Below are 144,179 nucleotides of genomic sequence, written 5' to 3'. Positions count from 1 at the left end.
ACCACTATCAAAATGTTAGTTATAATTATTGTTATTGTTGATTTTTATATATAATCTGTGGTGGGCTCAAATTCTAAAAGGAGTTTGGGGTAGAGAGGGGCTATATCTGCTGCCTGTAAGAAGTGCATTCCAGTAACCCGTGCTCTCAGCCACGTTTGGAGACACTCAGCTGTCTATATGCACTGTTGGCCCCATTCCCTTCCCACAGGAGCTACGTTCTTGCTGAGGATACAAGTGTATCCTCAAAGAGATTTGTGTCTGCAGCAAGACAGCCCTTTGCCTGAAGCCCTGACTTCTACCCACCCCAGCACACACTTGCATCATTGGCTGCTAGCCCTAAAGGCAGGGAAAGACATGAGCAGTGAAAGTGAGGGGGCCAGAGAGGCCTCCAACCCTGCCGTACACCTGTGTGAGCTTGGCCACATTCCTATGGGAGAGGCCATCCTTAGGTGAGTTTGGTGCCTATGTACATCACTTTACCCAAAACCACTAAGGGATTTTCGGAATTCCCTTTCTTGTACTGCTCTAGACTAGGGTTGACCACAAGAGAAGGTCATGAGATTTGGAAGTGGAAGTGAAATAGCAGCCATTCCTATGCTCTGAAGGTTGATGTGGGTGTACTCAAGCACGCAATTGCTGGTCTCCTGGCTCACCTCACGAGTGGGAAGCTGCAGCGGAGTCCACAGCCCTTACTGGTCTTTTGAATCTTCTGCTTCTCCAAATCCTGGGCCAGCTTGTGCAGCTCTGTGGGGCACCCACACATCCTGCAGGTCACTCGCATCATTGAAAGAGAGAAAGATAAATTAGAGTTCTTTTGTCCTCCGGGGTCCCAGTGTGTCTTTGTGGGCTCTAATCTGGTTTTGCTCTCCCTGACTTCACACTCATCTCTCCTTTCCAACTGCTGGCTCTGCTGACTTAGGCCCAGCACTGGGCATGGCAACAGCTGCATTTGGTAGACTGCTTAATCAGCTTCCACAATTGTGTAAGGTCTAATTCCCCCAAATGCCACCTCCATTCTATATCACTCATAGTGGTTCTTCCTTTTTGATCAAACCCCAATGGATATAGTAAGGGTCTCAGTGGCACACAATGACACATAGTGCCAGGCTTTGATCCTAAGACACTCTACAAACCCATCCTCCTTCCATGATAGCAACACCATGTCCTCCTCTTTTTAATCTTTGGCTGACTTATTCTACCATATAATTGGCCCAGTTTCTGTAGCAAGCCAATAGGTTGGAGAAAAATAGGAGCGAAGAATTAGAGAGGATGGACTGCTAGATTGTAAGAGAATTAAAAGACAAAATAACCAAATGCAATGTGTGGACCCGATTCAGGTCCTAACTAGAGTAAACTATCTCTAAGGGGACATTTCTGAGATAATTGGAAAACTTGATTAGTTATGAGATAATATTAAGGAATTCCTGCTAATTTTGGTAGGTGTGACAATGACACTGGGGCTCTGTAGGAAAAGTCCTCATTTTTCAGATGCATACTGGAACGACATCGTGCCTAGGATTTGCTTTAAAACATTTCAGCAAAGATAAAAAGGATAAATGAAGTGTCTTAATTCTGTTTGGGCTGCTATGACCAAATATCATGACTGGGTGGCTTTTCAACAACAGAAATCCATTTCACAGTTCTGGGGGCTGTGAAGTCCAAGATCAAGGTGCTGGCAGAGTTGGTGTCTGATGAGGGCCTGCTTCTTGGTTCATAAAAATGCTTTCTGGGCTAGACGCAGTGGCTCACCGCTTTAATCCCAGCACTATAGAAGGCCGAGGCAGGTGGATCACTTGATGTCAGGAGTTTGAGACCAGGCTGGTCAACATGATGAAACCTTGTCTCTACTGAAAATACAAAAATTTAGCTGGGCCTGGTGGCGTGTGCCTGTAATCCCAGCTACTAGGAAGGCAGAGGCAGGAGAATAGCTTGAACCCGGGAGCAGAGGTTGCAGTCAATCGAGATCATGCCACTGCACTCCAGCCTGGAAGACAGAATGAGACGCTGTCTCACAAAAAAAAAAAAAAAAAAAAGGTGCCTTCTGGCTGTGTTCTCACATGGTGGAAGGGGAAGGCAGCTCTCTGGAGCCTCCAGTAAAAGGGTCTGGTCTGCTAATATCAACCCAATAGAATGGTATGAAGAGGTGGGGCCTTTGGAAGGTGAGATTAGGAGATTATCACCTCCCAAAGGCCCCACCTCCTAATACCATCGCACTGACAATTAGGTTTCAATGTGTGATTTTTGGAGGGACACAAACATTCAGACCGTAGCAGGAAGCAAATGTGGATCCCCTTTGATAACTGTTGAATCTAGGTGATGGATAATGGAGGTGCTTTTGTGTCTCACTCTATTCTTGTGTTTAAATCAGGCAATTCTCATAGTTGCACTCTCTCTGGTGGGGTTTGGGTGTAAGTCATTAATCATCTCAGTTGTTGATTCACTGCCTGAGAATAGAATAGGGAAATGGGAAACCTTGGTGTTCTGGGCAACCTTTCCCAGCAGCATATTTTTTTATGTCTCCTTTTTCTGAATGTTTTCTGCAGTAAATGGGTCAGAGGAATTGGTTTACGGTGTGTCTCCTGCCCCAAGCCCTCTGAATTTATTCAGAGAACACGGCCAGAAGGCACCATCTATGAATCAAGAAATAGGCCCTCATCAGACACCAACTCTGGCAGCACCTTGATCTTGGACTTTCCAGCCCCCAGAACTGTGAGAAATCGACTTCTGTTGTTCCAAAGCCACTCATTTATTGTCTTACGATTCTGGAGGTCAGGAGTCTGAAACAGGTCTTACCGGATCTGTTTTTTGCTGAAGGTTCATGTTGTCTGTGTGTCCCCATGAAGAGGAGACTGAATGTGCTGCTCCTGGCTAAGCCATTAAGGATTCCTGTGCAGGATTTTCCAGGGTCCACATAAAGCTGTGGTCTCCACAGCTGCTCTAAGAATCTTGATGCACAAATTCAAGTTTTGTGGGTTTAAATGAGTGAAGAACTGGCGCTGGGATTACAGGTGCGAGCCACCACACCCGGCCGGCTTCCTCCATTTTCAGAGCCAGGAGTGCAGCATCTTCACGTCTCTCTGACCTCCGCTTCTCACAATGTCACGAGTCTTTGACTCTGACCTTCCTGCCCGCCTCTTCTAAGGACCCTTGTGATTATATCAGGCCTAACCAGGTAATTCAGGATAATGTCACTGTCTCAGATCCTAACGTAATCACATTTGCAAAGTCCCTTTTGGTAACATAACACATTCACAGGTTCCAGGCACTAGGACATGGATATCTGTGGGGGGACATTATTCAGCAGAGGACACCCTCCAGTACTTCCTTATTCTATTTCAGAGAGCCAAGAATGGTTTCAAGTTTTTGCAGCAGAAACCCTTGACTAGCACAGTCACAAAACTCCTAAGTGTTAGTGCAAAGATGGAATCCGCTTTCTTTTTTTTTTTTTTTGGACCTATGTCACGGAAAGGAATCTGCTTTCTTTGAAGAAAACAGAAGCTGCAGTGATTGCACTTGACGTTGAACAGTCTTTCCTAGTATGGTGCAGCCCTGCTTGGCTCCTTTCACTGTGAATCTCTCCACCCAGTAAGGGGGTGTTGCTTGCTCAGTGTGTAACTACAGAGCAGGCACGTGACCAGGGTTTCTGGAAAGCAGGTGAACGACATGCAGGAAAACATTAAAAAAAAAACTTAGGCCTAATACTGTGGCTCACGCCTGTAGTTCCAGCACTTTGGGAGGCCTAGACGAGTGGATCACTTGAGGTCAGGAGTACGAGACCAGCCTGGCCAATGGGGTGACAGCCTGTCTCTACTAAAAAACAAAAAACAAAAAAATTAGCCAGGCATGGTGGCGTGTGCCTGTAGTCCCAGCTATTCGAGAGGCTGAGGCATTAGAATCACTTGAACCCAGAAGGCGGAGGTTCCAGTGAGCTGAGATCGCACCACTGCACTCCAGCCCGGTGACAGAGTGAGACTCTGTCTCAAATAATAATAATAATAATTTCACAACCTCCAAGTCAAGAATTCCCCTTTCAGGAATCCATCCTAGAAAATAGTGAATTTGAATGCACCATCACACACCCTGCTGCTGCTATCACCAGGGTCAGGGCACCAGAGGCTGCCAGAGGCAGGTTCTCCCCACCACGACCAGGGAGGTGGGCCTGCTCCAGCCAAGGGTCAGTGCTTGTCCTGTGTGCCGGCGCCCTTTAGAGGAAAAACCAAGTTACCCCAGGAATGGAGGGTGGATTGGATGGGTGCACGTGCACTAGAACCCAGGGTAATGTGGGTGAAGTCTCAGACCTTGGAAAGGAAGGAAAGGAGAGAGGTAGCTCCAGCAGTGATTCCTTACTTTTTTTTCTCTCTTTCTCTATGAGTCTCTCTCCAGCCATCTGCTCCGTTCTCCGCTCCATCACAGGCTTCCTCTGTTTCTCAGGCTAATACTACCCAGTATAGCTGTCCAGCCCTCGAAGCTACCTGACTTTCCATCTCAGGTCTACACAAACTGGCCAGTTTCTCCCCTGTCTCTTATTCTGGCTCAGTAGTTGAAGTCAAGCCTCAGCATCTGTGGGTCAGCTCGTGGTTGGCCCACCAGCCACCGCCTGTGGCCTGAGCAGTCAGTGCAGGTGGCCTGCTGCTTGCTGATGGGGGAATTACCCTCTAAGTGTGGTCTGTGGATAGGGCAGCAGCCTCACTAGAGGTGTTTGATGTAGACTGGGATTTCAGCATCCCCCTCACCTCCCTGTGGACCTACAGAATCAGACCCTCTGCAGGGTGAGGTTTGGGAACCTGGATTTAAATAATCTCCCCAAGTGGTTCCTGTGCATGATACAATTGGAGAAGCCCAGAGAGTACATTGGTCTTCTTCCCTACTAGTTGTGTTCAAACCTGCACTGTCTCTGGCGCTAACACTCTTTTGGGGGAGGGACTTGCCTTTTGCCTTTTTTCTATCACCAGACAGAGTTGAGGGCCTTGGCCTTTGCTGCTCCCCCTGGAAAGCAGATTCCATCCTTGCACTAACACTTAAGAGTTTTGCGACTGTGCTATATGAAGGTTTGACTCCCACGCTGGCTGCCTACCTTCAAGCCTTCATCCTCCTTGGTATCTGGCCCAGTGGCTGCCAGTGGCTGCCTGGATGAAAGGGCAGCTGACCCTCTGGCTGGCGACAGAGGTCAGGAGAGCTCTCTACTTGAGCAGGATAGCTACAGTAAGTGCATCAGGGAAGCTGTCCCTGGTCACCCACACCGTGGCAGCAGTGGCCTCTGCAGGACACACAGGCAGGAGAGGCCACCTCTAGGTTGACCCAGGCTGCCTATTGTGATGAACTCAGACCACTGGAAACAGCTGGAAGAACTGGGAGATGCATGATGGATCCAAAAACTCGAAATTGCGCTGGGCAAGAGATCAGGAGAGTCTGAAAGGGCTGGTGCACCTTTGTCCTAAGGAATTCTATCAAGACACACTTCAGAAATATTTGTGTTGTGCTGCGCATAGCGGTGAGGACTGAAGCATATATAAGGGAAGGCTGAGTTTCATCTTTCAAATTGCTCGCATCCTTGCTAGGGAGCAAGGCCTGCGAATGTGGATCCTTCCTTGGGGACAGGCTCCTAAGAGCTGGCCACACCTTCTCTTCCCCATTATAAAGAAGATGAAACTGAGGCCCAAAGAGGTGAAGGCCACTAGGTCAAGAGCCAGACTGCATTAAGTGCCATGGGCAGTGAAAGGAAGAGGACACTGATGAAGGCCATTGTGGGCTGGGGCAGAGGCAGAATCTAAGCTGGGCTTAGAAGAGGAACAGGAGGAAGGACGAGAGCACCATCAGGTGGTACAGAGAGAAGGAAACAGGACCTGGGGACCCTGGCGCTCACTGAAAGGCAGGAAGAGGGACCTGAGGGGAAGGCCTGGATACATAATTTGATGCAAATGCAAATAAATAAATAAATAAATATTACAGAGCCCCTGCTAGGTCAGAAAAGCATTTTCACCTTCCCATGGCATGCCAGCTGCCACCCAAGCCAGAGAGGCCAGGTGACCCCCCAAGGGATGACAACCTCTATGACGGTAACTGCATTGGGGTGGGGGGACGTTCTGGCTAAGTTTCCTGTGCCAGCCCTGAAAGAGGACAGCTGCCGACTTGCCTGGTCCCAAGATGTCATGGCTTGTGTTTCTGACCCCAATCCTCCCATGACTGTGCCCAGAAACATGGGTCTGTCCCTGCTGATGTGACCTGGTCACCACCCTGGGCAGAGGATAGCAGTGATGGCAGGACAGGAGCGTGGAGGGGAATGCCAGGCAGGGCTGGAGACCAGGAAGTGGGGAGGAGGGACCCGGGGAGGTGGCAGTGGGAGGGACAGGGAATGAGACGAGGCTCCATTGTGCATCAGGCTTCACTTACAAAGCACAAATTCAAAGAAAGAATTATTAAGAATCTCTAGATAGCCACTGCAGAGCATTAAGTCCCAAGCTCAGGGGGCCCCTAGGTGGCTGCTCTGGTCACACACATGTCCGTGAGGCTGGCCCTGCCTGGGGAGTGTCTCTCTTCCTGCCTTTCAGTGAGCGCCAGGGTCCCCAGGTCCTGTTTCCTTCTCTCTGTACCACCTGGATGGTGCTCTCGTCCTTCCTCCTGTTCCTCTTCTAAGCCCGGCTTAGATTCTGCCTGTAGCCCTGGCTCCATCCCGGGGGCCTCCCCTGCCAGCTTCTGGGAAGGCACAACTGGTTATAACCACAGTCACAGCCCAGTGAAGAGGGAACAGAGGCAGCAAAACCAGAGCCCAGCGCAGCCGTGCACGGAGGAGGCACCCGTGCGGGAATGCAGTGGAGATGAACAGAAAGTGAAATGATACGCGATGGCCACCAGGAAAAAGAAAAAGTCTTTCTTTTCCTAATATCTTCCACAAGTGCTAAATGATTTTTTTTAAACAAAAAGCTCTATTTTGATTTTCTGTCTCTACAGACTGTTATTTGAAGTTCAAAACTACATCAGTGCCATAAAAATGAATCTGTGGATGATTTAAGTAAATCTTTTCAGGGAACCATAGAAATATTTTCTGTTGGTGAACATTCTTTGTAATCCTAGTCTAAAGAATATTTACAGGACTATAAATTTGTGATGTTTTCTTAGTTTTAAATGTCAACTTACAAAATAGTGGACTTTTTTAAATATAAAAAAGCTGCCTATATTTATAAAGTGCTATTTTCATTTTATTGTTTACAAATGCCTTGTCATTTGACAAATATATAGTGACATGTATCTACATGATGGCATCATACAGAATAGCTTCACAGCCTAGAAATTCTCTGCTCTGTATATAAATCCCTCCCGGGCAACCACTGACCTTTCCACTGTCTCCATAATTTGCCTTTTCTTATATCAGTCCTGTGAATGAAGGGGCAGGGAGGGAAGAAATGACTGTTGAGAGCCTGCTGCACTGCAGATGGTGTAGTGCACCCACAGGCCTGGCTCTGTGACCTTGAGCATCAGACCTCTCTGCTCCTCAGTTTCCTCCTTTGCAAAATGGGAACGATTTAACCTCTCATAGATAGTTACTGGGCTTTCTATATGAAATGAGATGGTGAGCATGGCCAGCACTGAAGAGGCATTTGAATGGCAGCTTTTAATGAAGTCTCTTAAATTCTCCCCCAAACCCTGCACGAGAGGCATCATGTCTCTCTTCAACAGTCCAGTCAGGCCTGGGTGGGTAGAGGCATCGGGGCCTTGTCTGCTCCACCCTCTGCTAAGCCAGGGTTACCACCGCTACCCACACTCTCAGTGACTAGGGCAGGAGCTAATGTCCCCACCTGTCACGTAGGAATGGAGCCTCAGAGGGTCTAAGTGATAACTCAGGGTCCCACTGCTCTTAAAGAAGTGAGGTTATCTTCGGGCTGTCAGCCTAAAACTAAGACATGCACGTGAGAGGCTTAGCACAGCTCCTCGTAAGGTTACAAGGCAAGCTTAGGTGGGTGATGAGGTGGAGAAGACGGGGCAGAGAGACATGAGGAGGCACCCCTTCACCCCCAGCCCCTGCCACAGTTTTCCCTCCCTCTGGCTTTACCACCTCAAAGGCACATGGATTTTTTGGGGGCCACTGCATTTCCCTCCTTTATTGCTGGTCACTCTGCCATCCAGTTCCACAGCCCTGGGATTACTGGCTCTTCTATCCTCAGCAGGGTGTTCAGTGACCCTCCGGGCACTTTCATTTCAGGGTGACGTTGCCACATAGATCTACTCAAAGAAGTTCATGCTCTCCCACGTCAAAGAAGGCAAACGGCGGTTCCTGTTCATGCCAACAAGCGCGCCTTCTGCTGATCCCTTGTCAAACAAGACGCACGGAGAGCATCTTTGTGTTTTCAAGCTAACAGGTACCATGAAGCAGCCAGCATCGCCTCTCCTTTTTCTGCTGGCAACTCTTCTCCTACATCTGGCACTCAATGGACTCCAACTCACTGGACACTTTTTGCAGGAAACAGTTTGATGACCAGAGAAGGGAAGGCTAGTAGAGGAATTTTTCAATTTATTAATATCAAGAGATGGCAAGTCCCCAAGCCAGGAATAGAACCTGGGTCTTTTGGCTCAAACCAATGCGCTCTTATATCAGTGTCAGCCCAGTTTTCTGTAGCATTGTTGCCGGTGGAGGGTGTCCAGGGTCTTGGCGTCAGGAACAAAGAATTGAACAAAATGCACGAACATAGCAAGGAAAGAATGAAGCGACAAAAGCAGAGACTTATTGAAAACAAAAGTTCACTCCACAGTGGGACTGGGCCCACGCTTAGGGGCTCAAAGCCCTGTTACAGAATTTGTGGGGGTTTAAATACTCTGTAGAGGTTTTCATTGGTGTACTTTCTATGTAAATGAAGAGAATGAAGTAATGTTACAAAGTCGTTTACTTGGTGTACGCCCTATGTGAATGGAGAGGACATTTCCTGTCATAGCCAAAGCGTTTCCATTTGATTTGGTTCTAGGAAGTCAGTGTGTATCGGCCTTATGTTCCCTGCCTCCAGACCCTATTCTCCTGCCTCAGCATCACTCTCTAGACCATTAAGTTGTTACTAACGTCAGGGAGGGATAGGCTTCAGCCAACAGCATGGCTATTCTACAGCATGCCAGCCATCACTGTCAGTTAATTGCAGCCAAAAAGATGAGTTGGTCAGCCTTGCTCCACATGGCATCGTGAGGTTCAGGGGAAGAGGGACTCGGAGCCTGCTACCTTCCCCGAGCCCAGCCTGGTCCATTTCCTCCGCCAGAGTTCAGCAGAGGGTTTGGAGCTGGGTGCTCTCCATGAGTTACCTTGTTTCATCCTCACAGCAGCCGAGGTGCTGCTATTATCCCTGTTCTACAGATAATGAAGCCAAGGATCAAAGGAGTTTGTTGGCTTATCCAAGATCATCTGTCCTGTAAACAACAAAAACAAGATTTTACCCTAGATCTAAGAAACTCCAAGCCATGTATCCTAGTTTCCAAAGGCTACTATGACAACGTACTACAAACTGCATGGCTTAAAGCAGTAGAAATGTATTATCGTACAGTTCTAGAGGCTAGAAGTCTCAGATCAAGGTGTCTACGGTTGTGGCCTTCCAAAGGCTCTAGAGAAGAGCCTGTCCTTGCTTCTTCTAGCTCTGGTGGTTGCTGGCAGGCCTTGGTGCTCCTTGGCTTACAGACAGATGCGGCACTCCATCTCTGACTCCGTCTACACCTGGCTGTCTCCCTTGTGTGTCTGTATCTCGGTGTCCACATTTCCCTCTTCTTATAAGGACACCAGTCATATCGGATTTAGGAAACACCCTAATCCAATATGACCTCATTTTGACTTCATTACATAGGCAAAGGCTCTACTTTTAAATATGCTCACATACATGGGTTCCAGAAGGTAAGACTTTAATAAGTCTTTTGAGGGAAGACAATTGAACCCATAGCACCACATTTTCCCTATTGTTTTGCTGCTTCAGATGAAAGATGACTACAAAGTCAAATGCTTCTCTCTCAGATGTTATTTGTTCTCAGTTTTGCTTGAAGACGCTATTGTATGTTGGACAGAAACAAGCTTAGTTCTTGAACCGTGGGCTGTAGCTCAGCTCTGCTAACCACTGGAAGGGACTACTCTCATCTGCTCCCCCAGGGCCTCAGTTTCCTCGTATGTAATATATGGAAGTTACACTAGATGGGTGATAAGGTCTCTTTCCAGCCCTAGATACTGATGTGATGGGCTGCAAAGATTATAAAGATAAAATCTCATATAGTATCTCTCTGTCCAAATTACAGCTATTTTAACCCCATTTGATAGTATTTACTTAGCACTAGATAGTCATCTCTAATTATATTGCTTTTTTGACTCCTCAGGGGCAATGATCAAGCCTGGCACCTAGTGTGGCCTGAAGAAATGCTTGTTAAATAAACAATGTTAATAGAATGATAGAAACTCAGAAGGTAGGAAATTGGAACGTTGAATTATGTTGGTTTGCTCACTGAGTGCTGCACGGGTTTGCCTTGTTTCCCCAAAGGGAGTGTAAGCTTCTGGCAAACAGCTGCCCTCTGTTCTTTACAATGCCTGAGATAGGGCTGGAGAAAGTAGAGGTGCAATACATAAATTCCCCACCCCTTATTCATTTTTACATAAACACATACATGTGATCCTATCATTCCTGCTGGCTGTTTTTCGTGGTTTTCTTTTGTTTGATTTCACCTTTCATCTCTCCTTCATCCTCATCAGCACCCACCACCACCCAAAATCCTGCGGGGTAGCTGATGTAAACAACCTGGTAGATTTCTTTCCATATTTTGCTTTGTACATGCAGACTCATATGGGCACGTATACATGTATGTAAGCATTCACGTGCATAAGTGGAGGGTTGTTTGTCATTGTTTTATACAATAGGAGCATGTTGTAGGTGCTTTAAAAGCTGAAGTATTTTGCTTTTCTCAATCAATACTACCTGGTGGAAATCCACCCAAGTCCATTGATGTAACTCTAATTTTACTTTTAATGGACGCACAATATATCATGGTGTGAGCGTACTGTAATTTATTCAGTGACTGCCCAGCAGATGGGCAGTATTTGATTTATTGATCACTTGTTCTTGAGAAAGAGAGTTGCTGAGAATGCGTTGATCTTACTGCCAAAGTGCGCTCCTTGTCCCCATTTTACTGCCATCCCTCTTTCCTCTTCCCCGCCCAAGCGTTCACGTGGGCACTTGGAGTTCTGATTTCTCCCACCAAATCTAAATCCACTTGGTTCTCAGTGTTTCATCTCTAATGGGATCTGAGCTTTTAAAAATGGAATCCAGACTTTCTGGGCTGTTTCCAAAGGAGATGATTTTTTACTTAATGGCATCAACCCCAGTAATCCTGCCTGAAATCTAATCAACACATCAGACAAGGGAAGAAAATGCCGCATCTCAAGTGAAATGGAAGGCGTCTTCTATAATAAGATGTGCCTCCTCTTGATTAGGAGCCCTGAAAAGAGAGAACATTTTTCAAAGGTCCCTTCCTCGTAGTGCAATGTAGCAGAGCCAGTGACCAGAACCCCGGCCTGGGAGTCAGGGCTCTGAGCTGAAGCCGTCTGCCTGGGGTTCTTCCCAGAGCCTCACATCTTCCAGGTCATCAAGAGAGCAGCAACTTCTAAGGTTTTTATTTATTTTAATTTTTTTTTATTGTAAAGTATACCATAGGTACATAAGAGTATAGTATTACATCACTTAACCATAGGGATACATTCTGAGAAATGTGTCCTCTGGCAATTTCATCCTTGTGAAACATCAGAGTGTACTTACACAAACCAGATGGTGTAGCCTACTACACATCTAGGCTGCATGGGCTCAAATAAAAATTCATAAAAATATGTAATGCTTATAAAATTATCTGTGCAAGGTCCAGACTCTGAGCAGTGTCCTGACCAGAAACATCCGCAACAACCAAAAGTTAATTTAGAGAAACTCAAGTTGGTCATTGCATTTTTTAAACCACATAAAGGATTTTTCTTAGAAAAACCTTTATCTTGTGGCCGGGCGTGGTGGCTCACGCCTGTAATCCCAGCACTTTGGGAGGATGAGGTGGGTGGATCACTTGAAGTCAGAAGTTTGAGACCAACCTGGGCAACAGAGCGAGACTGTCTCAAAAAAAAAAGAAGAAAGAAAGAAAGAAAGAAAATGTGAAACATGGTGAAATCCCGTCTCTACTAATGATAGCAAAAAAAATTACCCAGGTGTGGTGGCATATGCCTGTAATCCCAGCTACTCAGGAGGCTGAAGCAGGAGAATCGCTACTAAAAATACAAAAAATTAGCTGAGCATGGTGATGTACCTGCAATCCCAGCTACTCGGGAGGCTGAGGCAGGGGAAATCACTTGAATCCAGGGGGTGGAGGCTGCAGTGAGCTGAGATCACGCCACTGCACTCCAGCCTGGACAACAGCGAGACTCTGTCTCAAAAAACAAAAAGAAAGAAAGAAAGAAACTCCTTTCTCTTGGCTTACACCTAACCCCACTTGGCTCCACATCTGAGCTGACCTGTATTTCCTCCTTCAAAATTCCCTGCAAACTTCTCTCTCAGTGTGTGTCCTGGTTCCTCTTTTCTTTCTCTTGCTCATTCTCTCCTCCCCCATAGGAAAAGCTCCAGAAACTCCCCTCGCAAGGCTGGACCTCTCTGAGCTTCAGAAAGAGGAAGACAACTGAACAGGCAGGGCTTACATCTTCTTAAGAGGCAGTGGAGGTGAGGGACAGCTGGTAACGGAATAGATCACAACAACCACCTTGAAGATAATGCGCCAAGTGCCGGCACTGCACAATACATGAATGATCTCACTTATCACTCCCATGCAAACCCTGTGCCATGGGTGCTATTATCATTCACATTTACAGGATGAGGAAACTAATGCTCACGCCGGGTGAGTAGCTATGTTGGGGCGTGTGTAATTTAAATAGCTAGTGTATCCAGAGACTAGGGTAAAACCTATGACATTAGAGAGATTCCTGTTCACATGCTAGTAGTTCTTGTCCAGGACTGCTTTCCCTCTGTTGACTTTTCTATGGACCTTCCCAAATGTCTAATGATGCCTCCTATTATATTTACAGGTTAAAGCCTCCTTTCCCTACATTACAGTCATCAGAGCGTATTTAATTCCTCTCTGGGAGCACTCTGGGGACTGCTGGCTGGAGATGTGCCTAGGCTGGAGGTGACATGGCATCATGAGAGCTGAAGTCTTAAGGTCTTTTGATCCATATCTTCTTCAAACTTCAGCACCTTAGCTTTGTGAGGAAAAAGGAATATGGGAGCAACCTTAAATGCCCTTATTTGTCACTCTTTAACATCCCTATTTGTCAAAATCCATGTAACTATGAAGCCTATGGTGGTTTAAAAACAGGTCCACAAATTCTTTAACCTTCTCCTTTCAAATGATGGCAGCTATTTCTCTTCCTCTTAAATATGGGTAGGACTTAGTGTTAGGTATTACAATGAACATAACGGGGCAGAAGTGATACTCTGTGACTCCCAAGGTCATAAAAAGGATGATGTTTCTGCCTGGCTTTCTCTCGGGAGCCTGGCCCTTGGACAGCCACCATACTCTGCAGAAGCCCAGGCTGCCTGGAGAGGCTGATGTTGGTGTCTGGCCACCTGCCCCTGCTGGCCCTTCAGCCTGTAGTCACATCAACAGTCATGCGTGTGAGCTAATGAGTCTTTAGATAACGCCAGCCCCAGCCTTTGCTTCTTCCAGCCATGACCTCAGATATAGTGGAGCAAGGACAAGCCATCCCCACTGTGCGAATTTCTGAGCCATGGAAACTGTGAGATATAAATGATTATTGTTTTAAGCTACTAACTATTGAGGCAATTTGTGAGGTAGCAATAGACAACTAATACAAAGCTGTGGCCAACCTCTTGAGTGAATGACTGCAGCACAGTTTTCTCATTTATTGTCTATTCTGCTAGATGGAAAGCAAATTATAGACTCCTACCCAATGCGTGAGAGTCCCGGGTCTTGGACCCTGCTTGTCTATCCCCACTGAGACCTGGAATATCAGAGACCTGCCTTGGTTTCAGTGGAGGCCTGCCTGGACCCTTCAAATCGGAGCTCCATTTTTCACCTTGCTTCTTTCTGGCGGCTAGGGTTGCTTCTTTTTCTTCCTCAGCTCCCTGGTACTAACGGTAGATGATGGCTCAGCAGAACAATGAGAGCCAATACCTTGGTGTATTCACCTTTGCTGTGTACCGTGTGCTGTGGTCTGAAGGTTCGTGTCTACCTACAAATGTATTTGTTGAAATCCTAACACCAGGATGATGGTATTTGGAGGGGGGCCATCGGGACGTGATCAGGTCATGAGGTCAGAGCCTTTATGAATGAGATTGATGCCCTTACGGAAGAGACCCAGGGGAGCTCTTTCACCCCTTCTACCATGTGAGGGCACAGTGAGAAGACACCATCTGCAACCCAGAAGAAGCTCTCGCCAGAATCTGACCGTGCTGGCACCCTGATCTCAGACTTGCCAGCCTTCAGAATTGTGAGAAATAAATTCCTGCTATTTGTAAGCCATCTGATTTGTGGCATTTTGTTATAGCAGCACGAACTGGCTAAGAATCCACTGCAGCAGAGGAACTCAGTGAGGGCATGTGTGGACCTCCAAGCCTCGCTCGTAGGTCCCAGGCAGAACGCACCCTCAATAGTTGCAGGAGGTGTCAATGTTCCCCAAGTCCCTGCTGTAAGGTTATGAATTCAACGTATCAGCCCCAATTGCTATCTACACTGCCATATGCTCCTTTGAGAGTGGTGAGGGCGACCTGCCCAGAAATGCTCTCCCATGTGGCTCTGGGACTGGGACTGCAGCTCCCCTTTGTGTGGGACCTTGTAAATGTTCATGTGGGCAGCAGTGTCTCTGCGTTGGAGCCTGTTCAGCCTCGTGCTATTTCTGGGGCATGTTCTAACCCCTTCCCAAACATTTTCTCTGTTCCCTAGCACAAGACTCGATGCTAATCTTCTAATTTCTGGTGGAAAGCAGTCCGTTCTGGCGCTTCCCAGGTGTTCGGTCCCACAGGAGCAGCTGAGTCCTCAAGGCAGCAGCTGGTAGGCAGGCAGGTTGCCATCGTTGAACCAGCCTGACCATCCGACTCTGATTCCACAAGGGAGTCTTAGAGACTTCCTCAACTGAGTGACTCACACTCATCCTCCACTTGGAACATCCAGTTCTGAACCTTGCCGTCTCCCAGAAATTGTCATTCTAGCCTCAGCCTCATCTCTACAGTGTCCTTTTGGCTTCCCAGTGATGTTCCAGGAAACTTGTTCATGCCGTGTCATCTGTCTCCCCTTTCAGGCAGCCAGCATGGAAATGGAATTTTGGCTCCCATCCAGGGGCATGATTTCAATTCAGGATGCAACTGGGCACTGCCCTTTAACTCCAAAGCCACCCACGTGGTACAGATACAGAGTGGTATAAGGATTAATGAAATACAGTGTATCGCTCTACTTCATTTAATTTAATGGCTGCGTCATGTACCATGGATGTACCGTAATTTGTTTAACTAATCTTCTATTGAAGAACATTAAGGTAATTATTATTGTTAATAGATGAGCAGCTGAACCTTGGAAACACACTCTTAAATGCTTTCCCTCTGAGGAAAATGAAGAAGCTGACTGTTTCTTATCCAGGATCATGCCCCTTGGAGATGATTATGCCCCAGCCTGGGACACACTGATATCCTCAGAGCCTGTTTCCAACTGGCGGGGCCGCTCAGGGGTACTGGGGTGGGAAAAGAGTGGCTGTCACCACAGCCTTTAAGGAATGGATTTTCAAACCAAGAACAGTGAAGGGCAAACCTCTAAAATGTCTGCTAATGAAAGAGTAAACTACAGCGTTCCTTTATATTCCTCCGATGATCATCGTCCCCAGGACCTTCCTGTACCCTGCCAGGGACTGCGTCTTCCCTGAAGTCCTTGTGGTTTGATATTGTCACCTTGCAGATGTTCAGAAAGGACTGCTTGCTGGAAAGGAGAGAAGCTGGGGGATGACCACATTCCTCCTGGTTGAATTTGGGCTCTGGTGGCTCCTCCCTGTGATGTGCCATGCTCTGTCCCTTGGGACCTTGTTATATCATCAAAGGCAGCCACATTTATGCAGACATAAGGGAAACCAGAGTCCATGAGAACCGTCGCTCCAGAGGGAAATACTCCATTGAACAGTGTCAAATGGCCCTCATTAGAACCTGGACTTGATGGGGGACCACAGAGAGATGGCCATGGAAGCAGAGGGCAGCTGCCAGCAACTATTGCTGCCATGTGTGCCAGACACAGTTCTTAACATCTCACATGTCTCAACTCTTCTAATCTCATAACAACCCTAGGGGGTGGATACTGTTGTCCCCATTTCACAGACGAACAGACTGAGGCACAGCTAGGTTAGATGACGAACCCGATGGCGCCAGATCTGAACTCAGGCACTGTGACTCAGGCTCCTACCACTGTGCTGAGCGTCTTTCAATGTGGTCGAAGCAGAGGTGGTCACAACAGAGAGCAGTCAAGAGGAGACAAAGAAAATGAGAGATGGGCTGGACACGGTGGCTCACGCCTATAATCTCAGTACTTTGGGAGACCGAGGCGGGCGGATCACCTGAGGTCGGAGTTTGAGACCAACCTGGAGAAACCTCGTCTCTACCAAAAAATACAAAATTGGCTGAATGTGGTGGCTCATGCCTATAATCCCAGCTGCTCAAGGAGGCTGAGGCAGGAGAATCGCTTGAACCCGGGAGGTGGAGGTTGCGGTAAGCTGAGATCATGTCACTGTACTCCAGCCTGGGCAACAAGAGCGAAACTCCGTCTCAAAGAAAAAAGAAAGAAACTGAGAGATGGACACAGAGCTTTGTGATCAGCAGGGGACTAATGACATCCACTTCTGAGGGGACAACAAAGAGACCAGGCCACCATAATAACCCTGAAGGACAAGAACCTTGTTCCTGTGCTCCAGCCGGTAGTGGGACATCTGAAAGGATGGCTTCCCAAGCTCTGCAGCCTCAGGTAGCAGGAGCCAGTTTTTATTTCCGGTGGCTTGGAAGAGCCTAACTAACTAGTTTTATTGTTAATTGTGCAGATAATCACTGAGTTAAATGGTCACAAAAGGCTGGGCACGGTGGCTTACCCCTGTAATCCCAGCACTTTGGGAGGCCGAGGTGGGCAGATCATGAGGTCAAGAGATCGAGACCATCCTGGCCAACATGGTGAAACCCCATCTCTACTAAAAATACAAAAAAATTAGCCAGGTATGGTGGCATATGCCTGTGGTCCCAGCTACTCGGGAGGCTGAGGCGGAAGAATCGCTTGAACCCAGGAGGCAGAGGTTGCAGTGAGCCGAGATTGCGCCACTGCACTCCAGCCTGGCGACAGAGCAAGACTCTGTCTCAAAAAAAAAAAAAAGAAAGAAAAAGAAAAAAATGGTCACAAAAAGAAGAGCAAAAGGTTAGGGTAAGTAAAGCAAGAGCTCCAGGGCCCAGCTGAATAGCAGATCAAAAGACAAAGGAATTCCATATCCTGGGACTTTTAAGATTGGTAACTATAGTAGCAGTCTGTGCATCAACAACTATCAATTATTTTCATTTATATTGTGTTTTGCAGTTTCAATAGTTGTTCATGTCCTATATTTATTTGATTGTCACATCAGCCCAATGAGTCATACCAGGTAGGTATCGCTGTCTTCATTTTACAGATAAAGAAGCTGAGGCCCAGGGAGGATGTGAATTGCAAAGGGTCTTGCAACTAGGGAGCAACCAAGCCAGAAAGAGAACCAATGCAGCATTTTCATTCTTCGTTCCAAAGTACCAGTAGGGCCAATGGGAGCCGGCTTATGTTGGCTCATGAGACGCAAGCGTGCACGCCATTCCCAACTCCACATTTAGGGATATCACTTTGGTAGCTTGAAATCAGTCATGGTAAGATTATTTACACCATGGGAATTGTCGAATGCTACAAATCAGGTTCCCCAGCTCCCCCTGCTACACCCACACCACTGAGAATATTCCTGATAATTTCTTTCTTTCTTTTTTAGATGGAGTCTCACTCTGTTGCCCCGGCTGCCTCCCAGGTTCAAGCAATTCTCTTGCCTCAGCCTCCCGAGTAGCTGGAACTACAGGTGCCCGCCACCATGCCCAGCTAATTTTTGTATTTTTAGTGAAGACAGGGTTTCACTATGTTGGCCAGGCTGGTCTCAAACTCCTAACCTTGTGATCTGCCTGCCTTGGCCTCCCAAAGTGCTGGGATTACAGGCATGAGCCATAGCCCCTGGCCCCCATAATTTCTCAAGTTGGTGCTAAAGAATATTTTATGGTCCTTAAGATCAAAGTCGATGCATAATAACCAAAATAGGAAAGTGCTGTCTTTCTAAGCACTTCAACTTCCCCTACTGTGGCAGCAGAAATATAAGAACTACTACTGATTTTGTGCTTGCTAAGTGCCAGTCTCTGGGCTATATGCTTTACACACCATCTAATTTATTCCTCATCATAACCCTTTTCAAAAGATGAGGATGTTTGAAAAGTTAAGTAAATTACTCAAGGTCACACAGCCAGCAAGTGGTGAGACTGGGATTCAAATCTAGGTTTCTCTGCTTCTTAATCATGGAGCCACCATCTTAATTGCTACCATAATTTCATAAGTAGACATCTGTTTTATGGCATCCTATCTTCCTCCATCTTGTAAACATATAATGGAATTATACCTAAAATCAATCAAGACAACTAATTTCTAACACACAATGAATATTTTAAGGGCCATCTCAAATCTCAATAAAGCTCCATAACGTATTAGACCATTTTAGCAATTTATACTTATGGTCTATAAAGAATGTCAAAATTAATATTTCGCTTTCTTATTATTTTGACCATCAGAGATATCTCACATGATAATTGGCTCTTAACAGCTGCAATCCAATTTAATTTATTTATGAATACCTTGTATTTATATTTTATGGACACTGTTTTAATTATTAAATCACTACATCTTAGAAAGAAATGTAATTTTGTTATAGAGCAAATATTCTTCATGTTGACATCCCTAATGTCATTTTGAAAGTGTATGAGCATGAAAAGATCGCCTAGGTTTCAAAGGCAAAGTTTGTTACATTTTGCTGAACATTTTTTTCAGAAAATATATACTTCACATGCAGAACTATTTAGAGAGCTAAAGTAACAATGTTGATGATTAAGGAAAGACCACCTGCTAATGGGCTTTGACCTGGACTACCCAGAATTAACATCCTTATTCAGAGAGATGGCTGACCGGAATTAGCTGAGCCAGGAGGGCAGTAAGTCTGGGGTTAATAGCAGAGACCTGGCTTCAAAGCCCAAAGCTGCCATCGTCAGTCTGTATGACCTTGGGTAAGTTACTGAACCTCCTCTAATCATAAGTTTTCCATTTAAAAAATGGGATTAATGAGGCCAGGCTCGGTGGTTCATGCCTGTAATCCCAGTACTTTGGAAGGCTGAGGCAGGTGGGTCACCTGAGGCTGGGACTTGGAGACCAGCCTGACTAACATGGAGAAAACCCGTCCCTACTAAAAATACAAAATTAGCTGAGTGTGGTGGCAGGCACCTGTAATCCCAACTACTTGGGAGGCTGAAGCAGGAGAATCACTTGAACCCAGGAGGCAGAGGTTGCAGTGAGCTGAGATTGTGCCGCTGCCCTCCAGCCTGGACAAGAGCAAAACTCCGTCTCCAAAAAAATAAAAGGTCGGGGCTGGATTAACAATACCTACCAAACAAAAGGGTTATGGTGACAATGGGACTGGCTACATACTTTGCAGTTGCAGTGTAAAATGAAAATGTAGGGTCCTTTGCTCAAAAAGTATTATAGATTTCAAGAGAACAACAGCAGAGCACTAAACCAAGCACAGGGCCCTTCTGAGTATGCAGCCCTGTGCAACAGCAAGGTCACGTATGTCTTCAGGACAACGATGGTGAGGATTACATTAAATGCCTCATCCCCCTTGGGAAACTGCATCCCCTTGGGAAGTGCCTGAAGAATAGCAACTATTTGTGTTTTGGCTCAGCTGGCCACCTTACTTTTATACTACACAGAAAAGAAATCTAAGAAAAAAATTATTGTTTTAAAAGGTAGGTACAGGTCAAGCTTCACAGAGTGGGTTCTTAGATATCTAGGACTGAACAGATTCAGAGTGGAGTAGAGGGGCCCAGGCCCCAGGAGGCTGATGTGCCCCCAACATCCTTTCCTTTTTAGATGTGTGTCAATTTTTGAAAGAGAAGTAGAGAATGCAGGATTCTGTTTCCTAGCAAAGGTCTTGAAACCATAAAGTTAATCTCATTGGGCTTTGCACTACATTGAATTAAACTCCTAATTCTAATTTCACCAAATAGGGTTGGGTTACCGGGAGAACAGGAAGTGAAGCTTGATAACTGAGTTCCACCGTCCAGAGGGAACAGAAAATCAATTTCGTGACTGCTGAGAAGCGGGTGAAGCTGTTCCAATCTGCTAAGGGGAGGTTGCTTCCTTGTAATGAGGCAAACACATTTCTGACAAGAAATTTTTCACATAGAAGCAGGCCATAATGGCCTTCTAAATATGTTTTTGGGGCCAGATGCTGTGTCTCATGCCTGTAATCCCAGCATTTTGGGAAGACTGAGGTAGGAGGATTGTTTGAGTTCAGGAGTTTGAGAACAGCCTGGGCAACATAGTGAGACCCTGTCTCTACCAAAAAAAAAAAAAAAAAAAAAATTAGCCAGGCATGGTGGCTGGCACATGCCTGTGGTTCCAGCTACATGAGAGGCTGAGGTGGAAGGATTGCCTGAGCCAAGGAGGTGGAGGCTGCAGTGGGCCGTGACTGTGTCACTGCACTCCAGCCTGGGAGACAGAAAGAGGCCTTGCCTCAAAAAAAAAAAAAAAAAGTTTGTTGGGGGATTCTCTTCATTGTGGGCTGATAGAGCCTCTGCTGATTTTCTTTGTTCTTACCTGCTCCAGGAAAGAGCCCCTGACAGGACTGGGGATTGGAAAGGTGAATGTGCCTGGGATGGAAGCATAGATATTCCAAAGAGCTCCTTTTTGGGTGATTTTCCTAAAAATATGTAAATATGCAGCTGCTTCCCAAAGCCTACCACTTAGACGCTCGTAATTCTCCACTTTCTTCCCTGGGCCAGAAGGGACCACCCCAGCCTCTTGATGGCTGTAGAGCAACTTTCACTTTGCACATGGCTGTGTTTTGTATGTAAGTAGTGACTTAGTCTTCTGGAGGGTCCTGCACAGCCTTTAGCATAGTGCCTTACACGTAGTTGGCGCTCAGTCATGATTTGTTGAATGAATATATTCCTATGGCATGGTTTCTTTTATCTACTTAGTTTTAGCATGCCCTCCAGACCATAAGCCCCTTGAAGCATTTACTTATAAAAATATTTATTGAGCACCTGCTATGTAACAGGCAAATTCTGAAAACAAAAGGAATGAATGTGGATTAACCCTATCCACATACTAAAGCCTTTGCTATTCTACAATAACAAAAAGGCACGTCTGGAGAGGGAAGGTGACTCACTGGGCAGGCAGACAGACTGGTTCAGTCACCTAAGGCACATCTTTCTAGGGGCGGGATTTACTTCACGCTAGAATCGAGATGGGGAAGGGACCGACAAAGAGGGTCCCAGGGAGACACAGGATGGAAACAATCATCTTTGGGATACTTGTGACTGCAACTATGGGATCAGACTTGTTATCAATGGGGGCAGGCTCGTTCTTAGAAGCCCCAGGAATGTGTGATAAGCACAGACTTGAAAGTCCAGCAAGATTATTTCTTCCATTGCCAGCTGAGCTCTCTGGGCAAGTTATGTAACCTTTCTGAGCTGTAGTTATCTCACCTGTGGAGTAGAGGTATCTACCTTGAAGGATTGTTATTAGAAGCAGAGATTAAAGAAGCACATACAGAAAATACCTAATAGCTGTCTCTAACATACCTAAGAGACTGACCATAGGGCTGATACAAGGACAGGCTTAGGATATGTACCTGAGTGAAGGTTAAAGCATTATCTATGTCTGTTCCAATCAGATCTATATAATGAAAACAATGACACCATTTTGGAGCCAATAAAGGAGTTTCCCATTGTAAGGGTGGATTGCCAAGGGGTAGCTAGGGCAATAAGTGATCCCTCCATAGCTGTGGTTCTCTACACAATTAGAATGAGTGCCCATATTTTATAATAAATACATTAGTGCCTCCCTTACAATGCTGAAATTCATAATTATTAAAATCTGGCTTTATGTATAATTCCAAAGAACTACAAATAATGTGCTGTAATATAAGAAGACACTAAAAGTAATTTATAATGTTACTTCTATGTATATATTGCAATGTGTAGATGCTTAAACACACCACATTATGAGAAAAAAAAAATGCCTCTGTTGCATTTCCACAAGTCCCTTCACGGAAGGGGGTGGTCCTGCTTCCTGTCCAGTCTATGGGAGGGGGAGCAGATATCAGGGATCATTCCTGGAGCTGGGGCTGGCGCTTCTCGAGGTACCTTAACTTTTACCCTCTGTGATGACCTCTCACCTTCAGTCCCACACATCAACAAGGAATGAGGTGAGGCATCCAGGATATGTCCAGCTCTTTCCTCCCTCTCCTGCAAAGTGCTGCCTTTACTGGGCTAGGGAGATGTAGCAGAAAGACCTGGAAGACCTTGATACCCTGTGTCTCAGGCTCTGGGGAAGTGTGAGCCACAGGGCTGTCTGGTTTTTCTGAAGGACATAGAAAGAAAGCGGGGGGTTGGAGAGGGGTGTTCAGCTGTCTCACTCACCTCTCCCACCTCCTGGAAGGAAGTAGGCCCTGCACTCTGCAGCCCTGACTCCAGCTGGCTATGTGGCCTTCTTTGGGGCTGGCTGGTCCTTAGGTATGGTCTCTGATGGTCTAAACTGATGATTAGAGTGGATTCACAGCACTTTGTGTGTGTGTGTGTGATGGAGTCTCGCCCTGTCGCCCAGGCTGGAGTGCAGTGGTGCAATATTGGCTCACTGCAACCTCTACCTCGCAGGTTCAAGTGATTCTCCTGCCTCAGCCTCCTGAGTAGCTGTGATTTTAGGTATGCACCACCACCCCTGGCTAATTTTTGTATTTTTAGTAGAGATGGGGTTTCATCATGTTGGTCAAGCTGGTCTCAAACTCCTGACCTCATGATCCACCCGCATCAGTCTCCCAAAGTGCTGGGATTACAGGTGTGAGCCACTGCACCCAGCCAACAGCACCTCTAAGGTTGGGGCAGATCCAGTTGAGGCTGGGTTTGATCCCCACTTGGGTTTGCAAGGGGCGCTGTGGAGGGACAGTGATGCCAGAGTCTGACAGGGGGTCCCAAAGCCTCAGTCATGAGATGCCTCTGCCCACCTACAGCCAGAGACTCACATGCTGGTTATGAAGCAACCACAAGGGTGGTCACTGACAGCGATGGGGGCTGGGGTTGACACAGGACAGAAGAAGGAGCAAGACCTGTGTCTTGGGCCAGGTCCTCTGTCCCTTTCTTCTCAAGGGCAGATGAGTAGCTTAGAAAGCCTTTCCCCAGGTGATGCCGCTGGCCATGGCACCCTTCTTGGTGTCTTTGCTCAAGTCCAAGAACAGGAGCATCTCTGGCCACTGGGGAGTTGTATTCAAGCCTGCCCAGAAACTTGCTTTCAAGCCCATGAAGCAAGTCTCAGAATTATTCTCTGGGCTTCCTGGTACAGGGCAGGAGCCTGGCCTGAGCTGGTTCTTGGGACTGAATGTTCTCCTGGGGCCACCATCAGCTCACTGATGGAGCAGGGGCCTGAGGTGACTGGCCTCTTCTTTAATGGTCTGGCCTCTCCTCTGGCCTAACCTGGGTGTGCTCACTGCCTTAGTGAAGAAAATACCCACACAGCCAGACCAGAATATGGTCCAGTGACTCTCCTTGCTGACCGTGTGCTGGACTGCATGGATTTGCAGAAGGAAATGCCAATCTGTTTTCTCTCACTTGGAAGGGAGGGGGGACTTTTTATTTTTTTAAGCACTGTATTGGTTAATAACCAATGAGTGGCTTAAAACAATAAGAACTGATCATGCAGTTTCTATGGGTCAGGAATTTGGTAGGTACTACGGTCTGAATGTTTACATCCTCTCTAAATTCCCGTGTTGAAACATAATCCCCAGTGTGATGGTATTATGAGGTGAGACCTTTGAGAGGTGATTAGGTCATGAGGGTGGAGCCCTTGTGAATGGGATTAGTGCCCTTATAAGGGGTAGAAGACACCAGAATTTTCCCCTTCCACTGTGTGAGGACACAGCAAGAAGGCACCATCTATAAGGAGGCAGGTCCTCACCAGACACAGAATCAGCTGGGGCCTTGGACTTCCCAGCCTCCAGGACTGTGAGAAATAAATGCTTTCTGGTTATAAGATTCCCAATTTATGTGTTTTGTTATAAGATCCCCCAAGGGACTCAGACATTTCAGCTGGCCAGTTCTGGTTCTGGGTCTCCCATGAGGTTGCCATTCATACATCAGCCAGGGCTGCAGTCATCTCCAGGCCTGACTGGGCCATCTTGGCTACCACAAGTACCTACCAGGAGCTAGGTAGTGTACAGTAATATATAGCAACAACAATCACAATATACAACTGGGAGTTATTTCACGTTTACTATGTGTCCATATGTTAAGCACTTTCCCTGAGTTAACTCCTTTATCTTCACAAAAACCCTACAAGCTTGGTCTGGCTGTCATCTCATCAAAGAGGTTAGAAAACCGGGGCTTAGAGAAGTTAGGTACTGCGGTCACACAGCCAGTAACAAGTTGAGCCAGCATTCACACTCACAAGACTGTGCTCTGTGATCACCGTGCTTGAATGCCTCTCTAGGCATTTCGGGATAACAATCCAGGAGGTATGCACAGACGAGGTAACTGAAGCTCAGGGAGGTCAAAAATGTGGTTGAGGTCACAGAATCAGTCAATGGCAGTGTCAGGATTTGAACAGAGGCCTGACGCCAGAGCTCGTGCTCTGCCCACTCCATCACATTGCTCCAAAACAGAGGAGACAGACACAGAAAGGAGAGTATGCAAAAGATCCAGGTAGCCAGCCCTTGCAGCATCTCTTGCTTGTTAGGTACTTAGCTTGGAGAGCTCGGTCCCCACTCCTGGCCAGAAAGAGATCTGGGTGTGATAGTCCTGGGGAAGGAAACGGGAGACAAATGGGAAAGAAGTAGCCGTCAGCAAAGGAGAATGCTTGCAGAAGAAAGAAGAGAGAAAACGATAAACAGAAATAAAAGAGAAGGGAGAAAGAAAAATAAATTACTTGATGAGGAAAGAAGGAAAAAGAAAGGACAAAAAAAAAAAAACAACCAAAAAACAGAAGGCTGGCTGTGGTGGCTCACACCTGTAATCCCAGCACTTTGGGAGGAGGCCAAGGCTGGAGGATCACTTGAGCCCAGGAGTTCGAGACCAGCCTGGGCAACCTAGGGAGGCCCCATCTCTGCAAAAGTTAAAAAAAAAAAAAAAAAGCAAGCACACGGGGTCTGATTGGCCCTCCAAGGTATAGACTTGTGTGCAGCATGTGTGGCAAGGGAGTGTGACTTCTCCATGTGTGGCAAGGGAACCCACCAGGTTGGGGAAGCAGGAGACCCAGTGAAGAGTTTGAGGCCTCCTCTGACTCCAGAACATACATTCTTCCCCATGCCCTTCCCTTTCTGGGTCACAAGTCTGGGGAATTAGGGAGAAGAAAAGACACTCCAGCATGTATCTGGCCAGAAGAAAAAAGTAGCTTCAGTGAAAATGGGGTGGCAGCAAGGTGAGCTACCTCCTGGGTAACACAAGGAAACCCAGTTCAGAGGATAATTGCTAGAGTATCAGAGAGCTGATTGATTAATGGATTAAATAGAAGACAAAATCGGCTGGGTTAGGTGGCTCATGCCTGTGATCCCAGTGCTTTGGGAGGCCAAGGCAGGAGGATCACTTGAGTTCAGGATTTCAAGACCAGCCTGGGCAACATAGAGAGACCCATAGCTCTACAAAATAATGAAAAAGGAGACAAAATAGGAAAGCATGATTAATGACTTCACCCCTGCTTCTCTTTGCAGTTTGGTTCCCAAAGCAAATGGCTTCATTGGCAGGGCTAATGTTGAATATCACTGGCCACTGATGAATCAATGTCTGTTTGCCCTTGTGCATGAATTAGTCAATTCTCACTCTTCCCATGAGGGTATTGAGTGAGAGCAACCATCTGGAGGAGCTGCTAATTTGAAGTAAGTATAAAGAGTTATGAGACTGGAAGGCAGAGTCCTAGTTCTGCCAGCAGCTGAAGATCAGGAACACCACACCCACCCCATTGCTTCCAGTGCTCCCATGATTCAGCTTGCAGTGGGCTGCCACTCCTGAAATCTGACCATCCTCCAAGGGGCCAGTTCTCTAGCAGGAGGGTCGAACAGAAAAATCATTTTTTTCCTGCCTCCTGCCTTTCCCTGTTCCAATAAGGTCTCACAAATGCCAATTGGCTTTCTAAAAAATATATTTGAGCATTTCACTCTTCTATGTATAATCCTTGTATGGCTTCCATCTACCCGTAGCGTCAAAGTCACATTCCTGAGCATGGCAGGCCAGACCCTTTACAGTGTGCCTGCCCCCTCACTACCTTGTTAGTTTTCTATCGGTTCCTGTGTACCTTGTTATCTGGGATTTTTCTTATGCTGTTAGTTCTTACTGAAACCACTTCTCCCTCTGCCTGCTCGGCACTCTGTTTCAACCTTCAGCTTAATCATTCATATATCCATCCATCCATCCGGCATCTGACTATCCATTCATCCAACCACACACACAACTCATCCTGCACTTATTAAAACTCTGTTTCAGTGTTTATCAAGCTTGTCTGCACATCGGGATCACCTGGGAAGGTTTGAAAAATACTGATGGCCTGTTCCGCCTTCAAAGATTGTGACTTAATTAGTCTGAAGTAGCCTGGGCTTTGGAATTTTTGAAAGATACTTAGGTGATTCTAATGTGTAGACAAGTATTGAAGCTCTTGAAGACTTAAAGATAAAAGTTGGTTGAGACTAGAATTTTAGTATAGAAGGAAAATTGACCAGGAAATAATCGTACAACAATGTACACAAGTGCTATGAAAAGGGTAAGCCAGAGTTTCTCGGGAAGGGACAGGAAGAGCACATAACCCACACTAACTGGCATGAGAGATAGGTGGCTGGAGGAGTTGAGTCTTCAAGGACAAGTAGGAGAACTCCATGGAAAGCAGGGAGTAGACATCCTAGTCAGAAGAAAGACCGAATGCAGCTTAGTAAGCTGGAGAGAGCGTGCGTGTCACTCCTGGGATGAACGAGGACTTAGTATGACTGAAGCTTTGGGGGCAATGAGCTTATGGAGGCGGATAGGGCCTCGCAGGGCAGGGAGGGGAGGGCCAGTGAAGGCAGGTGTCAGGGCTGTGACTGGTCCAACTCAGCAGCTGTGAGGTAGAGGAGGTAAGGCAGTTGGTGGACTAGGAAGGAAGACGGTAGAAACTGGTGGCTAGGCTTTCCCTTCTCCAGAGAAGCTGCCCTCACTTTCTTCACCCATATGCTCCTGTGCATCTTTGTTCCTCCGGCCCATAGCTCTGTGCCTGGCAGAGCATAAATGCTCATGCCTCATGCCGCATGGTGAGGTAGAAAAAGCACAGGACAAAGAGCTTTGAAGTCAGACCAGCTGAACTTAAGTTCAATTCCACTCCTTACAAATAGTGTATTATTGGATGAGTCAGCCACATGCTCTGAACTTGGTTTTCTCTATAAGAAAATGGAGATGATGCCAAGCCCATAAGCTTAATTTTAAGGATTAGAAGAAGAGGTATGTCGGTGGTTCTCAAAGTGTGCTCTCTGAACTGGCAGCACCAGCATCATCTACTGGTTAGAAATGCAGGTTCTCAGGCCCCACCCAGCGCTGAGAAATCAGACAGAACCTCTGAGAGTGCAGCCAGCAGGCTGTTCTAACATACCTGTGGGTGATTCCTACGCATGCTCAAGTCGAGAAACACTGATACATGTCAACTACATCCTTGCTTGCTTTTCTAGAAGCCTAGCTAATCTTGAGAAGTGGGAACAGCTGGTGCCTCACTCTGGCCTCTGTACCAATCCCTCGTTTTGTTTTCCTTCCCAAGTCTGGTCACTGCAGACGTGGGGCTTAGGTGGTCAGGCTTGGAAATCAGACATCTAAAAGGGAGCTCCACACCAGCTGTCTGTGTACATGCACACACTTGACCTCTAAGCAAAAGTGTGTGACCTTAACCTCTGAGCACACATTTTCATCTATAAATGGGAGTGATAACAGTTATGGGCCAGTCATTGGTCTAAGCACTTTACATCTATTACCTCATTTTAGCCTCACAAAAACCCTATGAAGGTAGTACTGTTATCATCTCTGTTTTAGAGATGAAGGAACAGAGGCACGGAAAGGTGAAAAGGCTTGCCTCAGGGTGTAGTTATCCTGTGTGAAAGCTGGGATTCAGGCACAGACACTCTGGCCTCAGGGTCCTCAATCTTTGCCAGTATGCCTCACCAGGTTGTTTTGAAAATATTACTACATTTTCCAGTGGCTCACGCCTGTAATCCCAGCACTTTGGGAGGCCGAGGCAGGTGGATCACGAGGTCAAGAGATCGAGACCATCCTGGTCAACATGGTGAAACCCCGTCTCTACTAAAAATACAAAAAATTAGCTGGGCATGGTGGTGCATGCCTGTAATCCCAGCTACTCAGGAGGCTGAGGCAGGAGAATTGCCTGGACCCAGGAGGCGGAGGTTGCGGTGAGCCGAGATCGCGCCATTGCACTCCAGCCTGGGTAACAAGAGCGAAATTCCGTCTCAAAAAAAAAAAAAAAAAAAAAATTACTACATTTTTAAGACGTTTAGCCTACGCTGTTGTGCTTTGCTGAAATGTCTCACCCTGGATACTCATCTCTCTCTGCTCCTTGCAATGAGAACTTAGCTTAGTCACTTCACTTCCCCTGGCCTTAGTTTGCAAATGTTTAAAATGGGAGGTTAGACAAACTTAAAGGCTAGAAACTGAAGCCCCTCTATGGCCCAAAGAATGAACTGTTTGGCCAGAATTTTCTCTTAAATTGAAAGTGATCATCTTTCGGGGTACATGCTTTCCCCTGCTCACCCCAGAAGCCCTGGTTTCAGCTGTCTACCCCAAGCCATCTTCTTGAGTGAACTGACACCTGGAAGCATTTAAGTTGGAGATCACTGACATTGATCACAGTCAATGGCTAAACCTGAGGTCCTACAAATTTACTGTTCTTTCAATTTCACTTCTCTTCCTCCCAGCAGTCTACCTTCATGCTTTACTTGGGATGTTCCTTGTGCAAAGGCAGCACTGAACCTTGGCTCCCTGCCTCTCACTGTTACAGAAGTCTTCTAGTTGGCCTGGCTGCCAGAGGTGTCAGTGTTCCTATTGGCATATGCCCCAAAAGTGCTGATTTATATTTGTTTCTGCAAGGGAGACAGATAAAGCTTGTTTTAGGGTGTATGGTTAATCCAGTTTCAGAATCTCTTACACATGGAAATAGATTTATTTTCACTTAATCTGAAAGGTTTCCTCTTTCCTAATGCAGACTACTAAGCAATTGCTGGAAAAGGGAAGACCTTTTATTCTGCTTCATGAGTTCATGCACCCCTACACTGAATGTCTTTCATTTCCTGCAGCAGAAATGCATTCGGTATTTTTATTGGCTTTGCAAACATCCTTCATCTGGCCGCTGGGAAATAGGTGCCAGGTGTTGCTGTATTACTTCACTGCCTGCCACACATAACAGGCACTCAAGCACTGCTGACTGGAGAAATGAACGAGCAAATTCTTTGTAGCAACTGGAGCCCACGCTACCGGTTAAGTAACACTGAACCTCATTCAAGTTATAGAAATATATATCATTTTTAGAATTCCATATGGCCTATAAAGTGCTCGCACATGTTCTCTAGAAATTATTTTCCCTATTTTAAAGTCAAGGAAATGAAGCATCCAGAGGTTAATATCAAAGTCACACTGTGACATTCAATTTTCTGAGACAGGTTACCATTACCAAATTAAAGCCAATATTAAAACATAGTTTTTGATGAAAAGCATTTTTGAAGTTGTATAAGTTAAAGCTTTAGATACTAAAACACACATGGCAGAAAAAAAATCATGTCTCACAAAGTGGAAACAGTACTATTGCATAGCACTTGAGAGTTTGCAAATAATTTTCTCCGTAATTCGATTCTACCCAATGATGTCGTGCCGTTTCAGTAAGACCATCTCTTGTATCAGCACCTGGTACTGCACCCTAGTGGACTAACTGCAACAAGAACTGACTGCCCAAACGTTCCTCTTTTCCAAAAGAGGTCAGAGTGGTGGTTAAGAATGGAATTTCTTGCACACTCATGCCACCTACTGGTACTTTTCTGGTAGCAAAGGTTCCAGCTGATTTATTAAAAACATTTTTTTCAGTGTAAATTTTAGCAGGATCATTGGAATGTTTTACTCCTTATTAGCCAAGTTCTTAAAAAAACCGCCCCCTCAAACTTTAAAACTCACTTCCTGTTGTTGCCCTAAGGAGCCTTCTCTAACACAGAGCCTGACTCAGAAAGGGAAATATTTTATTCCTTTTGGCATATTGACAAGTTTCTGAAACGCCTCTGAGCACCTTGCATTGGGCTGGGAACCTGGGGGAAGGGAGGTGGCTTAGCTGGCAAGAGATTACAGTTGTGGAATTTTCTTGAGTTCATAGTAATGCCTCCACTTTGCCCAGTATTTTCTGGGAGGGCTCCAGGTAGAGTGAGATAGTTGAGAAGGTGGTGGCCAGTTGCTGACAGCTTCCTCCATGGCAGCTTGACTGCTGGGAGGAGAGTGAAATTCTGAAGAAAAATCAAACTGCACCGTCCCTGCAGTTTGAGAAAACCTCTTATCTATCCTCAAGAACACAAATATCGCCTTCTGCAAAGCTGATCTTTCAAATTTACTTTGGATACAGGTTTTTAAAATTATATAGAATATGTCTTTGTATTTTGCTTTAAATCTAGGAGCAAGAGATAACTTGTTCATCTGTAGAGCATATCAGAAGAGGCATATAAACTGTTTATTTCACAACTTTAGAATTCTTTAAAAGCTGGACAAACATCATTATAGCAGTAGTATGCAGTAAGATGAGACCAACACAGGAGAAAGAAAATGAGTTAGTTGCTATTAGGGAAAGCTCTGGCAGATTCTCAACATTAACTTGTCTGGGAGTGGCGGGGGAGGTAATGGTGGCTTTTTAATTACCATTGATATTATATTCAATCAGAGTTTTACAAACTTTTTTCTCTTCTGCTCCATGGTAGGAGAAAAATAGAAGCTTTGAAGGTTTTTGAAAGCAATGTAAAATTCTGTTATAGCAGATTATGAAAAATTCCTTAAAGTGAAAAATCATGATGGTAACATTTAATAAAATGCAGATTTCAAATCCTCATTTGCTGAAAGGTTTAGCAGTATATGTTAAGTACAGAAATGATTTAAAGAACTTGGAAAGCATTCTAGTCATTCTATAGTTTAGAATAAATTAGGTTAAATTATAAAGAATTGTTCAGTATTACTGAAAAAAGTAGTTATTCCAGATATATGCATACTGCTTATCAACAGGTTTTTATGGTCTATATTTCACTATGTTCTGACAAGATTTAAGACAGGGCTTGCTTTTACAATTCATAAGTGAGAGAACGAAGGTTCAGAGGTTAAGTGACTTCCCAAAGTCACACAAAGTTAGTCAGCACTGAAGATATGTCTTTAGATTTTACATGTAGCAGTCTTCCCAGAAACTAGATGCCTCTTTTCCAGGGACTCTCCCGCTCCTTAGAGACAGTTTATATAATTGGTGTATTAAACCATTTAAATACACTTTTTAAAGCAGATGGAAAGCCATATTAATCTGTTTTTTTTTTTCCTTTCCATGCTTCTTAGCCTATCAGCCATTTGTGACAAACACAGGCTATTATCAGGTAGTAATATGCCACAACTACAGATGTTCTGATTTTCAATAACCCTTTGAATAATGATTCTCATGTATTAGTGATGTTTTGTAGCAGCAAAGTTGTATGAGGTGCCCATGAAAATGGGGCTCCCTTAACCATAGCATTGGCTACGACCTGGGTAATGGGCATACACGGTGCATGAATATCCCAATCATAAAGCCAGTCCCACATGGCTTGCACATGAAGCATATTAGCTGCTTTATCTTGGGTGTTCTGTTTGGCATTTATAGGGGAAGCTGGACAGTGCCATTCTCAGGGTAAACAGACCTTACAGTGACTTTTATCCAGTGCACCAGACTGGCTGTTCCCTCAGGAATAACCTCCTGTGTGCCTGGATCATGTTTAGCCATCTGCAATCTTTCAATAGGGAGCTGTGGGTCCTCCATCAACCCAAACATGTTCTTCCATTCTGTGGCATTTAAAACGAAAGATACTGTCCCTAAATTAAGTTACTTTCATAGTCCATTTTAGCAAAGGTTCCTCAGGAAGCTGGTGATAATGATCTACAAAATGCAACAACTCCTTGTACACTGTACCCTTATGTTTCAAGTTGCTTGGTTTTGCCTTTCCCGGACATTGACTACCTTCTTGGTAACCACAGATCTGAGAGATATTTTGTTGTTGCTGCATAACTTTGCCCTTGTGGGTGGCTTGAGGCTAGTGTCTGAAGCTCAGCCTGAAACCTAGGCTTGGTGCAGCATCAAGGTTGGACCCAGCAGTCTTGTTTCATTTTAGCTATTATGATAATAACTATATAATACTTTGGTTATTACCAAGGTATTACATAGTTCACTTCTTTTCTTATTAGCTTGCATTTCCTTATGCATCCAGTGAACCACCTCTGCGAATTGGATCCATCTCTAAATTTCACTGGTAACTTTTAGTAACCGAGTGCAGCTGCAGCTCTATACCATGGGTGGCCATGTTCTGACCCATCACCCTTCTATTTTTCTTGTCCACCTTTCTGAGCCAGGGCCCTTCTAGCAAATCCCGCCTCTCTGACAGCAATTAGTAATCAACTTGACCTACAGCCCTTCTCCCCTCCCTAGAGGTGGCTCTGTGAGGCTGGAAGTACCAAACCTCTCTTCAAGCCTGTATCTTTCCAATGACCAGCTCTACCCTGGCTATCGGTCAATATTAGCATACAAAAAAGAACATACTTTGAACACTCCAAGGATTTTAGGGGTTGTATGCTAAAAAATGGGGAGGTGGACCAGATGACCAAATACACATTTCACAGTATCAAAGAGACATGTTACTTTTGGAGTTTGGCAAAAAATAAAAATAAAAAAACCTTTTTTTTTTTTTTTTGGCTCCACCTAAGACCCATTCAGTACAGGGGCAGGCAATGAGGACATAATCACGTGTTTAACAAGCCTCCCAGGTGGTCATGCTGCAGATGATTTTTAAAACCTAAATATGCAAAGTGATGTCCAGGATTACAACCCTTAACGATGCTTTGGAATGTGTATTTTATGCTTTACCACAGAAATTTCAATTTGAGAAGCCCAATATTTTAAAATAAAGAAGCCATACAATTAGAGTATCCACCCTAATTTCTATTTAGTTCTGCTTTCTTCCTATCAGTGCAACATGCTAGCCTAATAGGAGTCCTTCAGTTTAATCCTGCTTTATTCCTAATTCACACCTTCGCTAGATTAGAAGTAAATTTAATATGGCTCCTGGTGGGAAGCAGGTGTTAATCAGATCAACAATTAGTGGGTATCTGTTTAAACTGAGATATTTTTCTAACTGATGTTTAGAAATGAATCACCATAAACTTGCTTGAACATTTTACAACCGGTAGTTTCTTAATTCTGCCCCACCAAAAATTACCTGTTGATTGACTTAAGCCTGGGCTTAGGCCTAGACTCTGATTTAAACATCCCATATGACTTTATAAATATGTAAATTTATATACTTTAAATAGTATATAAACAGTACTGCTATTTTTCCCCTCTAATCCCAAAGTAACAACTCCTAACTATAACTTAAATTTTCACTTAATTACTAACATTATTTTTAACCAGAAATGTTCATTTGGGAGTCTCTAAATACAAGCACTTTAAAATCAAACCAACTTATGGTTACCATCACCTAAAACTAAGAGGAAGAATGTCCCTCTTCGGTCAAGGGGAAAAAAGCTTATAAATATGTATATTCCTTAGTAACCTACCTAGTAAATTCATCTCTACTTGGTTAACTCTCCCACCTCAAAGCAAAAATCATTCCTATTAATTAGTATTCCCATCTCAAAAGAACAATGTTTTTCTGTAAATAATCCAAAGTAGGCCTTCCAATATATATACATATTTTTTTTGCAAATTGAAGTTTTTATTAATTTTTTATTATACTTGAAGTTCTGGGGGACGTATGCAGATCTTGCAGGACTGTTACATAGATATACACAGGCCATGGTGGTTTGCTGCCTCCATCCTCCCTTCAACTACATTAGGTATTTCTCCTGATGTTATCCCTCCCCAACCTCCCCACCCCAGCTATCGCTCCCCTAGCCCCTCACCCCCCAACAGACCCCAGTGTGTGATGTTCCCTTCCCTGTGTCCATGTGTTCTCAAAAAGGCAGAGGAGTTTGTTGCTGGTACCTGCTGCTACCTGCTAGTCACCTAAAAGTTAACCTAGTAATATGATTTTTTTGTTTATATATACTAAGGTTAACAGTATCTAAGGCAAAACAATCTCAAATAATATTGGCAAAGTAAATGTCTTCATGCATGAATTAGGCAGTTAACCAAGTCAGAATGTCACTATCATTGCCAACTGAAGAAAGCTACAGCTACTCAAAGATACCACGTACTCAGATAAAAATTAAGATGATAACTACACAAGAACAGTGGAAAATAAGCAGCAGCACTGCACCAATGCAAGACAAAATATACTTTATTGTGACAGCAAATGCACATAGTGCTGTAGGTAAGGCATGCTACTAGGAATCTGCATATAATCAAAAGCCAGTATGGAAATGAATGGGAATGAATGTTGTTCTTAGATTGAGTCCATGGTGGAGAAGGGATAGAGTTTATGTTCACTTATTTCAAATGCAGTATCATACCTACTTAATCTGTTACCTATGCTTCTAACCAAGAGCCCAGTGGCAAATAAGAGGAACTTAACTGTACTCAGAAGTCATTTCCAATATCAACGACAGAAATATTTCACTAATTCAACTGAGGCAAATTTCCTTTCTAGACAAAGGATCTAGAAATTGAGCATGCAAAACATCCATTCATTCATTCACTCAAATAATTAACCAGTTTTACTGTCATTTAATTCCATCAGAAGCAAATACTAGAATATCTAGAAGTGGTTTGGATAAAGAAACATTTATATTTTAATATTTTGTATTGTCATAAATTTGGGGCTAAAATAACACCAAGTCAAATTTGATCCCTTTCCATTTGAGGGTACCAAGTACAGTTCTGATTTCAATAGCTGAACTTCTGAGGGTAGAGAGCTGAAAAAATGCTAACAAGAGATCTAGGCCTTTGATGGAAACTATTAGGCTCTACAGACTTGTCAAAAATCAATGCAAAACTGAGGGGAAAAGGCTGAAATGCTTTGTAAAGCAGTATTTTTAGATAAGTTGCTTCATTTCCCCCTTTTCTATAACAGATGCAGGTTAAATTTTTTTTGCATGAATGCACACTGACATTCTGTTCAACTGTTTCTAAATGCAATACTGAAGGTTTAAACAGTATGCTTTCATTTAAACAAAGAATATTATATGCATGGTCAATTTAGCTTAAGAGATGAAAAGAAACACTTTACTACCCTGAAAATTGCTTTTCAAATACTCTCCTCCTTTATAAGGTGTTTGTAAAAGCAACACAGGACCAAAAACATCCAACTATTACTTTATTTATATTACTATGCTTAAGTTACATGGAAAAAGACAACCCCGCAGTTCTGTCCCATCTCAGAAAAAGTTTCCAATCAACACCAATTATGTGGTGACAAATAACTAGGAATGGTGACATCTTTGGGTCAAGACTGACAAAGAAGAATGGGCTCTGGTGCTACAGTTCATCTCCAACAAGAATATGGCACACTGGCCAGCACAAGCCATGCTAACACTGAGCCTTTAGCGCTGGGCACAGATTCGGATCTTTTCTCTGAAGCTAGCAAATCAAGTGAAATATCTGGGTTTAAAAAAAAAAAAAGTTTAAAATGAAGCCCAAGTTTAAAAACCATACTCCTAACATTTTAATCCTTTCAAAATTTACATAAAACACACTTTTTCACTCTAACAGCCCAGATTTTTTTCCTTACAGAGCCCACCACATAGCTGCAGACAGATTCTGCCTCAAGATGTAAACATAGGGTAAAAAATTAACAGCATCTGCATAATATTCTGTCTACACACTGCTGTTGGATGGAAAATACAAAATTAAAAAAAAAAAGAAAGAAAGGTTCCATCTTAGATTCTCACAACCTCTTGTTCCGCAGTTCATGAATCCGACTCTGATGCTAAGGTGACAGTGTATGTAAGTAGATTTTTGTTTTCAGTGAAGGAGACCTGGGAAAAGATGGATTTATCTCTGTTTCTTCAAGAGTTATCAGATGGTACATGCTCCTCAAAGCCCTCACTCTCTCGAACTAGAGCACGTTCCAGGATCACGCGGCCTTCCTTATATCGCTGGCTGTCTTCAGTCGCAAATTCATAGATCCATCCCAGTTTGCTATTGCAGTTTTTGCAGCTTACATCTCGAACCATGTGGCGGCCAGTGAGCATGACCCGATCTTGAACTTCACTGTACTGCAGGTTAACTACCTAAGAAAGGATAAGCAAAAACACAATTGCAAAGGCATGTAAGTTATTTGCCAAGTGAGTACAAAATATGGTTAATGCAAAGCAACTTCAGAAAAGGAGAGAGAAGTTGTTACTTTAGTCAAACCTATAATACCCAACACTTATCTACAGAAGCTGCTGGGACAGGCAGACATCTGGAAATTGCACTACACTAGACATCTAACGTGATCATACATTACTGTACTAGCCTAAGTCACAGTATTTAAACAAACTAGTTACATTTCTGTGTTGAAGGTAAGAAAGAGTCCTGGAACTGGAGCCATAAAATGTTAGGTTTGGGTCCAATTATGTGCACCAACTATGGGGCACTAGGTAAAAGAACCTAGTGCACCATAGTTATTCTATAAAACAGTCTGTCAGTTTGTTTCTAATAAACAAACTGGGACAGATTAAGCTTACTACAGACCACACATTTGCAATGCATAGCTTTAAAGTGAGTTCAAAGACAATGGACATGAAGTGGGTCTGAGACAGTCTGTGAAGAATTTCCACTGATTCTGAATACCCAACAATCTTCTACACTTTCCTTTTCTGTAAAGGGCCAGATAGTACATATTTCTGGCTTTGAGGGCTATATGGTCTTTGTTGCAACTATTTAATTCTGGCACTGTAGCATGAAAGCAGCCATAGACAATACATAACGCACATGCATAGCTGTGTTCCATTACATTTACAAAAGCAGGCAGCTGTCCCGCTGCAGTGTGCCCTCCTAAACAAAGGTCAAAGAATATGCTCCATCGGTTCTCTGAGAAAAGCTGCTTTCTACCTGGAACAGAGAAGTGTCCACTGGGGAAGTTCATCTGATCTTCTAAGAACAGTACCCTAGACTAGCTATGTTCCTTAGCCTAAAATACTTGGAAGTTCAACTTTTCTATTATACACTAGATTCCAGGAAGCAGAATCACAGCATCCAATTTCAAGGCAAGCTAGAAATGAGAGAGAAAGGCAGACTGGGTACACACTTACAAATCAGAAAAACACTCTTCCAGTCAGCAAATGCATGTAATAAATCAAATCAAAATTGGAAGAATGATTGCTAAGCATGAATTAGAGCAAGAAAAGTTGGTTAGATGATCCTTATCCGCTGTCAAGTTATAATAGTTTAATGCCACTATCTCCCTATATTGATGAATCAGTGACATGTGGAGAAGGGAGGTAAGTATCTTGAACTCTTCCTTCTATAGTCTCTGCTGAAGTCACTACCAAATTCTTACACTGAACATTTCCTAAGGCAACAGAGACCACGCTTCTTATACTTCTTCAAACTTCCAAGGTTAAAAATCACATCCTAGTAACACGTTCCTAAGGTCTCATTCAAAGACAAGCTAGTGAGCAATCATTTCTGTAGATTTCAGCTCTCATTCTGACTCTTCCCAGTATCTCTAAGCTCTGAGGGGTATTCTGGTGTTGCTGTCAAATACAGCCAATGAGCCCACTTAGGAATTAAACTTTTTCTTACTAACCTTGTTAAAAAGAAATGCTCTGCCAGTGGCACCTGTGAAACGAGTGGAGATGAGTTCTGAGCGGTTGGTCAGGATCGTATCACAGTTTGCACAAGAAAACAGACGGGTACCACCGATATGATCAAGGAAAATTCTGCCCATTTTTATGGCTGAAGTTCTAAAAACCTAGGAACAAATAGAAAAGGAAAACAACTGCATTATAATACACATCAGTACCTACTTGGGAGTGTCATAGAGAACCATTTATATACATATTTATGTAATCTCTGCTTTGTGGTACTCGATATGTGAAATAGCTGATCCTGAACAAAAAGATCCAAAGTTCACACAATGAACAAATAAAGAGGCATACCTAAGCTAAGAAGATTCTAAAAGCAGTGAGCCAAGGAAGTAAACATATTAGCCAAGGCCAAAGAATGGTCTCTTATGGCTGGTGTGGAAAAAGAAAATGAAAAGTGGAATTTCAGAAAATGAATGATGTAATGTAAAGCACTGGTAGAGAGGAAGAAAAGGGTTTAGCATAAATGTTAAGTATACGTCCTGAGCATATATAATTTGAGAAAAGAACTGAAAGATTTTCATTGGGATAAGAGAAGGGGCAGTTACAAAATAAGAAGAGTAGTCTGGTTTGAAAACATGGGGTAAGTCTGTGGTCACCAGGTGCAGTTACACCTACACAGAGGTGATTACTAACTTTAAGTCAACGTCTAGGGAGCACTATTACTAGGTGCTTATTTCAAAATTGTCACAACAACTCTGTGAGGTTGTTACCACCACTTCATAGATCATCCAAGTCAAGTCTAAAAAGGTTATTAACTGGTCAAAGGTTACAAAGCTGTTAACTACAGAAAAGTACAGGATGCAATTCACCTAACTCAAAGTTCTTCCATGATCCTACACTGCCTCCAAGATGGTCCAGGCTGGCATAAGGCTAAAGCAATGACAACAGAATAAGGGAAAGAAAAGCCTTCCCATACATTAACTCGCTTATCTTTAAGAAATCTTACTGATTCAATAAATCACAGAATCGCTGAAACACTGAAAAGACATAAATTTGAAATGTGTCTGAAACTAGACTAACACTTTGGTATTTCAAGTTAGGGGACTTACTATATGCAACTTCTTAAATTCATTACAGCTAATTCTCCTAAACGGTATTTTTAAAGATCTAGATCTAGTCAAGAATACACCACAGTTTTCATTTAAAAAAAATTTATTCTTGGGTCTAGTTATCAGCTCCTGTGTTTTTAATATTTATTATACATCTTTCCAATGGCATGCAGAGCTAATATAACTGCCACTGTGGAAACAAAAACCTCCAGAATGCATGTTTGTAATGAGAATCTACTGCTGTCTTCTTAAGATCAGGGAAATTCCATTACAAATTTAGAAGGAAATTCCATTCCTTCTACATCTATGAACTTCCCCAGCCATTAGGCAGTCCTAATGTCATCACAAAAATCATTATGACTCCCCTTAAACATTATGAAAGTTTAATAGGGAATAAAAACCAAATGGTGAATATAATTACAATGTGCAGCTAGTAAAAGGAAAATCAGCACATCAACAAGAGTCACAATGATTAAAACTTGCACTAAAAAACAGATTTAAGGTATAATATTTAACTTTCTGATTATATTTCTATAAAATGACAACAAAAGGAAACACGTATTGCCTTATTTCAGTCTTTAAGATTACTGCATTATTTTTTTCCAGATGATTAAGAATACAACACTTGGCCAGGCACGGTGGCTCACGCCTGTAATCCCAGCACTCTGGGAGGCCAAAGTGGGCGGATCACCTGGGGTCAGGAGTTCAAGACCAGCCTGGCTAACATGGTGAAACCCCCTCTCAACAAAAAATGCAAAAATTAGCCAGGCATGGTGGCACATGCCTATAGTACCAGCTACTTGGGAGGCTGAAGCAGAATGGCTTGAACCAAGAGGCAGAGGTTGCAGTGAGCCAAGATCATGCCATTGCACTCTAGCCGGCGACAGAGCGAGACTGTCTCAAAAAAGAAAAGAGAATACAACATTTATTATTTATTTACATAAGACAGAAGTTGCAAATTCGAGGCCTACAGGCTGAATTCATTTGGTAGCCTAGGAATACAGCAGTGAACAGACACAAAAACCCTTCCTTAAAAAATGTATGTGGACATGTCTGTATTATTTGGGTCACACGGTTTTTAATCTTCATTTTAAAAAGTTGAGATGACATTTAAAATTTGGAAGATCTCATTAAAGAGCCCATAATGTGGATTTCTTTTTAACAATGGGGAGGACACATACTCTCCTATGGTAACAACAGATTACAACTGAGCTGCACCCCCTAACTCCCACCAGGCCATTTTATTTGCTCATTCTCTACTCTGTTTCACACAATTACTTCACCTGTTTGGTCCTTGTACCAATATTTGAATTTATAACTCCTGATATAAATAAAACATTCAACAAACCTGTGAGCAGTTAAGTTTGGTCATATTTCTGAATCTTGATCATTAACAGAAGGGAATTAATGGTAAGGTTTTGGAGTCTCAGCAGGTATAGGCCTCAGATTCTATATGTCTATGAAGCCTAGTATTTGTGCCCTCCAGCAGCTAGGGCCTTTGGGACTCATTATTTTAAAGCCAATTTCCCTTAAGACTTTTAAATACAATATTCATGTTGTAATTTATTCCAACCATAATGGAGAGTAACTAGCTGTTTCTACAATGACCACTGTGAAACCATACTGTTGTAGTAAATGCACTGGACTTGGAAATGAACTCTCCCTATACCTTATGCCTATATCATTTTAGCTTTGGCTAAAAACTACTGTGATCATTTCCTACTGAGGGTAAATAGAGTTAACATGCCTTCTTTTCCCTGATTCCATCTATTTTTTGTCTTTACCCAAGTATTTTTACTGGATTCAATATGATTCATTACCAAGACCAAAAATATCTGAGCAAAACCTTGTTACTCTATTCCTAGTTGTGGTTGCCATTTATAGAGAACTATATATATAGAACTGTAAAATGTAGTTTTCGTTTGCCAAGAAAGGTAAGTTAAAATGCCACAGAATCTAGCAGAAGCAAGCAAAACATCACTTGCTGTTAAAGGTCTTTAGCAAGTGGAAAAACCTCTGCATGGTCCTTAGGCTCCAGTAGATAGCCCTGGCCTTTGCAGGGTTAGAAACTCAACCTAAAGCTGACACTACTCAAACTCTCAAGAGGCTGATATCCATTAAAATGCCACTGCTATGGCTTCAATGTTTGTGTACCCCTCCCAATTCATGTGATATTACCAGGTGATTAGGTCATGAGCACAGAGTCCTCAAAAACAGAATTATTGTCCTTATAAAAGGGTCCCAGAGAGCTGCCTTGCTCCTTTCCATCATGTGAGGACAAAGCTAAAAGGTACCATCAACAGACACTGAATCTTATCTTGGACTTCTGGCCTCCAAAACTAGGAGAAATAAATTTGTTGTTCATAAGCCATCCAGTCTATAGTATCCTGTTAGAGCAGCCAGCATGAACTGACAGCCACTTTATTATTTAAGGAGGGCAGTCATTAAAAAGCTAAGACATAACACTTCAATCAGGCTTCTCTGGACCTGAATAACATATTGAACTCTGCCTTAGATCTAATTATTATTTAGTGTCTATGCTGTATGGGACACTGTACTTGGTACTTACATACCACATTTAATTTTGACCATTTTTAAAGTAGGTATTTATCACCCCACTTTTATAGATGAATGAAAGAGACTGTGACTTTCCAGAAGTGGCCAAGCCATTGCATTCTATTCTCTCTCTAGTTATTAGAGGGCTGTCAGATTTACTCTCTTCCTCAGGGTTTACTATCAGCCTCTCCTGCCTCCATGCTGTTCCTCCTGTATTCCCTGTCTTGGTTGGTGCCAACTGTAATGACAAACTCTCCTAAACTAGAAACCCTGGTAATTCATTTTAAAAACTGCAAAATTAGCAGAACTTCCAAAATCACTTTTGGAAGTCTTTCTCCCTCCCTCTCATCTTACAATCCATCTCTCCTCACATCTGGATAAAACTTTCAGGGTCAAGGAGTGTATACTGTTAAACCCAACCTACATTCATACCTGCCACTTCATTTCTGCTACATAGAGCTACAAAAATATGGTCAAAGGCATGTGCCACCCATTTCTAAAAGCTCCGAGACTGCTCTTTTATAAACTTTGTAACTTTTCTGACAGAAAATTGCTGATTATTTTAAAAACAGGAAAAAAACAGCTTTATTAAGGAATACTCTACATGACAAAGTTTACTCATTGTAAGTATACAATTCAATGATTTCTAGTAAATTTATAAAATTGTGCCACCATCAACACCAACTGGCTTTAGAATGCTTCCATCAGCCCCTCAAAAATTCCCACACACCAGCCTGCAACCAGTATCTTCTCCAACTCCCAGCCCCTGGCAACCACTGATCGGCTTTCTATGATTGCTTTTATATTCAAAATATTTCCTAGGTATGCTAATCACCTTGCTTGGACTTAGAGTAAACCCAGATCTCTTCAGTCACATATTTCTAAAACATCTTAAGAGTGAGCTGCTTTCACAGACAGCTAGTGTTCGGTGTTGATTCTGGGGGCACCTTACTGTGTCCTTTAGTAGTAACACGCATGCTTTGGTATCTGTCAGTGCTGAAGTTCAAGTTTATAGCTGAAACCAGAGCTACACTCATCATTAAGTTTTATTTAAGATGTTTCCTACCGCATAATGTTATAAATAAGGCCTCTTTGGTACTATCTTTTTGTTAGTTCCAGGTTATAAAAATCCTAAAAAGGTTGAATAAGAAAAGTCGCAAGCTTGATTGTTCACCTGAAAGCCTATTCTTAGTTTATTTGAAATTACCTGAAACAGTGAGAGGCTGGGATAAAAATATAAGTGAAATTTATAAATGATTTCATTGATCATATTTCAGTATTATTTTCAACTTCCTCTCTCTCTCAAATAGCACATTTAGTTACCCAGAACTTCCAATTTTTATTTTGTCAGGAGACTCTGGTGAAATATTAACATTTTAGGACGTCTGCTGTGTTACAGAATTTTTAATTACAGAATCTAAGAGGGGAAAAAAAGATAATTCTTTTCAGAAATCTGTCAGAATCTCCAGGAATGCATTATTTTAAAATGCAATGGATATGATGGACTATATAATTTCCTAGTTTGCTTCCACATCAATAAAACAATTTTCTAGAAAGACTATTGGTTTATTTTACACATACACTAACAAACGAGAAACATGGTTATCTGTTCACTTGTCTGGCTCATTGCTAATTGTTTTCCTTAAAAGTAGGGGTCAGCAAATTAAGGCTGTGAGTCATTTCAGCTCTCCACCTGTTTTTGTACTGCCTACAAGCTGAGAATGAATTTTGTACTTTTAAATGGTTGGGGGTGGTGGTCGGGGGGCGGGTAATATTTTCTGACATGATTATATAACATTCACACTTCAGAGTGAAAGTTTTTAGGAACACAGCCACACCCATTTGTTTACACTTAACTCCTTCCACATTACAATGGAGAGGTATGAGGAGTTGCTACAGAAACCTTCTGGCTTGCAAAGTTTAAAGTATTTCTTACCTGGCTCTTTACCAAAAAAATGTTTTCCCTACTGAAAGACACATTCTGATAGGGAAAGAGCTTTGCATTTAGAAAGCAGTCTTTCTCAGAAAAAAATGGAAACTTGCTGGCATTTGGGTTTAAGGCTCAACAGGAATATTTGAAAAGATCAGTTTAATCCCATTCCCCTTTTCTTTACAGATTTTCTACCTAAAATCCTTAACTTTCTCTAACTAGTTCAGCATGTTGAAGATCAACTCTAATAAAGATTATAAAAATAGGTAACAACTACCAGCTGCTGTCTCCTCTCTCCACCCCCAGGACTTAAAATTGTGGAGCTGAGATACTTGAACTCTGGAGACTCCTGGGTTCAAATCTCAGCTTCCCCTTTAATAGCTTTGGAAACACTGGGTGAGTTGTCCTCTCCCGTTTCATCTGTAAAATGGAGAGAGCAGCAGCCATTTCTGAGTTATGAGAAATTAACTGGAGAAACTATCTTCTGAGAACAGTGCATAGCACACAGTGAATGCTCAATAAAGGTCAGTAAAATTAGATTACCTTTTTCAACATTCCCCATCCCAATTTGCCACAGGTAAGAAAAGCATGGTTCAGAAAGGGTACGAAACAGTAGCAATTAACTGGCTTTACTTTGTTAATTATGCTAAAGCTAAGCAACCAGATGATAGAAATTGGAAGCTGGAGGAAAGTTAGAAACCTTCTGAAGCATGTCATGGTTCTAGGTCTTAAAATAGTTATTGCCATCCCTATAATTAATAATCCAGTTTATTGGCTGGGCGCGGTGGCTCACACCTATAATCCCAGCACTTTGGGAGGCCGAGGCGGGCGGATCACGAGGTCAAGAGATTGAGACCATCCTGGTCAACATGGTGAAACCCCGTCTCTACAAAAAATACAAAAATTAGCTGGGCGTGGTGGCACAGCCTGTAGTCCCAGCTACTCGGGAGGCTGAGGTAGGAGAATTGCTTGAACCCAGGAGGCAGAGGTTGCGGTGAGCCGAGATCATGCCATTGCACTCCAGCCTGGGTAACAAGAGCGAAACTCTATCTCAAAAAAAAAAAAAAATCCAGTTTGTTTTAAACTCTGGCAAGTGGAATTAGCCAAGGGAGGTACCACTTCCCAGCCTTTAAAATACCAGGGAGGGTAGGTATCTATTTGCATCTCATAGGACCTTCTGATGGAAAAACACCTAGTTCACAGATACACTTTTCCTTAGAAATGGAAACCATCCCCTCAGGGCATTCCCATAGACTACACACTCCACCAGATCCTCAGTGTTGGGACAGACCAGAGTGGGTTTTCCATTGCACCAGAAGATACGACAAAGACAAGGTAAAAAGACTCTGCTGCAGGGAACAGAGTATGTTGGCATCTAGGGCAGAAAGGGTTAAAGGAACCTGCCCCTAGCAGAGGTGGTTTTGTTTTGCAATGATTCTGCTAAAATGGAATCCGGTGGAAGCAAGCTTTCATATCTCATTTTTAATCTCCTCCCTCAACAAAACAAAGGATAAAAACCCAAATAACTTTTAAGAGTGCTGGGTTGATTACTATAATAAACACTTACTGCTAATGTAATTTCATCCAGATTTTTATACTGAGTTGTGACTAAATGCTATTAAAAAATCTACATGGGAAAACAGTTTGATCCATACAACCAACTTTCCAATTTTTGTGCAAAATATGTAACAAGCCTAGTTTTCAGTGACACAAGTAATCTCTGCTATCTTCTTGTATTACCTGACCAATTTACTTGGCTGTGTCAAATGATGTCCTGGTTGTGGAATCAGGTCTTCATTTGCAGTAAGTTTTAAGGATATGTTTTTGTTTTACCCCCTCAATAATGCCTTATTTTTTCTTGTTTTTTTAGGTGACTTCCAAGTTCACTATATTTCAATAATACTTGTATTTGTTTAATTATTAGAAAATAGACTAGTCATTTAACTCAGGAAGCCAGTGTGTTAGTGCATAATGAGTTGGTCATTTCCCCAAAACCCTGGCAAGAGAATTTCATGATCCCTTGTTTGTTGGATGCAATGCCAAAAGCCTCTAACTAGATAGACTGAAATGTAAGTTAACTGCCTGGCTCCCTGACTCAAGTGTCAAGTAGCAAGTTCATGTCTAGCTAAGGTTCAGTTCCTGCATTACACTGACATTACTACACAGGATTACCTTAAAACCGATATTAATCTAGATAGGCGATCACGATTAAACCTCAAATGATATTTTGGGCACCAACATACCTAGGACTATCTTCATGTCTCATGGACTGTTTTTTGGAGGGCAGTAGCTGGTTTAATTTCTTCTTTTCATAATTTTTGGCCTTATTTCCTTTCACTTTCATTGTTTCTAAACCTGTTTATTTTTCCCACTACTTAAATAGAGAACAGAAAAGGGAAATTAGTCTAGAGAAAAGTTTGCAATGATCCAACCAGGTAACATTATTTTCCAAGCCACATATATTTTACTAACCTTGTTTAGAAAAATGACTGTTAAAATTCAATTTTCTTAGTTTTCTGGTTTAGAGTTAAATAACTTGAGCACATTTCATCATGCCCCTTTCCTAGAAGACGGTTGCTAGAGATAAAACGTAAAAAAGGTCTGTACAGGACACTGGGCGGGGTGAGGGTGTAGTAAAATAAACAGTTGGCTGGGCACATTGGCTCATGCCTGTAATCCCAGCACTCTGGGAGACTGAGGCGGGCGGATCACGAGGTCAAGAGATCCAGACCATCCTGGCCAACATGGTGAAACCCCCCGTCTCTACTTAAAAAAAAAAAAATTAGCTGGGGGTGTTGGCGCACGCCTGTAGTCCCAGCTACTCGGGAGGCTGAGGTAGGAGAATCGCTTGAACCCGGGAGACAGAGGTTGCAGTGAGCCGAGATTTTGCCACTGCATTCCAGCCTGGTGACAGAGCAAGACTCTGTCTCAAAAAAAAAAAAAAAAAAGAAACAGTTCCTTTCAATGAGCCTACATTCTACCTGGTGCTCCAATACATACCCAGAGATAAGGGGAATATGTGGGAAATATTTTGTGCGCCAAATTCCTCTAGGCCTGCTTTTTCTTCTAGGCCCCCATCTGCCCAATAGCAACCCAATGCCTCTTCTTCATTTGCTAGGTCGAATCAACACCAATCCATTTCAGAATGCTTTCTACTTCTACTGATTTCTCACTTGAATTCTTACTAAATTCTTCACAACTTACTAAATACTTAACTTTGTATTGTTGCTCGATTGCATTTGTCCATAACTTCTGATTAAACTGTAAGCTTCTAGAGAAACTATTCTAATTTCTTTGTAATTTACTTCTTACCTAACCCAGTACAAAAGTATGCGATAAACTTTCAGGAAACGAATCCACCAAGGCACTTCACAGCTGGCACGAATATGTACCCTGGAAACACTACATGCCTTTTAGTTCCTCTTTGGTAGAATGCAGCTGCACGCTGTATATGTGGCTATGCAAAGTTAGCTAATATCCTACTACTCCCAGTTTCTTCACCACCAAGTCTACTAATTTTCCAAAAACACAAGGTTAGCCCGAGGTTACTTCAGGGTTTCCATCTGTCAAGAAGTCGTGGAATAAAAATCCTCAGATTACCAACAGATCTCTGTCAACAGAAAAAGTTTAAAAATAAATGAGCTGCACAGTGTCCCAGACTCTCCCTTAAAAGGGAGGTTAGTTGGTGTCAGGATTAAACAGATCTTTGTAGTATTTCAGTTTCCCACTCCCGCTGATCCTGACACTCATTTGTCCCACCTACCTGCAGAGGAGGGTACAGGAAAGGGGTTGCAAGAGCACGCCCACCCTCCCAACAGCGAGCAGGGGGACAGGCCGCGGCCCGAAGCCGGCAAAGCTGGGTCGGCCCGGGCGACCCCCGAGTGGGCTAGGCCGGCAGCCGCTGTTGTACCCGCGAGCGCCCCCGCTGGCCCAGCTGATGGCGGCCACGTGACGCCCGCCGGCCAATCGGGAGGGCCCGGGGCGGCGGAGCGCGGTGGTGGCGGCGGGGCCTCCCCCAGCACAACAAACACCGGCAGGAAACAGCTGAGCCGGTGGCCAGCGGGCTCCCATGTTCCGACACCGGCGGGCTGCCCAACTGTCACCCCGCGCCATCAGCCTCGGGTCCTCCGGGCAGGAGGGCGGGGCAGGCGGACATTCATACTATGGGGCCAAAAGGGAGACGCCGCCCCCGCCCGGGGGGCTGGGCCGCTGGGGCCAGGCGTGGGCCCTGCTCAGGATAGCTCTCACCGTGTGGTCATCGCGGCCCAAACAACTCGGTCAAGTTCCGACTTGGGTTCGGGGCGGGGCCCGGGCGACCCTGCGGGCGGAGACCGGGCGCGCCCCCGACGCTGCGGCGGGTGGGGGCAGGGCGGCCGCGGCGCTGAGGGTTGGGGGTCGCGGCCAAACCGTCCGCCCAGGGGGCGCAGTGGGCCTCGGCGGCGGGCCTCGGAGGGCGCGGCGGGGAAGCGGGGCGGGGACGCTGGCGCCGCGCGGAGGGGTCGCGGCTGTTGTCGCGGCGGTTGCCCTGCTGCGGGGCGGGGGCGGGCCGACGGCGGCCGCCGCGCCAGGCCTCACAAAGAGCAGACAGCCCCGCGAATCCGCCTGCGGTCCCGGGACCGGGGCCCACCCTGAGGGGTCGGAGGCGGCCGCGCCGGGACCCCGGGAGAAGCGCGGCGAGGAAGAGGCACTTCCTGCCTGGGCCCCCAGCCCTGGGCAAATCCCGAGTGCCTCGAAGCCGCCCAACCTGGACGGGCTCCTCAGCGCCGCCAGCCCCGAGCCCAGCCCCTCTCGCGGGACTCACCCTGAGCGGCGGCGAGATCCGCGGCTGCCAGCGGCTCCTCGCTCCTCAGCTGGTTTGAAGCCCCTCGGCCACCAGAGTCTCCAGGTTTAGTCAGGCCCCGGCCTTGGCCCCGCCTCTCCCTGGTTGGATCTAAACGTCAGTCACCCGGGTTGGCTCCGCCCCTCCTGCAATTGGCTCTCCCGGTTGGCCCGGAACACACTTCATTTCTAGGCCCCGCCCCTCGCCTCGGCTCCCGGCCTTTTCCGCGGGACCCCGCCCCTTCTCTGGCTCCCCCTCCCCCACTCCCTCACCCCTCCGCTTTGCGGCCCACCCCTCCCAGAAGCCGCAGACCCAGGGCAGGCTTGCGACAGCTCGCCCCGCCCCTGACCCTCCGCACCTCGGATTCGTACAGCCAATCAAAGAGGCTAACTCTGCCCCCTCTCCCGAGGCGGCCAATGCGGTGAGACTGAGGACCCACCTCCCCCTTTCAGCTGAGAGCACACAACACAGCATCCACGTGAGTCAGCTTCTTAAAGGAGACGGCTCAGCCTTTCTAATTGCGGCAGCTGCGAATCATTAGCGTCACCAGGTGGTGACTGGGGCCGAGCTTCCTGATAACCTAGTGAGGCCTAGTGATGACAAATGAAAACAAGTTTCCTAGACAAACAGCAACCTAGGTAACTAAAGTGCACCGCGTAATTTGTTTCTTTGAGGCCGTTTCCCCTGACCACCCCTGGTAGAGGGCTGCCTTTTGCTTTCAAACCCCTAGCCCTTCGAGTCTGAGCACATAGGCAAGCCTAAAAAAAAATTCTGTGGATAAAGGATTTTTCAACTGTGCCTGACTGTATTTACAATTCATTGAGTTTTTTTTTCTGGGTAGTGGAAATGATTCTCAAAAAGATGAAAAAATCAGTCTTCTATATGACGAATTTCTGCCTCAGAGAGTGAGATTTGTTTCTTGGAAAGGGCAGCTGTTCCCTTAATCCTTATCAACGCTTAAGATGGAAAGTTTTGCTTCTCATTCCATTAGAGTTGCCCAGGTAATTACATCTCAGTTGGCTGACTTAGGATAAAGCAAAAATATTTGATGACGCATACCTCTCACATATAAAATGTAGGTTAACATTTGGGGCTAGTTTGCAAGATATTTAAAGTCATTCTTGGTGGAAGAGAAGTTCCGAAGCAAATTCTAGCGCTTGACTCCCGCTTACCCCCAAATCCATAAGTATTTTCATTCAGTTCGTGTAAAGTTAACCTGAGCACCAAAGGCAAAAGGACTGGTTATCTTTTGATAAGTGAGTTTTCCAGGAGATAAGGACATTTTAGACAGTATTTTAGTTTCTTTTCCTTTCTATTTTCAATTAACATTAATTAATATAAAAGTTATACATTTATTGTAGGAAAGTCGTACTTCCTCATTTGATAAGAGACTTCTGTCTTCTGTTAACAGCTTCATGTGTATCTTCTATTCTTCCCAAACTGAATGTATTTTACATAGGAGAATATTTTACTTCTTGTTATTCAACCTGCTTTTTTTTTTACTCAACAGTGTGCTATAGCCATCTTTTCATGTCTGATGTATATTTTATCTACAAATTTACTTTTGTTTCCATAGTTTTCCATGGTAGGCATTCACCATCTTTTTTTTTTTTTTTTTTTTTTTTTTCCGAGAAGGAGTCTTGCTCTGTCGCCCAGGCTAGAGTGCAGTGGTGCGATCTCCGCTTGCTGCAGCCTTTGCCTCCCAGGTTCAAGCAATTCTCCTGCCTCAGCCTCCCAAGTAGTTGGGGCTACAGGCGCCCACCACCATGCCCGGTTAATTTTTTGTATTTTTAGTAGAAACAGGGTTTCACCGTGTTGCCCAGGCTGGTCACAAACTCCTGGCCTCAGGTGATCTGCCCTTCCTGGCCTCCCAAACTGCTGGGATTACAGGTGTGAGCCACTGCACCTGGCTTTCACCATCTTTTACTAAACATTTTTCTACTGTTTCACTAAACATTTTTTCATATGCAGCTTGCCTTCAGTCTTTGGAATTAAAAATACTGTTGTAATCGACACCTATGTACATGGATAAAACATTCAAGTATTTCTGAATATAATCATTTGAAAAGAGAGTACAGTAAATACTTTACATGTATTGTTAAATAAATATTGTCCCCACTGTTTTACCTGGTACTTAAAGTGTTCATTTCTATCAGACAAATTCATAAAAGTTATTACTAGTTTGTAATGCTTCTTTTTCTAAAGAATGGGCATGCAATTTTATTAAATATCTTTTAATGTCCATTGAAATGACCATGGTTTTTCCCCTTATTCTATTTTTATATGTATTACAGTAGCCCGTCTCCACCATTAAACTAGCTTTGTGTTTCTGGGATAAAAACTCCTTTGTCATTTGACATATGCTAACACCGACATTCTTTGAGTAAATAAAATCAAAAACAGGAGTATACCAATATCCACCAACATACCCTGCTGCTTTATTCTGGTTACTGACTATACTTTCTGTCTGAAATCGTCTGCTGCGTCCCCAACAGATGACTCTATTTAGTAACTACAGACTCTGAGTCAGGCTTTCAGAATACCCTTCTTTTTATTTATTTAGTAGAGATGAGATCTTGCTATGTTGCTGGCGTTGGTCTCGAAATCCTGGGCTCAAGTACTCCTCTCTCCTCTGCCTCCCAAGGTTCTGGGATTACAGGCATAAGCCACTGTGCCTGGCCAGAATGCCCTTCTAATGATGCTTCCACGGACTTGTCATTTACTCTGATTTTCTTTCTCTTGTTTTTGGAGCTGTTCCTTTAGAGGTGAGACCACCTTTCAAGTGGGTGAAATCAGCTGTGAATCTCCCATTGCCTCTGTGTACTTCCCACAGCCTAGTAAATCTTCTCCTTGCTCCTCAAGCCCTGAAACATTTGGGCCTCCACTCACCTGTCTTACTCTCTCTGGGGAGTCTTGCCTCATAATTTAGAGTCAGATGAAGACTGGTGGAAATGAACTGCCTCACATTTTCTCTGTCTCAGCATATCTTCCTGTGTCACCTATTTTCTGCAGGTTTGGATAAAAGATAGTCTCTCCTGATAATCCTCAAAGCCTGATGGACACCTATTCCTGGAGAACACTCTGCATTCTGAAACTCATTCTGCCCTAAATGGATCCCGTATCTCCTCTCAACAGCAGAGAAAAACAACAAACATTCCTGTAGGCCTAGGACTGTCACTTCCCTTGTATCTGTTCGTGGACCACAATACCTTGCCAGCTTCAGTGGCCACAAGTGTTTATCATCTCTCTCTTGTCTGTGCCCTGCATAGAAGTGATCTGCCCTCATATCCAACACTCCAGTTTAGACCCCAGTAACCTCTTACTGGTCGGTTTGAATAGCCTTTTAATAACTTCCCTCTATCTTTCCACTTGCTTTATATTGACATCATATTCATTGTTTCCCCTGCATCTTGCTGCCTGTATCATGGATGATGTCTGCATCACAAGGACCAGGATGCCATCTAGGGACAATAGAACAATGATCTGGGAGGAACCCGGGTCCCAAACATTGTGTGGAGTACAGCTGTCCTAAGCCTGGGGCTGCATTGTGTGTGTGTTTAACCTGAGCTTATGAGAGCTCTGGGTAATGTAAATAGAATAGCTCCTTTAGCAAGTGTCTTAGTCAGTTTGGGCTGCTATAACAAAAACGCCATATGCTAGTGGCTTAAATAACAACTTATTTCTCATAATTTTGGAGGCTAGGAAGTCCAAGATCCAGGCACTGGTAGATCTGGCATCAGGTGGGGGCCTGCTTCCTGGCTTGTAGAAACAGAAAGTAAAATGGTATTTGCCAGGGGCTGGGTGAAATGAGTTATTGTTTAATGGGTATAGTTTCCATTTTGTAAGATTTAAGTTAAAAGAAAAACTGTAGCCAAATTAAATTTAAAGGAGTTTAATTGAGCAGCGAATGATTCGCTCCCAGAATCATAGCAGATTCAAAGAGACTTCAGTGCAGCCACATGGTACAAGAAGATTTATAGACTAAAAAAGGGAAACGATGTACAGAAATCGAAAGTGAGGTACAGTACAGCTGGATTGGTTATGGGTTGGTGTTTGCCTTATTTGAGCACAGTTTCAACACAACAGTGTATTCATGGTTGAAGTATGGCCTCTGGGATTGGCCAAGACTCAGCTATTGTTACAGGCGCATACTCCCAAGTTACGTTTTCAGTCTCATCTACGTTTTTAAAACCTAGGTGGCAGTTCATCCACAGAGACTCAACTACATAAGTACAGAGTCCTTCTCAGGCTGTATTAGTTCACTTTAACAAAGATGAAAAGTTCTGGAGATCTTTTGCATCACAATGTGAGTACTTAATGCGACTGAACTGTACACCTAGAAATGATTGAAATGGTACTGTTTTTTAGATATGGGGTCTTGCTCTGTTGCCAAGGCTGGAGTACAGTGGCATGATCAAGCTTGCTGAATGTAACCTTGGACTCCTTGGTTCAAGTGATCCTCTTCCTTCAGCCTTTCAAGTAGCTGAAACCACAGGCATGTACCACTATGCCTGGCTAATTTTCATTTTTATTTTTTGTAAAGTAATAAAACAGTGAGACAGGTCTCACTAGGGTGCCCAGGCTGGTCTTGAATTCCTGGCCTTAAATGATTCTCCCACGTTGGGTTCCCAAAGTGCTGAGATTACCGGAAGGAGCCACCATGCTGGAGATGATACATTCAATGTGTATCTTATCACACTTTAAAAAGCTAGGTTTTCTAATGAAAAGGAAGGTAGGAGAGTCAGAGAAGATGTGACCATGGAAGCAGAGATTACAGATGTAGGGCCAAGGGCTAAGGAATGGAGGCAGTCCCTAGAAGCTAAAATAGGCAAGGAACTAGTCTCTCCTAGAGCTTCCAGCAGGAACACAGCTCTGCCAGTTTAGCCTCTATTTTAATTTAGTAAGGTCCATTTTAGACTTTTGACTTCCAGAACTATAAGATTATAAATGGGTGTTGTTTTAAGCCACTACGTTTGTGGTAATTTGTTATGGTGGTGATAAGAAACTAATATATTACCTATTTTCCTAAAGTCATATTTTATATTTTATTAATTACTTGGTGCTGCATATAATTTATTTTAATTTTGTAATACACATAACTGTATTCTTTCTAATGTACCTTATTTCCAGAAACCTGACTCGAGCTAACGTTCAAGTGGTCAGGGAAGAGAGCCTTAGTTCACCACCCTGTAACTCTTACCTGCATCTGGTCGAACTACCAAGAGGATAATCTAATATTTCCCCTAAATTATGTTAAAAACAAAAACTATAGTAAAATATTGACAAACTTTTCCAACAATAAACACCTGACATTTCAAAATCTGAGTCTTGGGATAAGGAGTGATAAATGTCGCAAGTTAGGTGGGACCACTTAGCAGAATAAAATGGTGGTGAGAAAGTCAAGCTTTAGAATTAGTTTGCCTGAGGTCAGACCTCAGCACTGACAGACACACTGTCTGGCCATGGGCAAGAGCATCACATAATTACTAAAAGTAGTCCTAACTTAGGCAATTGTGAGCATTAAATAATGCAGTTGACTTAAGTGTTTAGGTAACATCCCTGGCACCTATTATGTGCTCAATAAAAGCTGCTGCTGTGTTGGTTCTTATTGTTATTTCTGTGATTCTTGATTATGAAGCTGAGTGCAAGGTGAGCAGCTTTTGCTGTTTTCTGTATACCATCTACATTACAGAGTGTTAAGGTCACCTCACAGACTGCCAGCCAATGCGTGATAGCTCTCTTTTGTGGTTCAACCCTGAATGGAGAGAATACTTGAAATATTGCCAAAAGTCTGACCTGATTTATGTCATGGAAATGAAAAACTAGTCATTTGACTTCTTTCCACACCTATCTGCACACAAAAGGTCAATAGAAAGGTCTCTGGGCTCTAAACGAGAATCCTGTCAATGAGATTACAGTAGTTCACCCTGACCTTCAGTATTATGTTCCAAGAATATTAAATGGAAAATTCCAGAAATAAACCATTTATAAGGTTCCCCCCCACCACATAACATGGATGTACAATTTGTAAATTTTAAACTGCATGCTGTTCTGAATATTGTGATGAAATCTGGCTCTGTCCTGCCCTGTCCTGCATGGGACATGAATTATCTCTTTGTCCAAGCTGTACACACTACCTGTCCATTACCGTACAGGAAAACACCATGGTGAATATAGGGTTCAGCACTATCCATGGTTTCAGGCATCCACCGGGGGTCTTGTATCTCCCATGAATGAGGGGGAGGATTACTGTGCACACACTCCTAGTGACCACCATTACCAACGATAGTCATTTAGGAGGACACACTTTAAACATAAACATTTAAGACACAAGAAAGTTATTGGAAGAGAAGAACACAAAACGTGTTTTAATGCCCCCAAACAAAAAACCACCAAGCAGATTATATGAACTGATATATTATGATGTCCAAAAGATGTTATTAATTGGGAAATGCAAGCTATATAGAATTATATATAAGGTGTGATTCAATTTTTGTGAAATAAGATCATATATATTTACATATGTACAGACATCTGAAATACTCACTTTCTACACTGTCCTGGTTTTCATAAACATATTTTACAGTGCATATGTTTAACATTAGCAATTAGAAAAGCAGTTAAGATAAATGTTATTGCCACAAGCATTTTTAATTTCAGTTTGTCCTTGGCTGTTACAGAGAATTGATACAAAAAATGATCATGTGAAGAATTTGCATCTTCTGCAAAACTGCCAGTATCAGTCAGCACTGGTAGGTTGTAAGCAGCAGAAATCCAGCTTGAAGGAGCTGAAACATAAGAAGGAAATTTATTGGCCCTTATCACTGAAGAACAGGAAGGGTGGTTGGATCTGGCCTTAGGAAACTTATAAGCAGCCAAGATTGGCTGGCTCTGTCTCTACTTCTCTTTCTCTTTGTAGGTTGACCCATCGTGCTCCATGTTTACATCCTTGTGGCTTCCTGACTGGAAAGTCTTATCCCTGTAAGCTCAAGTCGAGAGAGTCCCAGAGAAGGATTCTGTTTGGTTTGGCTGGATCCGGGACTAATTGCCAAGGTTAGGTGTGTGGGATCTTCTCATTGGCAGCCTCCATACCTCCCTAGTACCATAAGGCTAGAGTTGGGGAAATGGCATTTCCCAAAAGACGCGTGGCTTGACTCTGGGCAGATAGAGCATTATTATTATGTAACTTGCAGGGATACCTTGCAGCATCTGTTATAAAAGTTCTTTGGCAATTAACTTGCCCTTGAGCAAAGGCTCTGAGACAGGACAGGTCAGTGTGCATGGGAAAGATAAGAAGACTGAGGACCTCTGTTTAACAGAATAATATCTGTATAAGAAAGTAGCCACAGACAACATTGAAAGCTTCTCAGGCTGAGAACAGATAGTAGACAGGCCATGAGTTCCAGTTGAAGAAGTTTAGCTAGACTAATTCATTTCTTTTAAAGTTTAATTACAAGTAATTTTATTTTTTAACCCAAAGACTTTAAAGTCTTGAGAGCCTCAATTTCAAGTTTTACAGAACCTGGGTTTTCAGGATCAGAAGCCTCACTATTGGAAAATGAATACTGTATGTAAATCTTTATTGAATGTCAATTAAATGATTCTGCTAAACATATATTGGTGACAAGACTGAGTGACTTAGGAGTTCTATCAAGATACCTTTACATCCTTACTGTAATTCTGAATTTTAACTGGTACCATCTAAATAAGTTTTGATATGAAAAGATTTTATCCTATGGAGTTCATAGGAAGCTCTTTGTTTTGACGAAGTTTGTAATCGTATCAGTAAGCTGAGAAGTGGCTCATGGCTAGTACATTTTTTATCTGTGGGTGTGTTCCTTGGCTCCAGGAACTTATTACTTATTCTACTTTGGAGAATATCCAGGAACTTGTTACTTATTCTGCTTTGGAGAATAAGTAAATAGATGGCTTCTTGAGGGGAGAGAGAGAGAGAAAGAGAGAGAGAAAGAGATACAGAATTTCAAAGATACAAAGATAATAACCACACAGTGAATGGAATCACAGATCAATGTTTGTTTATGTAATTCTAAATAGCCTTCTCTTTCTCCAGTGCCATGGCCATTGTGTTCCACTGTGCTCCTGGGAAGCCTCATGTCATCTAACATGTACAGGAAGAGAGGGTTAACTGTGTCCACTATAACAGCTCTGTTTCACTAGTGTGGCTTGGATCAGTTAGAATTCTGCAGAAAAACTTCAAGCAGGGCTGAGCTTTGTCTTTTGTGGACTGGCTATCTGAATTTCAAGACGAACACACCACAGATAACAACCAGTGACTTTGGTGATGCTTCGTGGCAGTTCAGAACACTGGCAGCCTTGTTTCTTTTCTATTCTTTTTTTACATTTCCTCAGAGCAGTGCTATATCATGGTGTTTATTTCCTAGAAAGCATTGAGAAATATTAGAGTTTTCTTTTTTAATCCAATGAGTGATATATCTTGAACATAGAATAGACATATGTGTAGTATTTTGTGTGAGCAAAGCTGAAAAGGAAGACAAATGGTAAGAAAGCTTTGGTAAATGGAAGGAAATGGTTGGAGAACTTTTTAAAATTTCTGAAGACACGAGGACTTTTTTTTTTTTTAGCAAAAAAAAGTATCAAGAAGTATTTAGTATTTAGTTAGCTCTGTTCTTCACAAAGTAATGCTCTATGCTCCCAAATAAATTACAACACCATCATAACCATAATGATAGTATTGGTATAGTATTTACCATGTGCTAATCAGTATTCTAAGTATTTTTACCCTTATTGATTTATGTAATCCTCACAACGACCATATGGAATGGATCTATTATTGACTCCATCTTAGATGCAGATGGAAAATCTGAGGCTTAGAAGGGTCAAGTAATCTGTCTATAACTGAGTACCCCATTTTTCTAAGAGAAAGGGAATGAGTTATTTTTAAAATTATCTTTTCTTTTTCCTCCTTTCCCCTGTTCCCCACTTCCTATTTACTTCTTTAGAAATGTAGTTATCACCTTTACCTTCCCTTCACCAGACACTCTCTACACAGCAAGCTTATCTAACTGTACTTACTTAGAAGCTCCAGAGCCAGAACCTGCTCCCACTAGGAGAATGTCTCAGCAGACAATAGTCTGTTTACATTTATAACCGAAAAGTATGCCGACGACAGAACTCTCTCCTACCCGGACAGTATCGCAGACAATGGCCATTTTACAATCTAGCTCTGCCTGTGATAGCACCAGCTTGACCTCTTGGTAGATATAAGGCACCAATGTCAGTCACACAATCCCACCTGCTCACTTCCTGTCCTGCATGCTGCTCATGCCAATTAACCTGCTTTCTGCCCCAAATGTGAAGCAGTACCCTTCAAGGCAGGAGCCTGTACTTCTTCCCCTAAGTTAGCTTTGGAATCAAAAGTGACTTTCTTTATAGCAGACCTTACTCTTGTCCACTGGACTCTGCAAGCAGCAAGTGACTGAACATGTGGTTCAGTTACATGTCCGTGGCACACAATAAACAGTGGTGCCTAATAGTAGCACTCAAGCAGGGTGGCTCCTGAGCCCATCCTCTTGACTACTACTTGATTGACAGTTTTTCCTTTTCTACAGAACTCAGTGTTCTAGAAGATACTTAACACACCCATGATTTCACATGAATGTATAGACAGTAAGGGGACTTTTGCTGAATCTCAGAGACTCCAGGTCTCACAGAGCAAGTACATGGAAAGGATGAGATACAAACTCAGAGAGTCTCAAATGAAGCCCAGGCTCATTCTCCTAGTCCACGGTTTTCTCCCTAAAGGGTAGCAAAACTCTAAGCCAGCAATCACACTTCTTGGGACTTAGTGTATGAAACGTTTATACAACGGTACAAAAATATACAGATATAAATGAAAGTTCATTAAAGCCCTCTTTGTAATACGAAAAAGAAAAACTGGTAATGATCTAAATGTCTATCAGTAAGTAAATGGTTCAATCATTATAATACAGACATACTATGATACCTTGTGAAGTGTGTTTATATGTGCTAACATAGAATGGTATTTGTATAGTATTTTTAAAGTGAAAAGAGCAAGTTAAAAGGAGAATTAAAGCCATTATTTTTAAAAATCTTGGTTATAGGCTGGGCGCAGTGGCTCACACCTCTAATCCCAGCACTTTGGGAGGCCAAGGTGGGTGGATTGCTTGAGCCCAGGAGTTCAAGACCAGCCTGCGCAACATGGTGAAACCCCATCTCTACAAAAAATACAAAAATTAGCCTGGCACGGTGGTGTGTACCTGTGGTCTCAGCTCCTCGGAAGGCTGATGTAGGAGGAAGCTTTGAGCCCAGAGGTGAGCCATGATCACGCCACTCTACTGCAGCCTGGGTGACAGAGCAAGACCTTGTCTCAAAAAAAAAAAAAAGAAAAAGAAAAAAATCTTGGTTATATAAATGTGTTTTTATTCTTTCAATAAATATGATTAGAGCACTGACTATGTACCAAGCACTGCTTTAGAAATTGGGGATGCCATGCTAAGACCGAGTCCTTGCCCCTCATGGGTGGTGGACTGTAGCGAGAGAGAAACTGAACAAAGAAAAAATTAAATACTTGTAGATGACTGCAGGTGCCCTGAAGAAAATTAGACAGTGGAGTTAGGGTAGGGTGGCTATTTGAGGTTGTGTAGGAAGGAATATTTGAGGAGGTGCAGTGTGTGCAGATGCTAGAAAAGAGCATCCCAGACAGAGGGGACAGGAAATCTGAGGTCCCTGAGTGGAAGGAGCTCACATGACCTGGGAAGGCTTGTGGGGCATAGGCAATGAAAGGAAGGGGATTGAAAGTGGGGCAGATGTCAGATTTTGTAGGACCAACGGGGTCAAGTTCTATTCCAAGTGTAATGGAAAGACACTGCAGTAGGCCAAAGCTCATTTTCATTTTGCATTTTAAAACAATCCCTCTGGTTCTCCTGGAAGCATGGAGATCAGTCCAGAAGTGAAAGTGGTGATCTAAGTGAGAGCAGATGGGGCTTACACCAGGGCTGCAGTATAAGGGCATGGGGAGAAATGATGGCATCTGGGATATAAAACATATTCTGGTAGATAGGACTTACTGATGCATTGGATGTGGGATGTGAGAAGAGACGCCTCAAGAAAAGACATCTCTGTGAGCAGAATCCTGCATCAGGCAGAAATGGCACCCACCAAATGCTCAGGCATGGGGAGGAAGTGCCAGCGACAGTGTGGCTCTGTGGCAGGTCTGTGCGGGAAGCTGTGCCCCCTGCAGCTGGCTCTTTTGGAGGGAGGTCTGAGGCCACCACACTCCCTCTCTACTGCCTGCACCCATCTTCTCCCTACTGCATCCTCCACTGTGGGCCTTTTCCTACCATCCCCTTCCTACAGGTGCCTGATGCTATGACCATGTTACACTCCTGGCCACTCTGCAGAGCTGCCCACTGTCCTGTGCTTTGCACCCATTCTTTGCAGCCTCCTGGAGAACCTCTGTTCAGCTTTCACACCCACCCTCCCCTCCCCTCCCCTCCCCTCCCTCCCTCCCTTCTTTCCTTTTAAATACATTTTTAAAAATTGGAGATGGGGGTCTTGCTTTGTTGCCCAGGCTGACCTCCAACTCCTAGGCTTAAGTGATCCTCCTGCCTCAGCCTCCCAAAGTGCTGAGATTCAAGGAGTGATCCACTTCGCCTGGTTGGGACTTTTGTTCTTGATATAACTAGTTAAATTTAGAATTTTACATTTTTTGTTTTTATATATAATGGCATTTTTCTCACTACTGAAACTATCCAGTATATTCATGGCACTTGCCTTCAGGGCATGTTCAAAGCTGTGTTCTGGTTCTAAAAATGTTCAGCCGAATCAAATGAAATTTCATATCTCTGTGTACCCACTATCTATATATATGCCCATCCATCCATCTGTCTCTCTTTCTCTCTGTTTCTACCTTTCTGTTTCTTCAAGCCTACTGTTGTCTCAATGTCTTCCCCTTGTATGTAGTGTTGGAACACAGAGGTTGTCCTATGTCTGAGGACACCTTCTTTTCCACATTTTCACTGTTGTTATAAATATGACTCTAGGAGAATTTTTAAGACCGAATGTCTGTGTTGAGGATACAGGCAAACACACAGAGTCTCACACTCTGTTGATGATGGTGTAAATTGGTACAATATTTGTGGAAGGCAATGGGCAAAATCTATTACATTTTAAAATAGGCAAAAACTGTTTGGCCTCACATTTTCTACTTCTAGGAAATGAGATTAGAAACACATTAATACAAATAAATAGTTGTTTTCAGAAAGACTGGTAATTTTGAAAGGAAAAAATACATATTTCCACCATTATAAGAAATGGTAAATCATGACACAGCCATTTAGTAGAATATTGTGTAGCTATTGATAGCAATAAAATACTGATATAGAAAAAATGCCCAAAATACACTGGATAAGAAAAACAAGTTGCAGAACTTGTTTAGTATAATTCCGTTTTCGGTTTTAAAAATGTAAATTATATGTAAAGGTAGATAGATATTTTAGGTTATGCAAAAAATCAGAGTAAGCCAGGTGTGGTGGCTCACACCTGTAATCCCAGCACTTTGGGAGGCCAAAGTGGGTGGATTTCTAGAGTCCAAGAGTTCAAGACCAGCTTGGGCAATATGACAAAATCCCATCTGTACAAAAACAAACAAACAAACAGACAAAATTAGCTGGGCATGGTTGCATGAGCCTGTAGTCCCAACTACTTGGGAGTCTGAGATGGGAGGATTGCTTGAGCTTGGAAGGTCAAGAGTGCAATGAGCTATAATTGTGACACTGCACTCTAGCCTGGGTCACAGAGCAAGACCCTGTCAAAAAACAAACAAACAAACAAAAAAACCAGAATCAGAGTAAAATATATCAAACCATTCAAAGTATTTCTCTAGAGGCAGTGTGTGTGTCTGGGGGGCATATGGAGAGAGGGTGAAGGGAATGAGTAGGGTCTGGGTATCTTATAAGAAACTTTTTACTTTATACACTTCTTTAATGTTTATTTTTCAACAAATATATATGACTTCTTTTTTAAAAAAATTAAAGTCATATTGAAAAATTATGTTACAAAATCACAACCAGTTTATGAACATTGATATAGTCAAGATACTCTCAGAATGTCTTCCCTACTTGAACAAGTTAAAAAAAAAAAAAGAAGATACAGTCAAGATAAAGAACATTTTTCCACAACCACAAGGATGACTCATGTTGACATTTATAGCCACACCCACTTCCCTCTCACCCTATTCCAGCTTTAATTCCTGGTAACTACTGATCTGTTCTCCATTTCAAAAATGTTGTATAAGAGGAACCACACAGTATGTAACCTTTTGGGAATTAGCTTTTTTGTCCACTGAGCATAATTCTCTGGCTATTCCTCCAGGCTATTTATGTATCATCAGTTCATTCCTTTTCTTTCCTTCTCTCTCTCTCTCTTTTTTTTTTTTTTTTTTTGAGATGGTCTTGCACTGTTGCTCAGGCTGGAGTGCAGTGGCACCATCTCAACTCACTGCAACCTCTGCCTCCTAGGTTCAAAGGTTTCAGCCTCCTGAGTAACTGGGATTTACAGGTGTGAGCCACCAAGTTCATTCCTTTTGGTTGATGAATAGTATTCCATGGTGTGGATGTATCATAGTACATGCAATCATTTGTCATTGATGGCCATCTGTGTTGTTTCCAGTTTTGGACTCTTATGAATAAAACTGCTTTAAGTGTTCATGTACAGGTTTTTTGTGAACATGGTGTGTTATCCCTGTGGGATGTATGCCCACATATGCAATTGCTGGGTCATATGGTAGTTGTATATGTAGTCCTTTAATCCACAAAGCTGGTATGACTCTCCATTTATTTAGATCTTCTTTGCTTTTTGTCAGTATTTTGTAGTTCCAGCATACTAGTCTCATGTTTTGTTAAATTTGCACCTAAGCATTTTATTTTTTGAATGATTGTAAATAGTAGTTTTTTTTTTTTTTTTTTTTTTTGAGATGGGATCTCATTCTGTCACCCTGGCCAGAGTGCAGTGGCATGATCTCAGGTCACTGCAACCTCTGTTTCCCTGGTTCAAGCAATTCTCCTGCCTCAGCTTCCTGAGTAGCTGGCATTACAGGCATGCGCCACCATGCCTAGCTAATTTTTTGTATTTTTAGTAGAGATGGGTTTCACTCTGTTGGCCAGTCTGGTCTTGAACTCCTGACCTCACGTGATCCACCTGCCTCAGCCTCCCAAAGTGCTGGGATTACAGGTATGAGCCACTGCACCTGGCTAGTATTCTATTTTTTAATTTCAGTTTTCACATTTATTGCTAGTATGTAGATGTATTAACAATGATTATATTAATTGATTTTTGAACACTGAACTAGCCTTGCATCCGTGGAATAAACCTCACTTCTTTTTTTATATTGCTGAATTGTTTTTGCTAATATTTTGGTAAGGACACTTGCGTCTATATTCATGAGGGATATTGATCTGCAGTTTTCTGTTTTTGTACTGTCATTGTTTGGCTTTGGTATCAGGGTATACTAGCTTCGTAAAATAATTTGAGAAGTATTCCCTCATCTTCTATTTTCTGGAAAAGATTGAGTAGAATTGCTGCTAATTCTTTAAATTTTTTTTTTTTTTTAAAGAAAGAAAGAAAGAGAAAGAGGGAGAGAGAACAGGAGTCTTGCTCTATTGCCCAGGCCGGAATGCAATCCAAAAATAGGTATTTAAAACCTCTTTTATGCTGATAATTGTGCTTAACAGCAGAGACAGGAAGGAATAAGGGAAGAAAATAACAAACAAACAGCCAACCAATATTTCATTTAAGTCTGTGAAGTGCTATGCAAATGCTGAAGAGTGATTTACTTCCAATTATGTGGTCACTTTCAAAATAGGTGTAATGTGATACTAAGAAAAATGTATGTTCTGTGGACCTGGGGTGAAGAATTCTATAAATATTCACTGAGTTTACTTGTTCCAGGTCTGAGTTCAAATCGTAGATGTCCCTGTTTATTTTCTATCTCGTTGATCCGTCGAATACTAACAATGTGGTGTCAAAGTCTCCCACTATTATTGTGCGGGAGTCCAAGTCTCTTTATAAGTCATTAAGAACTTGTCTTATGTATCTGGGTGTTCCTATATTGGGTGCATATATATTTATGATCATTGACTCTTGTTGTTGCATTGATCCTTTTACAATTGTGTAATGTCCTTCTTTGTTTCTTTTAGTCTTTGTTACTATTACAGTCTATTTTGTCAGAGACAAAAGTTACAACTCCTGTTTTCTTTTTTTTTTTTGCTCTCCATTTGATTGGTACGTCTTCCACCAACCCTTTGTTTTGAGTCTTAGTGTGTCCTTGCTTATGAGATGGATCTGGATAGAGTGTACCGATGGGTTTTGACTTTTTATTCAATTTGCCTGTCTGTGTCTTTGATTGGGGCATTTAATCCATTTAAATTTAGGATTAATATTGATATTTGTGTGTTTAATATTGTCATTTAATGCTAGCTGGCTATTTTTCCCATTAGTTGTTATAGATTCTTCATTATGCAGATATTCTTTACCTTTTGGTAAGTTTTTGGGATGACTGATACTGGTTGTTCCTTTCTGTGTGTAGTGCTTTTTTCAGAAGCTCTTGTAAAGCAGGCCTGGTGGTGATGAAATCTCTGAGTGCTTGCTCACAAAAAATTTTATTTTTCCTTCATTTATGAAGCTTAGTTTGGCTGGATATGAGATTCTGGGTTGAAAATTATTTTCTTTGAGGATATTGAATATTGACCCCCACTCTCTTCTAGTTTGTAAGGTTTCTGCTGAGAGATCTGCTGTAAGTCTGATAGGCTTCCCTTTGTGGGTAACCTGACCTTTCCCTCTAGCTGCCCTTAGAATTTTCTCCTTTATTTCAACTCTTGTGAATCTAACGATTATGTGTCTTGGGGTTGCTCTACTTGAGGAATATCTTTGTGGTGTTCTCTGTATTGCCTGGAGTTGAGTATTGTCCTGCCTTACTAGGTTAGGAAAGTTTTCCTGAGTAATATCCTGAAGAATATTTTCCAACTTGGATTCATTCTCTTCATGACATTCAGGTATACCTATCAATTGTAAATTAGGTCTTTTCACATAGTCCCATATTTCTTGGAGACTTTGCTCATTCCTTTTTGCTCTTTCTTCTCTAATCCTGTCTTCTTTCATTTCATTAAGTTGGTCTTCGACCTCTGATATCCTTTCTTCTGCTTGATCAATTCGACTGTTAAAACCTGTGCATACTTTGCAGAGTTCTCGTATTGTATTCTTCAGTTCCATTAATTCACTTATATTCCTCTCTAAATTGTCTATTCTCATTAGGATTTCGTCAAACCTTTTTTCAAGGTTCTTAGTTTCTTTACATTGGGCTAGAACATGTTCTTTTAACTCACAGAAGTTTCTTATTATCCACCTTCTGAAGCCTAATTCTGTTAATGGAATGCACTCGTTCTCCATCAGGCCTTGTTCCCTTGTTGATGAGGAACTGTGATCCCCTGTAGAGGGAGAGGCATTCTGATTTTGGGTATTCTCAGCCTTTTTACGCTGGTTTCTTCCCATCATTGTAAATTTATCCACCTGTCATCTTTGTAATTACTGACTTTCAAATTAGGTCTCTGAGTGGACGTCCAACTTGTTGATTCCCAGTGCCGGAATCTGAGCAACCCACTGCACCAGCTGAAACAGCGGCATTAAGATTGACGGTGCTTTTCTGCCTAGGAATCTCCAGTCTGGCTTCCTTCTTGAGTCCCTTTTTCAATCAGCTGAACAGGCGACTCTGCCTTCCCTGAGCTCCAAATGTCTACCAAAAGGGGACCCAGTCCCGTTTACTCTGCACCAGGAACCACCATGCCAGCCACAAGAGTAGCACTGGCAACCTGTGGGACCCCTCCGCTGGGAATTTCCTAGTCAGTGAGCAACAAAAATTCGTTTGAAAGTGTGGTGTCCTCTCGTTCTCTGTGCTTTCACTGGGAGCTACAATCCTGAGCTGCTAGTAATCGGCCATCTTGGATCTCTCTCCAATTCTTTAAATTTTTATAGCATTCTCCAGTGAAGCCATCTGGACCTGGGGATTTCCTTTCTGGGGGTTTAAATTTTTACTTAGTAGTCATAGGGCTATTCAAATCACCTATTCCATATTGGGTGAGTTGGGGTAGTTTGCATTTTTTGAAGAGTTGATCCTTTTCATTTCAGTTGTCAAATTTTTATGTATGTAAAATTCCTTATCGTATTCTCTTATTATCATTTTGACATATGCATGGTCTGTAGTGATATTCCCTCTTTCACTCTTGATATTTGTATCTTTTCTCTTTTTTCTTTGTCAGTCTTACTAGAGACTCGTCCATTTTATTGATGTTTTCAAATAACCAGCTTTCTGTTTTACTGTTTTTTCCTATTGTTTTTTGTTTTCAATTTTACTGAATTCTGCTCTTGTCTTTATTATAGGATCACTTCTACTGGTTTTGGTGTTTGTTTTTCTGTCTTCTTTCTCAAAGTTCTTAGGTTTGTAGCTAGATTATTGATTTCAGGTTTTTTATCTTTTTCTATTAGAAGTATTCAGTGCTAAAAAAGTTCTTTTCAGTAGTGTTCTAGTGGTGTCCCACAAATTTTGATATGTTGTTTTTTGACTTTTATTCAGTTTAGTATATTTTAAAAATTTCCCTTGAAACTTTCTCTTGGCCCAGGAGATATATAAAAGTTTGTCATTTAGTTTCCAAGTGTTTGGAGATTTTCTATTTTTCTACAATTTTTTTTTTCTGTTTTTTTCTTTTTTTTTAATTATTTTATTTTATTTTTTTCTTTGATTATTTTTTAGTTTATTCCATTGTGATTAGAGAATATACTCTGTATGATTTAAATTCTTTTAAATTTGTTGAGCTTTTATTTTTTAAATGACACAGAATATAGTTTTTCTTGGTATGTTGCATTGGCACGTGAATATGTATTCTGCTGTTGTTGGATGAAGGGCTCTCTAAATGTCAGTGAGATCTTAGTATTGATAGTGTTGAGTTCTATATCTGTCCTGATTTTTCTGTCTTGTTTCTCTGTACACTTTTGAGAGAAATTTAAGTCTCCAACCATAATTGTCTGTCTATTTTTCTTTTAAATTCTATTAGTTTTTGCTTCACATATTTTAGCTCTGTTTGGGGCATAAACATTTAGGATTGCTATGTCTTCTTGGCTGGACTTACTCTTTTATTATTATGTAATGCTCCTCCCTATCCCCTGGTAATATTTTTTGCTTTGAAATCCACTTTATCTAATGGTAGCATAGCTACTCTTGTGTTCTTTTGATTAATGTTTTCATGGTATATTGTTTTCCATTCTTTTACTTTAAAAATCTATTTTTAAATGTCTAGTAGGCAACATAGAATTGGGTATGTGTTTTAATCCCTCTGCCAGTCTCTCTTAATTAGAATATTAAGACAATTTGAATTTAGTGAAATTATTGCTATGTTAGGACTTAAATGTGCTGAGGTTTTCCCCCATCTTTGTTTTCTGTGATTTTTATTTTTGATTTTTATTTTTTCCTCATTCCTGTGGGTTACTTGAAAACGTTTAAAAATCATTTGTTTTCCTCTATGGTACTTCTGAGTTTTTTGTTTTTGTTTTTGTTTTTTAAGATGGAATTTCACTCTTGTTGTCCAGGCTAGAGTTTAATGACGAGACCTCAGCTCACCGCGGCCTCCGCCCCCGAGTTTCAAGTGATTCTCCTGCCTCAGCCTCCTGAGTATCTGGGATTACAGGCATGTGCTGCCATGCCTCGCTAATTTTATATTTTTAGTAGATATGGAGTTTCGCCATGTTGATCAGGCTGGTCTTGAACTCCTGATCTCAGGCAATCTACCTTCCTCAACCTCCCAAAGTGCTGAGATTACAGGCATGAGCCACCGTGCCTGGCCTTGTTTTTGTTTTCATGTTTTAAGACAGGAGTCTTGCTGTGTTGTCCAAATAAAGTCTCAAACTTCTGGGCTCAAGCAATCCTCCCACCTCAGCCCTTTAAGTAGCTGGGATTACAAAAAGTGCATGCCACTGTGTTTGGCTCTCGGTTATACTTTTCGAATGTATGTCTTTGATAGCTTTTTAAGTTGTTTCTCTAGGTATTTCATTATATATACATAACTAATTACCGTCTGTTGTCAACATTTTCCCAGTTCAGATGAAGTATAGAAACCTTAATTCTTTTTGCCATTTCCATTTATAGTTGTCTTAAATATTTCCTCTATATAGAGCACTACATCAGAGCATGTTATAATCTTTGCTTCAATGATCAATTAATTTTAAAAACTCAAGAGCAGGAAATATTGCACTTATCTATGTTTTTGCTTATGTTCTCGTTCTTTCTTTCTTTCTTTTTCTTTCTTTCTTTCCTTCTTTCTTTCTTGTAAACACTATGAAGGAAACTCTTTCTTTCCATTGTTCCAAGATTCTTTTATAAAAAACATTTTATTTTATTTTTTTTTTTAGAGAATATTCTTAGCTATTCTTTCAGTGTAGGTCAGCTAGCAACAACTTTTTTTTTTTTTGCTTTGTTTTCTTTCATTTTGAATGTCTTGATTTCTCCTTCATTCCTAAAGGGTATTTTCTCTAGATATAGAATTCTGGGTTGACAAGTCTTTTTTCAACACTTGAAAAATGTTGTGCTGCTTTCCTTTTGAACTCTATGGACTCATTTACGAAATCTGTTGTTGTTCAGATTGTTTTCCTCTTACAAGTAAGATGTCTTTTTTTATTAGAATTTTTTATTTTTTTGACTTTAATTTTCAGAAGTTTGACTATGACATGCCTTAGTATAGATTTCTTTGGGTTGATATTGTTTGGAGTTTTCTCGGCTCCTTGAATCTGTAGAGTTGCATCTTTTGCCAATTTGGAGAAGTTTTCAGTTATTATATTTTAGAGCACTTTTTCAGCTTGGCCCTTATTTTCCTCTTCTTCCAGGATTCTGATGACACTAATATTAGATTTTTTGTTTTAGTCTCACCAATCACTAAAGCTCTGTTCTTTTTTTTTTTCAGTTTGTATTTTTCTCTGCTCAGATTATTTTTTTTTAATAGTCATGAAACTTTTAGTGGAGTGTCTTTTATTTTTCTAGTTGTTCGTACACATTTTTTTTTTTGCATGACAACTTGAGTCATTTTCTAGTTAGAGGAGTATGCATTTCCCTTTTATTATTATCATTATACTTTAAGTTCTGAGATAGATTAATTTCTGTCTTCAAGTTCACTGATTTTTCCATTCACTTCTATATTCTGCTGTAAGCTCATCCATTAAGTTTTATAAAAATTTCAGTTATTAGAGAGAGATCCAAGATGGCTGACCACGAGCAGCTCGGGATAGTAGCTCCTAGTGAAAGTGAAGAGAACGAGAGGATGCCACAGTTTCAGATGAATTTTTGTTGCTCATGGACCAGGAGATTCCCAGCAGAGGAGCCCCACAGGTGGCTAGCACGACTCTTGTGGCCGGCACGGCGGTTTTGCTGGTGCCTCAGTATGGCAGTTCTTGGTGCAGAGTGAGCAGGACTGGGTCCCCTTTTGGCTGATTCCCTGGCAGGAAAGCACCATCAATCTTAACACCACTGTTTTGGCCGGCGCAGTGGATTGCTCAGATTTCGGCGCTGGGAATCAACAAGTTCGACATCCACTCAGAAACCTAATTTGAAAGTCGGAAATCACAAAGACGACAGGTGGATAAATTTACAATGATGGGAAGAAACCAGCGTAAAAAGGCTGAGAATACCCAAAATCAGAATGCCTCTCCCTCTACAGGGGATCACAGTTCCTCATCAGCAACGGAATAAGCCCTGAGGGAGAACGAGTGCATTCCATTAACAGAAGTAGACTTCAGAAGGTGGATGATAAGAAACTTCTGTGAATTAAAAGAACTTGTTCTAACCCAATGCAAAGAAACTAAGAACTTTGAAAAAAGGTTTGACGAAATGCTAATGAGAATAGACAATTTGGAGAGGAATATAGGTGAATTAATGGAGCTGAAAAACACAACACGAGAACTTCGCGAAGAATGCACAAGTTTTAACAGTCAAATTGATCAAGCAGAAAAAAGGATATCAGAGTTTGAAGACCAACTTAACGAAATAAAACAAGAAGTCAAGATTAGAGAAAAAAGGATAAAAAAGAATGAGCAAAGTCTCCAAGAAATACGGGACTATGTGAAAAGACCTAATCTACGTTTGATAGGTGTACCTGAATGTGACGAAGAGAATGAATCCAAGTTGGAAAATACTCTTAAGGAGATTATTCAGGAAAACTTTCCCAACCTAGTGAGACAGGACAATATTCAACTCCAGGTAATACAGAGAACACCACAAAGATATTCCTCAAGAAGACCAACCCCAAGGCATATAATCGTCAGATTCACTAGGGTTGAAATGAAGGAGAACATACTAAGAGCACCTAGAGAGAAAGGTCAGGTTACCCACAAAGGGAAGCCTATCAGACTTACAGAAGATCTCTCAGCAGAAACCCTACAAGCCAGAAAAGAGCGGGGGCCAATATTCAACATCCTTAAAGAAAAGAAGTTTCAACCCAGAATTTCATATCCAGCCAAACTGAGCTTCAAAAGCGAAGGAAAAATGAAATCTTTTGCAAACAAGCAAGTATTTAGAGATTGTACCATCACTAGGCCTGCTTTGCAGAAGCTTCTGAAAGAAGCACTGCACATATAAATGAACAGCCAGTATCAGCCTTTCCAAAAATATATCCAGCTAGCATCAAATGGCAGTATTAAACTCATATATATTATTAACTGGATAAAAAGCCAAAACCCATCGGTACGCTGTATCCAGACCCATCTCACATGCAGCGATACACAAAGACTCAAAGGGACAGAGGAAGATTTACCAACCAAACAGAGAGCAAACATAAATAAATAAATAAAAAGCAGGAGTTGCAATTCTCACCTCTGATAAAATAGATCTTAAAGCAACAAAGATCAGAAGAGGCAAAGAAGGACATTACATAATGGTAAAAGGATCAATGCAACAAGAAGAGCTAACGATCCTATATATACATGCACCCAATACAGGAGCACCCAGATACATAAGACAAGTTCTTAATGACTTATAAAGAGACTTAGCCTCCCACACAATAATAGTGGGAGACTGTAACATCACATTATCAATATTAGACTGATCAACGAGATAGAAAATTAACAAGGATATCCAGGACTTGAATTCAGACCCAGAACAAGTAAACTTAATACACATTTATAGAACTCTTCACTTCAAATACACAAAACATACATTCTTATCAGTACCATATCACACCTATTCCAAAAGTGACTACATAATTGCAAGTAAATCACTCCTTAATAATTGCACAGCATTTCATAGGTTTAAATAAAATATTGGTTGGCTGCTTGTTTGTTATTTTCTTCCCTTATTCCTTCCTGTCTCCATTGTTAAGCACAATTATTGGCATAAAAGAGGTTTTCAATTCCCATTTTTAGACTGCATTCTAGCCTGGGCAATAAAGCAATATTCCCGTTCTCTCTCCCTCTTTCTCTTCCTTTTTCTTCTTCTTCTTCATTCTTTTTTTTCTTTTCTTTTTTTCTTTCTTTCTTTCTTCCTTTTTCTTTAAAAAAAAAAGTCTTTTTTTTCCAAATATCTACTTATTCATGGGGATTTTTCTAACCACCTTTAAAATTTAATCCTCTTCCCCCTCTCATATACTCTTCCATCTGTCTTTCTCCTCATTAGCTTCTGATTGTGTGTGTGTGTGTGTATATATGTGTGTCTATATATATATACACACACTTAAATAATTTTATATATAAAAACATATATAATTGTTACTATTTCCCCCATTGAAATATAAGCTATATGAAGGTAGGATTTTTGTCTGTTTTGTTTACTGCTGTATTCTCAATATCTACAACAGTGCTTGGCACACCACAGTTATGCAGTTTGTACATGAAAAAAAATTTTCAGTTATTGTGATTTCCAGTTCTAAAATTTCCAGTTTCCTCTTTATGTATTCTGTTTCTTTACTGTGTGTTTTTATTTAAGCATGTTTGTAATTGCTTATTGAAGGATTATTTTTATGGTGGCTGCTTTAAAAAGATGTTGTCAGTAACATCTTTGTCATCTTGGTGTTGGCATCTTTTTTTCTTTTTCTTTGTTTTTGGAGACAGGGTCTCACTCTGTCAGCCAGGCTGGAGCACAGTGGCATGATCATGGCTCACTGCAGCCTTGACTTCCCAAGCTCAAGTGATCTTCCCACCTCAGTCTCTCCAATAGCTGGGAATGCAGGCACACGTTACTATGCCCAGATAATTTATTTTAGTTTTTTGTAGAGACAGGGCTTCCCTATGTTACCCAGGCTGGTCTTGAATTCCTGAGCTCAAATGATCCTCCTAACTTGGCCTCCAAAAGTGCTAGCATTGCAGGGGGGAGCCCCAGCACCCAGTGGTGGTGGCATCTATTGATTGTCTTTTTCATTCAGTTTTAGATCTTCCTGGCTCTTGGTATGATGAATATTTTTTCTATCAGAATTTGTAATATTTTGGATTTTATGTTATACGATATTTTAAATCTTGTTCAAACCTATTTTAGCTGACTCTAGCAAGTACTGACTAAAATCTAGTGTGAGCTCAGTAGGGAAAGGGGAAAGTGATGCCCATTTTGCCATGAGTGGGGGTAGAAGCCCAGATTCTCCATTTGTCTCCATTGACACTTATGAGGCAGTGCTCCTCAGTACTGCTGGGTGGAGATGGGTGTTCTTGATTCCTTCTAGGCTTAGTCACCCTCACTGGGAGGGTCAGGAGTGCCACTGCTCCCCACAGGGCTTCCACTGACCCCATGGGAGGAGGTTGCTTCATTTTTACTAGGCAGCGGTAAAGGTCTTAACTCTCCACCAGGCCTCCTCCAAGCCTCTGGCCCCTCCCTGGTGGGGAGAGAGAGGGCTGTCTCGTTACTGCATGATGGGGGCAGAAGTTGAGGTGCCCCATATGGGCTCCACTGCCACACATGGCTGGATGGTGGAAGGTAGGAGGGGTCTCTGCCACCTGGTAGAGATGAAAGCTCCGGCTCCACACTTGGCTTCCTCTGATACCACCCTGGCAGGGGGTTTGGGACACCTTGATACAGCCTGGTGAGGGTGGAGGTTGAGCCTCTCCACTGGCCTTACCTGGTGAGGGTGGATATGGGGCCACCATTGCTGTTGTTTCCTGTAGCATTTGGCTGAAGTTGAGTAATTGTTGTTTAAAGGTTTTCTCCTTTGCTAGACTGCCCTTTCCCTGATCCTTTGCTAAAGAAAGCAGGCTTTTGTTGGGAATGTTTCTGTGTGTGCCTCCTACCATTTCTGAGTTGCCAGCTCCTTTAGCTCCAAGACAAAAAGAAAATGCCAGGGACTTACCACTGTCTCATTTCTTGTGGCCCAAGGCCCCTAGCCCGTCTGCCTCCTTCTCTCCGTCTTCAGATCCTCCTGTTTTACATATAATGTCCAGGGTTTTTACTTGTATTCAGAGGGACAAATAGGAAAAAGTATGCCTACTCCATCTTCCTGGAAGCAAAAGTCCTTGTGTAACATTGAATAAAGGGCAAACTGTAAGAATAGAATCTAATGTCAGCTCAGCCCTCTGTTTACTCAAGAAGCCCCGCAGGGCCCACAGCAGGGATTGCACCAGGAGATGTGAGGAGGGGGAGCAGGTGAGGTTCCTGTCACAGGCTGAGTTTTTCTGGAAGCAGACTCAGAGATGGAGTTAGCACGTAGGGGCTCAAGTAGGGAGTGCTTTTGGGATCAAAGCCTATAGAAAAGAATGGAAATGGAAAGGAGAGGAAGGGGAAGGGGAGAAAGAAGGGGAAGGCAGTGAAGCAGGATTGTGTAGAGGGAGATGCCAAGGCTCTATGGAAGCCACCCCTGACCCGCCAGGGCAAGCTGAAGGTGGGATGAGCTTTCATAGCTGTCCTGACTGGGGAAGAGAGGGTCAGGCCTTTGTACACCTGTATTGTCAGTCACGGGGTGTGTGTTACCCTGAAAAGGGATGTGACCTTTGCCAAGGCAGCCTTCTTCACTGAGGTCATCCCCAGGGGTGGTAACAGTGGAGGCTGGCCTTGCAGCAGCCAGGGGATAAGTCCTTCATTCTGAAGGTTGCTCTGGGTGACATGCCACGGACCTGCCACACTTACCTTTCTTCAATGGGCTACTGACAGAGAGCTCTGATCACAATGCTTCTCTGTGGCCAGACCCGGGGATTGATGGTTCCCTGTTGATCTATGTCCTTGATGCTTCTCTTGAGGAAAGGGTAAGCCCTGGATATGGGATGCTTTCCCTGGTTATATAGGCTGGATTCCAGCAATGAGTGCAGAGTTCTTACCCCATTCCCTTCCATCGTGTCTAGCTCCAGCCAACGTGGCTTCAATTTAATCTCTGTTTTCAAGACTGAGCTGCCACCTTTAAAGATTATTGTTAATCTTATTATTAACAGTACTATTGTTAACAGTACTAATAATATAATTGATTGAGCATCACTATGTTTTAGTCAACTCACATATTTTATTTTATTGAGTGCTCATAACCACCCTATGCAGTAGGAATTATTATTGCTCATTTTGCATATGAGAAGACGGAGGCTCAGAGAGGTTAAATCACTTGCCCAAAGCCTACAAGTTACTAAGAAGCAGGGTCAGAACCAAACTCTTGTGCTTTTCCCACCATCCAGTGCCATCTGTATCCTGTTCAGCAGGGTCTCAGCCGACTTCATGGAGCCATTATCATGTGGCAATATAGCACATTCACTTTGTCCTCTGTACAAAATGAAACTGTCACATGCAATTTCAGTTTTAAAAAAGAATTTGGAAGAAAATATTTCAAAATATTTACTTTGGTTACCTCTAGACTAGTTAGGGTTACATATGATTTTGAAAAAACTTTGTAGCATTTTGTAACAATTTTATAAGAACATGTATTCCATATATAAATAGAAAATAAAAACCCTTAAAAGGGAAAATAAACATCGAGACAACAAAATTTGTTCAGAAATGAAGCCAGCTGTCAGTGGGCATGGTGTGAAAGAAAAGCAGCAGAGCCTGAGAATAGACACAATTTGTGGACTCCGCCCTCATTTATCAAAATGATTCCATTTATATAGTAGATGTTTCTGAAATGTGGATTCTAAATCCATTTTTCTAAGTCAGAGTCTATTTTGAATAGACTAGGGAAAGTGTTTATATCTATAAATATTGTAGTAATTCCCCCACAAAGTTATAATTGTACATCTATTGGCACTTTACAGTTTACAAAGCATTGAACATATACTTTCTAGTTTGGTCCTCCCAACAATAATGTGTAATTGCTTTCTTCTTTCTACAGGTATAAATTCAGCCTGAGATTCCAGAATATTCTGTATATTGACCACCACAGCAAGAAGAAAAAGTCCATGTAGGACTGAAATGTAAGTCTTAACGATTGCTCAACCTGGACTTCTCTCCACAATACCACCTTTGAATTGAGTTATCTCACAAATAATAACTTTCATGTCTACTTGAAGTGGATTTGTTTACAGGGCATTGCTTTCATTAATTCATTCTGCAGCTGCTGAGTGCTAGGGTAAGCCAGGCTTCCTCTAGGATAAGCCAGTCTTCCTCCCTTGCCTGGGGATTCAGCACTGGACAAAGCAGTTATGATCTTGAGTTTTAGTCTGCGAGCCAGGAGTGGGGGTAGAAGAGGAAACTAGAGGATCAGGGTCATTTCCAATGGGGGCTGAGAGTGATGAAGATGAAAAGCATGATGCTGGGGAAGAGAGAGATTTGTTGGGGTGTAGGTGTGGGGCCACTTCAGGAAGGGTCTTCAGGGGGTCTTTCTGAGGAGCTGGCGTTGATGCAGTACCTGGAAGAGGAAGCCAGTAACCACTGGGGGGTCAGAGCCTTCGGGTAAGAGGGAACCATAAGAAAAGACATCCCAAGGCTGTGGGAATGAACTTAGCTTATTTGAGGGAGCAAAGGAGGGTTTGCGTGACTAGAGTGGGGGCCCTTGGAGGGTAGGGGACCCTGGCTGGGAATGTGGCCTGTGACTTTCTTCCCACAGCAAGGAAGAAGGGCTCTTCTCCAGGGGCCTTTGAGTTGCCACGGCCAGTGTGGTTTGGTGGGTTCCAGCACTAGCCCTAGCACTCACTCCATCCCAATCTTAGGAGAACAGGCCCCTGCACTCCCAGCCTCAGTTTCCCTACCAAGAAGTGCAGGGTTGCCACTGTCCTCTTTTCCTACTGAATTCATTTTTCCCCTTCCTCACAAGACGACAAGCTCTGTGAAGATTGTAATGAGGTCACTGCTTTCTATCTAATTTCTCCACACTCCCAACCCATCCACCCATCCATACACCTACACCCTAAAGCATCCAGGCCATCTGTGTTCAATCACGGCAGATCAACTGATATATGAGCTAAGGATTTAAGAAATACATAGGATTTGGAATAAGCTGGATTCGTGGGCCAATCGTAAAAACTGCTACTGATATTTAATAGCTATAGAAAGAAAAATAGAGGCCTGCTTAGGCACTGTAGCCAGCTGCTAGCTCCCAGCCACCCCCATCATCCGGGCCTGGGGACAGGGCCCACTCTCCAGTCCTTTCCTGCCCCCAGGGATGACTTGCTGGGAGGATACATGCTATCTTGCCTGGGATTTACCCATTTGAACAGCCCATATTTCACACCTGTGGCTCCCGCTAACTGCACCTCCTCTGAAGAATTAGCGAAAGGAAGGGATCCTGTGGGAGGGGCAGGTGATGTTTGCTCAGCTTCCCGCCTTGGGATAAAAGAGTGAGCTTTCCGAAATTCCAGTCTGTCTGTACTCCCCTGTTTCATGCTGGTCTCGGCTCCCCATCGCTCTCAGAAAGAAATTCCCTGTCCTTATGCTTTCAAGTCCTGCCAATTCTAGCCCCCGCCTCCCTTGGGGCGCCACCACTCCCTGTTCTGCTTCTCTGGCTCTGTCTTCTGGCTTCTTAGTCTGGGACACTGGCCATTCTTGCCTCTTCCCTGTGGTTGAGAATTCTCTGTGCCTTTCCCCTTACCTCACTCTTGGGCAGGTGAGCTCATTCCCACTTTCTTCCCTCCTGTCTCAGTTTAAATTTGACTGCCTTGTGGAGATCCCCCTGGGAGAGGTGCTTCCTGTTCCCTGTTCCCTGTTCCCTCAGCCCTCCAAGCCCCCTCTTTGGCATCTTAATTGTAATTTGCCTTCAATGGCTGGCTTCCCTGTTGGCTATAAGACCCTGAGGACAGGGGCTGCATTTGTCCTGTTCCCAGGTGTTTTTTTTTTTAGCGGGGGGTGGTGAAGGGTGACAGGATGTCACTGTGTTGCCCAAGCTGGAGTGCAGTGGTGCAATCATGGTTCACTGCAGCCTTGACCTCCTGGGCTCAAGCGATCCTCCTACCTTAGCCTCTCCAGTAGCTGGGACCACAGACACACACCCAGCTAATTTTTACAATTTTTGTAGAGATGGGGTTTTGCCATGTTACCCAGGCTGGTCTCAAACTCCTGGACTCAAGCAATCCTCCTGCCTTGGCCTCCCAAAGTGCTGAGATTACAGATGTGAGTCGCTGTGCCTGGCCTCAGGTATTCTTCCTGCCTCACACAATGTCTGGCATAGGAGCCATAAATCTTTGTTGCATGGATGAACAAGTGAACCAGGAAGGCCTTTGAAGCTTTTCAGCACTGCTTAGGTTTCAGGGTGAAATTTGGGGGATCTCTTGAACTTCAGTTTCTTAGACTCCAGCAAAGAACAGGACCTGTAACTGGGAAGTAAAGGTGAGAGAACCACAATGACAGGAGCATTTTCAAGCTCTGACCTGCTAGCCTAGAGCTGAGTGCCAGGCCCTGCTCTAGGCTCTTTGCATGAATTATCTAGTGAATCTCACAATTGCTGTTATAATCTCCATTCTTCAGCCAGTCCTGGGAGTAAAGGGAAGGGAATGTGAGTACTAGGTGGGAAGAAAAGCAAGAAGTAGGTGGTAGAAACTCTAAACAGAAAGAGAAACAGGCTCAATTAGAGGGGTCTGCTGGAAGGAATGGAAGAGGCCCCAGGACTCTGGCTTCAGGGCCAGGGAGTGCGTCTGGGTTGCTTGGTCAAGGACAGACAGGCTTTACTCAGAGCTGGCCAAATTCTGGCCACTGGACTAAGAGGGCTTTACATGACTGCTTCAAACAACTGCACAACAGCCCACTGAAGACGGGAGCTTCAGAACAGTTAAGTCACTTGCTCAGTGTCATACAGCTAGTGGCAGAGTTGCAACTGGGAAGTCTACTTGCTCACTGGGGCATTCCCAAATGGTCAGTGAAACAGCAAGTTCTGGTTTGCTTCTTGAGTGTAGCCCAGATGAGTTCGTTTGAAGCACTGACACCATCTTAGAGAATTATAGAAACATCACTCTGCTCAAATCAGCAAGGGCACGCCTGTAAGAGCAGGTGTAGAACCTGCCTTTGTTCCAGTAGAACAATTGTAACTGAGATTCCTTGGTCTGGAGGCTGCCAGAGAATCCCCTGAGCTCAGCCCAGCCTCTTGATCAGGACATTTTGAGCTAATGTCCCGTGTCATTTCTCTGCTGCCTGACTAAGCCTCCTCCCTCTGATAACCATAAAGTGCTGTCTCTACTATAAAAACAAGTTTTCTTCTAAAGCCGTCTTCCACCCCAACCAGAAGCCCAAGCCCTCTTATTTCTTACAAGTTTCTGCTCCCAGAGCCATTTTATTTCTCCTTATTGGGTGATCAATTTGTCCCTCTCCGCCTGGGACTATTCTGCTTTTAGGACTTTTACCCTCAGTCCCAGGTAAAAACCAGGGTGGGTTGGTCACTGCTCCACACAGGGCTAGGGTAGAAAAATGTTTTTAAATTCTCATCCATACATCATTTCTTTAGCTGCTTAATGTATGCAGCCTGTCCGATTTTGTGACAAACTGTCACCAGCATTCCCAGAAATTGGCAGGTCACGTGCGGCCTACTTGCCCGCCCTAGTTGACTTGTTGCATACCTGCACTTCCGTGGTTGGTCACTAGATGGTGGCCTCGCACCCTTGTTTAAAGAAAGTTTGCCACTGAACCAGCCTTTTAGAAGTGCTGGGCATTTGGGAAGAACGTGGGCCAGAGAGAAGTGAAAAAATATATGCTTATAGGACAGACTGAAATAAGCAGACCAGTGTGCAATGGCAAGTGCTAAAAAGGAAAAATATCAGATCTGGCTTAAAATTCCTTAAGCATTTAGACTTTGGGGTGGGAAGAAAGGCATGTTTATTTCACTAGGAAGTGGGTCTGCTTTCACCAGCTGTTCTGAATAACTTGTCCACTGTGAAGACATCACGTAAAGGAGAAAAAGCTGACAAGTTAGGCAGATGCAGGGTTCATCTTCTGGGTGGGTTTAATTACAGCTTTGGCGCCCTAGGTGAGCGAACATCCCAATGCCAGAGCAGGAACTGCAGTGTGCTTAGCCAGCCCAGCCAGGGCTGAAGAGGCTGACAAGCCCAAAGGAGGCCCCTCCCGAGGCTGAGTGACTCACGCCACCTGCAGAGAACACAGTTGCCACGAGCCTTCCTCATGCTCTCGAGCAGCTAGCTAAATTTATATTCTGAGAACAGAACACTGTGGCGCTGGAGCTGTCAGGAGGGAACAGGGAGGAGATGGGAAGGAAGAGTGCAATCGCCTTGCAGCGGGCTCTGGGGGTGGAAGTGGATTCACATTCTGAGGGCTTCGTAAGTGAGCCCGCAAGGTTTTTCATGGAGAAAGTGTTGTCTGAGAAATTATAGTTTTCTCTTTAAGTGTTGCCCTCTCCTCCACTTAAACCCTAGTAATGGCTGTCAAAGTCAAGGGAGAATCTTCTCTTTCACCCTCTGAAGGTTTGCTGAAAACTCAACTCACAAAAGGCAGATTAATAAGAGAAAAGGCTACACATTTATTAGCATGCACAAGGCTGAATCAGAGTGACAGCCCATATCCTGGTGGGGCCCAGATACTTACCCAGCCTTATTTCCAGGGGAACTGGGGAGATAGGGAATATAGGTACTTCCGTCTAGAAGCAAGAAATGATTACCAGGGAGAATGAATGGATCAGGAACACAGATTAACTTGTAAATGGTTCTCTTTGGAAGTCAAATGAGCCTGAGAGACAGAGGTTATCCTGTGAAAGGGTCTCTTCAGGTGTGGTTACATTGGATAGATGATAAGATAACAGGAAGAGGAAGGAAAAACAATTATTTTCCTTGGTGGGTTCATTCAGTCTTTATGCAGATGAGAGAAAAGTCTCTTTAAGCATCTGTTGATCTCTAAGGGCCTTTAATTCAAAATACTCGTTATAGGCTAGGCATGGTGGCTCATGCCTATAATCCCAGCACTTTGGGAGGCCAAGGTGGGAGGATTGCATCCTTCAATCCAATCAAGTTGACAATATTAACTGTAAAGTTTGAATGAAGCAACCAAGGATCGAATGAGGCAACTGAGGCCAGTTATTGAAATAAAGAAATTTAATCGGCCCCTGGGCGAGGTTCTGCGGTCCAACACAAGGGGCTGGAGAAGTTGCACCAACTTCCTGGAGTGTGGGGTTTTTATGGCATAGGGTTTGAGCAATGGCAAGGCACTCTGATTGGCCCTAAGAGGACTGGAAGGGAACGGGGCAGGCCGTCGTTGGCTATTGGGTGGCTGGGCGAGTCCTCCAGTGCAAGAGTTGTCTAGGATTGCATTAGCCGGGGCGTGGTTGACTCGGAGAGTTCCTGGGCAGAGCACACAGCAGTGGGAAGGCAGGGAAAAGGAAGGCGGGGGGCATCAGGGCACCTTTTGGGTGAGGCTACCAGCCTGACATTAGCCATCACATATGCCACTGTATAAAGCCCCAAGTCAAGAGGTCAAGCCTTGCACTTGGTCTCTCAAGTTGCCCTCTTGGCCTTCTTCCTAGTGTACCTTCCTTCCTTTCATCACTATTCTATAGCTTTTAAAAATTTATTTATTTATTTATTTTTTGATACGAGTCTCATTCTGCTGCCCAGACTGGAGTGCAGTGGCGTGATCTCAGTTCACTGCAATCTCCACCTTCTGGGTTCAAGTGATTCTCCTGCCTCAGCCTCCCGAGTAGCTGGGATTACAGGCATGTGCCACCATGCCCAGCTAATTTTTGTATTTTAAGTAGAGATGGGGTTTCACTATGTTTGTCAGCTGGTCTTGAACTCCTGACCTCAAGTGATCTACCCGCCTCAGACTCCCAAAGTGCTGGGATTACAGGCGTGACCCACCACGCCCGGCCTGCTCTACAGCTTTTTAATAATCTTTTACTCCTGCCCTAAAACTTGCTTTAGTTGCTGGGTGAGGTGACTCATGACTGTAATCCCAGCACTTTGGGAGGTTGAGGTGGGCGGATCACCTGAGGTCAGGAGTTCAAGACTAGCCTGGCCAACATGGTGAAACCCTGTCTCTACTAAAAATACAAAAATTAGTTGAGCGTGGTGGCAGGCACTTATAATCCCAACTAATCAGGAGGCTGAGGCAGGAAAATCACTTGAACCTGGGAGGCAGAGGTTTCAGTGAGCTGAGATCGCACCACTGCAATCCAACCTAGATGATACAGTGAGACTCCGTCTCAACAAAACAAAACTTGCCTTGGTCTCTCCTTCTGCCTTATGCTCCTCAGTCAAATTCTTTCTTCTGAGGAGGCAAGAATTGAGGTTGCTGCGAACCCAGAGGGATAACTACCACCGCTAACAGTAGAGGGAGCGAGCCTTGAGCAGGAGGAAAACAAGGTTGGGTCTGTTGCTGTTGACTCCCCTGAGTCCTGTTTTCTTCACCTCTAACGTTAGGTACAGTAATAGAGGCTCTACCCACCGCCCAGGGTCATTTTGAGAAACAAGTAAAATGATGAAGGGGACCAGGTGTTTTAAAACAGGAAGTCAGATATTTAAAATAGCTCTCAGTTTCTGAGCCCTGACTATGTTAAGCACTTTCCCACCAGCAGTGGTACTTCTGTGGTGGCACGTCTCACGAAAGTGCCCATGAGAAGCAGTTACACTGTGACATATGCATGCTGGAGCCCTGCGTTAGGCTGGGTAAGGGCTGGGACCTGGGTATCCCCCAGGCTTGGGCGTGGGCCTGCCTCCAGCAGTTCCCTCCTGGGTGTGATGCTGAAGGCGGTCCTTCACGCCTCTGAGTCTCAGTCTCCTCAACGTCATACCTAGCTAATAGAATTGTGTTACAGAATATCCAGGAGACCAGAGAGACCAATGGGTGAAACAGGAGGATTTTATTAGGGTGGCCATCAGCTCAGCGGATTAGCATCCCAAGGCTGAGCCTCGGAGAAAGAAAATGGGGTACTTTTTATATATCCAGGATGACATGGCAGCTAACAGGTTTACAGAAGCCAGAACAAAGAATAGTTAATTAATTTGTAACATGTCTTGTGATGTACAGTACATTTGAAAAATAGCATTTTGAGAAACACATTGTACATTCTTTGGGTGTTGTCCTGCCCTGTGACCCTGCAGCTGGTCAGCAAGAAACACAAGAGTCTTGAGACACCTGGGAACTTCGCTGAGAATGTGGGGAGAATAGATGAGGTAGGTTTTGCAGGGAGTTAGCTAATTTTAAGCAGAGCTGGGGGTTAGGTTTTATATTAAACAGCACATAACACCACAAAATTTATTATATAGCACCTACAAATTGTAAGGTTTTATTTTTACTATTATTGCTATTAATTCCCTTCTTCATTTGTGCTTCTATGGATTAAACAAGACACAGCAGTCCTCCCTTATCCGTGGTTCTGTTTTCTTTGTCCAAAAATATTAAATAAAAAATTCCAGAAATAAACAATGTATACATTTTAAATTGAGTGTCATGATGAAGTCTCACACCGTCCTGCTCCATCCTGCCCGGGGCATGAATCATCCTGGTGTTCAGCATACTCACTGTCTATGCCCCCTACCTGTTAGTCACTTAGTTGCTGTCTAGGTTGTCAGATCAAAACCATAGCATGGGCCGGGCATGCTGGCTCACACCTGTAATCCCAGTGCTTTGGGAGGTGGAGGTAGGATCATTTGAGGCCAAGTGTTTAAGGCCAGCCTGGGCAACATAGTGAGACCCTGTCTCAACAAAACATTAAAAAATTAGCTGGGTGTGGGTGGTATACATCTATAGTCCTAGCTACTTGGGAGACTGAGCTGGGAGGATCGCTTGAGTTCAGGAATTTGAAGCTATAGTGAGCTATGGTTATGCCACTGTACTCCAGCTTGGGTGACAGAGGGAGAGCCTGTCTAAAAAATCAACAAACAAACAAAAATATAGTATATATAGGGTTTGATATGATCTGCGGTTTCAGGCATCCACTGGGCATCTTGGAATGTATCCCTCATGAATAAGCGGGTACCACTATTAGACACATAAAACATTCAGCAAAATACTGATCAAGGGCCTGCAAATATTAGCTTACAAAAGAGACTTTTATTTGCACTTCCCTCCTAGTCACTTAGAGGGCATGCCCGTGCCTGCCTTTGCAGAGCTTACAACCTAGTTAGGAGGTAAGACATTAACATGAGCAGTCCATAACATATAAAGCAGCCAGTAAAAAATAACAATTAGGTGATTCAGACTTTATATATATATATATATATATATATATATTTTTTTTTTTTTTTTTTTTGAGACGCAGTTTCGCTCTTGTTACCCAGGCTGGAGCGCAATGGCGCGATCTCGGCTCACCGCAACCTCTGCCTCCTGGGTTCAGGCAATTCTCCTACCTCAGCCTCCTGAGTAGCTGGGATTACAGGCACTCACCACCATGCCCAGCTAATTTTTTTGTATTTTTAGTAGAGACAGGGTTTCACCATGTTGACCAGGATGGTCTCGATCTCTTGACCTTGTGATCCACCCGCCTCGGCCTCCCAAAGTTCTGGGATTACAGACTTTATGTATTTTAAGGAATTTAGAGTAAGGAGAGTGGTAACTTCAAGCTGGCGTAGGGTCTGGGGTATGGAATGAGAATGACTTTTTGCAAAACAAACTATACATCCATATATTGGATCTTCTGTCACCCTCAAGGCAGGGTTGTAAGGTGAGGAGTGGATAATCTCAACAGCCTGTTCTTATGTGATCGGTTTCCTGCAGGTCAGTTACAGTTTACACTGGTGGCTCCAGGTTGTTTGGAATAAACCATGGGAATAAAATGGAATATAACGGTGGTTCTCAAGCTTAAGTGTATTCAGGATCACTTGGAAGGTTCATTAGAAACTCCACAGGCCCTGTCCCCAGAGATTCTGAGACATTGGGTTTAGGGCTTGGCCCATGGGTTTGCATTTCCAGCCAGTCCCCAGGTGGTAGCTAGGCTGGGGGTCTGTGGGCCACACGCTGGGAGCAGTACTGGAGTGGAGCAGTGTCCAGGGCTGCCCTGGGATGAGAGCACACGTCTGTGTCTCCTGCTTATGGGGGCGGCCTCTGATGTACTCTCAGAACCTGGACTTCTTCCTGTATAAACTTCTGAGGCTTATGTCTTGGGGGAACTGGAGGGAATTACTTAATCTCTCTGAACATCTGTTTCCTTGTTTGAAAGTGGAAATGATAGCTACATGGTAGAGTTGCTGTGAGGACTAATGCAAGTGGAAGCCCACCCTTTCGCACCCCAGACCCCACCAACCTCCCCCTGCCCGACCTTTCAGGCTGACCTTCTCACCTGCCATCCCTGTGGGATATGGCTGTCCCTGTTTGTCGTGGTTGATTCTTTCTGCTCCTGGATCCTCTTCCAGGAGTTTGCCTGACAGACCTGAACTCTTTTCTGACTGACCCCACACCTGGCCTTTGTTCCTCCTCCTCTGTTGGTCTTTCTTGCTGCCAACACATTTCTGAAAATATTGCCCTATAGGTGTTTTTACATAAAGGCACCTGGACTCTGCGAACCCTTCTTATTGTTGTAGCTAAGACTCCAGAAGGTGTCCAGCTACAGTGTCCAGAAGGATCAGGTGTCCAGCTAAGGTGTCCAGAAGGATCAGAACCTGGAAGTCCTAGTTTATAGTGATTGTATGTAATTTTGGCTGTTCCTTCCAGCCAGCCACAGAATGAGCATGTGAGCCAGGCTGGGCTAGTCTTTGTGCTTTCCTTTCTTGCCCACAATAATCGGTCAGTGGAGTGAGCATTGACCAAGGCCAAGTCAATCAAAGTTCTTCCTTTGGGTTTTTTATACAATAACTAATAAAATCTATCTCAGATGATGCAGTATAGCACGTTGTATTTTTCAAAGATGCTTACAACAATGCCTCCCAGACTACAACCCTTCATTTGATGTGGCATTTTTATTTCTCCTATTAAAAGATGGGGTTGGTTTTCCTTTTTCTTGAATCTGAGTAAATGTGGGACTAAGGTGAAAGTAATGCTGTGTGACATCTAAGGCTATGTAATAAAAGATAATACGGTTGACATCTGATTCTCTGGGGATACTGCTCTTGGAAACTTACTCATGCTATGAAGAAGTCCAGGCACCCACATTGGTCATAGACAGATAGGGACCCAACTGAGGTCCCCACCAGCTAACATCAGTCCTCAGACAAGTGGGCAAGGACCCCTCAGGTGATTCCAGCTCCCAGCTGTCCAGTCACCTCTTGCCTTTGAACCCCAGCTGATGCCACACAGACTAGAGATGAGATGTCCTCTCTGAGCCCTGCCCAAAGTATAGATTCATAAGCAAACCAAATTATTGTTGTATAAAGCCACTAAGTTTGGGGTGCCTGGTAATACAGCAATAAATAACTGAAATATGGAACTTGGTAATAAGAATTTGGAATTTCCATCAGCATGTCCCCATTCTATAAAGAAAATTTATTGGCAATAGGGGAGAATGCAGAGACAGCAGAAATAAAAATGATTCCAATGATGATTGAGTCCCCAAGTTCAGTCCCTGAGGTCCTCAGATCCTCACTTCCTTCTGCAATTTTTCCACTTGCACTGAGCTCCCTACCCCAGTTTCTTTCCAACAAATCCATTTTCTTGCTTAAGATAGTTTGATTTAGGGACGGGCACGGTGGCTCACGCCTGTAATCCCAGCACTTTGGGAAGCCGAGGCAGATAGATCACGAGGTCAAGAGATCGAGACCATCCTGGTCAACATGGTGAAACCCTGTCTCTACTAAAAATACAAAAAATTAGCTGGGCATGGTGGCACATGCCTGTAGTCCCAGCTCAGGAGGATGAGGCAGGAGAATTGCCTGAACCCAGGAGGCGGAGGTTGCGGTGAGCCGAGATCGCGCCATTGCACTCCAGCCTGGGTAACAAGAGCGAAACTCCATCTCAAAAAAAAAAAAAGAAAAAAAACCAGATGGTTTGATTTAGGTGTCTACTGCTACTTTCACAAAGAGGTTTTTGTGGTGCTTGTTTCCTTCAGAGTGTGCTGTCCATCTATTCTACTCAAGCAGGGGTCCAAAGAGCAGCAGTCTCTACTGGGAGAAAAGCAAAATTCCAGGCATCCCAAGCCTCCAGAATCTGTGGGGGTGGGGCCCTGGACTCTGTATCTTTTTTTTTTTTTTTTTTTTGAGACGGAGTCTTGCTCTGTCACTCAGGCTGCAGTACAGTGGCGTGTTCTCAGCTCACTGCAACCTCTGCCTCCTGGGTTCAAGCAATTCTCCTGCCTTAGCCTCCCAAGTAGATGGAGCCTCCTAAGTAGCTGGGATTACAGGCATGTGCCACCACACCTGGCTAATTTTTTTGGTATTTTTAGTAGAGATGTGGTTTCACCATCTTGGAAACTGGCCAGGCTGGTTTCCAACTCCTGACCTCAAGTGATCTGCTCACCTCGGCCTCCCATAGTGCTGGGATTACAGGCACGAGCCACCGTGCCCAGCAAGAATCTGTATCTTTTGTTTGTTTTGGGACAGGGTCTCACTCTGTTGCCTAGGATGGAGGACGGTGGCGCAATCATAGCTCAGTATAGCCTTGACCTCCCAAGGCTCTAATGATCCTCCTACGTCAGTCTCCCAAGTGGGTGGGACCACAGGCATGTACCACCATACCCAGCTAATTTTTTAAATTTTTTGTTGAGAAGGGTGTTAGTCCAAACTGTACTATTTGGAAAGCCCCCCACCCAGCCATTTTGCAGACCTTGGTCAAAGTGAAACATTCCATGGGGGTTCAGGCCACAGGAAGCATCCTGTCTAACCTCCTGACCAGGAGGCACAGGAACACCCTTATCATACCCGCCTGGCAAAGGCCCAACTGAAGGAACATCCCTATCACATTCTGCTGGGAAAAAGTGCAAGGAACATCACATTCTGTGGGAACAAGAGCCAGACTGCCTCATCATGGGGACGTCTTCTCAACGTCTTCCCAGCCAGCAAGCCATACTGCCCAGACCCCTCCCACCCAGGCATATGAGTACCCCATCCTGTAAGTGATGGTGGGCTCTGGCATCAAGCAGATCCCTCACCTTCGCAGGTTTCTGCAATCTACCTGTGTTGCTGTGGAGCCTCTCCCTCTGTGTGTGTGTGTGTGTGTGTGTGTGTGTGTGTGTGTCTGTGTCTTTCTTTAATCCTTGCCTTACCTTTAAAAAAAAAATCTAACAAAGGGATCTCACTGCATTACCCAGGCTGTTCTGGAACTCCTGGACTCAAGTGATCCACCTGCCTCAGTCTCCCAACATGGCAAGATTACAGGTGTAAACCACTGTGCCTGGCCAGAATCTGTATCTTAGCTAGCTTGCCTGGTGATTTGTAGATGTGTTATAATCCCAGAGACTACATTATAGCAGGCCTCACTTTTTCTTGCACTCTTTAAAGCATTGGTTAGAGGATGAGGCAAAGTTCCTGAAGGTCAGCTCCAGAGCCTGCCTCATCCACTGTGTCACTCCTGTGAGCTGCATCCCAGATGAGGGGTGCTGTTAGCAGAGGAGTGGAAAAGGAAGGTGGATGATGGTGACTCTAAAGGAAGTCATTTTCCTGTTGAGATAAAGGGTTTGAAATTGTTCATTCATAGCCATTTATTTTCTTTACAGTATGTGCTGAGCCCTGCCCAGGTGTTGGGAGCATATCAAGATATTGACACAGTTCCTGTCCTTAAGGTAATTAAACTTTCATTTTGGAAAAAGATGTGACTAAAAATTTTTTTTTTTTGAGAAGGATTCTCACTCTGTTGCCCAGGCTCAAGTGCAGTGGCACAATCTTGGCTCACTGCAACCTCCGCCTCTCAGGTTCAGGCAGTTCTCCTGCCTCAGCCTCCCTAGTAGCTGGTATTACAGGTGTCTGCCACCACACTTGGCTAATTTTTGTATTTATACTAGAGACAGGGTTTCACCAAGTTGGCCAGGCTGGTCTTGAACTCCTGACCTCAAGTAATCCACCAGCCTCAGCCTCCCAAAGTGCTGGGATTACAGGCATGAGCCACCACACCTGGCTGACTAAAATAATTTAATAATACACTGTAGGTAGCCCATGCTGAAAAGCCGAATGAAAGACACAGCCATGCACCCTGGACACCCGATACAATCGCTATTTCAAATATCTTGTTTCCTGGCCCCATATACTATCAAAACATCCTCCAAAGTTCAATTTATGGGCATCCAAGCAATATTTCCCAGAGTGTCTTTCACATCTGCCAACAGCATAAAACTCTGTATTCACATGTTCCAATTTTTGGCCTAGAAATATAGTCTCTATAGATAGACTTTTAATGAAAGGAAAGATAAATGGTCACCTAGTGGTGAAGCCAAGAAAGGATTAGCAGAGGATGTAAAATGAAGCTGGGTCTAAAAGAAGGGTGGGCAGCCTGGGGGGAGACCAGAAGTGCTGAGGAGCAGCCAGCAGGCGAGCCAGACTATATTGTAGAGGTAGAATCTGCAAAGCAGGCAGGTGGAACTGGGTTTGGCCTCGTAAGCCATGGGGTGGCCCCAGGAGATTAGAGAATGAGAGCTTGGGATGGAAATACCCTCGGAGAAATATTAGTCCAACAGCAGCACACAGGATGCGTCAGGGCATGAGAGGCTGTGAAATGACTTTCCTGGAGGCTTTGCTGTGTCCCATCCTGGGGGGACAGTAGGGCTGGCACTTGGCTTTTTAGCATCTTTGCTATCATATAAAAATCGTTCTTATATTTGCATTTGTAAAGGTTCCTGGTTTCACTGCAGTCTTGATCGATCATTTTCCCAGGAGGCTTATTATTTTTTTTTTATTAAATAGTTGCTTCAAAATGCCGATAATCCCTTTCCAACCTGTGCACATTTTGTCCTGAATCCTATCCCCCCACCCCAATGTGTGGCATTCTCTGCTTAAGTCAGTGTTTGGCAAACAGTAGTGATGATTGGAGAGCATTAAAAACAACAAAAATAATTTTATTGAAGTTTAATTGATGTACACTAGATTGCACATACGTTTTGACATATATATGACCATCACCACATACAATCAAGATTATAAACATCTACATTATCCCTGGAAGTTTCCTCATGCCAATTAGCCCATCAAAAAGTGGGCTAAGGACACGAATAGACAGTTCTCAAAAGAAGATATACAAATAGCCAACAAACATATGAAAAATGCTCAGCATCACTAATGATCAGGGAAATGCAAATGAAAACCACAATGCAGTAAATACCACCTTACTCCCACAAGAATGGCCATAATAAAAAAATGAAAATAAATAATAGATGTTGGCAGGGATGTGGTGAAGGGAACGCTTTTACACTGCTGGTGGAAATGTATATTAGTACAACCACTATGGAAAACAGTGTGGAGATTCCTTAAAGAACTAAAAGCAGAAATACCATTTGATCTAGCAATCCCACTACTGGGTATCTACCCGGAAGAAAAGAAGTCATTATACAAAAAAGATACTTGCACACATATGTTTATAGCAGCACAATTCCCAACTGCAAAAATATGGAACCAGCCTGAATGCCCATCGATCAACTGATGGATAAAGAAATTGTAGTGTATGTATATATATATACATACACACACACACACACCATAGAATACTACTCAGCCATAATAAGGAATGAAATAATAGCATTCACAGAAAACTGGATGGAACTGGAGACCATTATTCTAAGTGAAGCAACGTCAGGAATGGAAAACCAAACATCATATGTTCTCACTCATAAGTGGAAGCTAAGCTATGAGGATGCAAAGGCATAAAAATGCCTCAGCAGTCAGAGAACTGTTTTCTAAAAAATCAATCTGGGCCAGGCATGGTGACTCATGCCTGCAATTTTAACAGTTTTGGAGGCTGAGGTGGGAGGATTGCTTGAGCCCAGAAGTTTGAGACCAGCCTGGGCAAATAGCAAGACCCTGTCTCTACAAAAAAATAAAAAAATTAGCTGGGTGTGGTGGTGAGCCCCTGTGGTCCCAGCAACTCAGGAGGCTGAGGCAGGAGGATTATGTGAGCCCAGGAATTAAAGGTTGCAGTGAGCTATGATCATGCCACTGCACTCCAGCCTGGGCAACACAGCAAGAACCCACCTCTAAAATGAATAATAAAATAAAATATAAATAAAATAAAATAAAATAAATCTGACTATGTTACTCCAAAGCCCAAAATTCTTAGCGCAGATTTCAAAGCCACACAAGATCTCGACCTTTCTTCCCCGGCCTCTCTCCCCTCAGTCTATGCTCTGGCCATGGTCAGTTCTCCGTCTGACCATTTGCTGACCCTGTTGTGTTCAGTCTCAGAAAGTTGGCACACACTGGTCTCTCTGCTTAGAATACGCTTCTTCTTTTTATATGTATATTTGTAGTTTTATTTTCATTTTGATAAGGACACTTAACAAGAGGTCTACCCTGTTAACAAATTTTAAAGTGTAGAATATAGTGTTGTTGACTGTAGGAGCAATTTGTACAGCAGCTGTAGGTGTATTCCCCTTGTAGAACTGAAACTCTGTACCTCACCCCCTGAGCCCACCTGCCCTGTCCTGGGTAAACTCCTCTCACTTTCTGGCTCCCAGAGTTCCATGTGCTTCTCTATTATGGTCTACATCCTGCTTCATTATTGTCTCTTGCTTAATTATGTTAAAGGAAAACGTTAGACAAATTAACTTTAATAGAGTTTAATTTGGGAAAGAATGATTCGAGAATTTGGCAGTCCCCAGAACCAGAATAGGCTCAGAGCCACTCCAGGGCTGCCACATAGTTGGGCAGAAAAAGGAAAGTGACGTCTAGAAAACAGAAGTGAGGTGCAGAAGTAACTAAATCTAGATCGGTTGCAGCTCAGCGTTTGCCTTATTCGAGCACAGTATGAACGGTTGGCCACCTGTGATTGGCCAAAACTCTGTGATTGGTACAAGAGCAGGTTATAGTCTATTGAAACATCTAGTTAGGTTACAGTTCACTACACACAGAGAGACCTTTAGGCTGAACTTAAAATATGTAAGGAGGCAGCTTTAGACTAAATGTAGTTTACCGATTATCCGTCTCCCCTGCTGGCTGTCAGCCCCTTCAAGGTAGGGGGCCTGACTTTCATCCTCATGGCTGTAACTTTAGCATCTAGCAGTCAGCCAAGCATGTAAGAGGTGCTTGATGAACATTAGTTGAGCGAGTTTACCTCTCTGGCTCTCCTTTTTATGCTCCTATTTCTGAACATTCCCTCTTCAATTTACGTTCTTTTCTTAGATATGCTATGGAATAAAACAAATGATAGTACTAGCTTCTCTGCTTTAGGAGCCATTCTGTTTTTTCGGGTGACTGGTTACCTTGCTTCTCTCTATTGTGTGTAGGTTTATACTTTGACTTAAAGGGGAAGCTGAGCACCCCGTCCAGGTTCTGAGAAGCCTCATTATTGCCTCCTCAAGCCTACAAGAACATTAGCTCATTCTCCAGGGCAGCAGCGTTTTCCCAGAGGTGCCATCCCATGAAAGCACTGTCTAACCATCACTATATTAATATTTAGTGACAAATGTAACCAGAATGCATTGTCCTCTAAATTGCAAATAAGACATGAGGACACTGGGTCGTCTTAACCATGACTAAGGACAGGTTGAGTTGTGCTGTAGTCACGAAATCCATGATCTGTTACCACAATGTAGTGATTTGAAACAAAGGTTTATTGCTTGCTTATGCTACTTGCTCATTAGGGTTGGTGGAAGCCTCTGTTCCATGTCACTGACTCATGGACAAGGTAGATAACAGGCTTGGTTTTTTGGAGCATCATTGGTTGCCAGCAGCAAGGGAAGTGGGAAATGGAAAAGCATGCACCAGTGCTTAAATGGTTCCACTTAGAAATGACACACGTTATTTTCATTCACATTTTACTGACCAAATTGAGTCACAGAAGGGGGCAGGGAGATATAATCCTGCTATGTGCCAGGAAGGAGGAGAACTAGAGATACTGGCAAACAATGCTGATGTTTAATCGCTGTAAAAATGGAGACAAAAACAACCCACCAAACACATAGACAATTTCAAAATTGATGTAATTGCACCGCCCATTCCAACATAGATGGTAAGATGAAAGGAGACACAGGATTCACAGCAGACGTGCTCTTGGTGAAGGCAGGGGCACACCATGATGGAGGAAAGGTCAGGTTTGAGTAGCAAGAGCCAAAAAAGGAGTTCAGCGGGAGGCTCTGAAAAAGAAGGGAGCAGCAGGGACACATGGCCAGCAGAGCCAGGAGGTAGGGGATCCGGGCAAGGTCTCAGCCACCGTCTGCTTCCACACTCAGGTGAGCTCCCGTGAACTGATTGCTTGTGCGGCTGCTCTCACCTCTCCCACCTCGTGGTGCCTTAAAGCTCCCTCCCAGATGCTAATAACTCAGGTTAATGGCAGCCACACCTGGGACATGGGCTCAACTCAGGGAAACTAGTGTAAGGTGAGGAGGTCTCAGAGCATCCGGTGTGGGACTTACACAGTCAGCCAGGAGACAAACCATCCCAGTTCATGTGAGAGAGGACATTTGATATAAAGCATCATCTACTTAAAGAACTGAAAAGGCAAAAAGGGAACACTAAGGGAACATGGAGGTGGTAACTGCAGGAAGCACTTACCCTTCTAGGTCTGGACTGCAAAGGAAGAGGTTGGAAGTTTAGAGGAAGGGGCGCTGCTCAACTGGGGCTGGTGTCCCTGAGCTCAGAGGAGGGGCCCTGTGGACCTGGGATGGACCCACCCCTCTGAGGAGGGAGCCACGCTGGCTGGTGCTGGTGTCTCTGAGGCAGCCTGGTAAGACCAGTCATCCAAGCGTTGAAAAAACTGCAAACTGGATTCAGCTGCTGCTGTTGCAAGTAACTGCTGCTGCCGGTGTGAAGCGGCACAGCTGGGTGCTATTCAGACGTAGGACGCTGACGCTGCCAGGAAAGAGCAAGGCCCCCTTTCCTCCTCCAGCCTTGATTCCCTCTTAGTGTCCCCTATTACCAAAGCCTAGGGACAGAGTTTCAGCCCCAGCATCACAAAGCAGGGAAAGAAAGTGATTGTGAAGCTGAGAGACAACAGCTTACTAGCCGGCACAGAAGAAGGAAGATTTGTTTCGCAATGGCCCACGACTGTAATCCAGCATTTTGGGAGGCCAAGGTGGGTGGATCACCTGAGGTCAGGAGTTTGAAACCAGCCTGGCCAACATGGCAAAACCCTATCTCTTTTAAAAAAAACAAAAATTAGGCGGGCATGGTGGCAGCCACTTGTAATCCCAGCTACTCGGGAGGCTGAGGCGGAAGAATTGCTTGGACCTGGAAGGTGGAGGTTGCAGTGAGCTGAGATCACCCCACTGCACTCCAGCCTGGGTGACAGAGGGAGACTCTACCTCAAAAAAAAAAAACCAAAAAACAAAAAACTTGGAAGCAGCAAATTAATTCAGGTTGAGCATTCCTAATTCAGAAATCTGAAATCCAAAATTCCCCCGAATTCAAAACTTTTTGGGCCCTGATATGATACTCAAAGGTCCTGCTCAAAGAAACTGCTAATTGAGGCACTTCAGATTTCAGATTTTCAAATTAGGGATGCTTCACCAGTAAGTATAATGCAAGTAAATATTCCAGAATCTGAAAAAAATGTGAAATCCAAAATAATTCTGGTCCCAAGCACTTTGGATAAGGGATATTCAACCTGTATTAGCAAATTCTTCCTCTGTGGAAGATTCCATTGTAGTCAGAGAACAAATGGTGTAATTTATTATTTTGCATTTGCTGAGGTTTGCATCATGCCCCGGATATGGTTTATCTTGGTATATATTCCATAAGCACTTGGAAAAAAATGTGTATTCTCCTGCTGTTGTGTGGTGGAGTGGAATCTCAACATCAGTTGAATTCTGCTGGATATAGTATTGTTGAGTTTTTCTATAATCTTGCTGATTTTCTCTCTCGTTTTATCAATTGTTGCAAGAGGGATGTTGGACAGTCCAATTGTAATTGTTGACTTATCTATTTCTCCTTTTTACTCTATTAGTTTTTGCTTCACATGCTTTGCAGCTCTGTTGTTTGGTGTGTACACATTTAGAATTGCTATGTCTTTTTGCTGGAATGACCCTTTATCATTACGGTATGTCCCTATCTGTCCCTGGTAATTTTCTTTGCTTTTAAGTTTCCTTTATCTGATAAAGTAGAGCCAATTCTGTATTTTTTGGATTCATGTTTTCACTGTACAGTCTTCTGTGTCAGCTGGTTCCACACTGTGAATTTAAGCAACCATAGGTTGAAAATATTTGAAAAAAAAACACCATGATAAAAATAATACAAATTTTAAAATACAGTATAACAGCTATTTATGTTATATTAAAGGGTTATAAGTAATCTAGAGATGATTTAAAGTACATGGGAGGATGTACATAGATTATATGTAAATCGTATGCTATTTTTTTTTAATAAAGAACTTGAGCATACAAGGATTTTGTTATACCCAGGGGGTCCTGAAACTAATATCCCCACAGGGGTGTCTATATATACTTCTCTACCCTTTTACTTTCAAACTGTCTAGAAGTATTTGAAGTATTTTCTGGCAGACTATACTGATTTTTTTCTTAAATTAAAAAAAAAAAAATTAAACTGGATATGAGGTCTTGCTCTGTTGCCCAGGCTGGTCTCAATTTCCTGGGCTCAAGTGATCCTCCTGCCTTAGCCTCCCAAAGTGTTGTTATTAGAGATGTGAACTACCACACCTGGCCAACAGCATACTGTTGAGTATTGTGTTTAATTCCTCTGCCAAGCTCTATTTTTTTAAAATCAATTATAACACGATATACTTACAAAGTACAAAGTGATGTTATGGTACATGTATAGAGAGTGCAATGAATGACTCAAGTTAATTAATGTATCAGTCACCTTATATACTTAGCATTTATTCCTCCTAACTGCAGCTTTGGACCCTTTGATCAACATGTCCCCAATTTCTGTCTTTTAGTATATTTAGACCATTTACACTGAGTGTAATTATTGAGATAATAGGGCTTACTATTTTATTTTTTGTGTTCTCTTTGTTCCCTGTCTTCAATTTATTAGTTTCCTTTTCTCTCCCTTCCTGTGATTTTCTTGGACATTTTAGAATTCTGTTTTGTTTTATCTACAGTGTTTTTAAGTGTATGTCTTTGCTAGCTTTTATAGTGGTTGCTCCAGATATTATATCATATATACATAATTTATTATCATCTATTGTTGTCAACATTTTACCAGTTCAAGTGAAGTATAGAAACTTTAACTCTCTTTACACCCCTTTAGCCTCTCCCACTTATAATGTTGTCTTAACTCTTCCTTCTAGGTGTGCTTAGAACAACATCAGACAATTTTTGCTTCAACCATTAAACATAACGTAGACAACTCAAGAGGAGAAGGAAAGTCTATTGAATTTACCACTGTTTTTGCTCTTTCTGTTGTTCTCTTTGCCATTCTGACATTTTAAATTCCTTTAAAAAAAAAAAACCACTACCTTTAAAAATTTTTTTTAAATAACTTCCTTTAGACTGGGCACTGTGGCTCATGCCTATAATTCCAGCACTTTGGGAGACCGAGGTGAGAGGATTGCTTGAGCCTATGAGTTCAAGGCCAGCCTGGGCAACATAGTGAGACCCCCATCTATAGAAAAAATAAAAACTAGCCAGTCATGACAGTATGCACCTGTGGTCCAAGCTATTTGAAAGGCTGAGGTGGGAATATCACTGGAGCCCTGAAAGTCAAGGCTGCAGGAGCCATGATCATGCCAGTCAGTGTACTCCAGTCTGGGTGACAGAGCAAGACCCTGTCTCCCCATCCCCACCCCCTTCCAAAAAAAGACCCGGCCTGCTAGCAAGAAATTCCCTTAGTTTTCTTTTATCTGAGAGTGTCTTGATTTCTCCTCCATTCCTAAAGGATGTTTTCTCTAGATATGTAATTCTGAGTTGACAGTTATTTCCTTTCAACACTGGAAAAATGCTATAACATTTTCCTTCTGGCCTCTTGGTTTCTTTTGTGAAATCTATTGTCATTTGCATTTTTTCCCGATACCTGTCACTTCTCTCTTGTTGCTGTTCAAAGTTTTGCTGTTTTTTCTTTGTCTTTACTTTTCACAAGTTTAAATATGATGTGCCTTGGTATGAATTTCTTTTGGTTCTTATTTGGGGTTTACAAAATTTGAATCTGTGAGTTATATCTTTTGTCAAATTTGGGAAATTTTCAATCATTATTTCTTTGAGGACTTTTTCAGCCCAGTTCTCTCTCCTCTCCTGGAACTCTGGTGAAACCAATACTAGATATTTTGTTATACTATTATATTTTCCTTAGGCTCTTTTTCTTTTTGTATTTAAAAATATTCATTATGTATTCAGTGCCCCAGTGGTGCTTAGAGGCTAAAAGTTAGACTCTGCCCTGACTTCTGTGGAATGCTGGCCAAGTGTCAAGGAGTTTCTGATGCTAATGTCCCATATCAATGAAAAGAGCCAAACTCTACAACATATTTGAAGAGATCTGTTCTGAGCCAAATATGAGTGACCATGGCCCAAGGCACAGTCTCAACAGGTCCTGAGAACATGTGTCCAAGGTGGCTGGGTTACAGCTTGGTTTTATACATTTTAGGAAGACATAAGGCATTAGTCAGTACATGTGAGGTATACATTGGTTCATTCCAGAAAGGCAGGACAATTCCAAGTGAATGGGGATGGGTGGAGGGTGTTGGGGTGGACTTATAGGTCATAGGTAGATTCAAAGATTTTCTGATTGGCAATTGACTGAAAGAATTAAGTTTTTATCTAAAAATCTGGAATCCATAGAAAGGAGTGTCTGGATTAAGATAAGGGACTGAGGAGACCAAGGTTCTTATTATGTTGGTGAAGTCTCCTACATGGTCACCCTTAGAGACAGTAGATGGCAAATGTTTCTTATTCAGACCTTTAAAAGGTTCTAGACTCTCAGTTAATCTCATTAGAATTGGAAGGGCCTGGAAGGGGAAAGATATAGTTATATTAATAGAAATTCTTTACGGATGCAAATTTCCCCCCACAAAAATGTGGCTTTGCAGGGCCATTTCAAAATATGTCAGAAAAACATATTTTGGGATAAAATATTTTGACTTCCTTATCTGTTGTGTTATGGTTTTTTTTTTTCTTAGAGCTCTCAAGCCCATCTATGTTGTGTCATGTTATGCCAGAATCAGGTTGGACAGTAAGCCATGTTATAAATGGGGTTAAATAGAACCCATCTGATGAGATTTTATGGTTTGTAGCCCCAGGGCCCTTAGATAGGAATTTCAGCAAGAGAGAAAAAGGTGGCGTTTACATGCCCTGAACTGGGAATTGGGATCCACTGATGTGAGGAATGCAAGGTCCTCAAACAGAACATCCCCTTCTTTCCTTCTTGCTTCCCTTTACCAGTAACTCTGGTCCTGTCCCTTATTATTTGCCCCTTCCCTTTTGTGTTCCTTTCTTCTTACCCTATTTTCATACCCCTTTCCCCCCTTTTCTCTTGTTTTTCTGACTTGCAGGAACAAAGTGTCAGATAAGCCTCTGAGATGGCATCTTGTTGTCCTCAGGGAGTGATGGGAGTTGAAAAGGAAGGATTTTTGTTGGAATACGTGTGTGTGTGTGTTTTCCCCAGTGTATTTCAGGGTGCGTCTTTCCTTGCATATATATATATGTTTTTGAGACGGGGTTGCCCAGGCTGGAGTGCAGTGGTGTGATCTCGGCTCACCTCGACCTCCACCTTCCGGATTCAGGCGATTCTCCTGACTCAGCCTCCCGAGTAGCTGGGGTTACAGGTGCATGCCACCATGCCTGGCCAATTTTTGTATTTTTAGTAGAGATGGGGTTTCGCCATGTTGACCAGGCTGGTCTCGAACTCCCAGCCTCATGTGATCCGCCTGCCTCAGGCTCTCATGTGCTGGGATTATAGGCGTTAGCCATTGTGTCTGGTCTCCTTGCAGATTTTTAAATGAGGTGGAGGGAGAGCTTGATAATCTCAGGGATCTCTGCTCGAGCTGTTTTACGTGTAACTCTGTTGAATATTGCCACCTTGTGGAATGAGCGGGAAATGCAGATGAGACAAGGAGACTCAAGGACAGAGGGATATTTGAAAATAGGATAAAGAGGCCCCCTGAGTAAATGGCCCTTCCTGGATGATGAATTTCTTTTCTTGATGTTGTATAATCATTTTAACCAGTTTGTGATGCTGATTGATGTGCATCCTTTGAAAGGAGAGTGCTGTGAGAAGCATGGAAAGCAGACTTTGCAGTTCTAGAGAATTAGGGTTGAATTTCAGCTGAGCCTGGTAGGAGCAGTGGTGACCTTGAGAAAGTCCCCTAACATCTCTGAGCCTCCAGGGTGATTCTGAGAGGGGCCAGTATGGAGAAGATGCCCCGGAAATGTTAATTTCCTTCCTCCAGTGATGAAGGAGGGAGGGCCCACGTGTGAGGGCTTCCATGGGAAGTGTGGCTGCGAGTGGATCCACTGAGTCAGGGGAGGAGGGAAACTGACATTGGCTGAGGTTTCAAGTACCAGGCACAGTGCTGCACACTTCAATGATTTCCTTTGGCCTTCCTGACACTGTGCAAAAAGTACTGTTACCTTCACTTCGTAGGTGGTAAAAGGGACGCCTGGAGACGTTGAGCAGCGTATCACACAGCTGATCAGCAGTGAGTGCAGCAAACCAGGTGATGAGCTCAGTTCTGCCTTTTACTTTTGGTTTTATTTTTCTCCCGGAGTCACATTCATCTGATTAGTGTTAGCAAAATAGTGCAGTATTCTGTTGAATTAGTCCTGGTTTCCTTCTAGGTGACCCCAAGGCATCAGTTTTAGAGGCTGCTAAAGGTGAAAGTGAAAGGTGAATAGTGTAGCTCCTGCATATCAGGTTTCACTTCTTCCTACATCATCTGCTGGGAGGGTGAAGTGGGGGCGCTCTTCAGAGATGTGAGTACTGGGGTGAAGTGGGAAGAGAGGGGGCCTGAGAAGGTAGGCTGAGCTGAGCAGAGAAGCCGGAAAGGGTGAGAGCTTGTCTGGCTAGGGAAGGCATTTTGGAAATATTCCTGGGGATCTGTAGAGGGAGGATTCTATGTGAAGGGTGGCTTGGGAGCTACAGGTTACCTAAACATGTTGGGGGTACTGCGATCTAGGTGCTTAGGAGACTTTAACTGTGCTGGGGGATTTTGGAACCCCAGTTGTCCTTGACTATGGGTCAGGTGACTGTATCACACTGAAAACATCATACTAGCTGGGGAGGCCTGGGGAAAACTCTTAGGTTGAAGGACGGGTTGGTTACAGGGGCATTGCTGGAGCAAGAATAGCCGGGGGAGAGGAGGGAGCAGGAGTCAGAAAAGAAATAGACCATCTCTTATATCTGGGTGGTACTTGCTAGTTTAAAAATGTTGTTTTCCATGCATCATTTGAGCTATCAGGTAACCATCCACATGTGCTGAGTTTACTGTGAGCCTGACCCTGCAAGGCACAGGCACAGGAATCTTGTGATCTCTGGCTGCGTGACTCCTGAACCATAATTTCTAATCTTGTGGCTAATTTGTTAGTTTTACAAAGGCGGTCTGGTCCCCAGGCAAGGAGGGATTTTGTTTTGGGGAGGGGCTGTTATCATCTTTGTTTCAAAGTTAAACTATGAACTAAATTCCTCCCAAAGTTAGTTCAGCCTACACCCAGGAATGAACAAAGACAACCTGGAGGTTAGAAGCAAGATGGAGTCGGTTAGGTCAGATTTCTTTCACTGTCATAATTTTGCTTTGTCAGATTTTTGTCATTGTCATGATTTTTGCAAAGGTGGTTTCATTCCTTCTAGCGCTTCATGAAGACTCTAACTTAAGCATTCGGATCTGTTGTGAGTTTCATTGTGGAAATATTCTTAGTTCAGACAGACAACTGCAAGGGGCTCCTCCTGCATTGTGTGTTAACACCACGGGTCCACGTCCTCTCTCCCACAGCCTGAAGGGTGAGCAGTGGACCGTGGCTGGGAGAAGTGGATGTGAGTCCCTTCTGAGTCTTGCTGAATTCCCTTCCATCATGTTCCAACAGCCTTTCTGCAATGCCCCACAGTCTTGCAAATAAACCAGCTGCTCTCTCTTTGTTATTCTTCTCTTTATGCATGAGTGAGGACTTTCTGAAGCTGGCAGTTTGGTACAGTAATGGATTGATTGAAATCATCAAGGGGAAAATAACTAACACTATATTTACTAAAACTATAATTACAAATTACCTGTATATTTATATGTAACTCAGACATAAACACAATCAACCTTGGCCAACTCCTTAACCTTAGCGGGCTCTGTGCCTTTCGGTTCTGCTACCATTCCTTATACATTTTCATCAGCTTCTTAGGACGCTGTCAGTTTTCATTGTTGCTGTTGACTCTGCCACTAACTCGGCATTCCCTGGACCTCAGTTCCTTTATCTCTAAGTGCTGAAAGGGGACTAAGTGGTCTCTGAAAGCCCTTCTGTTTTGAATATCAATGCACATATGCCTCTGTGACATACCTGTTCACTTAGTTTGTGCCTCTCCAGAAGCAAACTCTGAAAGAAGAATTTGATTGCGAGTATTTTATTTGAGGGAGTGATCTGGAAGTATCCATAGAGGATTGGGGAGGCAAAACAGGAATGGGAAGGAAGATAACACAGAATTAATTATCAAGCAAGTTACCACTGTGTGCAACTGGAGCTTAGAATAGTGAGGGGCAAGGAGGGAGCAGGAGTCAGAGAAGAAACAGACGATCTCGTAAATCTGGGTGGTACTTGCTAGTTTAAAAATGTTGGTCAGGAAGGAAACCAGTGCTCCTGTGGGAGCCCAATGGGTTCCTCTTGCCCACTGCCCAGATAGAGCTTATTTACGAAGATGGGGGAATTGCAGTAGTCCTGCTGGAGGATTCTGGGAGGCAGTGTAAATATACCATAGAGTTTTTTTCTATCAAGGGGAGAGGAAGTTGGGGTATTTTTCCCCTGGCCCCCCATCTGCTCCTGGTTGAAGGGTACTTCATTGCCCTTTGGGTGTTTCTGATGTTCACTGGGAGATGAGCACGCTCCTGGGGTCAGGGAAAAATCTCAAGCAGAGAGCCATAAGTGTTTGTAGTCTTTGGTGTATAGACAAAGTGCGGCAGGCCAGGTCTCACTAACGCAGGCCTCCATTACAAGCGTCCCTTTAACGGACTGAGTAGCTCCGTTAAACGTTAAAAGCTGATGGAGCCAGTGCCCTTATACGAAGGCTGGAATGTAACAAAAGCCCACCAAGAGCTTAGGCTAGGCCTTGAAGCATGACAGGATAATGAAGGAATTCTTAACAGGACCCTTTTAGGATTAAACAAGTTTTATTCGGGGTCAGAAGAAACTCCCCAGGCCTCCACAAACAAGTTTGTTGGGGTCTAAAGGAACTCCTCAACCTTTATGATTTAGCAGGAGACAAGATAAGGGTAATCACCCCAGCACTGACACCCATTTAGATTAAATAAATTTACTGGAGCTCCAGGAGAAGGTCTTCAGGACTCAGACCTTAGTTATAGATTAGAAGTTAATCACTTATGTCTTTAGGTGACTGCACACTTACATGTAGACATGTAGCTTAGAGGGTATATAAACTCTGGAAAACTTTGTCATTTTGAGTTGGTCCGGTGATAATTTCCAGGCCTTCTTCCTGTGACTGGTTACAGACATAAAAACTCTCTTCCTCGCCAGTTCATCTGGAACTCATTATTGGGTCATGAGAAACAGTAGCCTGACTTGGCCAGACGCAGTGGCTCACGCCTGTGAGCACTTTGGGAGGCTGAGGCGGGCGGATCACAAGTCAAGAGATCGAGACCATCCTGGCCAACATGGTGAAGCCCTGCCTGTACTAAAAATACAAAAATTAGCTGGGCGTGGTAACATGCGCCTGTAGTCCCAGCTACTCAGGAGGCTGAGGCAGAATTGCTTGAACCTGGGAGGCAGAGGTTGCAGTGAGCCGAGATCGTGCTACTGCACTCCAACCTGGGCGATAGAGCAGAACTCCATCTCACACACACAAAAATAAATAATAATAATAATAATAATAATAATAGAGAAATAGTAGCCTGACTCTCAGTTTGGTTGGTCTGGGAACAAAAGTGTTTGTAGTATTTGTACAAGCATTTGTGGTACGTGGAGTATAGGGGTTAAATGGCCAACGAGCAGGCCATTGACTGCCTGCTACACTTTTTCCCTCATTTAAATTATTGCTTGTTGATGGATCTTTGGTGTTGAAAAAATTAACCTATCTTTTTTGCCATTAGCATAGTCTAGTCCTGTTTAACTTGGCATATATCTCTACACCTTGTAGGAAGGAAAGATTTAGATTTCTTAAAACCTTGCATTTTAAGAGAGAAGCCATGGATTACAGGATCACCCTAAAAACTATACAACCTGAGGTAAGTAGAGATGTTTATATTTTGTCAAAAGGATCCAAGCATGATAGAATCAAAATTGTTGACTGCTGTGTAATAATTTGAGCTATGGGCTGGGCACGGTGGCTCATGCCTGTAATTCCAGCACTTTGGGAGGCTGAGGGGCGGGTCTCATGAGGTCAGGAGTTCGAGACCAGCCTGGCCAATGTGGCAAAACCCCGTCTCTACTAAAAAAAAAAAAAAAAATTAGCTGGGCACAGGGGTAGGTGCCTGTAATCCCAGCTACTCAGGAGGCTGAGGCAGCAAGAGTTGCTTGAACCTGGGAGGCAGAGGATGCAGTGAGGTGAGATTGTGCCACTACACTACAGCCAGGGCCTCAGAGCAAGACTCTGTCTCAATAATAATAATAATAAATAATTTGAGCTACGGATAGAATGCGGTGTTCTCTCTTTGTCCTGGAATTGCAGGCATTCTGAAAGCAGTACTTCCTTGCCTGATGCCCAATTGTGAATAAAGTACCTTTCACTCAGCATTCAGTAATTGTATTGTTCTTTGAGAGGATGGAGCTCAGAATTTCTCCTGTAGGAAATGCCTGGAGCCTGGATAAATGTGTTAAAAGGGCAGAATGGGAACAAGAGCAGCTTCTCTTCAGGCTGTATTCTGACAGGGAGGTGTTTGTTGACTTTGGAGGAAACGCAGGTCATGTCTTCTGTGACTGGAAGTGAGATTTGTAGGTGGTGTAAGAGCCATGTTGAGTATAGGACTAGTTATGCCTCACTACTGAGGCAAGGTTCTCCTGCGTACTCTGTCTAAACCTTGTGAATTATGAGGTTTTCTGGAGGGAACAGGCACTATTCCCAGCCCTGTGTGAGCGCTGGGGACTGTTCCTTCTGATCCTTCTAGGTGATTCCCTCCCCAGCCTTGGGCCCTTTCCTCTATGCATGCACTGGTCAGTTCTCTGCTGTTACTCAAGTGGGACCCCTCGAAGGTCCCCCATGGTTTTATCTCCATACAGCTCTCTCTTCTCTAGTATTTTGTCCTGTAAATGCTGGCTGCTTTGTTCTCCCCAAATTCTCTGAGTTTTGTCTCCTTAACTCAAGGAATCCTCTGTGTGTTGCCTGGATGCCCTCTTTTCAGTTTCTGCCTGGGCATTCTCTCAAGGCAGCAAGGTGGGGCAGTCATAGGTCTCATCTCAGGGATCAATCACTGCCCTTTATTTTCTGATGTCCACTATCATGATGTAATTATTTTCATTTATTCCATCTGTATTTTCATTGTTTCAGGTGGAGGGATAAACCCAGCCATAGTGCTTTCTAGAAATGGAAGTCTCTATTCTTAAACAAAGGCTTATTTAGTAATATGTTATTTCAGTTTCCTTTCATGACTTTTTGTTTTCTACCCAACCTCAGCTACTCACTCTGGCCACACTGCAAACTTCCTTAATTTCAGTTTCCAGGCATTCCACTCTTTGGCCACCACACCCTAACTCGCAAGCAGGCTTCCTGTACTCCCCCACTCTGACAGTCCTTCAACCCCCCAATAACCCCAGATGCACAGAGCCTGCCTCTCCCGTCCCTCCCGTCCTTCTCCCGCTTCATGCTTCTCAAAGTCCTCATTCTCTTGCATACACTCTCAGATATTTTACTCTTCTTTTGCTTTGTAGTTTTCTCAGAGCAAAGCTTGAGCCCTGGTGATATATAATCCTCTGACTCTCTGTGCCTATATTCACATAGCCAAAGGTGGAGGGAGAAATACACAAAGCCATGCTGGTCGGTCTCACTCTAGATTCATTACTACAAACTTCAGTGGAGCAGTTACTCCTGCTCAGTAATTCTATCCTGTTTCCATAATCCATTCATTCTCACTTTTGTAGGTGATAGTTAAAATATACACACACACACATATATATATGTATATATTTTTTGAGTCTGAGTTTTGCTCTTATTGCCCAGGCTGGAGTGCAATGGCACCATCTCAGCTCACCGCAACCTCCGCCTCCTGAGTTGAAGTGATTCTCCTTCCTTAGCCTCCTGTATAGCTGGGACTACAGGCGCCTGCCACTATGCCCAGATAATTTTTGTAATTTTAGTAGAGACAGGGTTTCACCATGTTGGCCAGGATGGTCTCAATCTCTTGACCTCATGATCCACCCGCCTCAGCCTCCCAAAGTGCTGGGATTACAGGCATGAGCCACTGGGCCTGGCCTATTTTCTATATTTTTTAAGCTCCCTGATCTAACTTGCAACACTACCTTCTCCACTCATACACTAAAAGGCCTTGCTTTCTATTTCTATGAGACAATGAAAGTGACTAGCAGAGAACTTCCACAGCACCCACCGTCACTTCTCCCCTCCTACTCTGCCTGCACCCTCATGTTGGCTCATTCTTCCTGCTACTGCAATTTCGTTTTCAGCCTCCTAAATTTGGCCATCTCTGGCATGCTACCCTACCTCATTGCTTTCACTCCAGGCATTGCCTCTGCAATTCTCCATTTCCAGGACACTTCTTAACATCTTCATTATGCCTGTAATCCTAACACTTTGGGAGGCTGAGGTGGGTGGATTGCTTGAGCCCAGGGGTTTCAGACCAGTCTGGGAAATATAGTGAGGCCCTATCTCTACAAAATTTTTTAAAAATTAGCCAGGGCCAGGCACAGTGGCTCATGCCAATAATCCCAGCACTTTGGGAGGCCGAGGCAGGCAGATCACTTGACGTCAGGAGTTCAAGACCAGCCTGGCTAACCTGGTGAAACTCCATCTCTACTAAAAATACAAAAATTAGCTGAGCACGGTAGCACATGTCTGTAATCCCAGCTACTTTGGAGGCTGAGGCAGGAGAATCACTTGAACCCAGGAGGCGGAGGTTGCAGTGAGCCAAGATCATACCACTATACTCCAGCCTGGGTGACAGAGCAAGACTCTGTCTCAGAAAAAAAACAAAAAACCAAAAAAAAATTTAGCCAGGTGTGGCTAATGCCTGTAGTTCTAGCTACTTGGGAGGCTGAGGTGGGAGGACTGAGCCCAGGAGTTCAAGGCTGCAGTGAGCTATGATCACACCACTGCACTCCAGCCTGGCGGGGGCGGGAACCCACAAAACTTCTGTTTCTTTTATTTTTTTCTGCTTTCATCTCAATCTATTTTTAAAATTCACTGGTTCATTTTTCAGCTCAACCTATTCTATTTACTCCATCTATTTTAATTTTTATTTCAACTGTTGTAATCATCAAATCTAATTCTTCTACAGTGTTCTTATCATTTCCAATTACTGTTTTGCATTACTGGCATCCTTACATGTCTTATTACTTTTACTTTTATGCTTATTTTTTTAAAAAATGCTTAGCTTGTGTGTCCCAACATTTGTGTTTCAGGAGAGTATGTATTTCTTCAGTTTGTTGACTTTCTTTTGAGGTACCGGTAACTCTCATGTGTCTAGTTATTTTTGCCTCTGAGCTCATGCTCCATTGGGGATATTAGATACTCTGATAATGTACATTTTTAAAGTGTTTTTTATTTGCATTTTGAGTTCTGAATTAATTGCCTTGTGATCAGAAAATGTGAACTATTTCATAGGTATTCTTTGAAATAGAGACTGGCTTTGTGGCCTCCATAATATGTGGTCAATTTTTGTAACAGTTCCACATGAGATTGAAAAGAGTGTCTATTTTCTAATTGTTGGGGGAAGCATTTTATAAATGTCCATTAGAGTAAGCTTATGAATGTATTGTTCAGATTTTCTATAACTCGTATGTGGCTGTTCAATGTTTTTCAATAACTGAGAAACATGCATTAAAAGATCTCACTATGATGTAGAATTTATTAATTCAGTCAATTTTTTTTGATATATTTTGAAGAAAGGTTATTAGTTACATACAAATGCAGAATTGTTCTATTTTCCTGAGAACTGGAAATTTTATCACTGGATAAGTTGCCTTTTGAAAAATCTCTAATAATGCTTTTTATCTGTTAAATTATATTTTTTCTGATATTAATCTAGACTACATTTCAGTTCTATCAGTTAATATAGGCATAGCATATCTGTTCCCAATCTTTTAATTTCAAATTGTCTGTGTTCTTATGTTTTAGGTGTGTCTTAAAAATAGCATACGGGGGCTGGCACAGTGGCTCACACATGTAATCCTAGCACTTTGGGAGGCCGAGATGGGAGGACTGCTTGAGGTCAGGAGTTTGAGACCAGCTTGGTCAACATAATGAGATCCCATCTCTAAAAAACAAACAAACAAAAGCATACAGTTGGATTTTCTTTGTCATCCAAAATGACAATCTCTTTTAACTCCTGAGTATAATCAATTTTTCTTCTTTATGACACTATGATATATTATATATTATATTTATATGTCATTTTGGACTTTCTACTTGCCCACATTTTCAATGCTATCTTGTCTCGTGTTTTTAACCTATTTTAGGATTCATTTACTTTTTGTTTAGCTCTATTTGTCTATACTGTTTTAGAAGTTGTACATTTTGTTTTTTAATTTTTAGTTGTTTAATTTTTAACATTTGCTCTTTGTATTTTAATATACACATATAACTTAAAAATTATTAAACATCTTTATCTTTTTTCTGAAAAATACAAAGATGTTTGTCCTTAATTCTAATTGCCTGTTCCCATGATAGATGTTTTATGTAGCATTTTTATCATTTTAAACCCTACAAATTAGATATTTTTACTGTTTCACAGAGATATTTGCGAAGATTTACTTACATTTGTCAGTTTCTTTTCTCACTCTTTCTTTTGTAACACAGACAGTTTCTTCTTCCTGAAGTATCTTTAGCAGTTTCTTTAGTGGAGATAGTTGATGATAAGCACTCTTAGTATTTATTTATTTAAAAATGTAGATCGTGTTAGACATGGGTCAAATTTTGTCTGTTTTTGTACATGGATGTCTAGTTGCTCCAGCACCATTTCTTGAAATGGCTACTTTTTCTCTATTGGATTGCCGACATCTTTGTTGAAAATCAATCTGTCATATACAGGAGAGTCTATTGCATCCCCCTATTCTGTTCCACTGATCTGTGTCTATATTTTCACTAATACTCCACTATCTTGATTACTGTACCTTTATATTAAGCTTTGAGATCAGGTAGTATGGGTCCTCCAAAGTCGTTCTGGCTAATTTGATTCTCTTGCCTTTCTATATAAGTTTTAGAATCAGCCTATCAGTTTCTATTTTAAAAAGCCTATGAAGAGTTTGATTTTGTTTTTGTTTTTGAGACAGGGTCTTGCTCTGTCAGCCAGGCTAGAGTGCAGTGGCATAACCACGGCTCGCTGCAGCCTTGACCTCCTGGACTCATGTGATTCTCCCACCTCAGCCTCCTGAGTAGCTCACACTACAGGTGTGCACCACCATTCCTGGATAATTTTTGTATTTTTATTAATAGTAGAGATGGAATTTTGCCATGTTTCTCAGGCTGGTCTGAAGCTCCTGAACACCAGAGATCTGCGGGCCTCAGCCTACCAAAGTGCTGGGATTACAGGCATGAGCTATCATCATGCCTGGCTAAAGAGTTTGATTTTCATTATATTGAATCAGTGGATCAATTTGAGGAGAATTGACATGTTAGCAATAGCGAGTCCTTCAATCCTTTAGCTCATTTTTGAAGTATCATTTGAAATAGCACCAACAAATGAAATAATTTGATTTAAATCTATCAAAATATGTGTAAGAGTTGTATGCTGTAAGCTAGCATTCCCCAGACTTTTTTCACACCAGGGACCAATTTTGTGGAAAACATTTTTTTCTATGGATTGGAGCATGGGATTCAGGACAGGGGGATTTTTTTGGGAGGATGAAACTGTTTTACCTCAGATCCTTAGGTATCAGAGTCTTATAAGGAGCACACAACCTAGATCCCTTGCATGCACAGTTTCCAACAGGGTTCTCGCTTCTATGAGAATCTAATGCTGTGGCTGATCTGCTAAGAGTCGGAGCTCAGGTGGTAATACTTGCTTGTCTTCTGCTGTGCAGCTCGGTTCCTAGCAGACCATGGACCAGTACCGGTCTTTAGGGGGTTGGGGACCACTACTGTAAGCTACAAAACTGTGGCGACATCAAAGAAGATCTAATGGATTTCTTTTCTCTCCTGGAGTGTTACTTGGTCCAGGAGGCCGATCCTGCCATCTGGATTTTTTGTAGATACTGTCACCAAACTAAGTGAAAACTAAGTGCCACGTTTCTCTCTCCTTGGATCTGCATATAGGAGTGATGCCTGATATTCTTCATGTCCCCTTTTCCATATTTACATTGTGAGTTTCCTTTTTTGTTTCCATTCATGATAGAGCCCCTTGCAGGCAGTTGGAACCCTCTTGGCATGGGTGGTGCTGGGAGAGCCAGGGTAGGCGTTTGTTTGGGGGAAACTCTGCTTCTCTTTGCCTTGGGTGCTCTCTGGAGCCCTTGCTTGGATTTTGATTCAATGAGAGATGTTGTGCTTGAAGAATTGTAAAGATAATTTGAGGCGCTGGATGATATTTTCCTCCAAACATGACCCATTTTTGCCTCAGTCAGCTGCTATTCTAGGCAAAGATTTAATCCATATTGAGATGCAGTTGGTTTGACACTGGTTTTGATCTCTCTTTGTAAGGACTGTCACTGTTACTCCCTGCTAGGCTCCTACCGGAAGACCTGGGGATACTTAACAGGGTCCTGAGCTCCAATTTGTCTCTCTCCAGCCCTTAATACTTTCACAAGCTTTCTTAGCTTCTCAGCATCTTTGTTGCCATTTTCTTCTGAACTCCCCATACTCTCAGCTGGCCACTTTCAGCAACACCTTGGGAGGGAAAAGCATTGCTCAGTTTCATCACATCTCTATACTTCCCTTCTCTTCGAGGTCCAGGTTCAAGGTTGCACAGTTTTGGTAGCTTTCTGATGTTTGAAAACATCCTTTAAAACAAAAAATATGTTCTCCTTTTTTAAAAAAAGATGTTCTTGATAGACACTTGTTCTTATCCAGGCCGTAGCTAAGGCAGAGCCTACTCAGCTTTTGAAAACAATGATAATGTTTTTATTTCTAGAATTTCTTTCCAGATCTTTTAAAAATATTCTTAATTACTTTTTATAGATTAGAACATAATTTCCATTTCCTGTTTTGTTAAATGTGTGAATATATTTTATGAAGATAAAGTGATACACTAAAATGCACAAATCTTAATGGCACAGTTTTATGAATTTTGACAATCACATATACCTATGAAACCACTATCCAGTCAACATATAGAATAGCGCTGTAATCCCAACAAGTTTCCCGTATACCTTTTCAGTTACTTTTCCTCCCCCTAAATGTTCTGATTTTTTATTGCCTGTTTTGTCTGCTTCTTTTCTTTTTTTTTTTTTTGAGATGAAGTCTCTCTTTGTCGCCCAGCAGGCTGGAGTCTCAGCTCACTATAACCTCCACCTCCTGGGTTCAAGCAATTCTGCCTCAGCCTCCCATGTAGCAGGGATTACAGGCCCATACCACCACACCTGGTTAATTTTTGTATTTTTAGTAGAAATGAGGTTTCTCCATGTTGGCCAGGCTGGTCTCTAACTCCTGACCTCAAGTGATCTGCCCGCCTTAGCCTCTCAAAGTTCCGGGATTACAGATGTGAGCCACCATGCCCAGCCTGTTTTGCTTTTGAACTTTATATAAGTAGAATCATATGGTATGTGTGTGGCTTTCATATTACTGTCTTTTGCTCAACATAGCATTTTTGAGATCCATCCACGTTGTAGTTTATTCCTATAATTCATTTCCTTTTTATTGCTGAGTAGTATTTCACAGAACGAGTATGCCACACTTTATCCATTCTCCTGTGGATTCGGGCTATTTCTAGGTTTTTGCCATTATAAATAGAGCTGCTACAGACATTCTTGGACAGGTCTTTTTGTGGACATACGCCCTCTTCTATTTTTACTTAGTTCATCTTCTCTATCTGATCATTTTAATACCTGAGTGATTTGGGATGTAGCGCTTTGCTTTTTTGTTAATCTTTTCCTGGTGTTTGTTTCCTTGTGGTTTTGGCAGTTTTTGAGTTGATGGTATTTTGCTGACTGTGGGAATCCTGAGAATTCAGTGCAATTTCATACTTGCATCTTCCAGGTACCCAGGGCGATTCTGACTGAGAAGCACTTGAGATGAACTTTCCTTTGGGGTTCCCTGTGTAGAAATAGTATATTTTCAAACCCTTCCTATGGGAGGGAACACTTGTGCTTTTTTTTTTTTTGAGAGAGGCTCTCCCTCTGATGCCCAGGTTGGAGTACAGTGGTGCGAACACAGCTCACTGCAGCCTTGAACTCCTGGCCTCAAGCGATCCTCCCATTTTATAGAGATGGGAGTCTTACCATGTTGCCCAGGCTGGTCTCAACTCCTGGGCTCGAGCAGTCTGTCCTCCTCTGCCTCCCAAAGTGTTGGGATTACAGGTGTGAGCACCATGCCTGACCCTATTTATTTATTTATTTATTTATTTTGAGCCACAACCTGTAGCCTGAGGCAGACAGGTTTCCCAGTCAGCCCTACACTGACACTTTCTCACAGCCACCACTCTTCAGGGCGCAGCTCCTCAGAGACCCTGGATTCATGTAGAGGTCTCACATCCCATCCTCCGCCTTGGGTCTCTCAGTCCCTTGAATATTCCATGAGACTGTTAAAGTAGGGCTTCTGGGCTCTGGGCAGAAGACCCTCAACCATGAAATTAGGGTACCCCCAAGGCTCTCTCATTGGTCTCCTTTCATTTCCTCATTTCCATGTCACCAGATTGTCCCCTTCCTCCGAACAGAGGTGCCCTGGAGCCTGGACACGAGAATAGCCTTGTGCTTTAGAAATGCCAGGGAAATGCCCACTCAGGACTGCAAACAGGAGCATTTGTGGGTTCTGGAGCACCATTGCCAGCTGCCTGGCACCGCCTGTCCACTAAGTGGCCTGGGCAAGTGGCCTGGCCTCCAGGAGCCTCCCGTTTCCTCATCTGTAAAATGCAGATAATTCTCCCCCACTCCCCGCAGGATTGTGATGAACACCAAATACATCTGTGCACAGAGCTTAGCACATGGCAGGCACTCACATCCGAGGGCTAGTATGAGCTATCAGCCCTCCTCTGCAGCTTGTGGTCAGGTCTGACAAGCTATTGATCTTAGCATATGTTAGCAAATTGGTGCCAGCAAACATTATTTCATGTGATCTAGTTCAAAAGAAAACTTGTAATGACTACCAGAAGAAAAAGTAAGTCAACAGGACAAGTCAGTCCAAGACTGAGACACCCGCAGAGAGGGATGCCTTTCTTTTGGTTTCCCTGTTCACTTTCAGACCTTGTGAATTTCTCTTAACTTTCTTCTGAGCCTAGTTATGCATTAAAAAAAAAAGGTTGTCTATCTTGTACTTTTAGATATTTATAGCACGAGTTCCTCTCCCTCACCACCCACCCTGGCAATATCTGGCTCCCTTTTTGCCAGAAGTACAAGTCCTCAAAATACTTTACCCCAAGCTCTGCTCTGTCTTCTGCAGAGGGTATATCTCTGCTTCAGGCTTTCCACTTTCTGCATTCCTATTTTTGGAGTGAGCAGCAAGTCTGCTTACTCAACATAAAATCCTGTATCCTCACAGGTTTTCTGGATAGTGTTTTAGCATTTCCTTCTTTCTCTTTATCTTTGATCAGAAGTAGCAGAGCTGTTTGCTACCTGGTGTCACCAACATCTAGTTTTTCTTGTAAAGTTTTCTCATTCGGCCCGCTTCCCACCTCCCCTGCTTCTCAGAGGGCCTGAGCGAGTTCTCAGATGCTCCTCCTTCACTGCCAAGCTCATGGTTGCCAGTTGGCCTATGCACTGACTCAAGGGCTGGAGAGGGACTTGGCCCATCCCTGCCTGCTCTGTCGACTTGGCCCAAATGGCAGTTACTCCCCGTCAACTGGGCTTTAGGACTTTGGCTGTTTTGTAGTTTTGTGAAGGTGAATTTTCTTCTCTATTTTCCATTCTTTTTGGAAAGGAGAGTTGTGCAGAAAGGCTTTTGCACTGCCATCTTAGCAGAGGTGGTCTGTGCTAGGTTTGAGCACTCCCTGAGCTGCCACAGCCGGCCTGGAGGCTGAGTCTTAGTTCATGTTTGGGGCTTCCAATCTGGGACTCTAGATGCCCACTCCCCTGTGTATAAGGAATCCTGGCTACATTTTGGTGATGTGGTGTTATGGAATGATCACTTCACTTAGGATCAGGAGACCTGGATTTGCTAATAAATACCTTAAAGCCAGGTGCAGTGGCTCATGCCTATAATCCCAGCACTTTGGGAGGCCGAGACGGGAGGATCCCTTGAGCCCAGGAGTTCAAGACCAACCTGGGCAACAAAGTGAGACCCCCCACCCCTGCATCTCTACAAAAAGGTAAAATAATTAGTTGGGCATGGTGCACACACTTATAGTCCCAGATACTTGGGAGGCTGAGGCAGGAGGATTGATTGAACCCAGGAGCTGCAGCGGACTGACTGCACCACTGCACTCCAGCCTGGGCAACAGAGCGAGACCCTGTCTCAAAAGTAAAAGAATAAAAACAGAGAAATACCTTAACCTTTCTGTGTCTTAGTCTTCTTTTCGTAAATGGGACTTTGAGGACTTGTGCCACCAGCCTTATGAGGTGGTTGTGAGGATCAACTGAGGTAATAAATATGAAAGTACTTTAGAGACAGTCAACCTCTCTCTTTTTTCAGGTCTGATCATGGGAAAGAAAGAGCCAGTTCTGTTTCACAGGGTTTAGCTATTTCTCCCCTGGTCACCTAACTCCGCTCCGCAGCCTGGCTTGCCCTCCTGATGTGGGAAGCTCAAGCGCAGCCCTGGCTGGGGGATGCCAGGGAGTCAGTCCCTTTTCTGTGCCCTGAACACGAAGGGTTGTGGAGAGCCTGGAGTGAGCTTAATGACCACTGGGTGTCACTCTTGGCCTCAAAATTGCGTATTACCTCCAGCCCTGTAGATTTCCTTTCCTCAGCCTTGCTTCTCAGCAGTGAGCATGGCCGGTCCCAATTTCTACTGTGTGTCCCCTGCGTTCTTCCTTCCCTCTGTTCCTCCCTCCCTTCTTTCTTCTCTCCCTCCTTTCCTCCCTCCCTCCCTCTCTTCCTCCCTCCCTCTCTCTCTTCCTCCCTCCCTCCTTTCCTCTCTTCCTCCCTTTGTCCCTTCCTCCCTCCCTCCCTCTCTTCCTCCCTCCCTCTCTCTCTTCCTCCCTCCCTCCTTTCCTCTCTTCCTCCCTTTGTCCCTTCCTCCCTCCCTCCCTTCCTCCCTCCCTCTCTCCCTCTCTTCCTCTCTTCCTCCCTCCCTCCCTCCTTCCCTCTCTTCCTCTTTTACTCCCTCCCTTCATCCCTCCCTCTCCCTCTCTTCCTCCCTCCCTCCCTCCCTCCCTCCCTCCCTTCCTCCCTCCCTCCCTCTCTCCCTCTCTTCCTCCCTCCCTCCCTCTCTTCCTCCCTCCCTCCCTCTCTTCCTCCCTCCCTCCCTCTCTTCCTCCCTCCCTCCCTCTCTTCCTCCCTCCCTCCCTCCTTCCCTCTCTTCCTCTTTTCCTCCCTCCCTTCCTCTCTCCCTCTCCCTCTCTTCCTCCCTTCTTCCCTCCCTCCCTCCCTTCCTTCTTTTTTTGTTGGGACAGAGACTCTTTCTGTTGCCCAGGCTGGAGTGCAGTGGTGCAGTCTTGGCTCACTGCAGCCTCCACCTCCTGGGTTCAGGTGATTCTCTCCTACTTTAGCCTCCTGAGTAGCTGGGATTACAGGTACACGCCGGGAGTCATCATGCAGCATTCACTCAGGACTTTGCTTTCAGGTAGGGGGTGCTTGTGCCATCCTAATTATTTTAATTTTTGCCTAACCAACATATGACCAGAAAGGTCTGTATCTATGACCAAGATGTTCACAAGTTGAATTTCAGGACCAAAAGTCAACAAATCTTTAGAAGTCAGAACATTTGGAACTGGTTATGTCAAGTCCCCTACCACCACTCTCCCCAAGATTTTGCTGCTAAAAAAATGTTTTAAAAGTGCTGCCTCAGGGTGACCTGCTATTCTAACAGCAGCACGAGGAAGATGGAAATTTCTGACTTTACTCCAGAAAGTCCTCCAGTTCCACAAAGCCAGTGGCTGCCGCAATTTAGCTTTTATCTCTCTGGAGCCCTCTAGGGGCATCGACTCTATTGATTACTCTTCTGTTTTAACAATTCTCCCTGAACTTTTGCTCATTCTTTTTTCTGGGTGTATTTGCAAGTTCTCTGGTTTCCCCATGGTCTTTCTCCTTAAATGTCACCATTTTGTAGGCTGCTGTCCTTGGTCTCTGTTCTTCCACCCTACACAATCTACTCACTTATTGGTTCCAAACCCATATCTTCTATGCAGGCCTCTGCATTGCCATCTCTACTTGGGTGTACTGAAGGGCATTGTTTTAGAAAGTGGCTTTTTTTTTTTTTTTTTTTGAGACGGAGTTTCTCTCTTGTTGCCCAGGCTGGAGTGCAATGTCACCATCTCAGCTCATTGCAAACTCCATCTCCTGGGTTCAAGCAATTCTCTGCCTCAGCCTCCCGAGTGGCTGGGATTACGGGCACCCACCACCACACCTGGCTAATGTTTGTATTTTTTTTAGTAGAGACAGGGTTTCACCATGTTGGCCAGGCTGGTCTCAAACTCCTGGCTTTGTGTTCCACCCACCTCGGCCTCCCAAAGTGCTGGGATTACAGGTGTGAGCCACTGTGCCTGGCCTAGAAAGTAACTTTATTGAGGTATTTACATACAATAAAATTCATTCATTTTAGGTGTATAGTTTCACAAATTTTGGTGATTGTATAATATATAGTCATGTAACTGCCACCTCAATCAAGATATTGGTCTTAGAAAAATGCACTCTCTGTCACTCTGTAAAATTTCTTTTTCATGTCCTGGCCTTGGCTTTCTGTGTTCGTGTACCTTGAAAACTTCCCTCCAACCCCTTCGCAGCCAGTCCCCTCCCCCACCTCTAACCTAGTCCCTGGCATGCACTGATGTCTGCTTTCTGTCACTATGTTGTTTTGCCTTTTCTAGAACTTTAGAAACATGGAATCTCATGGTGTATAGTCTTTGTGTTTGACTGCTTTCACTTGGCCTAATCCCCACTTTTGATGTGTGCAAAAACAATTTCATTTTTTATGCCAGGCTCTGCATGTGATGGCCCCTCCATTCACCCCAACATCAAAGCCAGAAAGCTAAGGGTCGCCTTCCCTAGGCCCCTGTCACCCAGTTTAGAGAGAAAGTGGCATGATCTCAGCTCACTGTCACCCAGTTTAGAGAGGAAGTGGCATGATCTCAGCTCACTGTCACCTCCGCCTCCTGGGTTCAAGTCATTCTCTTGCCTCAGCCTCCGGAGTAGCTGGGATTACAGGCACACATCACCACGTCTGGCTAGTTTTTTTTTTTTTTTTGAGACGGAGTTTCGCTCTTGTTACCCATGCTGGAGTGCAATGGTGCGATCTCGGCTCACCGCAACCTCCGCCTCCTGGGTTCAGGCAATTCTCCTGCCTCAGCCTCCCGAGTAGCTGGGACTACAGGCACGCGCCACCATGCCCAGCTAATTTTTTGTCTTTTTAGTAGAGACGGGGTTTCACCATGTTGACCAGGATGGTCTCGATCTCTTGACCTCGTGATCCACCCACCTCGGCCTCTCAAAGTGCTGGGATTACAGGCGTGAGCCACCGCGCCCGGCCCTAATTTTTGTATTTTTAGTAGAGATGGGATTTTGCTGTGTTGGCCAGGCTTACCTCAAACTCCTGGCCTCAAGTGATTCACCCGCCTCAGCCCCCCAAAGTGCTGGGATTACAGGCATGAGCCACCGCGCACAGCCTGTTCTGTATTTTTGAATCCACCTTTCTCTTTATTCTCAAGGTTTCTGATTTAAGTGAGATTCTCTTCACTTCTTGCCTCTCCTAACTGGTCTTCATGCCTCTAGTCAGGAATTTTTCAATGCCCTTCTCAAAACTACCAGTGTGACCTAAAACACAAACCTGTCTGTAATCCCAGTCCTTTGGGAGGCCAAGGCAGGAAGGATGACTTGAGGCTAGGAGTTTGAGGCCAGCCTGGGCAACAAAGCAAGAACCTGTCTCTACAAAAATTTAAAAATTAGCCAGGTAACATGGCATGCAAACTGTAGTCATAGCTACTTGGGAGGCAGAATCAGCTGGATCGTTTGAGCCTAGGAGTTTGAGGTTGAAGTGAGCTATGATTGTGCCACTGAACTCCAGCCTGGGCAACAGAGAGTGACCCTGCCTCTATAAACAAAACTAATATCCAACAAGCAAAACCCACAAATCTGCTCCACCACTCCCCTACTTCAGTGGTTCCCCATGGCTTCTCAGCCTAACAAATGACACTGTCCACAATTTGATTTATTTCTGCCTAAATCTCTATATCATTTTCTAGAACTCTCTCGAATGCAGCCTACACTCGGCCATTACTTGTGCTGCTTTTTCCAAGGGCTGTGCTCACTCATGCTTCCATGCACATGCTGTTCCCTCAGGTGGAACACCCATTCCTCCTCCTTCCTCTAGCCATCTCCTACTTACTCCTTAAGAACCAACCCACGTGATTCCTCCTCTGCAATACCTTCCCTAGCTGGTGCCCCAGAGTGGGTTAGGTGCTTCTCCAAAGTGTTCCCTCCATCATAGTGTTGATCACCAGTCATTATTAATCTATTTGTCCAGTTAGTAATCTGTACCTCCCACTAGAAAATATAAGTTCCTTGAGGAGTTTGTATCTTGTTCAACTTTGTGTCCTTGTTCCTAGCACAGGGTCAGGCACATTGGAGGCATCCAATGAAAGTCCTTGGAATGACTGAGGGAGGATGGAAGGAGAGATCCGAAGCTTCATGAGGAGGCAGGGGCGAGGGTCAGGAAGACCTGGTGTGGAAAGAAGTGCCCCATTCCTTGGGCTTAATTGTGGACACATCTACTACTGTGAAAGAGGATAAGAGTCAAGTGGGAGTCCTGGCAGAGAATCCGTGAAGGAGAATTAAGTGTGGGAAGGCAACTTCAAATGCCTGGTGCCCTGGCTTTGGCATCGAAAGTGTCTAATGAGGGAAGGAGGATAGCCTGAGGGAAAACCAAGAAGGAATGAGATTTTAAATGATGATTCCACACAACAAAATGAGAGAAGCACGTGTTCTTGGATTTTTTTTTTTTTTTTTTGAGACAGGGTCTTGCTTTGTCACCTAGGGTTGAGTGAAGTGGCACGATCACAGCTCACTGTAGCCTCTACCTTTCGGGCTTAAGCAATCCTCCTACCTTAATCTCTCTGGTAGCTGGGACTATTGGCATGTGCCACCATGTCCAGCTAATTTTTAAATTTTTTTGTAGAAACAGGGTCTCAGTTTGTTGCCCAGGTTGGTCTTGAACTCCTGGGCTTAGTCCTCCTACCTTAGCCTCTCAAAGTGCTAGCATTACACGGGTGAGCCACCACACCTGGCCTCATTCCTAGATTTTTGCATGAAAGAGACAAAGAATCCTGAGTCCCAGACAGTGTTGCTTTCACATCACACACTGGATGGGTCACAATTGTTGCTCCTTACCATGAGCAGGGTCCTGTAGTTTTCACAGTACTTTCTCAAGCACTGTCTTAGGGTATCTGCACATCAACCTAGGGAAGTACACAAAGATGAGATGATGGATCCCACTTAACCAATGAGGAATCAGAGACTTAGAGATTCTAGTGACTTACTTATGCCACAGGGCTGGACCTCTTCCTATGACAACTTCTGTCTCTAAGGTGAAACCTTGGGCCGAGTTGCTAACGTCAGTTGTGTTTAAAAATGATGTGCCTGAGAAGGCCGTTGACTATTTGCAGACTCTACAATGAGCCAACAGAGACCTGACAAAGGACATCCAGAGGCTGAAAAAGCTACTGTAGGTTGGAGAGCAATCTCTGAGTGAATGAAATGTTAGAACCATTTAATGTTAGATGAACAGGAGAACTGTGAGTTCCCTAAAGTCTAATGTCTTCCAATTGCACAGCTGGGGCAGCAGCCAGGGAAACTTTGGATTAGCTGGAGCTTTATGGGATGAAACATTTCCTGTGATGGTGCCTTCTCCTTTTTTTAATGAAACAGAAAAGAAATGATTCTCAAAGGGGAAAAGAGATTGTCATAAAAGGAGACATTTTTCTTTTCACTCTTTAGTAGATGTTCTTGTGTTAAATGATGCTGAATCTTAATACCATACTATCAATCTTACCACAGCATAAAATATGGAAATTTTTGTTTTGAATGGAAGATCAGCATTTTTCTTAGTCTACATAACCTAGAGGTTAAGAACACAGGTTAGTAAATCCTGGCTGTACCACTTACTAGCTGTAGGACCTTGGGCAATTTGCATATGCATTCTATACCTTAGATCTGCTCCTACCACATAGGCTTAAGTATTAACTGATATAATCAATAGAAAGAATTGAACATATTGTTGATAATATAAAAATGTAGTTTATGTTTGCATGTAGCTTAACTTTTTTTTTTTTTTTGAGACAGGATCTCACTCTGCTGCCGGGGCTGGAGTATGGTGGTATGATCTTGGCTCACTGTAGCCTTTGCTTCCTGGGCTTAAGTAGTCCTTCTGCTTCAGCCTCCCAAGTAGCTGGAACTATAGATATGCACCATCACAGCTGGCTAATTTTTTTATTTTTATTTTTGTAGAGATGAGGTCTCTTTTACTATGTTGCCCAAGCTGGTCTTGAACTCCTGGTCTCAAGGAATCTTTCTGCCTTGGCTTCCCAAGGTGCTGGGAGTACAGACATAAACCACCATGCCTGGTCCCATTTCATTCTTATAACAACCATATGAAATCAGCAGGGCAGGAATTATTATTCCATTTCACATTTTTTTTTAATTTTTTATTTTTGTGGGTACATGGTAGGTATATATTTTGATACAGGCATGCAATGCATAATAATCACATCAGGGTAATTGGGGCATCTATCAACTCAAACATTTATCTTTTGTGTTAATAACAATTCATTTATACTCTTAGTTACTTTGAAATGTACAATTAAATTATTATTGACTATAGTCACCCTATTTTGCTATCAAATACTAGTTCTTATTCATTCTTTCTATTTTTTTTGTATCCATTAATCATCCCCACTTCCCCCCGACCCCCAGTATCCTCAGCCTCTGGAAACCATCCTTTTACTTTCTATCTCCATGAGTTCAGTTGTTTTAATTCCTTTAAAAAGAACAAAATTTCGCTGTGTTGTCCAGACAGGTCTCAAACTCCTGAGCTCCAGCTGTCCTCCCGCCTCTGCCTCCCTAAGTGCTGGGATTATAGGCATGAGCCACTGTACCTGGCAGAACTCCTTGTATATTCTGGATCTTAATCCTTGTCAATTGGGTAGTTTGCAAATATTTTCTCTCATTATGTAGGTTGTCTCTTTACTTTATTCTTTTCTTTGCTATGCAGAAGCTTTTTAACTTGATTTTTCCATTTTTGCTTTGGTTGCCTATGCTTATGGGGTATTACTCAAGAAATCTTGACCCACTCCAATGTCCTGGAGTATTTCCCCAATGTTTTCTTTCAGTAGCCTCATAGTTTGAGGTCTTAGATTTAAGTCTTTAATCTATTTTGAGTTGGTTTCTGTAGATGTCAAGAGATAGAGGTCTGGTTTCATTCTTCTGCATATGGATAGCTAGTTTTCCCAGCACCATTTATTGAAGAGACAGTCTTTTTCTCAATATATGTTCTTGGTACCTTTTTTGAAAATGAGTTCACCGTAGACGCATGAATTTGTTTCTGGGTTCTCTATTCTGTTCCATTGGCCTATGTGTCTGCTTTTATGCCAGTGCCAGGCTGTTTTGGTTACTAGAGCTCTATAGTATAATTTGAAGTCAGATAATGTGATTCCTCCAGTTTTGTTCTTTTCATTCAGAATAGCTTTGGCTATTCTGGGTGTTTTGTGGTTCCATAAATTTAGAAGTGTTTTTTTCTGTTTCTGTGAAGAACATCATTGGCATTAGATTGGTGCAAAAGTAATTGCAGTTTTTGCCTTTAAAAGTAATGGCAAAAAACACAATTACTTTTGCACCAACTTAATATTTTGGGTTGTATTGAATCTGTTGATTGCTTTGGGTAGTATGGACATTTTAACTATATTTATTATTCCAATCCATGAACATGGATTATCTTTCCATTTTTCTGTGTCCTTGTCAATTTTTTTCATTAATGTTTCATAGTTCTTCATTGTAGAGATCTTTCACTTCTTCAGTTAAGTTAATTCCTAGGTCTTTTATTTTATGTGTAGCTATTGTAAATAGGATTACTTTCTTGATTTCTTTTTCAAATTGTTCACTATTGGCATATAGAAATGCTACTGATATTTGTATGTTGATTTTGTATCCTGCAAATTTACTGAATTTGTTGACCAATTCAATAGTTTTTTTTGGTGGAGTCTTTAGGTTTTTTCAAATATATGATCATACCATCTGCAAATAAAGATAAGTTGACTTCTTACTTTCCAATTTGAATGCTCTTTATTTCTTTCTTTTGTGTGACTGCTCTAGCTAGGACTTCTAGTACTATGTTGAATAGCAGTGGTGAAAGTGGGCATCGTTGTCATTTTTCAGATCTTAGACAAAAGGCTTTCAATTTTTCCCCATTCAGAATAATACTAGGTGTGGGTCTATCATATATGAATTTTATTATGTTGAGGCATGTTCCTTCTATACCCAGTTTTTTAAGGAGTTTAATCATGAAGGTATGTTGAATTTTATAAAATGCTTTTCAGCTTCAATTGAAATAATCATATGGTTTTTGTTCCTTTTGTTGACATGATGTATTACATTGATTGATTTTTGTATGTTGAACTATCCTTGCATCCCTAGGGTGAATCCCACTTGGTCATAATAAATAATCTTTTTAATGTGTTGTTGAATTTGGTTTGCTACTATTTTTTTGAGGAATTTTGCAGCAATATTATTCAAGGATATTGGCCTATAGTTCCCTTTTTTGATGTGTCTTTGTTTGGTTTTGGTATAAGGGTAATAGTGGCCTTGTAGAATGAGTTTGGAAGTATTCCTTCCCCCTCTATTATTTGGAATAGTTTTAGTAGGATTGGTATCAGTTCTTCTTTAAATGTTGGTAGAATTCTGCAGTGAGGCTCTGAGGCTTTTCTTTGCTAAGAGACTTTTTACTGACTTCAATCTTATTGCTTGTTATTGGTCTGTTCAGGTTTTGGATTTCTTTATGGTTAAGTCTTAGTAGGTTGTATGTGTCTAGAAAATTATCAGTTTCTTCTAGATTTGCCAACTTATTAGCATATAGTTGCTTGTAGTAGCTACTAATGATCCTTGGAATTTATGTGGCATTGATCTCAATGTCTCCTTTCTCATCTCTAATTTTATTATTTGGGTCTTTTTATTTTTTTCTTAGTGTGGCTAAAGGGTTGCGGTTGTCAATTTTGTTTATCTTTTCAAAAACCCGACTTTTAGTTTTATTGATCTTTTGTATTGTTTTCTTTATTTCAATTTTGTTTATTTCTGCTCTGATATTTATTATATCTTTTCTTCTAATTGAGTTTGATTTGCTCTTGCTTTTCTAGCTCTTTAAGATGCATCATTAGGTATTTATTTGAAGATTTTCTTCTTTTTTGATGTAGGCACTTTTAGTTATAACCTTCCCTCTTATTATTGCTTTTGCTATATTCCACAGGTTTTGGTATGTCACATTTTCATTGTCATCTGTTTCAAGAAAATTTTCAATTTCCTTCTTAATTTCTTCATTGATCCACTGGTCATTCAAGAGCATATTGTTTAATTTCCATGTGTTTTTATAGTTTCCAAAGTTCCTCTTGTTATTCTAGTTTTATTCCATGTGGTCCAAGAAGATGCTTGATATTATTTCTTTTTTTTTTTTAATTTTTTAAGACTTGCTTTGTGAACTAACATATGGTTTATTGTTGAGAATAATCTTTATGCTGAGGAGAAGAATGTGTATTCTGCAGACATTGGATGAAATGTTCTGTACATATCTATTAGGTCTAACTCACCTATAGTGCAGATTAAATCCAATGTTACTTTGTTGGTTTTCTGTTTGGAAGATCTGTCCAATGTTGAAAGTGGGTTGTTGAAGTCCCCAGCTATTATTGTATTGGAGTCTATCTCTCTCTTTAGCTCTAATAATATTTGCTTTAGATATCTGGTTGTTCCAGTATTGGGCATATATATATTTACAATTATTATATCCTCTTGCTGAATTGACCCTGTTATAATTATATAATGACCTTCTTTGTCTCTTAATTGTAGTTTTTGTCTTGAAATCTATTTTGTCTGATATAAGAATAGCTACTCCTGCTCTGTTTTGGTTTCCATTGGCATGGAATATCTTTTCTCATCCTTTTATTTTCAATCTATATGTGTCTTTATAAGCAAAATGTGTTTCTTGTAGGCAACAGATCATTGAGTCTTCTTCTTATTATTTAATCTATTAAGCCACTTTATGTCTTTTGACTGGAGAGTTTAGGCCACTTACATTCAATGTTGTTACCAGTAAGTAAGGACTTACTCCTGCCATTTTGTTATTTGTTTTCTGGTTGTTCTGTGGTCTTCTCTTCCTTCTTTCCCTCCTTCCTGTCTTCCTTCTAGATTTTCTCTGGTAGTATGATTTAATTTCTTGCTTTTCATTTTTTATGTATCTGTTGTGTGTTTTTTGATTTGAGGTTACCACATGGCTTGCAAATACTATCTTATAATCCACTATTTTAAACTGACAACAACTTAACACTGAGTGCATAAATAAATAAATAAATAAACAAGACAAAAAGAAAACTAATAAAAACTCTAATTTCATCCCCCCACTTTTAAACTTGTTGATGTTTCTATTTATATTTTATTGTACTCTCAATGTCTTAAAAAGTTGTAGTTATTATTTTTGATTGGTTCATCTTCTTAGATAAAAGTAGTATATATACTACAATTACAGTGCTATAATATTGTGTTTTTTGTGTGTGTATTTACTATTACCAGTGAGTTTTGTACCTGCAGATGCTTTGTTATTGCTCATGAATGGCCTTTTCTTTCAGATTGAAGAACACCCTTTAGCATTTTTTGTAGGACAGGTCTGATTTTGATGAAATCCTTTAGCTTTTGTTTTTCTTGGAAAGTCTTTATTTTTCCTTCAAGTCTGAAGAATATTTTTTGCCAGATATGCTATTTTAGAGTAAAAATTGTTTTCCTTCAGCGTTTTAAATATGTCATGCCACTCTCTCCTGGAAGGGAAGGTTTCCACTGAGAAGTCTGCTGCCAGACATACTGTGTGTTATTTGTTTCTTTTCTTTGCTGCTTTTAGGATTCTTTATCCCCGACTATTGGGAGTTTGATTATTAAATGCCTTGAGGTGGTCTTCTTTGGGTTAAATATGCTTGATGCTCTATAACCTTCTTGTACTTGAATATTGATATATTTCTCTAGGTTTGGGAAGTTCTCTGTTATCCCTTTGAATAAAGTTTCTATCCCGTCTATTTCTCTACCTCCATTTTAAGGCCAATAACTCTTAGATTTGCCTTTTTGTAGCTGTTTTCTAGATCTCATAGGTGTGCTTTATTCTTTTTTATTTTTTCCCTTTGTCTTCTCCTATGATGTATTTTCAAATAGGTTTTCTTCAAGCTCACTAATCTTTCCTCTGCTTGATCAATTCTGCTACTAAGAGACTGATGCATTCTTTAGTATACAAATTACATTTTTCAACTCCATAACTTCTGCTTGATTCTTTTTAATTATTTAATTCTCTTTAAAATTTATCTGATATAATTCTGAATACCTTCTTTGTGTTATCCTGAATTTCTTTGTGTTTCCTCAAAACAGCTATTTTGAATTCTCTGTTAGAAAGGTCATCTCTCTTCTCCAGGATTGGTCCCTGGTGCCTTATTTAGTTCATTTGGTGAGACCATGTTTTCCTAGATGGTCTTGATGCTTGTGGGTGTTTGTCAGTGTCTGGGCATTGAAGAGTTAGTTATTTATTGTAGTCTCTGGAGTCTGGGTTTGTTTGTACTTGTCGTCCTTGGAAAGGCTTTCTAGGTATTCAGAAGGACTTGGATGTTGTGTTCTAAGCCTTATCTGCATGAGGGGGCCTCCTAAGCCCCGTAATGCTGTGACTCATGCAGACTCATAGAGGTCCTGCCTTGGTGGTTTTAGATAATATCTGGAAGAATTTGCTGGATTACCAGACAGAGACTTTTGTTCTTTTCCTTTACTTTTTCCCAAATAAATGCAGCCCCTCTCTCTGTACTGAGCTTCCTGGAGCCGGGGTTGGGGGACACAAGTTCTGTGGCTGCCACCACCACGGGGACTGTGCTGGGTTAGACTTGAAGCCAGCACAACACTAGTTCTCACCCAAGGACTGCTGTAATAGCACCTGGTTACCACCTATGTTCACTCAAAGCCCTAGAGCCCTACCAGCAGGTGGCAAAGCCAGCCAGGCTTGCATCCTTCCCTTCAGGGTGGTGAGTTCCCCAGGCCCCAGGTGGGTCTAGAGATGTCATTCAGGAGCCAAGAACTGGAGTAAAAAACCTTAGAAATATACCTGGTCCTCTAATCTGTTGTAGCTAAGCTGGTGCTCAAACTATGAGACAAAGTCCTTCCCACTCTTCCGTCTCCTTTCCACAGGCAGAGGAGCCTCTCTACATGGCCATCCCCACCACCCACTCATTGGGGGAACTACTAGGCTACCACTGATGTTCAATTAAGGCCCAAGAATGCACCAGTCAGCTTGCAGTGTATGCTGTGAGGCCTGAAACTCACTGTTCAGGGCAGTGGGCTCCCTTTTGACTCAGGGCAGGTACAGAAATGCTGTCCAAGAGCCAACACCCGAAACTGGGGACACTAAGGGCCTGCTTTGTGCTCTGCATATCTCAGAATCTCACCCAAGGCCCCCGGTGTATTACCTGGGTATTGCTGCTGGTTCCTTAGGGCCCAGGGGCTCTTTAGTTAGCAGATGATCCTGCAAGGGCTGGGTCCTTCCCTTTAAGGCAGTGGGTTCCCTTCTGGCCCAGGATGAGTCTAGCTATGCCATCCAGGAGCTAGGGCCTGGAATGGGGGCCTCACAACCCTTGCTGATGTTCTATCCTACTGTGGCCGAGCTGGTATCCAAGAAGTAAGACAAAGTCTCTTTAATCTTCCCTCTCCTCTCCTGAAACAGAAGGAAGGAGTCACTTTTTTTTTTTTTTTCTGGGTGCTGCACTGCCTGGGGTTGAGGGAGGGGTGGTGCAAGCACTCCCTTAGCCACCCTGGATGGTGTCTTAATTGGTCATGTGCCCACAATGTCCACTGGCTCTGAGCCCAGCAGAGCATGAGGTCTTCCCTAGGAATAGCAGTCCTGTGGCATAGGCTGCCTTTCAAATTTATTTAGTACCTGAGAGCACTTCAGCCTGTGGTAATGAGGCTTGTTGAAACTCAAGTTCTGATGGCTGGGATGGGCAATTTCCCTCTGGCTAAGGCTGGTCTAAATGCTCCCTCTGTGAGCAGGCACCTGCTAAGTTTAGCTCTGATTTGCTTTCTGCCGTGGCAGGGCAGCACTGAGTTCAGTGCAGGATCCCAGAAGTATTGCGCTTTCCCTGCCCAAAACACACAGATTCTCCAGGCCATGCTGCAGGGGGTTGGAGGAGAGGTGGCACTGGTAATTCAAAAATGCTTTTCCTACTCTCTTATGCCACTTTCAGTGAAATAAAGTTAAAATCAGGAACTGTGATTGCTTACCTGATTTTTGGTTCTCATGAATGTGCTTTCTTGATGTGTAGATAGTTGTTAAATTTGGTGTTCCTGTAGTGGGGGATGATTGGTGACAGCTTCTATTTGGCTGTCCTGCTCCACCCCCTATTATTGCTTTTTTGACAGATGAGAAAACTGCAGCCCAGAAAGGTTAGATGATTTATACAAGGTCACAGAACTAATAAAGGACAGTCTCCTGGTTGCCAATTCAGGCTGCTTCTTACCAGTTCACCTTTACAGAGATGGTGGAATCAGAAATTATCATCAGAGAGTGAAAGAGCTGGTATGATGGAGGTCTTAGCCCCTTTTCCTATCCTTTCTGGTCTGGGGTTTGCCTTCATTGGGCTCTGGATTGTAAGTTCTGAAATCAGCTGGGGCTCTATGAATTAGATTGCTGTGTGTCAAATCCTACTTATTGGTTTTAGAAATGAAGTCTTTGTTACTTTCATTAACTTATTCTTTGGATTGTTTTATATACACATTTTATTCTTAAGTTTTACCTGATTATAGATGGAGTCCATTCTAATCTTTCAATAAATATTTGTCAAGTACCTACTTTGTGCCAGGAAATGTGCCAAGTCATTTCACGCATATTTTCTAATTTAATCTTATAACAACCTTGTACATTATGGTAAATTGTCTTAATTTTATCAAAAAAGAAACAGAAGCTCAAAGATGTTGAGTAATGCATCCAAATGTATTAAAAACCACTACAAGAGAGAAATATTCCAGATAAATCTCTTCCTTGAATGATGATACAGTATCTCAGCCACATATAAGAACCTGATCCAGCAATATATAGAAAAGATAATGTATCAGGATCAAGTTGGATTTATATAGGAAATCAAGGTGTGTTTAACATTAAAAAATTGGCCAATGCAATTTACCAAATTAACACAATAATGGAGAAAAATCGTATGAGCAGTTCAATAGATGAAGCAAAACATTTGATTTTAAAAAATACCCTCTTAGCTAACTAAGAATAAAAGGAAACTTTCTTATTCAGATAATGGAAATTTGTTAAAAAAAAAAAAGTAGTAAAAATCTACTTAGAATTAATTTATAAATTAATAAAAAACATAATTAATGGTAAAATTTTGGAAGGTTTCCCAATGAGATCAGAGAGGAGACAATGATAACCTCCAATACCAATTCTCTTCAACATTGTCTGGATGTTCTAGCCAGGGAAATAAGTCAAGAAGAAAAAAGACAAAATGAAGGGAAAAGAAGAAATAAAACTCTCATTATTGGCAGATGGTGTGATTGTGTATACAGAAAGCTCAGAAGATTTCACAAATGTAGGATTCAAATTGTTAGGTTGGCTCATCCCAGTAATTCCAGCACTTTGGGAGGCCAAGGAGGGCAGATCACCTGAGGTCAGGAGTTCAAGACCAGCCTGGCCAACATGGTGAAACCCTGTCTCTGCTAAAAATACGAAAATTAACTGGGCATGGTGGTGCATGCCTGTAATCCCAGCTACTCAGAAAGCTGAGGCAGGAGAATCTCTTGAACCCAGAATTGGAGGTTGAAGTGAGCTGAGACTGCACCATTGCACTCCAGCTTGGGTGACAGAGTGAGACTCCACCTCAAAATAGAAAACAAAACAAAATGAAAAACCCCTATTGTTAGGTAAATTTAAGGCCCCTAGATATAAGGTCAATGGTCAATAAACAATTAGAAAATAAAATTTTAAAAACATACCATTTATGGCCGGGCATGGTGGCGCATGCCTATAATCCCAGCGCTTTGGGAGGCCAGGGTGGGCGGATCACCTGAGATCAGGAATTTGAGACCAGCCTGGCCAACATGGTGAAACCGTGACTCTACTAAAACTACAAAAATTAGACAGGCATAGTGGTACATGCCTGTAACCCCAGCTATGGGGGAGGCTGAGGCAGGAGAATCGCTGGAACCCAGGAGGCAGAGTCTGCAGTGAGCCAACATCACACCACTGCACTACAGCCTGGGCAACAGAGTGGGACTCCATCTCTAATAAATAAATAAGCACACAGTTTATAATAATGTCAAAACATCATATATTAGAAATAAGTTTAAAGAAAGACATGCAAAACCCTCTACATACTATCTCCTTTTTAATATGTATAATTTCACTTAGCATGGTTCTTCATGGAGGCACCTCACCCCAGTTTTCTGAGAAGCCTGGTGTCCTCAGGAGAGATCCTTTTTGGCTCTGTTAAACCAGTGGGAAACCTCTAGTTTTCTCCCAAAGTGGGGAGTTACTTAGTTACTTGAGGGTGGGGCTCTTACCTGCTTTTAGTCCTTGCATTTTCAGCCCCATCTCTTCCCCCAAAACATTGAAGTTACCTGGTTCCTTCAAGTTCAGAGCTTTTCTGTGCTTCTGAGGTACAAACTGATTGGCATCTTGTTGACTTCTCTTTTTTCATGCCTAGTTTTCAGACTTCTCCATACTAAGGCAGCTGTCACGTCCCTCTTCCAAAGTCTTGCTGACATCCTGTGTCTGCTGCTATCCTGTGTCTGCCGCCATGTTCTTTCTCCTCTTTGTCCTTTGGATTCACACTTAAAAAAAATTCTTTTACTGTCATTTTAGTAGATATAAATGCATGGTTTAATCTGCCATGCTTAACCAGAAGTTCCATGCAAAATTATCAAAAGCAAAGGGTGATAGGCAGTGATTGTTACACTTGAGTCCTGTACAAGCTGCTTAACGCCTCCCTACTGCCTGCTTCACCTGGCTCTGTTAAGCGCTCTTCCTCACAGGCATTTGAGTTCCCTGCTGCTGGACCAGGGGAATCTCTGGAGCTCAATCTCGCCTTGAAAGCCTGTCTTCACATTTGCTTCCCAGAAGGATCCAGGTTGACTGACAGGAAGAAGACTGGAATCCCCTGGTCCCCCACTTCATTTATGCAGTTGTCTTTTGGGGCTTGGATGAACACAGACCAGCCTGAACAATGCCATTAATTAAAGTGTGTTCTAATTGATTGGATAATCCCTAGATAGTGTAAGTTTAGGGAGGGGAGAAATAAAGGAAATGGGAATGGATGCAGGAATCTAAATAGAACACTCTTCTTTCTTCTTTCAGGCTCATCCCAACTCTAACGTGCCTAATAAAAAAATATCTCCTTCTCGTGTTATTTGGCAAGCAAATGACCCTTCTCCCTACCAATCCTTTGCCTTTCTTCCACTCTTGAACACCTCTAGTGTCACCTAACTGTGAGGATGTCAAGTGCACTGACCAAGAATGGGATGTCTTCACTCACACTGGGCTCTGCTTCTTACCAGCTCTGTGACCTTGTGCAAGTTAGTGCACTTCCTTGTCCTTGATTTTCTCATCTCCAACCTGGGTCAATAGTAATGGTCACCTTGCATGGTTTTTGTGAGAATTAAATGTATTAATACATAAGAGGGCTTAGAACTGTGCCAGCCGCATATTAAGCACTCAGTGCATGTTAGCCATTAGCTATTATTAGTACTCTGCATGCTTCTCGGCAAATGAAGGTGAAAGTAGTCATTACACTGAAGAGCTCACCACTTATATGAATGGTCATGATAGAGTCATATATGAGTACACAGGACACTCTGAGGACAAAGAGAGAAATTCGCTACCTCAGAGGTGATTGTTCCTGAAACAAATGCATAGGGGACCTACTGGTCATCAGAGAAATGCAAATCAAAACCACATTCAGATACCACCTCACACCAGTTAGAATGGCGATCATTAAAAAATCAGGAGACAACAGATGCTGGAGAGGATGTGGAGAAATAGGAACGCTTTTACTGTTGGTAGGAGTGTAAATTAGTTCAACCATTGTGGAAGACAGTGTGGCGATTCCTCAAGGATCTAGAAATAGAAATTCCATTTGACCCAGCAATCCCACTACTGGGCAAATACCCAAAGGATTATAATTCATTCTATTATAAAGACACATGCACACGTATGTTTATTGCAGCACTGTTCACAATAGCAAAGACTTGGAACCAACCCAAATGCCCATCAATGATACACTGGATAAAGAAAATGTGGCACATATACACCATGGAATACTATGCAGCCATAAAAAAGGATGAGTTCATGTCCTTTGCAGGGACATGGATAAAACTGGAAAGCATCATTCTTAGCAAACTGACCCAAGAACAGAAAACCGAACACTGCATGTTCTCACTCATAAGTGGGCATTGAACAATGAGAACACATGGACACAGAGAAGGGAACATCATACACTGGGGTATGGGGAGTGGGGGGACTAGGGGGGGAATAGCAGGTGTTGGGGGGATTGGGGAGGGATACCATTAGGAGAAATACCTAATATAGATAATGGGGTGATGGATGCAGCAAACCACCACCATGGCACGTGTATACATATGTAACAAACCCACATGACCTGCACATGTACCCCAGAACTTAAAGTATAATTAAAAAAAATTTAAAAAACACTCATGTAACTGATACCCAGGTTAAGCAATGGAAAGATTGCCATTGATCCCAGAAGGTCCCCCTGTCCCATGGTCTCATCCCCTTTCTCTCCTCCAGAGGGGATCATTCTCCTGACTTTTATGGTAATCAAATGCTTTTTTTTTTCTTTCTAGTTGTAGGACCTGTGAATGCACAGATTTGTTTTGTGATAAATCAAATAGTCACTATAATCTGAGCATTTTTCTGTTAGTCTGTACACTCCCTTGAGGGGCCTCCTCTGTGACTTAACGCGTATTCACTTGTCAGATGTTTAATGAACAACTCCCAAGAGCCCAGCAACTAAGTTCTGTAGAGCCAGAGATTAAAAAAAAAAAAAAAAAAGCCCCATCTTCAAGCTGGAACAATCTCACAGTCACTGCTTTAACGATTTGTATGATTTTTATTTATTTTATTTTATTTTTGAGATGGAGTCTCACTCTGTTGCCCAGACTGGAGTGCAGTGGCACAATCTTGGCTCACCGCAGCCTCCGCCTCCCGGGTTCAAGCGATTCTAGTGCCTCAGCCTCCCAAGTAGTTGAGATTACACACATGTACTCCCATGCCCGGCTAATTTTTGTATTTTTAGTAGAGACAGGGTTTCTCCATGCTGGCCAGGCTGGTCTTGAACTCCTGACCTCAGGGTGATCTGCCCTTCTTGGCCTCTCAAAGTGCTGGGATTACAGGTGTGAGCCACTGCACCTGATCAAACTGAGAGTAGTCCCACCGAGCCATCCAGGAGTCAAACCTGGAATCTTCTCATTTGTAGTCAGATGCATTATCCATTGCACCACTGGCCCTGAGACTGATTTTTAATTAAAAATAAATGATAATGGCAAGATGATAACTCATAACAACCCTGGGATGGGAATACTTGATATCCTGTGACTTTTCATGAAGGTGACTTCATCCGTCCTGCCCAGGTGTCCTTCTCTGTTCTGCAATGGCAGCAGAGCAACCAGAATGCCAGCTCCTTATTTTGTCAGTGATCAATATCTACAAATTCTAGTTGCCATCATTTTGCAACTAGAATTTGTAGGTATTGATCACATTCAGAAACAAACCAATTATTCACATTTTGAAATTCATAGACTCATGAGAATACAACTACAAATGTCCAGCTTGAGAGACTCATACTTAGAAGTTAGCACTTACAGTTCTGGATAATCGTCCTAGTGTCAACAAGGTCAACATTTTATAACACCAACATCAAAATCTCATGGCAAGTTTCAGTTATCAGTAGCCATCCATGAGAAACAGAATTCATTTAATGTTTTAAAGGTTATCATAAAAATTTAAAATAGAAAACCAATTCTTATAGAGAACTTCAAATTCTTGAGGATATTTCTACAGACCTGTGTGAGAAACACTGATGTACTTACCTTTGTCAAAGAAAAGGCATGAACTCCCATGATGATTGGAATTATAGATAAACCCAAGACCAATCTGGTTTTGGATGCATATTGATGTCGCTGATCTGAAGCAGGTTTATCTTCCAGTTATGTTTAAGTCACATTTTGCACACTTGTTGACTCCAGGAAGAACCTTTGGGGGTAAAGAGAGGATGGCTTCAAGCTCCAGATTATCCTTGGACAATCTATGTGTAATCAATAGCATACTAAGTCAAGTGACCTGTCTTTGGATCCCCATTGGAATTTTAAGTTTCATTGAGGAACTGGGAGATGATATATTTTTACAATCTGGTTGCCTGGTAAATCAAATGCTCCCATTTTTTCTGTTTGTTATTTCTCTGATCACCAGTCTCAGTAGAGCAGACAACTCACTGTGCCAGTTTGACCTATGTTCTTTCTAACATACGGAACAGAGTTAATGAGCTTGTTGTGACTACTAGCAGCATTCCGCTCAGAGAGTCATAGAATTTCAGAGTAGGACAGATAAAAATCAGCATTTCCTAGCTGGATCATGGCAGCAGGCTCCTAACACGTTTCCCTGCCTTCACTCTTTATCCGATCCAATTCATGTTCCACAAAACATCCTAGCTTCCTTGTGTTGGGTTCCCTAGAAGCAGAGCCTGAGCCAGGGTTTGGGGATGTTTATGCAAGCAAGTTATTGAGAGAGTTCTCTCCTGAGAAAGAAAATGAGGAAAGCAGGACATGGCAGGGGAAGAAATGCAAGGGCATGGTCTCAGCTAAACCCAACTTCAGCTTGATCCCGTGGGATGCTCTGGAGTAGAGATGGTGCCACACAGGTGGCCCACTTTGAAACAAGAATGTCAACCCTTTGTACTTCATGTCAACCAATCACTAGCTGTGGGCTGCCCAGGCTAATGAGGAGTGGACTGAAGGCAATTCTTAAAAGAAGGCAGCAGCTCTGAACATTAGCAGCCAACACTCACAACATCAGGGGAGGGTGCCCATCCTAGAAATGAAGATCTGGACTGGGCACCAGCTGTGTACATTACACTAGGTTAACTTGAAAGGTCAATTTGATGCTGACAGCTGGTAAATTGACTTGCCCAGGAGCACATAGCTACTGTCATATTTGGTGACTGGCCAATGCTATGTAGCTTGTAGTTCAAATGCTTAATCTGAGATAAATTTTATGTGTTGGAGCAAGAGCAACAAAACAAAACAAAACAAAGAAAACCCCAAAGATTTCTCATAATTCAGGCAGGCATGGTGGTGAGAATGGCAAGTGTGGAAGAGAAGCCAGGACTGGCCCAAATGAAACTGACTAGTTAGATCACAGACTTTTGAGGAGGGTAGCCTTTTAAAAGACTATTCTGTGAGTTGGATGCAACAACGGGATGTCTAGAAATGGCATTCTTAAAAGTCAGATGGGTAATAGAGTAATTCTGGAATAGGACATAAAAGGCCCAGGTATCATCCCAAACTCTAGATCTGTAACTGATTTGGACCCTGTCCACTGAAAGTGTTGGGACTTCTGATATGCCCTGTCTTGATGTGGGTTGGCTTGGGGATGCATGGGACTGGACCTCAAAGACTCCATTGAATAGGGCTGGGTAAGGCAGGGGTTAGTAGGACCTACACTTTGATTCAAATCTTTAGTAAAAGGTAGTATTTCCAATTTGAGAAGCTCAAATAAAGAACTGGGTCCCAAGGCTAACGCTATTTTGTTGTTGTTGTTGTTGTTACAAACTGGTTGTTACTTCATTTTGGTGAGAATTAAGTTTTCCCTGAAGTCCCTGGGTGGTTTGATGATCTTGATAGCAATTATAAATGTGGTCTGAAAACTGCTGGCAGATGAAAGGCACTGTCCCTGTGGTATATATCCCTGTGTGCTCTATTGACTGGCAAATATGGCACAGAGAATTTCAAGCATAATGATTGTTCAGCCAACTAGATCCAATCTTATTTTTAAAAGCTGTTTTCTCTCAGAGCTAATGCGTTTGTTCCTGACTCATTCTGATCAGTGGGGCATCGAGTTTAAGGAACAGATTGGAAATTATTTTATTGATTTTTTTCTCTTTTTATTTACCAAAGGTGAGAGAGAATTTCTCTTCCCTGAGTGTTGTTCAGCTACGAGTCCAGTTAAGGACATTAGGTGGTTTGGGTAGAGTCAGTTTGGAACATGGCATCCTGACTTTGCTGCCCTGGCACATAAATGCTCAGGCAGCCCTGCCATGGTAGAGCAGTAGAATGACTTCAGTCTATTGACTAATGGGCAAAGGCAACTTTTCTTTATGGTCCTGGCTTAAAGTGGTCATTGGAGTTAGCGACTGCAATGTTGAAGATCTCAGTAGCCTGTGGAATGGGCATCAGAGGCCCCAGAGCCTCACCAACCCCTTGGAGATCATGCTGTGGGACTGAAAAGGCTGTGCTCTTGGCTCAGATCCTTTGGGAATTGTCTGATCCAGAATATTCCTTTCCTCCCTGGTCCCCAGTCTTTCATCAGAAGGAAGAATGAGAAGGAGTTGATTTCCGTTGAATCCAGAAGAAAGAGCTTTTTCCTCACTACTCACAAGAGAGAGGTGTTGAATGAGAAACGGAAAATCATTTCCCTCTTCAGTTGTTTTCTTTCTTGTGTACTTTTCCAGCGCCACTTCCAAATTCATAGTGAATGGCATGATTAGGATGTCTTCACATGGCCCTCTCTGTTTTTTATTCCCCTAAATGATTTTTAAAGTTATCCAAAGTGAAAACTTTTGTGTGCTTTACTAGAAAACATTAATTACTTACTAAGTAGCTTTCCACACATGACCTCATTTAATTCTCAAAAGAAATCTGTGAATTAGGTTATCATGACTACCTCCAATTTACACAGCCAGGAAGTGTGGGAGCTGGAATTAAAACAGAGGCATGTCATCTAGGACTTCAGGGTTCATGCTCTCTACCACCTCCCAGCTCACTGAGAGTGAGGATATGCCTAATTGATGAGTCTGCTGTGGGGATCTAGATTCATGGTATAGTGCCTCCCCAACCCCCAGTCCCGCAACCCAGCCAAGGTTTTGTTGTGAACAGAATAGGCTGATCAGAATGGTGAGAGCCAGGCAACCCCTCAGAAGTGCAGCAAGTTGATTTCTGACTATTTATACAATCCCATAGGATACTCCCCGTTCGCTGAGGCTGAGTGGTGGGAGACAACTCTTAAGTGTAAGAGAAAAATGCACGCTGGCCAGCAAGGAGCACTTCATCATCATGATGGAAGGAAGACTACCCTTTGGCTTGTTGGACTTGTGGACCACTTCTTGCCTCATGTTGACCAAACCCATGTGAATAGGTTTTTAGCTGTAGCTGCTGCTTAGTGCTCAGAGTTCTGGGAATGGTAGAGACCCTGGAACTAGTATTGAAGGAAATACTCCGCTTTCCATCCCCTAGGCACTCAGACCATGAGGGCAGCTCTTCCATGATATAAAAATGTTAAGATGTTACATATGTACGCCATTAAGCTGAATCAGTGTCCTGTTAACTTATGTGTGTTTGCTATGGCCCTGTTCAGTTCGTAAGCACCACCCATGCTTCACATATATGTAGAGACTAAAGGCAATTAAACCATACTTCTCAACCCTGGGCGCATATTAGGATCACTTGTAAAGCAAAGAAATGCCCAGGCCCTACCCCAGACCAATTAAATCATCAGTGTCTCTGGGAATGGGGTCCAAACCTCTGGATGTGTTTGAAGCTTTCCTGGTGATTCTAACGTGCAGCCAGTGATGAGAATTGCTGGATGAAAGCTAAGTCAACTGTGAAAATGTGCTAACAAACCGTGTCCCAGGTAAACTATTGTTAAAAGGAAAAAAAGCTTAGACAAGTTAAATTTAACAGCTTAGTTGAGCAAAGAACGGTTTGCAAATCTGGCAGCCCTCAGAACCAGACAGGTTCTAAGAACTCAGGTCAGGCAGAATTTATGGACAGAACACAGCAGTGAGGTATGAAGTCAGCTTAATTGGTTACAGCTTGGTGTCTTGCCTTATTTTAATCAGTTGGCCATCTACGATTACTGAAGCTCCCTTGCTGTGATTGGCCGAGACTCAGCTATTTGTTACAAGAGTATACTCCTACTTAGGCTTAAAGTTAGTTTACACACTAAGTTAGGTTGCAGTTCTTTATGTAAGTTCTCAAGTTTGGAGGCATCCTCAGGTCAAATGTAGTTTGGCTTAGCACTGTGATGTGTGTGGACGCTTGATCTTTAGTGTGTAGTTCTGTTGATCAGCCAGGAGGGTTATCTTGGTGGTGGCAGCGGAGTTACCTGCAATGATAGCTTTGTGGAAACAAGATAAGGCCATTGGTAAGGCCATTGGTGGTGGTATTGTTTGAAGGTTTGGGAGTATAGGGGCGCAGGCACATAAGGGTGTAGCAGCTGCTGGAATTAAGACAGCTCATTGAGCAAGACTGTGGCTTTGGAGACATACAGGGCAGTGGTAGCAGCCCCGGGCCAAGGGAGTAGACATAAAGGTAGGAAGGAGCAGAACAGGCTTCACGGGGCTTTCAGGCATAGGGATTTCTGTCCTACTGGGATCCCTATTGGAGGTCACCTTTTGATGTTTGCAACATGAACTGCTTTAGAAAAACATTCCTCAGGAACATTAAAAGTGTGTGTACAAGTTTATACAAATGATAACAAAGTGAGGGCCTTGTAGAGGATGAGGCATCTAAAACGTTTGCATGTTCTTCATTATTTATTTGCAACCCCTGTTCTGCCCACTCATCTCCCAACAGGAATAACAGAGCGTTGTAATTAGTCTAGAATTTAAGCCTAGGATGAGGCAGACTTTTGAAGTTTCCTCAAGGGAAAACAAAAGAAAAACAAAACCCTTCATTCCTGAACCTAGACCTTGTGTCTTGCAGAATCCTGGCTTGCTCATGTGGTTAGAAAGGAGCTGGAATGGAATACAGAGACGTGGCTGGGCCCTGTTCTATGTATGAATGGAGACTGGCCATTCAAGCATTTGCTTTGCTTAGGAACTACCAGGTCTGAGAGGCCCAGAGAGGGTAAGGCAGGTCCCATTAACATTTCGTGACATGATCTTGTCTTCCATCACCACAAATCAATGCTGTCCCTTAACAACCCCGGTCTCTCCCCTCAATGAGCCATAATCAAGTGAAGAGGATAGAGAATACACACGGCCATCTATAGGGCAATGCTGTTTACACAGTGAGGTAATTCTTCTCCCTGCATCCTCACAGTGTTGTTTTGAGAGTCAGTTAGCTAACATAAAACATAATGTACAATAACCGTTAAGGTGTTAGCATTATCAACATTCCAGATATTAAGCTATATTTCAGCTGTGTTCTCATATTTTTCATGTCAGAACCTGATGCTTAGTGCAAAATCACCTACACTTTAGAAGCTAGGTGAAGCCTGCAGGAACAGAAAGCTCTTGAGCACCATGCCAAGAGCGTGCTGTTCCAATATTTATACACGCTCTGGTTCGAACTGGCTTCTTAACTATAGTCTTCTTCCCTGCCTCCTTCCTTCAAGCAAAACGATGAGACCAACTTTGACATATGGAAGAATTTCTTCAGTGCAAATTATTCCAGGGGAGAAAAACCAAACATGATTTGCACATGCTGTCAAGGAAATGTTTCTTTCAAAAGGCTATAAGCAGGATATATTGGTATGTGAGGACTATCTTGAAGCTGTGTGTGTTGTGAATGAGAGGATCGTGAAAATGAGCACCAGGTACGTTACCCATGATCTCCACCCAGATGTTTTGCTGTGATGCTCTCATGACACTAGAATTGTCACCTCGAAATCCTCAAGAAATCAAATATTCCAGGGACAAAATTCCTACACCCCTGTCTTCTAGTGTCTATAGACAAGATGTCACCTGCATATCATTAGATAACTTGGCCAAGCTCTCCGAAGAGCTGTCTACTTTTGGATGCACTACTTAATAACCTTAAAAGCATCCTTAGAAGGAATTTTCAAATTATGAAGTCCATCTTATCATTTTCCCAGCAGACTCGTTTTGAATGAATCTCTTCCAGTCTTACTGAGTGGGAAATAGGATTGGGGCAAAGGAAAAAAAGCAATGCTCTTATCTCATGGCACTTGCAGGTGGGCAGGACAATGTGTAGGGAAAGGCATCATTGCTCTGGTGACACCTCGACTGGTTGTCCAGCAGCACGAATCCAGGAACCAGGTACACTACAGAGCAATTTTGCCATGAAATGCACAAGAAGCAGAATAGTGCAGTGGATTACAGCATAGATTTTGGAGTCTGACAAAATTGGCTCTGTTATTTACTTGTCAAATGATTTGGGGTGAGGTACTTAACCTCTCCAAGCCTGAGTTTCCTTAGCTGTAAAATGCAGGATAATAATAGAATCCTTTTCATAGGGTTGTTATAAGGCAAGGGCAATAATGCATGCTAGGGGGTTGCACAGGCCAAGGTGCTCTATAAGCACCTGCCACATGTGAATTGGGTTCTACTGAGAAAGGTGAAACTGACGCCTTTGCTTTGACAGCTGACAAAATAAGTCCCATCATGTCTGTAGCCAGATGGGAGGTTACAGTAGATAAACTGTCATGTATGAGTGCAACAGGGTATGACCCCTGGTTTAAATGTGCTTTTTTATGACATCATGAAGTTGGGAACTGTCCAGATGATATGTAGATGAACAGAGACTGTTACAAACATGTAAAACTACCAGTCAACCACTTGAAGACATTTTCCAGGAAAAACATTGCCTAAGGTGAAATAGAAATAAAAACTTCTGTTAAAGAATCAAACATTCTTATAAAATATAATTTTAATTTTTGTCACCTTTATGCAACTGTCTAGTTTTAAAAATCAACAAATAGTACAATGTTTCTTTTGAAAAACTATAGGTCCCTGTTCACCCCATTCACCTTAGAGTTCCATCCACCATGAGCGAGGTCTTTCAACTCTAAAAATTTTTTAAAATTTATCTTCTATTTCTAATAGTACACAATATACAGCTCTTCAGTGAGTTTTCAGTTTTCTGTATCCATTGACTTCCATTTCTTCAAATGTCTGGTGCTTCTTGGCTGATCATTGATACAATATTGAGCAAGGTGTTGGAAGGCTGATTGTAAGCACAGCGGGAGGGAGAGAGCCTTGTTGATTGGGTAGGTTCACTGCATAGGCATGAGGCTGGGTCTCAGCCCCCTTGTCAGAGCTCTCAGATATCAGGCTTCCCATTTCCTCCATTTTGGGAAAGTGACCAGCCCAAAAACCTGAAAGTCTGTCTTCCAGAAGCCCTTGGGAGAAGGAAAAAGTGGACTTCACCATTCCCTGTGCCAACTTTCTCTTATTTCCTCTGCTTCCTTTGTGCACTACCCACTGCCTTAGTTGTATCTAGTGCCCCCAGTTCACAGCCACCCAATAGCTTTTCCAGATAGCAACCTCCAGGCTTCTTTGTGGTGGGAACAGAGGAGTTGCTGGAGGCTGGAAATGGGGACAGGGATCTGAGGGACTGAGCACTCCAGATGCAGGCTGTCACCCTCTCATCCTGTCTTCAGACCCACCATGCAGGCCGCTTCCAAGAGATATTAAACCTTCATTTCCTGAGCTTTCGCATTGTGAATTTGCTTACTTCTGCTGGTTCCCTCCTTCCACCCAAGCAGGTAAACTAGACAAAGCTGAATCTAGGTCAAGATGGAAGGGTGGTTGCTCACTTGCTTTTCACCTTTAGAAAATTTTATTGATCCTGTCTCCTTTGTCTCTGTGAGCCTATGTCCTTCTTTGCTATAATTTTAGTGAGGGTTGAAATGGAATCAGACATAAATGCCAGGATTTAATCTACCTGGAAAACCCCTCCATAACTTGTCAATGGACTTTTTTTCCCCCTTGTTTAAAAATAACCTATCGCAATCAAACATTAGTCAGAGGTTTCCTATATGGGAAATTGGAATTCAGGTAGAGTGGGAGGAGGAAATCTTATTTTTTATGCCACATACTTTTACATATAATTATATATACACACACATATATTTAAATCAAACCACTCCTGATAAAAACAAGATGACTTCAAGCAACTTAGTCATGTGTGGTAGTTTTTACCCCAGAATCACACTTGGGCTCGGAGTGAAGGCTCACACCTGTAATCCCAGCACTTTGGGAGGCTGAGGTGGGGAGATCACTTGAGCTCAGGAGTTCAAGACCAGCCTGGTCAATGTAGCGAGACCCTGTTTCTTAAAAAAAAAAAAAGAAAAATCACAAGTGTACCAGAGCATAAGACTGTGGTTAGGACTGAAATTTCCATTATTTTATTCTCATTTTGAATCCTTTAAAGTTCTGAGAACGATTTTTTTTGGTGTGATTTTATGCCACTTTAAAATGGCCTTCTGTCATCAGAACCAATTTTTGGTCAATCTGAATAAAAAATATAAGATTGACCAGGTGTCTGAAATAAGAAATAATGTTTTGTATGATGATTTCACCTAGACTCTAACTACATTCTAACTTCAGGATGACTGAGTGGAATTACAGAAGACCCAACAAAAGTAAAGTGGAAGCTGTTCATAAGGCGTGAGGAACACTTTGCCTTTATCTGCTGCAAATGTCTTGGATCCAAGAGTAAACGGCATAAAGTCAGTACTTGAGTGGCAGTAACTCACTGAAAACTGAGAGCAGGTGAGTGGTAAAGCCATGATTTGAACCCCTGTGGGTCCATTTTGCTCTCAGCCACCATACCAAACACAGGAACCAAGTGCCTCAGAACAAAGCCAAGAGATCAGAATGGGTAATTCTGCCTCGGGTGTTTGGGGAAAACTTTATCAGAAAAGTGACACCTAGGCTGAGTAATAGTCACTGCTCAACAGGGGCAGGGTCTACTTAAGGCTATGCACTGGCCTCTGTGAGTTCTAAAATGTGTGTTTGTAGATGGTAAAGGACTTGCTATCAGTCTTTCTCTTCCTCACTGTAGATAATAAAACTTGATTTCCAGCAAGGAATGACACTCTGCTTACGAGCTTAAAATCGCTGGACTACAGAGTTATGGTGATCAAATCAGTATAGTATTGGCACAAGGATAGACTCACAGATCGTTGGCACAGACTTGAGAATCCTGAAAAGGTCATCTTTATATGACTAACTGATTTTCAATAAAGGTGTCAAAGTAATTCAATGGTGGAAGAATTGTCTTTTCAATATACGGTACTGGAACAAATGATTATTTTTGCTATCATATCTCCCTTTCCTCATTGTAGATAATAAAGCTCTTCTTAATTTTCATATGAGGAATGATTCTTTACTTAGAAATTTAAAATTGTTGTACCACAATGGATTAAATTAAATATCAACACAGAGGAAATTTATAAAACTCCCAAATATGTGGAAATCGAAATAAGATACTTGTAAGTAATTTGTGTATCAAAAAAAAATCACATGGGAAATTATAAATTATTTTGGACTAAATGAAAATGAAATATGTCAAGTTTTGTAAAATGTGGCTAAAACAGTGCTTAGAGGGAAAGTAATAGCTTTAAATGCTTCCATCAGAAAAGCAGAAAGTTTTATAGTCAATCAACTAAGTTTCCACCTTAAGAAACTAGAAAGTGAAGGGCAAATTAAACCTCCGAAAAGCAGAAGGAAGAAAATGAGAAATATGAGAGAAGAAAATCAATGAAATATAAAACAGATGACCGAATGTCAACTACTTGGTGAATAGGTAAACAAGATATAGAATAACCACATAATGGAATATTACTCAGCAATAAAAAGGAATTAACTGCTGATGCACACAGCAACACAGATTAATCTTAAAACCATCACGGTGAATGAAAGAAATTAGACACAAAGACTCCATATTATATGATTCCATTTAGGTGGAGTTCCGGAAAAGGCAAAAACTATGGTTGCAGAAAGTGTATCAGTGGTTGTCTTGTACTCCGGTTCCAGGGATCGACCGCAAATAGGTACAAGAGAACTATTTGAACTATACCCTTTAATTGAATGAATTGTATGTAATTTGCACTTTAATAAAATATTTAAAAATTACTGTAGAAAGCCACTTGCTAAAGGCAAAAAAGCTATTTGTAGTTTTCTTTTCTTCCCCCAGGATTCTTCAAAAGTGTTTCTGCTTTCATTGCTTTCCCTTGTTCATGGTACCAGTGTGTAACAGCATACGTTTTTATGCTTAATTTACAGGACTTTTCATATTTGTGCATTAGTGTACTTAGAAGGAGCTGAACAAACCTTTCCTGGTGGTATTAAGGTAAAGTGGGGGATAAGCCTAATCCAGATCTGACTTGTTTTTTTTTTTTTTTTTTTTTGAGACAGAGTTTCGCTCTTGTTACCCAGGCTGGAATGCAATGGCGCGATCTCGGCTCACCGCAACCTCCGCCTCCTGGGTTCAGGCAATTCTCCTGCCTCAGCCTCCCGAGTAGCTGGGACTACAGGCACGCGCCACCATGCCCAGCTAATTTTTTGTCTTTTTAGTAGAGACGGGGTTTCACCATGTTGACCAGGATGGTCTCGATCTCTTGACCTCGTGATCCACCCACCTCGACCTCCCAAAGTGCTGGGATTACAGGCGTGAGCCACCGCGCCCGGCCCTGACTTGATTATTTTAAGAAACATTTAAAAAAATACCCTAGTTTGTTACCCCAAAATTATGTGAAATTTTTGGCTTGTACTTTTTTCAGAAAATTTTTATGTTTGTTTATTTGCATTTTTATAGACTTCATAGTATACGTGTGTAAATGCACACACATAGCTACCCATCTGCCTACCCACACACACACATAGAAAATGCTCTTGTTTAATGTGTTTGTGAAGAGAATGATTCCCAACTGTTTCTACAAATGGCCATATTTAAAGTTCTCATGAGAATCTGAATGTTCTTTATTTAATGCCAATATTTTGGCTACTCTATGGTTGATAATTATTTTTAGAAAGTTGTCTTGAGGTTCAGAGCTCAACGACAGGAAGAAATAGCAAGGTTTTTGTGTCCTGGGTAACAACGAGCTGGAATAAACATCATTGCTTTTGAGAATAATGCCTTTTTGTCTTGGTTTCTTTTCCTCTTTCTTTTTTCCTTCCTCTCACTTTCTCACTCCGTGTCTTTTACACACGTGCATACACCTTCATAGCAATTGTGACATTTGGAGCTGGAAATGAAGAGAGCAAGACGAAAGTCAAAGCAATCAAGGGCAATATTTTAAATGAAGTATTTTCACTTCTAGGATTTCACTCTAAGGAAAAATTCACTACATAAAGTTTAAGCTATAGGCTATCATCTCACTTTTGTATGTAGTAGTGAAAAGCTATAAACGACCTATGTGTTATGTAAGGATTTTATTAAACTACTGTAAATTTTATACAGTGGAATAGCATGCAGCCATTAAAAACCATGGTGTAGAAATATATTTAATAGAAATATAGTTATAATCTAAAAAGTAAAAATGTAGCTTTCACAACTGTGTAATCTATTTTATAGTATATAATTATATTTTGTATGTCAATATATTTTAATATGTAAACATATAATTGTTAAGTGTATCCATTACATACTTTATGTGTTATCTACGTGTTATATAATTTGTATCATGCCAGTCATATTTTTCTATGTCTATATTGACATATAGAGCAAAAATAAAAGAATATGCAAGATGTTAAAATGGTTACCTGAGAGGTAGAAAATGGAAATTTAAAAATTTTTTATTTGCTTTTTTCTAAATTTTCTTCCATGAATATTTATATTTCTGAAAATTTTCAACAAAGACAATGTCATAAAAAGGATGTAAAAGGAAAGCTAACTGTATTCATTTCCTCTGGCTTCCATAACAAATTACCACAAACCAGGTGGCCAAAAAAACCAGAAATCCATTATCACGATGTTGGACCCCAAACGTCTGAAATCAAGGTATCAGGTGGGCCCCGCTCTCTCTAAAGGCTCTGGGGGTAATCCTTGCCCCTCCCAGCTTCTGCGGGCTCTAGGCATTCTTTGGACTGTGGCTGCTTTGACTTCAGTCTCTGCCTCCAGCTTTGCAGGGCTTTTCCTCTTCTGTGCTTCTCCCTGTGTCTCTCCCTCTGACATGTGTAATTGGGCTTAGGGTCGACACAGATAATCCAAGACGATCTCATTTAGAAATCCTTAACTAAATTACATCTACAAAGACTCTTTTTCCAAATAAGATCACATTCACAGCCTCCAGAGGTTAGAATGTAGACATGTTTTTTTGGGGGCCACCACTCAATCCACTACACAAATCAATCCCTAGTTTTTTTTTGTTTTTGTTTTTTTTAGACATAGTCTCACTCTGTCTTCCAGGCTGAAGTGCACTGGTGCGATCTCTGCTCACTGCAACCTTCGCCTCCCAGTTT

General features: G+C 42.7%; 1 protein-coding gene and 1 long non-coding RNA gene across 6 annotated transcripts; one reads left to right on the top strand and one right to left on the bottom strand.

Annotated features, from left to right (window-relative positions):
* Positions 1–34,852: 34,852 nt before the first annotated feature.
* Positions 34,853–48,784, bottom strand: YPEL5 (yippee like 5). Of its 3 annotated transcripts, none has more exons than XM_012475495.2 (3): positions 48,661–48,784; positions 38,264–38,428; positions 34,853–36,761 (listed from the first exon to the last, which is right to left on the bottom strand). In XM_012475495.2, the coding sequence occupies exons 2-3, from the start codon at positions 38,402–38,404 to the stop codon at positions 36,537–36,539; spliced, it is 366 nt and encodes a 121-aa protein (XP_012330918.1). In that variant the 5' UTR covers positions 38,405–38,428; positions 48,661–48,784; the 3' UTR covers positions 34,853–36,536. The 3 variants fall into 3 exon arrangements, with proteins under 3 accessions (XP_012330918.1, XP_012330920.1, XP_012330919.1); XM_012475497.2 differs by lacking the exon at positions 48,661–48,784 and adding an exon at positions 47,623–47,647; XM_012475496.3 differs by lacking the exon at positions 48,661–48,784 and adding an exon at positions 46,103–46,423.
* Positions 48,785–52,861: 4,077 nt separating this feature from the next.
* LOC105733236 (uncharacterized) lies at positions 52,862–142,094 on the top strand. Of its 3 annotated transcripts, XR_010337987.1 has the most exons (5): positions 52,862–52,984; positions 74,994–75,075; positions 87,609–87,674; positions 137,366–137,566; positions 140,322–142,094. It is a non-coding gene; the product is annotated as an uncharacterized LOC105733236 (long non-coding RNA). The 3 variants fall into 3 exon arrangements; XR_001111214.3 differs by lacking the exon at positions 137,366–137,566; XR_010337986.1 differs by lacking the exons at positions 52,862–52,984; positions 137,366–137,566 and adding an exon at positions 63,297–63,369.
* The last annotated feature ends 2,085 nt before the right edge of the window (positions 142,095–144,179 follow it).

This window comes from Aotus nancymaae, unplaced genomic scaffold (genome assembly GCF_030222135.1).
Source record: "Aotus nancymaae isolate 86718 unplaced genomic scaffold, 86718_ANA_hifiasm-v0.15.2.pri h1tg000057l, whole genome shotgun sequence".
Classification (NCBI taxonomy): domain Eukaryota; kingdom Metazoa; phylum Chordata; class Mammalia; order Primates; family Aotidae; genus Aotus; species Aotus nancymaae.
The sequence above is the reverse complement of the archived record's forward strand: the minus strand, read 5'-3'. Positions and strand labels throughout refer to the sequence as shown.

What these genes read in the sequence shown, in the direction of transcription:
- YPEL5 (XM_012475495.2), bottom strand. Translation starts at nt 38,404, where the DNA reads ATGGGCAGAATTTTCCTTGATCATATCGGTGGTACCCGTCTGTTTTCT. An exon ending in GAGCATTTCTTTTTAACAAG is followed by an intron (nt 36,762 to 38,263) that starts GTTAGTAAGAAA and finishes ATCCTTTCTTAG; the next exon opens with GTAGTTAACCTGCAGTACAG.